General features: G+C 46.6%; 3 protein-coding genes and 1 long non-coding RNA gene across 4 annotated transcripts; 2 read left to right on the top strand and 2 right to left on the bottom strand.

Annotated features, from left to right (window-relative positions):
- Positions 1-8,772: 8,772 nt before the first annotated feature.
- Positions 8,773-11,114, bottom strand: LOC128145001 (uncharacterized). Its single transcript, XR_008236280.1, has 2 exons — positions 10,387-11,114; positions 8,773-9,592 (listed from the first exon to the last, which is right to left on the bottom strand). It is a non-coding gene; the product is annotated as an uncharacterized LOC128145001 (long non-coding RNA).
- Positions 11,115-11,554: 440 nt separating this feature from the next.
- TEX55 (testis expressed 55) lies at positions 11,555-17,656 on the top strand. Its single transcript, XM_052795042.1, has 4 exons — positions 11,555-11,664; positions 12,486-12,974; positions 13,251-13,313; positions 14,033-17,656. The coding sequence occupies exons 1-4, from the start codon at positions 11,647-11,649 to the stop codon at positions 14,144-14,146; spliced, it is 684 nt and encodes a 227-aa protein (XP_052651002.1). The 5' UTR covers positions 11,555-11,646; the 3' UTR covers positions 14,147-17,656.
- An 8,315-nt stretch (positions 17,657-25,971) lies between these two features.
- UPK1B (uroplakin 1B) lies at positions 25,972-38,060 on the top strand. The gene is made up of 9 exons (XM_052795109.1): positions 25,972-26,113; positions 30,400-30,454; positions 31,456-31,543; positions 32,078-32,278; positions 33,826-33,900; positions 34,640-34,762; positions 35,062-35,241; positions 36,025-36,108; positions 36,738-38,060. Exons 3-9 carry the CDS (start codon positions 31,475-31,477, stop codon positions 36,786-36,788), a joined length of 783 nt encoding a protein of 260 aa, XP_052651069.1. The 5' UTR covers positions 25,972-26,113; positions 30,400-30,454; positions 31,456-31,474; the 3' UTR covers positions 36,789-38,060.
- A 7,857-nt stretch (positions 38,061-45,917) lies between these two features.
- ARHGAP31 (Rho GTPase activating protein 31) lies at positions 45,918-105,261 on the bottom strand. The gene is made up of 12 exons (XM_052794546.1): positions 104,450-105,261; positions 68,434-68,536; positions 67,760-67,904; positions 62,987-63,069; positions 62,248-62,355; positions 60,368-60,513; positions 58,387-58,585; positions 56,480-56,604; positions 54,006-54,065; positions 52,715-53,341; positions 52,101-52,414; positions 45,918-51,208 (listed from the first exon to the last, which is right to left on the bottom strand). The coding sequence occupies exons 1-12, from the start codon at positions 104,547-104,549 to the stop codon at positions 48,737-48,739; spliced, it is 4,482 nt and encodes a 1,493-aa protein (XP_052650506.1). The 5' UTR covers positions 104,550-105,261; the 3' UTR covers positions 45,918-48,736.
- Between the last annotated feature and the right edge of the window lie 37,496 nt (positions 105,262-142,757).

The raw sequence follows: 142,757 nt of genomic DNA on the forward strand, positions 1-142,757 counted from the left end.
GTACCAGCGTGATGCTGCTACCCCCACTGCTTTCCCCCTATTCACCAGCTCTGATGGGTCTGTGCTTGCCTGGCATTATAGCCAGGGTAGCAGCAGCTTCAGAGCCAGCTTACTCCAAAGGCTGAACAGCTGGAACTGTGCTTCTCCATATGGAACAGGGTTTCGGATGGATTTTCTTGGCGCTGCCTGTGACGTTCACCTTGTCCTTTTGCACGTCTGTCGCAGCCAGTGGCCAGCCCCTTGCCTCCGCAGAGGGCGTGGGGCGAGAGAAAGAGCCATCGGTCTGTTCTGTACAGATGGTACATCAGCTGTGGCAACACTCAACAGGGACAGGGGACAAAACCAGAAGAAGTGAGGCAGGGGAGTGGTGTCGGTGCCCCTCTGCGGAGGTGCTGCAGGAGATCCGCCAGCCTAAGGGTTCTCCTGTGCTTCTTTCCCTGGCCAGGAACTGCAGCAGTCCTAAGCCAGGCAACCGGGGGAAGCAGCGGCATCACTAACAGGGCAAGGCTTGGGGATAAGGGAGCTGCTTGCTCCAGTCACTCTAAGGCTGCAGATCCTAGGCAGAGCTGGAGAGAGCAAAGGCAGCTGTGATCTCCACAGTTCTCACCTTCACGTGCGTGCTCAAATCTGAGCCAAAAAATGACCCTTTGCATCCTGGAACCTCTTGCTGAGTCAGTTTTGGAGAGGAAGGGTACACCCATTGACTCCTACCATGACTCATTTTTAGCATGAAGAACTATAATGAAAACTCAGAGTCTGTTATCGACCTCCATGGCTTAGGCTGCCCATCTCTTCTCAGCTGTCCAGAACATTCAGGTCCTGACGGATGGCACTTTTCACCTGTGAGGATAGCACCAGGACCAGGAAGCTGCAGCAGTACCCAGCAGTACCCGTTGTTCGCCAGGTTATCTGAGTGAAGGAACACGTGTGATGAGTTTAGTCAGCAGTTCACAGCAGCTGAGTAAGTCAGGGCGCCGGCGGTGGGAGATGCCGACTGTGGAGCTGTCACTTTACTGGCTCGTGGGCAAACAGCTAAGACTGGAATAGCCGTGAGTGACAGTGACCCTACAGTGCTAACGGGGGCCTTGATAACCCCGCTTGAAAAGCAGGTCCTCAAAGCAAGTGGCCATGTCCTCCCATCTGCACCACCAACAGCTGGCTCTGTACATTTCTGGCCTTGTCCTGGCTTCAGGGGGGACAGAGTTAATTTTCTTCCTAGTAGCTGGTACAGTGCTGTATTTTGGATTTAGTACGAGAATAATGTTGGTAACACACTGATGTTTTAGTTGTTGCTAAGTAGCGCTTATCCTAAGTCAAGGATTTTTCAGTTTCCCATGCTCTGCCAGCGAGGAGGTGTACAAGAAGCTGGGAGGGAGCATGGCCAGGACAGGTGACCCGAACTAGCCAAAGGGATATTCCATACCATAGAATGTCATGCTTAGTATATAAACTGGGGGGAGTTGGCCAGGCAGGGCAGATCACTGCTCAGGAACTGGCTGAGCATCGGTCAGTGGGTGGTGAGCAATTGCATTGTGCATGACTTGTCTTTCTTGGGTTATATTTCTCTCTCTTTTTGTTATCTTCTTTTTCATTACAATTATTATTACTATTATTGCTATTTTATTTTATTTCAATTATTAAACTGTTCCTATCTCAACCCATGAGTTTTACTTTTTTTCGATTCTCCTCCCCATCCCACTGGGGTGGGGGGTGGAGGAGTGAGCGAGTGGCCGTGTGGTGCTTAGTTGCTGGCTGGGGTTAAACCATGACAGGCCTGTACTAGTCAGATTGAGTATTTGTGTAGGATCTCATCAGAGGATAAATCGAAGACCCTCAGTACAACAAACCAGGGAAGACTGGCCCTGAGGAAGACGTTTATGAGAACATATTGTAGCCTCAAATCCCTGTTAGAGATGGTCATATTTGAGTCTTCTTTCCAGACCACTAGGAATACTTAGCAGACACCCTGACCTCCCATCAGTGGGGAAGTTAACATCAATCTCGAATAAAGTCCACCTGCCCTTTCTCCAGTTGTTCAACCTTCTTGTGAGCTGAAGGCAGCCAGGTCAGAAGATGCATATTTTTGGCATGTGCATATACCCACTCTTTGACAACCCACTGTACGGCAACTCTGCCTTGGCCCATGGGTAACCCTGAGCGTCTTTTCTGGGGCTTAATTGCCCATCATAACTACAAGGCTCAGACGCAGAAGTATTCCTCCGGCAGAATGAGGAGCCAACAAGCAGCACTTTTCTAACGGGTGGTAGCTGTGCTGCTTTGCCACTACCCAAACCACCACCCCGCGTGTGTGCGCACACAGCGCCGAGCCCATCTTTCCCAAGGCAGACAGGCTGTGGCTACTTTCTGCAGACGCTCAGCCTCAGAAAGTCAGAGCTGAACATCTACTCCAAGGCTTAACCCGGTGAGCTCCATGAGTGGGGCTCAACCTCTTCCATAGCCAACCCTACTCCTGCCTTACAGAGGGGCAGAAGAGTTGCAGCTTCCCAAAACTCACTAGACATTCCTGATTTTCCTCTCCCCTTTTTCCACCCGCCTAGGTTGGAAACACTTTTCCAGCCTTGTTAATTATTCTGTGTACCTTTCCTTCACAGGGAAAGAAGGCACTTTCATAACATCATGTCCGATGCTGGCACAGCAGAGCCGATTCCTCTTTTATGAAGGGCTTGATCCAGAGCCAGGGAAGTCTCTCTTGCTCCTCTTTGATTCTTGTTGTCCAGATCCAACTTATTCTTTTAAAGCTACACTCTTTATTCAGCAATACCCTCTAGATTTTGTCAGTGTGGGGAAATTTTAACAGTGTACACTAGGTTATGAGATTGAAAACTAAGTAGTTTTACTGGCGAATATATGGATAGAAATTCCTTTCCCCCTTTGTTTTAGTGATGTTTTGGAAGAGGCTTAAATTAAACCAAAAAGTCATTTATTCTAAAAGAACGCCTGCAGGGTACATAAACCAGTAGCGCCTTAATTATGCTTGTATGCTCATTTTGATTGCTTTAATGTTTCTAATTACAATGGTAACACTTCTCCCATTTGACAAGTCAGGAAGACAATTTGGCTCAACCAAGGAAGCTGGAGCATGGGTTATTGGAGAGCTACATCACCTTCCAAAATGGCTTGCTCCTGCCAGCTTGGAAAGAAAGGATGCTCTCATTGGCATTCTGTTATTTCAGCCTGTTCTTCCTTTGGGGCACTGATGGGGTAGCATTTTCAATGACAATGCAGTGGCAATGAAAATGCTGCTGTTGTCACTTTTGGCAAGAAAACGTTGTGGGCATATGCAGAATCATAGAAAATAAAGTTGAAAGAAACCACAAAGAACAATCTCTGCTTTCCTTCCGGGAGAAGACAAGATCATTTCAGTGTGTTCATCCAAACTTCTCTACAGGCAGAAGGACCTGAGCCATTTACTCCTGTGCTGTATTACTGTACCATTAGTAAAGGCTTCGTAATGTCTAACCAGATCTTCCTTCTGTTTAAGCCAATTACATATTGTCCTATCCCTCAGGAGACACAGCACCGATTATTACTTCAAAGCATGTTAAGGCCAATACAAATTTAACAGTAAACACTGGACTGTGAGTGAGGTATCTAAAGACTGATGGTACTTATGTACATCTGGATGGAAGCCAGAGCCTGGACAATTTTTAAAGGGTCTCCATGGACAGTATAAATGGCTAAAAAACTTCACTGCAGAAAATTGTAATCCAATTTGCTTAGATGGAAGAGAAGGATGGGAGCTTTTCCTAATGCCTGCAAAGATGTGTTTCTCTTACATCCAGAAGAATGTTAATTCAGATCCCTTAATAACGTAGTCTGAACTATAATTTAATTGGTAAGCAACAGATTATATTTATATCTTAGTAAATTTAATCCTAAGTATCTGACTCCATTTGAATGCCAGAAAACTTTGAGTTCAGTGCTACCTAGCATCCTCTACACTCTGAGTAGCAGAATGACCTCTATTGGTGTTCTTTTCCAGCATATCCCATGAAATGGTACCTCCGGTCTCCAAGGAAAAGGTCAGTGGGAAGAGGTTACGCCCAGAGCTAACACCACACCAAGCTAAAATCCACTCCTAATTCAAGAGCTGGGCTGGGGCTAACAAACTAGAGGGTACTACTCCATGCCATTCATGGTGAAGCGGACGAGAGCTTCCAGTGACCCATTTCCAAAAGTCAGCCTCTGAAAAGCCAGCATCTCCTCCAGCTGACAATCCTATTTCTCCCTCTCCGTTCTCTATGCCACAGATACTGCTCCTGTGTATTTAAATTTGTGTATTTCATATGTCCCCACACACATTCCTCTCCATTACATTAATTCTACAGTGTAGAATTGTTCACGTCTCTCAGGAACGTGTATTTGGTGAAGAGCAGAGCACGGCTGTACTTCTCTCCTGTGCACCCCCAGCCTCCGCCAATTTGTGAGAAACAGCTTGAACCAGAACTAGCATCTTTGTATTATAGGAGACCTCAGTGGATTGTCTTCCAGGAATTGGATGTGGGAAGACTTTCTAGTCTCTCAGCTCCAAGAGAGCAGTGCCCAAGATTTAGGCACATTCTCATGGCCGGACAAGGGTTTTGTCACCATGTTATTCACTGCTGAGCCAAGACAGACCATCTGAAACAGCAACAAGGGCAAGGGAAGGGCAAAAACCCACAGAAGACGACAGAGTAATGCTTTGGATAAGTGTATCACTCTGTAATCAGTTCAACCCCATTTTTAGTCTTAGACCCAGACCCTGTATATGTTCAGGTCCAAACATAGAACCCTCTTTATTCCCTTCTGAAAACACTAAACTTTAAAGTTCAGTGGGAAAACTCTGGAGTCAGCGCTCTCTTCCCCGGTTCCTTCTCTAACGCCCTCTTTGACCACATCCCAAGAAACTTGCCAGTGTCCGTCCTGCCCCCTTCCACCCACCATCTTAGAAGGTCACCCCTTCCTAGCCACTGGCTCCCTCTGGTCCCAGGAAAGCACATCGGGTCTGATTTCTGTAGGCAGCAGACCACTCCTGGTTCTGCAAAGAGCAGTAGTTATTCAGAGTCAGGTGGAGTACACACTTATCCAAACCCTGCAGGTTAGGACGTTCATGAAAGTTAAGGTAAATTAACCAAAGATGTGAAATGAATGCACATGAATTAAAGCATGTTAAGCCCTGCATGGATATTTGGGGATAAAGTGACCTTGCTTTGCTTTTGTTTAATTGTCACCATAGTGAACTGAGGCCATTTTCCTTCTGTATCAGAGCACCCACACAGAGGTTTAATGCACTTCGACTTCTGCACATTAACTCACACCTCACACTAATTTGTCTTAACTCCCCATGTAAACAAGCCCTCAGAGGACTGGTTTTTTCCTCTCTCATGTGACAGTTCACTTTATCACAAAGTGAAATGTGTTGGAGAAAACTATTTGCAGTGAATTTTCCCTCAGTTGCGCCTGCAGTGACATCTTTGTTGTGAATTGCTGCAGAACTTCTCCCTCTGCCTAAGCTTGTCTGCTTTTTTCCTCTTTTAAACACCTATATTGGAACAGCTTATAATTAGTAAAGCAGCATCCCTCTACCAGGCACATAGGGAACTGCTGGCCTGGTCTACAGGTGGGGTATGGAGGTGATCCAGGGAGATTAACTGCTGGGCTCTGAGCCACACAGGATATCTGCAGCTGAGCACAGAAATTGTCTAAAACAAGGCCTCTTTTGCCCCTGGAAATCTCTTTTCTCCTCCCCTCAGTGGATTCCTCCTCATTAGAAATAGTCGACGAGCTTCTTCAAACCTCAGGATCATGCCAGTTGTGTGGGAAAGAAAAAGAGAAAAATTACTGCCATCTGCATGACTACCGTGCAGGGACAAATCTTTCCCTCTCCCCCTTTTTCTCCATCCCCCCTTTTCACTTAAGAGCAGTAGGAGACCTTCACATTAAGATACTGAACCCATCACAGTTGGAACAGACGAAGCCAGAGTGAGAAGGGAGGTGTTGGAGGCTGAGACAATGTATTTTTAGTCATTTCGATGAATTATGGAGACGTGAAGTTGATAATTTATTGAAGAAGGGAAACGGGGGACTCTATGTAAATGTTTTCGGATGAATAATTAATGTGGCTTTCTAGCATCAGGGGGTCTTTAATTAAAGCCTCTGTTAAACAAGGCAAGGCAGACAGGCCCGGCTCCTTGCAGCAGCTAATTGCACCTTTCCCATGTATAGCTACGATTCAGAGATGAAGCATCATTTGCATCAATAAAGAAGGACAGATCCTTCGTAGTGTGAGCGGCGGGAGGCTGTGGAGACCAGCTCAGTGACCCCAGGGCTGAGGGGGTTTGCATCACATTTTAAATTGGCTTGGCATACGGGCCAAATGAGGGGGTGCGGCAAAGCGAGGACAGAAGGGCTTTGAGGAATGCAGAAAGCCACTCACAACCGCCTGTGGATTACAGCCTCTTCAAGAAGGACCTACTGACAGGGTTATCCAGAGTTTTGCTGTCACTGCATGATACATTTGCCTTCCAAAAGCCTGTCCTGTACGATGCCTGCCTCCCTGTCCCATGGCAAAAGATGGGTTCACAGCAGAGGGGAGCACAGCAATAAGGCAGCGTTCGCAGGGTGGACTGAAGAGGCAAACCTCTGCCTTCCCACTACCCAGCTGCTATCCTTATCCCCAGCATCCTCCACAGCACCACTCCCTCGGGTGAACATCATGCCTGGACTCTCCCTTCCTTCAGGGATTTCACAGCTGATGGGGAGAGGAGGGGATGAAGGTTCACTGTGGACTTCAGTCAGAACAGAGCATCCCCTCCCTCTGGTGCCACATGATGGTGAGACAAAACTGAAGCCTTCTCCCTCACAAGGGTTTGACCTCCCAGAAGGTCTATGATTATTTCTCAAGGGAAAGTATAAAACCATGATAGCTTCAGGTTAGAATGGGGCAATTAAGGAATGACAGAAACGGCCCCAGTTAATATCACTGAGGACCCTCCAGTATAATCCCAAATTTGGCTTCTTTAAATCCCCAAGGAAGAGCAGGTAAGTTTCCAAACAGGAAACAAAGTCTTGTTTTCCTGGAGAACGTACTCTAAATTAGACACAGATTAATTAGTTTTGACACCTTGGCAAAGAAGCAGTATCTCACATTTTTCGGTCATTTTTATCACCAATAACATTCATAATAACATTATAAGGTGAGGAAGGAACAAGAAAGAGACAGCTGAAACTTTAATAGAAAGGGTTAAATCTAAAGTAGGCTAAACAGGTTCCCGAAGCAAATATTTCCAAACACAGAAGCTAATCACATCTTTCTTTCCTGCTTTCCCAAAGACGGGGCTGAAGGAGACCTCAGGGGGTTACCTAGTCCATGCCAGTCATCTGTGAAAGGTTTGCTTAACCTGCTACAGGTACCTCCCTGCTTTCTGAAGCCATACTTGAAGCACTCCCTTTTGGCACTGAGCACAAAGACAACCTGGAGAGCATCCCCTCAAGAAGGGTCTCTCTGTTCACCATGAACACCTCAGTTTTCAGGAAAGCACCAAACCTTCGGGATTGCAAGCACGCGTTTTCAGTTTGCCCACACCAATGCTCTTGACAGGTCCGAAATGCGCCTGCGAGCTCGGTGAAGGTTTACTGTTGCGTTTTGTGGTGGCAAGCACTGCAAGAAGGTTTTGGAGGATGCGCTCGGAGCCCCTGCGAGCAGCTATGAGGCTCTGCTGCTCTCTGCTGGGAAATGCTGGCAGAGCCCTAGCAAGAGGCCGTACTGGGAGAAGAGCTGGATTTGCCAGTATGCTCTGGGCTTGGTCTCTGCACACAAACTCTCAGGGCTGCCTGTACAAAAGCAGACACCTTGCTGCAGTCTCCTCCTCGACGCTGCTGTCGGAAGCGGGCCCACGTCAAAGGTCGCTGGTGTAGGAGCAGTCTGGGCGCAAGTCAGCAGCCCCAGCGTTCCTCTTGCGTCCCAGCCCTCTCTACCTCATGCAGGAGCCAGCTTTCTCCACACCGCTCTGTTGCACTTACACCTGCTCTCCTCCCAGCCTGTAATGCAGTTTTACTTTCTCAACAACCCTCTGGACGGAGGGCAGAGCACTTACCCCACCGTACAGGTAAGGAACCAACATGCTGGGCAACCGCACGACCACCCAGAGTCACAGGTCAGCACGTGGATGCGCAGAGATGTCTCTCCAAGGACCCCCGCCACTTCCTCGCAGCCTGGGTGTTTTTGATCGTTGCTCCATGCCACAAAGCTGCTCTTTGCTCTCCAGACCTCAGGAAGGCTTTAGCTACATCTGGCTGCAACTGTGCAAAACGACAGGTCAGAAAGTCTCGGAGCCACAGCGTGCAGGGATGTGCGAGGCCACAGCCTCGGGTATCGGCCGGGCTGCGGCAGCCTCCTGGATTGCGTAGCAGGTGAGCTCGCCGCTCCGGCCAGCAACCTCAGTCTGGGAGAAAGCCCGAGCCGCGACAGCAGCTCCGGCACGAAGGAGGGGGATGAATTCCCCAGCCTGGTGCTGACCCTCTGCCCCTTTAAGCAATGACATTTAATTTTCTGATGTGTTTCATCTCATGCATCCTATTATGATTTTCAAGGACTGGATGAGGTGACAGGAGTTTAAGATGGGCATTTGCAGGATTTGGCTATCATGTATATATATATATTTACAGCTCAATAAAATAAGAAGAAATATTCAAAGTGAACAGAGTGTGGAAAGTGATTTGTTCCAACTCTTCACTGCGGACTTGCAAGAAACCAATCAAAGAGGCTCAGGAGTGGTTTGATTGTAATTTATTAACCCAAAAGGGGCCGCATTGTTAAACAACATTATTTATAGCGAACAGCTCAACCATCTCTACTGAACAACTGTGTGATACTGCAGGGACAAATACAATGAGTTACTACACAGATAGGACAAAACCAGCAGCAGATCTTTGTTACAGCTGTTAGAAAAAGTGTCCCCAGGAGACAGACACTGAATCTCTAATGGCTATCTTATTTCTCTGACAATTTATTTAAGTTTTAACTTAACAGCAGGAATGATAGCCACAGTTACATAGTGACTCCCAATAAAGGAGTGTATTGCTGATCTGCAGCTGGTGTTTTCTTATTTATTTCAAAGTCTTTAAGTTCCAGACTTAGCATATGGTGCCATATAAATAATGATATAATAATACGTTTTTGCTTTCCATGTGCCTGGATAGAAAAAAGCCATGTGATTTATGTTACATGAGCATTGTATTCAAAGGCATTATTTTGCTCAGAATTTTTAATGCATTTAAAATGCATCTTCTCCTTTTTGTAATCTGTTCTTTTGAAAGAATAAACAGAGCAGTGATGTTTATTTAATGGAGTCATTCATCTTACTTCCCTGTACAAAATCCTAGCTTTCCAGCCCCAGCAGCCAGATCCCTGCAGCAGGCAGTGGGGCTGGAAATGGAGAGATCTGCTGTTAACCAATGAGGCACAGATGACAGGAAGACATGGGGCTCGAGATTTACCCACAGCGGGATGCTATTTGAAGCCAGCAGGCAGCTGAGAACTGCTTAGTCCGGTCCAGTAAAGGATGGAGAGGAGAAACCCATGGGAGAAGTTCTGCAGTGGAGAAAACAGCACTGGGATGCCTCAGCACACAGCTACCCATCCACACACAACTGAAAGCAGATGCCTACTTCAGTTAAAACTGTAACTGCAGTCACTAGAGCAAACACCCCCCCCGAAGTATGACAGGGATGTAACAGTTTACAGCTTTCCTTTCAGACCCTCAATATACGAGCTGTGTGAGCATTACAGCTGTGCAGAAATACCCGGCTGCAGGGCAGGGAAGATCTAACTCACACCTCAACTGTTCCTGGACGTTGCTGTCTTAGTTGCCAGACTGACTGGCAGCAAGACCTCATCAAGCAAAATCCTCTTCACAGCTACAAGGGTTGCAAAAGTGAGTTTAAACATGCACAGATCACTGCAGAACAAACACAGTATTTCTAAGGGGTGTAGAAGACAAACCAGTGAATATTCTGCCTACAAACTTAAGCCTGTTCCGTTGGTCCACAGCTCCTAGAGGAAACATGTCGGGGTCCACAAAGACTGACAATCCTGAGCACCAGGCAGTATACTGTACCCTCTCCCACCATGTGAGAACGGGATAATCAGTGGAGGTTGAAGAAGTCAGATCCTGAAATGTCCCTGAGAGTCCACCCAACCAACTGCCTAAGACCCTTCAGCAATTTTACAGATTTTACCCACCACCTTTCAAGACCTTTCCAAGTAAACACAGACCAAAAAAAGCCCACACTCAAACAGCCAGGAGTGCCACACTGTCCAGAACCATCACAGTCACATGGGAAAATGGGAGAGGCAAGATGGGCTCAGAGGAGCTGAGTAAGGACCTGGCATCCCCCAAGTGCAAACAGCAGTGCTCTAGTGCAAGATGGTCTGAGTGGTCAGCGTGGCTGAGGATATGGGCAACACGGTCATGAGCCTAGTACTGCAGCAGCGGGGAAGCTGTTTCTCTCAAAATGTCAACAGTGTAACCTGAAAAACACACATGAACTGAGCTGCTCTGAATGGAAGTGACATCTGTTAGTTTAGCACAGGTTTTGAAGTCCTGTATCTCCCTCCCTCTCACACCCCATCAACCCCCATGGCAGTTTCAGCCACTCGTGTTTCAATCCCAGCTCTTGTCACACTGGAGCATGAACCAGAGCATTTCAGAAGCTGGTTACTGTGGTAACCCAGCACAGCTTTTATCTTTATCTCTTTCATCTCCTCCTGGGGGGGGGGGTGGAACTGGCAACACTTCTTTGCTTTTTCTGATGAAATTCATCACGCAGCACACTGTGAGGATCCGTGTAAAACTGAGCGGGAAAGCACCTCTCACACAAACGCACATGTAAATACTTCTCAGCGCTCTACTACCCTACTTCTTGCTTCCCTGCTTCTCTTTACAAGCTATTTGTGTCCTTTTTCACCTGACCGTCTGCGTGCAGCTTGCCTCTGCCCCTCTCCTCCAGGCCTCCTCACTGCCATGGTGAGGGTCAAGAGCCGACGGGCTTTCTCGCGTCCTTTATAGGAGCGCAGCAGGGCCCAAAGGACACCGCGATTCAGACTGAAGCGACTCAGCTCCCTGCAAAATGAAAGGCCGGTGGCAGGCTGGGCGACGGGGTGACTCCCCACAGCCTTCCCTCTGCCAAGAGACCCCCCGCTTCCACCAGGCCCCGGGCAGCTGCAGGTCCCCACAGAGGGCTCGCTGGCTGCTGACACGCACCCAGAGACCTCTCTAGTTCCCCTCTAGGGGGGGGAGAATAACGCGGGCGAGTGGGGGCGGCCCCCAAGCCCAAGCCCAAGCCCAAGCCCAAGCCCAAGCCCAAGCCCAAGCCCAGGCCCAGGCCCAGGCCCAGGCCCAGGCCCAGGCCCAGGCCCAGGCCGCGGCCCCTCACAGCCCGGCGCTTCCGCCCTAATCCATGATGGCAGCCCGGCGCTCGCCGCCCACGTGACACGGGCGGCCCCGCCTACCGAGTCACGTGAGGGCGGCGGTTTCCCTAGCAACCTCCCCCGGCGTCTTCCGCCTCCTCTCCCGCCTACGGCGAGCGGCGAGCGGCACAAAAGGGCCGGCGGCGGTGGGAGGCGAAGCGCGACCCTGGCCTGTCATGGAGAGTCGGGGGCCGGTGAGGCAGGATCCCGATCCCCATTCCCATCCCGATCCCGGGTACCTCTTCCCCCACGCCGTCTCTGGCTGCACCAACCCGTGCTGCCCCGGAGAGCCCCATCCCGGCCTCCTGCACCCCCAGGCCCCAAACCTGGGGGCAGCTGTCATGGCTTCCGCCTCCTCTGGCCCAGGGAGGGTTTGGGACGAGGGGGAGAAAGGGGACGAGGAGTGGGGGTGTGGGGCTTGGATACAGCAGAGTCCACAGCCGGCTGCTCAAGGGGGAGATGGGTGAAGGCTGCCCAAATTTCAGCTGCTTGCTATCAGGGAGCAAGACCAGAGCTGCAGCAAGCGGGAAGATGAGCCGGGAGCTGAGGGCAACCACGGCGCAGGCTGGGCAGTGCCCTTAAGCGACAGGGCGCAGGCCCTCAGAACTTGGGCAGGGTGCGGGATAAGAGGGCTCAGCGACAGTCCCAGGCAAGGCAAGGTAATGAGTCGGGTCCGGGATCCATCCAAGGGGCTTCTATCCAGAGACAAAACTACCTACAGTATTGCACATAGAGTCCCCCTAGGAAAACCGGTCAGTAAGTGAGGATCAGGCACAGGTACACCTCCTGCATCGCTCAGACCAGGTCTGAAGGCTCGGGCCTGAGCTTAAATGGGGTTCCTGGGCACACGGGCAGAAGGTGTGGGTGGGAGCAGTCACAGAAACCAAAACCTATTAGTGCATGCCCTAAGAGGGGCTGCAACATATGTGCAGAAGGATGCAGTAATGAGATGTACCTGGTCTGCGGGCCTACATGTTTAAAATATTCTTTGTTCTTTATTTGTTAAATATTTTAGCAAGAGCCTAATGAGCATTCAGAATCTGAAGTGGAGGAATCTAGCATACCACCAGCTGCTGAACCATCTGAGGACCAGACACCTATAGTTGAATCCCCACCGTCACTGGATGACTTACCTGGGGCTGAAACACCAGCATCTGCAGACCAGCCATCTGTAGCGGAATTGCTAGTGTCTGCAGACCAGCTGGTTGTGGAGAAACCACCAGGTTCTGAGGGCCAGTTACCTGTCATTGAATTTCCCACATTCAGGGAAAACTCACCTGGGATTGCATCACCTGTGGGCGAACTGCCAGGTTTCAAAGTCAAGATGTACATGTCTGACTCCGCACAGGCTGGTGGTAAAACATCTGAGGCTGGGTCATCAGGAACTATAGTCAAGCCGACAGAGGCTACATGTGAAATATTGGAGCAGCCAAAGGTGTATGAAGACCCCTTTGAAGTCTCCATTAAGTACATGGAGAAACATAATATTCTGCAGATATTTCAGGTGAATTATCTCTTCCCCTTCTCTGTCCAGAGGCATGCTTGAGAAGCTGGGCCTAAAGTTAGCTTGGACGAAATTATCCCTTCCCTGGATCCCTCCTTGTCCTATGCTTTCTTAAGTGTAAACTTGAGAAAAGCAGTATAAAAGGACCTTTGATCATCTTTGGGGATTGAAAGAGATGCTTGCTTTTTAAAATGCAGCTAGTGTTGAAGCAGAAAGTGCAGCCACCCATCTACCTGAGGATCAATACTTCTTTCCTTCTGTCTGTCTCTGTCTCAGGAGATCACAGAAAAACTGGTGTACCAGAAGCCCGAGGACCCCTTGCAGTTCATGTTGCTGCAGGTATGGTGTCTTGCTGGGGCTCAGCGGGGACTGTTAGGGCCACAGCAGAAAGCCAGCTTTGCTGAGCACACCAGAAACATCATCAACCCATGACTATTTCTCTCACTGTGTGTCTGCTCACTTGGGAGGAGGAGAAGCACAGGCAGGAGCAGAGTGTCCAGGGTGCAAGGGACCACACGTGCTCTAAAAGGAGAGGGAGGAGAGGTATGGGAGGATGGGTGCCGGGTGTGGGGGGAGAATGGGGTGGATGTGCCCTGGAGGACTGTTGTCTGAGAGGTGAGGGAAGCTTAGGGACAGAAATAAGGCCTCTCTGCATTCCTGTGACCCTTCTCCAGCTCCCTCTATCCCACACTGGGTAGGAACACTTTTCCTGCCCACACACCCCTATTCAGGAGAGCTGTCTCTGCTGAGCCTGCAGGGTATTAAAACACAGGAAATTCAAAGTCAGTGGAGTGAGGCGATAGTTTAGGAGTGAGTTAGAAGTGTGGGGAGCTCCTTGGGGAAAGGAGGAGGTTAGAGGAAAGAAAGCAGACAGAGAAAGAGAGTCTTTTCCTTCACTGCCTTCTAGTCAGTCAGGGGAAGCACCACCTTTGTGATTTGCTGCTGGATTTGTGTTGTACTGAGTGCAGAACTTGCAGAGGAATGGCAAGGTCAGTTCTGGGCACCAGTGGTAAGGAAATAGGCTCCCAAATGACCCTTTTCCTTTTCCTTTTGCCCAGGTGCAGTCTATGATAAATGCCAGGCAGGCAGAAATGGAGGGAATATTGGAGGAGAACGAAGATGCGAAGGTGTTTCTGGAAGAGGTCCTGTACACTCCTTTTCGTCCCTGCTGACCTTGCTCTTGCAGTATTGCATGGGGCCTTCACAACACCGTGCTTTTGTAGTCATTGGCAGTAACTTGGAACAGGCCTGGTTGTATCTCTGTTTCCTGATTTTTCTGTTCTGTACGCTTTTGCTTCCACTTGGGTTTAAATCCTGCAACCAAGTTTGGATGCACAAACTCAAATCTTAAAGTGTGCATGGACTGGCATACACGTGTGGCACATCTTGAAGAGGCAGGTCTGCTGAACTCCTATGCAGTCTCTGCATACAAATACATAAATCCCACATTTAGGCCACCCCTAGACTCTGTTTCTCTGTGCAGAGAAGCCTCACAGCTCAGACAATGCAAGCACAAAAGCAAGTAGAATTAAAAAGCAGCCCTGGACAACCCACAGTCCTCTCTTTTTTTCATGCTGCATTGGTGGCTTACTGTCTCCAGCTATGCAGCAGCACCAATGTCCATCTAATACTTTGAGAGGCTGGATCTGTGGCCTTTCTGCTGCCCCCAGAGCTCCCCTGAAGCAAGAAGCTGTCTCTCTGCCTCTTACACACACTGGGCGCAGCTGTCTTGCCCTTAACCATCCCTGCTGGGTTCCAATCACTCTGGTTTTTGGGGTTGTCCTGCTTGTATCATTGCAAGTATAGTGTATATTTTGATAAACAGAACAGTAAAGCAAGTGTTGCATGCACCCTCTATGGCTTCAGAAGATGGCACTCAGGAATATGGGAGGTGAATAAAACTAAACAAACCAAAAGCAAGCACTGGTAGCCCAGGAAATTCAGAGTCAAGGTACACTTTGCAAGCAGTCGTTTGAACTGCTTTTGACTCTCAAAACACTTAGGATCCTCGTTTTCGTACTATCTAAGTGTCTGTTTCCACCCTGTAAAGCAAGTTTGTCTTTCTTGCCTCTTGCCTAAAGATTATTGAAAATGTGCAACGGAGCATACTGTTATTCTGGCTTCATTTCATGTGTATGTGCTGATGCCAGAAAGTTTTTTGTCAATACAGACTTTTCTCTTTTTTAGGCAAGTGCTCTAATTTCCTGATGGATGGTAGTGTATTCCCAAATGACTGTCTCTATGGCTATGAAGAGAGCACCATAGAAACTTATCTTCCATCTATCTATTTTCAGCTAAAAGTCTGATGATTAGGTTGTGTGATACTCCACAGCCGAGTGTGGGCCCAGAAAGTCTGGGAATAACAGAGGCAAGTATTTGGCATACAAAATCAGTGTCTGAGATGAGTTGCCTTTCTATCCAAGACTCTCAGAAAAGATCAATTAATTCACGTGCTTCCAGGTTAAAGGCAGGTAACCACCCCTGTCATTCATAGGGCAGGAAGGTTTTAAAGGTATTGTGGGCCTAAAGGTGGCTCAAGATTCAGGTAAAATCTTCATGGGTTTTATAAGAGGTTTGATGTAGACTTTAGGCATCTAGGTCCCACTGAAGCACTGAGATGCTTTTGAAAGCCCTACTTACCTTCAGCAACTGGAAGAATTGGACACTTAATGAAACAGAGAGCACAATTGTTTTTCAGCCTGATAAATACTTGATCAAGAATTTGTAACTGGCCCTATACATACCTGGCCTGTGAATGTAAGGGAAGTGCTAATGCACCTCTGTGAAACAGGCAATGAATGGAAGATTAAGATACCGTTGAAACCTTTTCATCTCTGTGGCCACTTGTCAGCATGTTTTCCCAAGAGGTGGAGATGTTGGCATGTCTTTGAATTTTGCTGTAGAACAGGATTAGGGTGCTTTGGGAACAGCTTTAGCTGTGAATTTCCTAGGTTTCTATTATTTGTGTATTGTATTTTGTTGTCTTTTACTTATGAAAAACTTTTGAGTTGTAATATGTTCGCAGACTATAAGTGTATGCCCTCAACTTCATGTCAGGATTAAGGGAGTTATGCAAGGAAAGATCCTTTATTTCTCTTTCAGATAAGTTAAAGTGAACTGGAAAGCAGTCTTTTTATGGATGACAAAAGTTTTGCAAGAGAGGCCCTACTCAGTGTTCCTCAGCAATATCAGGGCCAAAATTTTCCTTTGATGGCCTGGCCACATAATCTCATGCTACCAAAGTTGCTGCATGGTAGCAAGAAGTCCTCTCCGGTGCGTGTAAGAGAGGGCACCTGTCTTTTCTGTTTCTTAAGATCAAGGTCCCCCTCCTTTCAGGAGCAGCAGTCATACAGAAATGAATGGGGCTGCACTCAGGACAGCTGCGTGGGCCTGCGGTTGGCTTGTGCAGATGGTAAGAGACTGTGGAAGGCAGTAGGCCAAGGACAACCCGTCAGCTTTCACAGACTTAGAGGGGAATTGATCAGCTCTGAGCAAGGGCTTTGACCAGAAATCTTGGAAAACCCATCATGAAGCATCTGCAGAGAAATGTCACTTCCTTCTCCTCAAGCCTCTCAGATGATTGCATTCTATTCTGAACTGCATTTTTTCAAGGAGAAAAGTCCAGGAACTTAGTTTTATGAAAACAAAAAAGCATCCTCCAGAAGGTGTGCAGATTATTGTGTTCAGGCTGGTGCAACACAGTTGTCCTTTTTGATTTGCTTCAGAGTTTTGTTGAAAAATACACCTTAGATCTAGAAAAATTCTACCTCACATTAAGGCACTAATGCACCACTGCTGTTTGTGTGTGTGAAGGCTTTTTTGTGGCGAAGAAAAGGAGAAAAGTTAGATTTAAAATGGAAACATTTATTGTAGTCTGAATTCCAGAGTGCCTGTCCCTTTTCCATAATTTCTTTCCCAAACCATCAGATCCATGTTTCTTCTTCATTAAGTGGACATTTATCAACATGACATTAAACTGTCGTTACATTTCTTGCCTTGGGTGCTCTGAAGGAATTAGCAGTTCATTGTGTGTAACCGAAACTATTCCATATAAGTCCTTATAGCACGCTAGTCACTGTATATTTGAATGCCCTCCAGTAGTGTGCTAAGCAACGTGACTAACATCTGTTGTTTGCTCTTTCTCCTCTCCACGAGAGATATGCCTGTGCACTGAAGTGCATTCTTTTTAAAAAAGTGTTTTGTTTTTTTACCCGCACCTGTGTATTTCTGAGTGCTTCTAATGGATAGGAATAGGTCATGGAGTGGAAGGTGGTGAGGTTGGAGAGAACTTTGTAGTTCGCAAGGGTGTTTCCTCCGTAGTTTGAGCTGGGCACCGAGAAAGTGCCGTATTCTCACAGTTGAGATTTTTTGCTGGTCTGTGGACCGGCATAGGAGTATGACATCCAGTTCAGCTGCCAAATAGCATGACCGTTTTTGTTGTGAAACTTGTAATTCCTCAGAAGCAGGATGTGGAGGGGCCAGCCAGAAAGAAATTGTACACACCTTGAAATAGGTGTCTTGGATCAAAATATCAGATTCTTTTCTGCCATCTTTGTAATGAACTTAAAATTACTCACATGCCCCAAGCAATACTAAAGTTGCTTGTGTACTGCCTCTTAACCAATTAAAAAAAAAAAAACCCATAACGTTGTAACTGGTGATTAAAGATCCTTTGAAAAGTTCACACAGACTCTGCTCCAATTCTTAGTTAGGCGGAGGGCACAAGCAGAATAGCTTTTCAATGGCCAGCTACTTATAGCATGAGACATTTCATTGTGACTCACTGGATATGAATCATTCCTACATAACACCAACCTTAAGCTAGTTTAATGGCATTGATTTAAAAGTTTCACAATGATGTGAAACTCCAAGTAGGCAGCATCAACTATGCAGGGCTTGCATGTCTGAAATGAAAGAAATTAACCTCTGGGTAAAACCCGACAAAGAGCTTAGCTCAAGAGAGAGCTCAAGCTGAAGACTGGAGAATGTGGGAGCGCTTAGAAAGGGAATATAAGAGGGCAAATTGATCAAACCCTGTCTGACATGCCCTCAGGTTGTATTCAAGGGAAAGCTTCTCTTGACTATTCGCTCAGCCAGATGAAATGCAGAAGAAGAAACATTCCCTTAAGGTCAGGCATCAATATCCATGGCTGCATTCCTTTGTGGGGACTGCCTTCATGGGCAACTTTGATGTAGCAGCATCACTAAAAGTTCATGGCCATGCCTCAAGATACACAAATGAAAAGGGGAACTGCGAGTTGTTGGGGTGACATGGGTTGGATGAACAGTCACTTGCCGTCTTGTCCTGGGGAAAGGTGGTGGGCTGGAATGTCGCTGCAGAACAGCTGAAGTTAGGCAAAGCAATCCCAAGAGATTCCTATACACGTAATTCAAGACTGGAAACTGTCTGCAGACACTGCGGTATTTGGTCTGTATTAGAAATGCGTGGTATGAACAAATGGAGCAATGCTCTCTTTCTCCCTCAAGGCTATCATCCCAATTCCTCATGCAACTCCTCTCCCAGGTGGGAAGAGCTTACCCTCCTTTGCTGGTGTCATTTCACAAACTGCAGTGCAGTAATACCAGGGAAGAAACAAACTGAGAGATGGACTCACTTGCTTTATTTGTTGTTATTTGCTTTGAGACCAAAATTAACTTCTTGTTCATTGTCATTCCTTAAGGTGGCAAGAGATGGAGGAATACAGGACTACACAGAGCCAGACATATGATGGCACACGGCTATCTAGTACAGTTCACAAAGTAAAAAAGGTAGGCAATGTAGCTAGGGGAGTGCAACATCCAGCTTACACTGACTGTGAAAACTTCACCATAAACTTACAAGCCTTTAAGACAAACATCTTGCTTGGAATCACCTGGTCCAACACTTTAAAATTCTTCTTACGAACTAGGAGCCAGGATCCATGTTAGGGTTAGGGAGTTTGTAAGAACAAGAGGTGACCTCTGTCCTTCCTCCTTCCCGTCCTTCAGTTTATCTTCTAGTATAACACAGGAAACGGAGGTGAATAGAGACATGTGGAATAGCACATTTGGTTGTTAATGGGGAAAACGCATGTCATACCAGCCCTTGAAGCAAAATAGTTCCCACCTTGAGGAGCTGTTGGTGTTTGGACAGATGAGTAGACATTAGGGAAAAGGCTATATTAAAATTTGGGCAAGTGGTCAGAAGGCCAAAGATTTTAAACAGTGGCTCAAAGTTGCATAAACACCATGAACACCACAGGAGTCCCTCTGAAGAGCAGAGCGATGCCTGCTCTATCCCACTGTTGTTTAAGTATCCCCTTGGGTCAAGCAGAACATCCTGCCTTTTTGCAAGGAGATTCAGGGAAGGGCAGTGTTGGAAGTTTGCTGAAACCCCACAGTACTGAAAGCAAGTACTGCCCATTGGAGAATGCAGCTTTTGCTCCTGCTGTTTGAATCCTTGGTAGCAAAACAGAGCTATCTTGAGAGCTGTCTTGTGTATCTTGAGACAAACGAAGAGCAAAGCTCTTTAGAAAGGTAAGAGCTGGGCAGGGTCCAGCACAACTGTAGACAGAATTTCTTTTCGTAGTTACCTTTCATAGGCCTCTTAGACGTTGTTCATAAGCCTTCCTGGCTTTTCAGAAATCATGTGTTGAAAAATGGCCCTTGAGTAGTAGGTTAAAAAGCATCTTGAAGAAAAAGGTGAAACTTAACCTTTCCTGCGTGTGCCCATGAGAGGGCAGCACAGACCGGCTGAGCCTTTGCTAAAGGCTATTAAGAGGCAGGGAGACTAACTCAGGCGTTTACGTCCTTGGAGCAGCTACAAGTAGAGGAGAAAAGGTCCACGTAAAAGGGCTGGATGGCCCAAAGCACAGCTCAGCTCCATCCATCGACCACCTGAAACTAAAACCCAAGTACAGCTGGGTACAGGATTGGGTCAAACCCCAGGTGCGTGACAGAGTCAGGCTTCTCAGGGAAGTTTCCAGTTAGTTACTGAAATTTTAGAAGAGAGTTTCAGAGGAAGAATATTGGACAGTGCCTACAGTTCTGCCAAAGCAATGAGTCGGTGTGAGACATCAACCACACCCTAACCAAGGCAGAGGCTGTCACCCCAAGAGTGCTATAAACCCGCCTAAGGCATGCACGCTATTTATTTCCATCCCAGCGCTCCCAAGCACCGCACCAGCCAACACCCCTCTGCGATTCCCCTTTCCTCCTGCTGCCGAGACTCTTGCGATGCAGCTTTAACTTGACTGTCCTCCCTCTTTCTCTTGGGTGCTCCAGCCCTCTGGCAAGGTAGATGGTGGAGATGCTGAGCTAAATGAGATATATGCTTGCAGCACGGCTTACAGCGTGGTGGAAACTGGATAGTAACGGGCAACCGTGTGTAGATGGCAGTGCTCCACTGCCAGCCCGTTACAGTCTTCTAGATCAGAAGCAGCTAATGCAGCAGAGACAAGCAGGATGGCTTTGGGAGGAATGAGGTATCCCCGAACACCCTTCAGGAATGAGCTGGAACAGTTAATGTGAACAAATTTCTTTGGCCCCTTGCAAACAAGCAGTAAAGGTCCCCAAACAAGACCTCTTCTTTCTACCATGCTGTGGCTCGTGACTCACACACTGGATTTTGGAGGAGAGGTTTTTAACCATCAGCAAGAGCAATGCAGTCACTAATTCCGGACAGAACAGCTTGTTCCCAGTCTGTTAGATGAAACTCAACTGAACCACCAGCACCAGAGGACCACCACAGAGCCATGGCCATTTGGGAGCTGGGACCACATCCTAATAGATTTATCAACACTGACATACGCAGGGCTTTCAGAGGCCAGAAAGCCCTCAAATTCACAATCATGAGCAATACGGAGACGCTTTCTAGCAGACCTTCCCTGGACATTGTCAGCCTTTTAAAGAAGCTATCTAAAACACCAGCAGAAAATTTCCATCTTCTCCAAAGTCTTTTCTCCTGCTGTGTATTTTGCAAGATCCCAGGCGATCCTTTGCCTGGGCACAGTGAGATTTCTAGCCTCCCGTGAGCCTTCCCTGTGGTCAGGCTCCTGTTCAGAGTGAGCTGGCCTGCCCTCATCTGATGATGAGATTCAAGAGGAGGCCACGTCCCATTTACTGACCCTTTTATGCCACCAAGGGTGTTGGCTGGGGAATGCCACTCTTGCAGGGCTTGGCTCCCCTTCTCTGCCAGGAGAAACTTTTGCTGGTGGGAGTGGAGCCAAGACAGGTCTTGACCTCAGGGCTCCCCCAGGCTCCTCCGTGCTTGTTTTATCTTCTGGTCTCCGCGGGTACAAAAATGTGACCTGTAGGTTGCTGAAAGATCTAGGTGAGATCAGCAGCTCTAAGATGCAAATATTTTGGTCTGGGTTTTCCTTTGCAGAAATTAGCCTCAGGCCCGTGATGAGGCTCTCCTACGAGTTTCCTTCGTAGTCAGCAGAGTAAAAGAGGCATCCTTAGGGGGAGATTTAGAGCCCAAATCTCTCTCAATGTGTACAAGGCGGCACCCTGAGGGTCTCCTTTATTAACAGTAGTAGCACCCAATAGAGATTAGGCTTTATAAACATCCACTATTTCTCTACGCTTTTGGGTTGAGATCCCTGAGGAGGGGAGCCACAGCAGCTGGCCTAATTGTTAGCAGTGGGGTACCGAGATTTAATTTGTTACTGCCTTTACCCACATGTGCAAATTCCACTATGAGCACTAGCCCAAAACTCCCTGGGGAAGCAGTTCCCCGCCTGAATGCAGTTCTTTACCAAACAGAGCAGCTTCCTCCAAGCTGTTTGTCCTTTCTGCTTGCTTGTTTGTCAGAAGGAGAAGAAACGTCTCTTCCGAAAGGCTGAAAGTACAGATTTTCATGCAATCACGTGATTCCAGTAGCTTGGGCTTTATGCAAACACCCAAAGCTGCAAGTCTTACCACCACCAGAATACAGCCACGGTTATAAGCTCATGAATAAAACTACCTTACAAAACTAGAAAAATAAGGTGTATCCCTCTCCTTCCCCAAAATATGAAGAAACCCCAATCCTTGAGAGTGTGCTTTATAGCGCTCTTCTTAGCAATGAAGAGTGCAATGCCATATTCAGGGGTGAATTATGCATTGCCAAATGCAAAATACCAGGTTTACCAGTGTCACAAAGATGCCTGTATCTGGGTTTTCTGTAACGCTCTTCATCAAGGTATCTGAGGTTTTAGAAAGAAGTTACTTACTGCATTCCACATTATACTAAATATATATATACAGTTCTACTTTTCAGTCTATATGTTTGCAGGCTTCGCCGGAGTGGCTAGCCCAGTGACTCGGTGGTTTATCCTAACCCACGATAATTAGCCTATGGTTGTTGCTAACGGTATGCCATTTGTCTCCCCACACTCAGCACTGTTTGGTAAACAATTTCAGGGACAGAGCCGCTCTCCCCTGATCTCCCTAGGTGGTGTTCGCTTATTTATTCTCCACGCCCCGCAGTTATTCCTCTCTCTTGAGGTTGAGAGGTATAGAAGTGGCAAAAAAAAAGGGCAAAAACATTGCAGAAAGGGGGAGGCAGCTGTAGCAAAAGCCACGACCCGGCTGGGGAGGCAGGAGGCAAGGCTGGCGGGAGGCCAGGCCAGCTGCAAACCCGAGGGGCCCAGCGGATTTCTGTCCCCCACGGCCCGCGTCCTCGCCCCCCCGTGGGGATGCATGGAGACGGGAGAGGAGGCAGCCGTGAGGAATTCCCTTCTCCTCTGGGGAGGATCTGGCTCCCGGCCACGGCACGTGGAGGGCTCGGGCGGCAGGCGCGAGCCTCAAACCCAAATCTGGCCGAGGGAAGGAAGGTCGAACCGCGGACTGGGAAGCAGCTGTTTGCAGCATTCCCGGGAATGTGGGAGTAAAGCCGGGTGGCAGGAATTGGGGCTGGGGCAGCTGGCGGTGGTGCCCTCAAGGGGAGGTCGCTGACCCAGCCGGTGAGGTGGGGATTCTGCGGGGAAAGGCGGCCGCCCCTCCGCTCACGGGCAGCGCCTTCGCAGCACGCTGCGGCAAGGATGCTCGGCTTCATTCCCACTGCTGCCGTGCGCTGGAGGGACGATCATCAAAAAAGTCCCCGTCCCTGGGACACACAGGTGGTGTGTGCCAAGCTGAACCTGCGCACGGGCTCAGCCAACGCTGCAGCCGCACTGCTGGGGATGTGGGATTTCCCGAGCTCTCGCCCTTAACCGTGAGATCTGATCTTCCCATGCAATGTTGCAAATGCAGTTAGGAGCCTCCTGTTCGTGGACGGGAGTGGTTCCTTCATGATGCTGGCATGAGGCGGTCACAGAAATGACTCCTGGGACCTTGCTGCTTTGGCCATAACCGCCTTTCCTCCCTATGTGCTCTCTCCCTCTCTCCCTCCCTCCCTCCCTAATTCTTCCCTCTCACATGCTCTGTCTTAAATCACTATTTCCATGCTATGAAGAAAGGAAATTCAAAGGATGCAGGAATGTGAAAGGGTATTGTCAGAGGTTAGGAGCAAAGCCAGCCCATTGGAATTACCTACAGCATCTAACCAGCCCTTTTCAGCACCTTTATTCTCTCTTCGGGCATCCTCCAGCATCCCTCCCATGTCTATTTTGAAAAGCCACGGCACACTTTGTGACAGGCATGTTCTCACATTGCCCTGTAACCCACAGAGCACGGTGCCATAGTCAAGTTATAGATCTCCTGAGAAATTTCCTTTTCCACTTCCATGTGAAAATGGGCCGGGCTGTGGCCTCAGCACCTGACTGTGTCTCCAAATGAAACCCCAAATTGCAGTGTGTCTTCACTCCCAAGCCAGCACTTTGCCTTTCACCCATACACAACAGAGGTGTGCACGTATGCGGACCTATGTCTGGATACACCTGAGGAAAGCATATGCATGTGAGGTGTGTAGATTTGTACGTGTATATATACATGTGTGCGTATGTATGGCTCTGTGAGGAGGTGTGTGCACTCGTGAGTCTGTAGCATTCACCAAGTGCAAGAACTTACACAAATGTCTGGGTCTGGCTATATAGAAGTGTTGGCGTGTTCTCATCTGCAGTATGCCAGCGCAGGCGCAGACCCACAGGGGAGGCTAAGGCAGCTGCAGGCACCCCACTGGAAGTTCCCACCGCATGGTTTGTCAGCCCCATTGCACGCCCTCGCTCAGGCAAGGTCTCCGTCTGACCCTCGTACAAACTCAGAGCCTGACCTTATTAACACACACCAAAAAAAGTGCAAACGAACAAAACCCCCATCCCAACTCTCTCCTTCCCAATACCACATTTCTCTCCAGGTTTCACCAAAAATATTCTTACCCGCTAACCCAGATTAACAACAAGCTGTGAGCAGCCAAATGGTGATGGCAGTTTAGGACTGACCACCACCTTCCCCAGTCTTACCCACTCTTCCAGCCCAAACAAGGATTCACGCTAACACCTTTTTGCAGCTTCCCGGACAGGGCTACGGAGCAGCAAGAGCTCAGCCGCACCAGTGCTCTCTCCTAACAGCCGCTCTCAGTGCCGGTGACCGGCAAGACTACCAACTTCACTACCAGCTTCCCCTTCCCTCTCTCCTCTTTCCTCATCTTCTTTTTCCAAATTAGCATTTCCACACTTGCTGCCTCTTCTCTCCTCCCGGGTGGGATGTGGTGGAGCAAGCTACCGCGGCAGGATTTGTGCCTAACCACTGCCCCATGCCTTGCCAGGCTGTGACACTCAGGAGATGCGCTGCTTATCCCCGCCGCCGGCTGTTCTCAATGTCCGGCAGCGATGATGGGAGCCTGCCTTCCTAAACCCCAGCACACCAGTCAGCATGAAACGCGTTGGTCCCCCCAGCACTGCCGAAAGATTGGGCAGACTTCACCTGGTGCAGGGAGCACAAATAATGGGCAAGCAGCTAAGAGTTATTTAGGTCTAGACAAATCTGCATCCCTACTCTTGAGCACCCAAGTGACAAATGTCTTGTCCCTGTCTACTAGATCAGGCTGGCTGCAAAGGCTGGGTCTTCTTTTGCTTATCGCTGTGATAACTCATGGAGCTGGAAATGCCAAAAGCACTGTCCTTTCCTCAGGGTGAAATGTGATGAGGATGACATGGGAATGCTGGATCTCTTTTCAGTTGTCTCCAAGTACCAAGGGGATGCATAAAACATCAGAGCTATTGCAGTTCTCACTAATTTCCCACAAGATATTTGCAAAGATGGCTACCAAAGATATATATATATATATATTCTTTTGACGTTCGCTTTTGACTTGTGAAGGGCTCTAAAAACATGTAGTTCCCATCACCCTTCCCAAGCCCATTATTCACGTGGCTGGTTTTTGCACCAGCAGGTGAAGAACACCAAGCACAAGCACTTGCGCTTGTGCCAGAGACTTGCTCAAGTCTCCAGTAACAGGAATCATGACTTTTGGCAGACTTGTACTGGAATGGGTGAGGGAGAGGAAGGTGAGAGACATTCCTTTTCTGCTGTGCTCCTCAGCCCCTCTCGGTTCATCACAGGCCAATTAATAGATATGTCTCTGCTTGACTTTGCTCAGTCTTAATAAGACTGAATTTGTTAAAAATCCAGAGGGCCCAAGGAAATGCATAAGTCTCCCCACTTTTCATGTTATCCGCAGTGTCTTGCAGAGTAGCCAACACCTACACTTCTGTTTCCAAATAAATAAAATGAAAACGGATCCAACCCAAACCACTGGATTTTCCCCATGCAACGTAATTAAATGAAAACATTAAAATTCATTTACTCTCTTTTTCTAGTCAATACATTCTTCTTATACGCATGTTCAAACAGCAGTCCAGCAATCCTAATATTTATACTTACATCCTTCCAACTTGCCCATCTTTAAAGTTCAAGTACCTCATACAAGTGAGTCATTCATCCACCCTTTTGAGAGTATAATAATAGAAATTCTTTAAAGCTTTGTGTTTTCAGCACAACTGCATTCCGATACGATCTAAGAGTCACAGAGACACCCTCTGGTCCCAGGAGGACCGAGGAACAGGTTTGGCTAGAAAAAAAAGTTTTCCTCATGTGATGGGCACCCTACCAATCACACAGCACTTTCCTCAAGCAACCTGGGCTCTTTAAAGCCCAGCAGAGGTGGGAGAAAGGGACTTTTTTCGGCTTTGCAGGTGGTCAGGATTTCTTCTGGGAAGCATCACGAGAAGTGAGGGGTGAGTGCCTTGCTTTGGTCATCGTCTTCCTCTTAATGAGGCACATGAGCAATAAGTATCTGTTAGGAGAAAAGGAAGCTTTTATGTGTAATGGTTTTTATTTTAGTCCCTGGGCTGTGTTTAGTATGTGGGAGTCTGGTACCTGGATGAGGTTAACTGCAGAAGATTATTAAGTATTTCATTTTTCCTACCTCAGGCTGTGTCTTCTCTATGGCTGTTTTACTTTGTTTCATATTTTTTCTCCTAAAGACTGGGGAGGAGGGAATGGAAAAATTAAATCTGTTGCAAATATATCTGAGTGCAAAAAAAAAGAAAAATTATTGCCAAGAAAGATGAATCCTGTAATTCCCCCTCACTTGTGAAACTGGGAAAGGAAAAAAAAAAACAAACCTTGTTTTGGCTGTGCTGAACTAATGAGGGAGAGAGGAAAAACCTACCTCCCAGCTCTATTTCCGAGGTAATTATGCTTGATGATGATTTACCAGCCACTCCGCTGTTCACACAGGCTTCATTTCATAGCAATCTCTCTCGAAAGGAAACTTAATTAGTCTCTGACCCCTGCTTGATGCTGAGCTTTGTTTTTGCTTTATTTTTCTCCCCTGGTAGCATGAAATAACTGGCTGTGTCTTCCTTTTCTGAGTGTGGTTGACTCCTGGAGCACAAGCTGTTCTCTGTCGGAGGCGGCTGCATTTTGGGGCAGGTGGAGCGATGGGGAAAGTCTGGCGGGGCAGGAGGACTATGTGGTTTTGTGTGCGCTGGAGGTGTTTGCTTTAAAATAAGTAAACGACGAATTGACACTTGTAAAGCGTTTGGCTGCTTAGAGCAGAGTCCAAGCAACTCACCGATAACATATTTAATTGCATCCTCTTAAAAACTCTAAAACTCTGAAGATGTCCCAAGCACTTGGAAACTACCTTCTTTTTAAGCCCCTTAGGGGCTAAATTTTCCCCTAAAACCAATTGGAAAAAAAAAAAAAAGTAGGTTTATTGCTGTCTGGCCCCTCAAACCTTGAGGCGTCAGAGCCTGCAACAGGTCAGGGTGCGGGCAGGTCTATGGCTCACGGAGGCTTCCCACGGCATCGGCACTGGCACCAGCACCTCCGGCAGCGGTTCCACCCCAGTGGCTTCCCTCCGTCAGCGCCCCAGCCCCAGGCCAGGCACCTCGCTCTTGCCTGTAGAGACATGATCTCCAACCAGGACCAGGGAGCATGAGGGGCAGGAGGTGTGGTGGCCGGGCTTCTGCACCGGAGGGGGGGTATGAGTAAAAACCAGGTTTCTGCCGTTGAAGGGCTGGGTTTGTTTAGTTGCGCTCGAGCGGCGCGGAGCCCTTCGGCCAAGGTGTGTGGAGCCCATGAGTAATAAAACAAACGCGTCCCTTGTCTCTGCCTTCTTACGCCGTGAGAATGCAATGTCCTGCACAGGGATGCTGAAGCAAAGGGGGGTAGTAAGGGGTGAGGTGAAACCCCACTGCCATGGTGAGAGACCTCCAAGAGCAGGGTGTAGAAACAAATGATGCTTACAGGGGTGTTTTTGGATATCCCTTGGTCACAGTGCCGTGACTCCACCGTGACATCTGGCATGAAATGCGAGGCAATCAAAATGCGACCCGCTTCTGCATGGGGCGATGCCAAACCAATTCTTATTCATTGGCTTTTTTGGCTAGAGATGGAGTAGGACTAGACTAAGCGGGGGGCATTCATCTGTAAGGCTACTGAAATCCTGTCCCAATCTATAGAAAGAGAGGGTGTGGAGATTTCAAAAGACCAACCAGCCCAATGTGTGTGAGGGATGCACAACCGAGACTGAATCCTGCTTGACTCCAGGAACCGCTGCCAGCAGGGCTTCCTTTGAAAGCCTCCATGGGGTTGTCACCTAAAATACAAGGGCAGAAGCCAGCCTCTGCAGAAAGGAGCTTCGTTTTCGGCTCCCACAGTTGTGCTGCAGGTCTTGCAGAGTCCCTGTGAGTAGAGGAAGGGAGGATAGGTCAAGAAAGCTCCAAAGGCATGGAAATAACAGATCTGTCTGCAACTTGTGGAGGAATAAGGGGAGGCAGCGCTACCGCTGCTCCTGGGCACTGACAGGCTCAGCTGGACCCCCATGAGTGTCAGGAGTGTTTTGGGGGTGTGAGGGGCGAGAAGAGGGGAGAAGTTGCAGTCTGGGTTGTGACCAGGGCATAAGGAAGAGGAAGAAGGATGTGCTTCAGGAGGGACGTAGGTTTTTGTGGTACAACGGGAGCAACAGACACCTTTCCAAAGCTGCTTGGAGCACAAAGCAAAGTCTGTGGTAGTGATAATTGAATACCTGGGACCTAGATGGGTGACGGCTAAATTGCAAGGTGCCCGGGATGTGCTGAGGAACACCAGGTCCATCCAAGCTCAAGGCTGAAATCCCAGGACCTGGCCACCTTCTCGTGTGGAGATTTTGGATAACGGTTGCAGCTGAAGCTCGGGTTTCCCTGAAGCCCCAGGAAACTGTATTTGGGTCATAAAACTAATCTTAACCAGCCCGCAAAGAAGGCTCCTCTATCTCCAAACTGATTTGTGTCTGCAGGCAGGAGCTGCTGGCGTCTGTGTCTCTGGGGCCGGGAGGAAGAACCCGAGGGTGGTTGTGAGTCACACCTGCATGCAACTTGCCTCGGGCAAGTTGGCCAAGGTTTGCTTCATGCCTCCATAGTCATGCACCTGCGCCAAGTGCTGTGCAAGCTGTTCTTGCTTAATGCAGCTTACCTCTGAGGCGTGAGGAGCAGGCAGCAAGTGGAAAGCCCCAGATCTCCCCCGGCTTCTCCTCTGGGGTGTGTTGGAGGGTCGGGTCTCCAGATGCCTAGCTGTCGTCATGGCCTTGGAGCACCTCCCCAGTGTCTCAGCTGTGATGCCAGTACTAGACCCTTTACAACGGAGAAGCGGCCAGACAAGGGGTTGCCACATGTGGCACAGGGGAACAAAGCGGACACCGAGAAACGGACTCCTTGGAGGCAGAGGGAGAATTCATATGGCAACATCATTACAGTGTTTATTTTTAGGTCTACAGTAAAGGCTCTTCCTTCGCTTTTCCTCTTCCCGGTCTCTCTGCTTCCCTCCGCCCCGCAATCCCATTGGACTTAGGTAGGGTACTGGAGAGCCTTAGGTTGCCTGGAAGCTTGCCACTCTCCAGTTGGTATCTGTGTGGTGGTGACCGTGTCCAGCTTTCCTCCCAGCTACAGTAGCCTAGGAGATGGGCTTGCCGCGGGACAAGAGGCTTGCTTTCTTGGACTGCCGTGACTGCAGTAAGACCTGCCTAAGGAGAGGCAAGAGCGAGCCAGGTCCTGCCTGCCAGGGAGAAGAAAGCCAGCTTGTGGAGAGGCAAGCACATGGGCTGGGTGGACAGCCCACGTACGAGGTGTGAGTGCTGTCATTACACTGCAGGGGGGTCTGCAGGAAAGAAAGGGAGGGAGAAAGAGATTCCTGCAATGTAAAGAAAAGGGTTGTGACTTTGTTAATCACACTTGGTATGATCTGTCATGCTAGCCACATGGCACACTCAACACTGCTATCTACATGGTAGCTGGAGCAGACCTGCTTTTCCATGTAGTAGTCAGAGTTCACGTGCCTGCATTCGAGCAGGGAAGATTTCCTTGGTTTTTGGACTGCCCCCTGACTTGTGATGTCTCTTAGATGGCAATAACTAAAGGCTTTTCGAAAATCTCTGGAGTTTGCAGCACAAAGATCCATGAGCCAGGCAGTGGTCTCTCCAGCTTTCAGATGAGTAGAGGACCAGTGTCCGTCTCAGATTTGGCAGACTCTGCAGCGTTGTATTGTAGACCGCATGTGGCCAAACAATGCCCAGACCCAGACTGGACCTGCAAGAGAGTTTTATGTGGCCCCCTGGGCGTCCTGGCTGGTCAACAAGTTTGGCAGGGACAGAGCTTCAGGTTGACCTCATGAGCTTGCCATTTTCCAATACAGAGCCATACAGCTTCAGGTATAAATAAAAATATGGGAATAAAAATGGCTTCTCACCTTGGATATAATGGCCATCCCCACTCACTATCATGAGAAAATACTTACGCGCTCTGCTGCTGGTATAATGGTGAAAGCACTGGAGATCTCTCCATGCCTAACCCTCAAACCACTGCAGAAAGGGTGGTAGGAAATTCTGGGTTTCCTCTGTCATTGTTGGAAGCCCTGCCTACCCTAAAAGGGCAGCTGCTGGGGAGGCTGAAGGTGGCATTGTTAGAGAGGTCCCACAATGCTCTGTTTCTCAGGAAACTCCCCTTCCTTGACAGCTGTGTCTGCTCTTATTTTCCAACAGCTTCTTTGAAGAATCCCGGAGTCAGCAACCCCAGCAAGAGAAGGCACTAGCGCAGGTACTCTGACAGAAGAGGGGTGTTCAAGCTGCTTTTCCTGTTGTCTGCTCAAGTTGGACCCACTTCAGCCTTTCTTTCACGGCTTATATTTTCTTAATCACCTGGCAAATGCAGCTGTCTTAGGGTTGGGGTTTTTTTCCCTCCCCCTCTCCATGCACACATGCGCTCCTTCCCTTTGAAAGAAGGACTTGGTTGGCGCTGGCATCTGGGCTTGTTTCTCCAAGAGGTCTCATACCTCTGACTAGTGCCTTTATGCCGCTCTCTCTGGAAGGGGATGAATTCGACGCAGGGTGCCGGGCCCCAGCCTGCAGGATATTGTGCTCTCAGGAATTTTTTGGGAATGCTATTTGGCCCGGCTCCCATGAGCCAGCTGCAGCCTGAGCTGCTCTCTCCCTCCCTCGCACCTGACCGGGAACTGGGGTCCCAGATCCAGTTCTCAGCATGGGTGGGAGACAGGGCTACCCTTAGCAAGGTGCTGCCAAGCCACGTGCCGTAGGTACGTGCGTGGGATACAGCTAAAGCACCGTGGTTGCCAGTTCGGTCCCGTGGCAGTGCTGGCCAAAATAAAACAGCCAGTGGGGTAGATAGCATACCCTGGGGTAGAGCTGGCTCCTTTGGAAGAGGAGCAAGGTGAGGGCACCGAACTTCTCCCCTGTCCATCCAGGTGTAGCTGGTGTTTCTAGCCGGCTGGAAATATAACACCATGAGCTGAGGTTTGCATGGGTGCTGTTGCGATGGTGAAAACCCTACCCGAAAGGGAGCCAAAGACACTGACTGCCCCAGAGTGGTCCCGATCTTCTGTAGCTCAAGTATTGGGGGAGTTTAAGTTACCAGCTTCACACCTGGGGAATTTTTCCTCTGCAACTACTATGAAGCAAGGGGTGGGAGGTGTACAGTCAGGCTGGTAGGTTCCATCTATCCTTCTCCTCGGGGATAGTTTCTATTTCTGAGTGAATCCTACTGTACTGGTCTAACTAAAGACCGTCTCTGGTTTTTCCCAGGTTGCATGAAGAATTAAAGATGGCAAAAAGTTGTGATGGCATACGCATCTTGCAGGGTCTATTAGTCTTTGGAAATGTGGTCATTGGGGTAAGTGAAGTGGGACAAGTATGGGTGGAGGCTTCCTTCCAGTATGATGCTTCTTAAAACAGCATTTCCCAGCCATGAAATCCCTCTTCACTTGTGAAGGCCACACATAAATAAACCAGTAAAGCATGGGAGGAGGGGGAAAGGAGAGCTGTGCTAGCTGATCAGTTGGGTGGGGAGAGGACATCAGGGGCTGATCCACAAGACCCTATGAGAATGAGTTCTAGGGGAAGAGCCCTTGCTGCTGACCAACATCTTTCCAGCCACCTCCCTCCATGGGAAAGGTTCTGTTAATTCTTTCTTTAACATTCTCAAGTCCTAGGCCTGACCTCTCAGGTCTAGGCTGGGTGAGTTTTGCCTGAAATTCTTCTGTGAAGGCACAATACAAGAGATTGTAGAGTTGGGCAGAGGAGGAGTTAAGTAGCCCCTGTTTGGCAGAAAGTTGAATGAAAAGAAAGCAGTCTTTGTCTTTTTCTGTCTCTGCTATTTCTTTGGGAAAGCTCGATCTAACGGATTTCCCGAACTTGCCCTTCTCAGATGTGCGGCATTGCCCTGACAGCAGAGTGCATCTTCTTTGTGTCCGATCCCCATGGTCTCTACCCTCTGCTGGAAGCCACAGAAAACGATGACATCTATGCTGCTGCCTGGATTGGCATCTTTGTTGGCTTTGCACTCTTTGCTCTGTCTATCCTTGGTATCGTTGGAGTCATTAAGTCCAACAGGACCTTGCTGCTGGTGGTAAGTGTAGCAAAGTTAGCCTACCTATTGCTGCCAAACTGAAAAAACGCCGCCTTGGTTTCCCTGCTCACCTTGGTAATCACTCACTGAGCAAAGACAGCTTTTATTAGTGATAAGGAGCCAAAGGTACTTCTTGATCATGTCTGTGGTGTCCCACAAGGTAACTCCTCTGAGGACACATGCATGAGAAGCTCCCAAACCAGGTTGAGGGAATTAATGGTAATAGTCACAATGGAGATTTAAGCTGACTACCTTGACCCTGACCTTGAAGCAATGCAGAAGCATTTGTGCAATCAGATGTCGCTGGGATGTGGTTTAGATCCTCATTTCTCCCCACCCCTTACTGCCTTTCAGCTGTCATATACCATTCAGTTTAGAGGTTGATAAGTAATGACTTCTGTACAAGGCATTAGTATGTGTTAGTATACCAAATATGGGTGCAACTGAGAACATTAGACATCAGCAAGCAGGCAGAAATTACAGGGGTGGGAACGGAGAGCTTTGGATAAGCGAAGGACAATATTAAGACGTGAACAAATCTCTGTACAATTTCTTACTTAGTCCTTTAGGCTGGCTGTGGCAAAACTTAATTGGTGCTTGCATTAACGAAGGGTAGAGCCGAAACTCTGGAATCATCTCTCTTGGATTCATATGGGATGACAGGGTGTCTGTTTGAAACAAGAGACACTTAGAGATCTGAACTCTTGTGCCAGGGAATTCACCAGCAAAGAGCTGATGGAAGAGAATTCCCTTAACTCTGAATTTTAGTGTCTTGGCTGAAACCCAAGGCTGTGGTATAGGAGAGAAGAGAGGGTACGAGGGGCAGAAGCTGGGATAAGAAGAAAACAAATGCCCTGAATCTGAGAAGAACATTATAAAATGTGGGAGGAGAAATAGAGGCACAAGAACTGCAAAGGGAATATGGGAAAGGTTAAAGGGGTTGTGCTGAGAAGGGAAGAGAAACAGTGAAATAGACTATGAGAGGTGATCCTCAGGATCTGTTTTCATGAAGGATCTTTGCTCACAAAGCAGGAGAGTTGAGGAAATCTGACGATGCAAAATCAGGAGGATCTGAATGACACTCTTAATTGCACCTTCTGTTTCCCCAAAGTACAAGCTCTCCTGCTAGGAGTGAACAGCTTCTCGCTGAAAAGCTTATAGCTGGCAAATGGAAGTGGAAGGAGAAGACATGGAACAAGCATGAGTTGCCAATGAGATGCAACAAAGAAAAGGGGAAATGTTATTCTAAGCCATATCAGGCAAAGTATTTTCCATAGGGGCAGGGTGGTATTAATGCCCTGAGATTCTGATGAAATCTCATCTGTGAGATGGAGAACAATTCCAGCCATACACCTTCAAGAAAGCAGATTGCAAACTGAAACAAGCGCAGGGAAGGGCTACATGAATGTTCAGGGGCATGGAGAAGACTGAGGAGACTAGGATAGCCTGGCCTCCTTTGCCTTGAGCGGGGTTTCAGGCTTAATCTTGAAAGAACTGCTTAACTGTTTCTCCAAGAGCTAATTAACTCTGCTGTCTGTCTCCCACAGTATATCATTCTGATGCTGATCACTTATGCATTTGAAATGGCTTCTTGTATCACAGCAGCGACTCAGCGAGACTTTGTGAGTATTTCTTTCCTCATATATTCTTGCGACCGTGCTGGGAAATGTTGCAGTTCTAGAGCACACAGCAGTCCTGTTCAGTGCAGTAAATGTCCTGTGTGGTGGTACAGTATAAGCTCAAAGGACTACTGCTGAGTTAGAGTAAGACCCCACAAGGAAAGTCTCCAACGTCATTATTCTAATCAGGAAATAACTTTGTTCTTTTTAACATAGTTTTGTTATTTTAAAATTTTAAAATGTTTACAATCTTGTAGTTAAGGAAATAACAGCGTGGGTTAGCTGAATCATCAATACAATGTTTAGTCGTTCGGCTACAGACTGATTAATCTACCACACATGCAGAAGGCAAATCTTCAGGATTGCCCAGGCAGTGTTACTTGTGAGGGAAAGATTACGTGGGTTATTAGAGATACTGGTAGGGAGGGAAATGACTTCTGGTGCTTTAGTTCCAAGCAACGTATTAAATGTAACACATAGTTTCTGCACATCTCCTGTGATCTGACATCTGGTAGAGCCTGCTTAAGAGTCGTGCTCAAGATCTGCATCTTTGTTGCTCCTGCTCCTCAAATCCTGCTCTTTATTCTTCTGTGTGTAAAACTGGGGGAGAAGCAGCATTCCTGTTCTCCAGTAGGACACTGAAACCAGCAAACAAACCCACCCCAAATAACCCATTATTTGCTTTACACGGCCAGTTATTTACATAGTTCCTGCATTCTTCTCTGTTTTTTTTTCCCTGTAGCTCACTCCAAATCTCTTCCTGAAGCAAATGCTGGAGAGGTATAACAAGTCAGACACAGACAATAACAACGACAAATGGATGGCTGAAGGGGTCACAAAGACGTGGGATGAACTCATGCTTCAGGTAATAATAACACTGAAAACTCTCACTAATTACTAAATGCTCTGCAGCCCTGGAATTTCAAGTCCTCCTTGCAGCCACTCAGTAATAAAGAGGACGGCATCTGCCTTGAACCTTAGAGAAAGTCCTACCACACTCCCTGTTTTGCTCGTTTATCAGATGGCAGGCTGTCAAAGGCAGGCACTTCAAAAATCTCTCCCGTAAATCTGTGGTTAATGCCTAACCAGCCATGTGCAGTGTCCAGCTGTGTGCAGGGCTGTGACCTGGGCCCATAAAGACCGTTCCCTTCTCTTGCTCTGCAGAAGCACTGTTGCGGGGTGCGGGGCCCCTCCGACTGGCAGGAGTACACGTCCACCTTCCGCTCCAGGCACAAAGACGCCGACTTCCCTTGGCCGCACAATTGCTGTGTCATGGATGCCCAAGGGTCTCCCGTCAACCTCGACGGCTGCAAGCTTGGGGTCCCCGGCTACTATAACAGCAACGTAAGACCCTCTTCACTTTTTCCAGTTAACGTATGTTGGTCAAAAGCACCTTGCTGGAAGGGAAGGAAACAATGAATAGCCTTCCTCCTCCACTGTAAGCTACAGGTGCGCAAAGGCTTTCTGGAGGAGAAGCAAAGCCTGTAGGGTCCTGGCCATGTTGCTGAACACAGGATGGGTTGTAATAAAGACTTTCCTGATGGAGAGAGAACTGTTAAGAAAAGTCTCCCAATGCCACCAGTAAGAAGTGACATCTCCAACATGTGGATGGACAGTAGCTAAATCAAACTCAGCCCAAAGATGAGTGCATACGATATGAGTGAGCGAGTCAGCAGTTCTCCTCCTCAAGGTAGAATTTTTCAATAGACTAGCTTGTGCTAGTCAAACAGATTGCTGGGTCATGAGCATCAACTTCTGCACTAGCAAGCGTTTCTAGAAGGCATTCAAGCTTCCAAATTTGCCTGCAGCTTCCTGATTCTGGAGGTCAACTCTGTGTTGGCCTGTGTTTGGTTATATATCTACACTTGGCAAGTGGATGGCACAGGAATTTGTCCTGGAAGTGTCTGAGATGGCTCTACTTTGTATTTGGAGCTAGAAACAGGTGGGCTATCTGCAAGCTGTCAATAAGCAGTGCAGCTCTGGCTCGTCTTCTTGCAACCCTGTGAGGTACCCAAATTGCAATAGGAGAGGAACATGCTGCCTCAGTCTCTCTCAGAGGTAGATAAGCTTGTTGCCTTGTGGTACAAGCTCAAAGCTGGTGTTGATTCATTCACGGTTGTCTTACAGGGTTGTTATGACGCTATTTCTGGGCCAATGAACACACAAGCCTGGGGTGTTGCCTGGTTTGGTTTTGCCATCCTCTGCTGGACTGTGAGTACTTAATTGCCTCTATTTCCTCTTCTCTTTTCTTGCTATTCCACACCCAGTGATGTGGAGGTGGATGACAGGACTGACGCATTTGAAATGTCTGTAGATTATAGTTATTCATTTGTCACCAATCTGCCTGTAGCCTGTTCCACTAACAAGGCTACATTTACAAGTTTCCCTCCATTCTGGCTTCCACAGGTAAGGAGCTAGATGGCTTTCCAGCCTGCTGTGGCCTGCTGCCATCTCAGCAATACAACACAGCAAACACAGCTTGCAGATACTTGTTTGTGAAGGGTATTGGATCATCGAAACAGTAATCATGACAGATAATTCAGTTTCTAGTTCAAAGACTTTGTATGAGTGTTCTAAGTACTCAGGGTTCAGCAGCTTCATGACAGATAATCCCCAGCAAGCTGAGTGATCCATTCAAATAGTTATGGCTGCACATATCTTCTTTCTTCACTGTGAAGCTTCTGTGCAGATAAAAAGCTTTAAGCTTCCTCTGCCTGAACGGACTTTGCTCATCGAGAATTTCTGTTACTCCCTCCTACCAGTAGGACTAATTGGGGCTGGGGGAGAGGTGGGGAGAAGGAAACGGGGAGCAGAGAAACTCAGTAGTCTTGTCGTTTCAGTTCTGCGTCCTCCTTGGTACCATGTTCTACTGGAGCAGAATTGAATACTGAAGGCCCAGCATCCTCAGCGCTGTCCTGAAGCACCGTGTGAAACTGCATTCGTTCATCTCCTGCTCCATTCTCCTTGTGCCATGGAGGATTTGAAGTTTTCCCACTACCTCTCCCATATATACTTTTGCCCCTCCAAAAACTTGACACACAGAGCTGATGACTCCAGGAAAGAATTTTCTTGTCCCTTCTTTGCCCCTTGTTCTGCAGCCTTAATGCCTCCTGGCTGAGGCGCAATCCTTCTTTCTCTGTGCAAGAAATCCTTGGAGCATAAGATAAGAAGTGCTCTGATTTGTTCTGTGATGACATCAGAAAGGAGAATGTCCACATACGCTTGCTCCAGAAAAATCTTTCTAAAACTAGGTTGAATGTAAATCATAATGCCAAAGGCTCCAGCAAGGGCTATGTGAGCAAAACTGTAACCTCCTGTGACCAATAAAGACGGATGCTACAAGGGAGAAGACTGCAGACCTCTCATATATTTTATTGTTCAAGTTCTGTTCCTGGTCTCTCTTACCCCTTGCCTTAGAATAAGGCAGATTCTTTAAGAGTTTAAGTGTGTCAGCAGTAAAGACATGTCGCGGATAAAAAGCCTGTTGCTAGTCAAGCCCAATAAAAGGCTAGCTCACTCCTCAGCGATATGCTGCCTATATTCAAGCCTACCTCCTGTCACTGATGAAACTACTGCATGTGCTCCTGCTTTCAGAAGTGCCAGTCCGGGAAAAGCTCCACTTGCTAACAAGCGACTCCTTCAAAAAGCTGTTATGTACTTCACTCAAGATTTCACACATCGACGGGCTAGAATTTGTGCAGAATACGAGGGGTCCTACACTGTAGTTGGCTTTGCAGAAGTGCTGTCCTGCGCCCCTAATTTCCATGCTTCTTGCTTCAGCTCCCTGCATGTATATGGTCACATCCCTTGTGTACTTCCCCTTCCACATCCCTGGGTCAGGTAGGACAAAAGGCAAATAATGGCAACGAGTAACTCTTGTGAAAAATGCAAGCAAGGAGCTAACTGGACCAAATCCAGTCCTTGCATCAGCAGTTACATTTCTCACTCAGTTCAATAGAGGCTGTTTACTTTGGCCCAGACTGATCTGGTGTCTTTCCTAGTGAAGACTTCAGTAGTTACATATGTTGTGTGAAATATGCTCCTGTATAGAGCATTTTAAGGTGAAGTCTCTTCCTAAGGTGTACTGCTTCAGCTCCTGACACTTGCCAGCTGCCTTGATTCTTCGTTTTTGTATATTCACCAAAACACTAATTAAAAAGAAGTGGAAGTGAAATGTTTTTCTTGTTCAAGATCGTGTGTTTGCGAAGGGGAAATGATAAAGGTCTGTCTCTGGGACATCTGGGGCAGTGCGAAGGCAGGCTTTAAAGTCCTGTAACTCCATCCTGAAGATCAGAGTGCAAAGCACCATGATGCACGGTGCTACAGAAACTCTGTAGCTGAGAGTCTCTTGCTGGGGTGCAGGGAGAGAGAAAGAAGCAGCTATGAGGGCAAATAGCTTGAGGAAGAAATGGGTCCCTGCAACACAGAAGGGGTTTTCTGTATGAGTGTGCTTTCAGAAAGGAAAAACCCCACCGACCAGCCACTCCGCTGGTTCAGTGGGGTGGTGACTGCCTTGGAGACCCTGGACTTTTCCATAAGGAAAAGTCCTTTTCCATAAGGAAATTAGTCTTTAGCAGTTTTTTGTGAGACTCAAGGCATGGATAGACCATGCAGACCATGTATGTCAGTGGTCTGGGTTTGTTTTTGAAATGGGGGGGGAGTTTGATGGCGGGGGTACAGTAATACCTAAATCTGAAGAAATTTAAAGAGAATCAGCATCTGCCTAAGTTAGGCAGCAATAGCAAAGATTGGGTTCTCTGCTACTTACCATGAACTGCAAATCCCTGCCAACTGCAACAGCAGAGAGGAGAGAAATGGGGGAGTAAGGACTGTGCAGGCAGAGAGCCTCTGTCCCTGCTCGGCTAAACCCCTCCAAAAACTCCTCAGTCATGGCAGCCTTTGTGGATAGCTGCACTCCTGCGTAAAGGTGTTTCGCTCGGGTTATTTCTAAAACTCAAGTAGCTCTGCAAATGGGTGAAACAATTGGCGATGGGACTTTCTAGAGACTAGCAAGGTCTTCCGCATATGGATGTGGCTGGAGATATGGCCTGGAGAAAACTTTAGGACCACAGAAGCAGGTAATTTCAAATATTATTTTCCTCCTCTGGTCTTTTGCTTCAGACCCAGAGGTCTCTTCTTTCCTGCTACATCTAAATGTGATGTGACTGTAGCACTGCGCTCAATACAGAGGAAATGCTGCAGGATTTTGCAGGAGAAAAGGAACCGAGACTACTCGGAATAGACTATTGAAGTATTCAACTGCTCCATCCAGTTGCAAGTGATACCATTGACCTATTGCATAAACGGCAGCTTAGCTGATTAAGTTTGGGTTCTTCAAATTTGCTTTCTGCTTCTTAAGCCTTTCCCTCACTTTGCATTTTATGACTTATGTTTTAAAAAAATGAAAGCTGTGATGAACAAGTGACCTGGGCAATGGTGGATCTGTGCAGAAGTGCCTAGCATGCCACAATGCAACCAGAAAAACACAGCTTTATCCGCCTGAACTGAGGAGGAAAAAAAGACTGGACTGATGGCAGAATGATGTTGAGCAGGCTCGTGAAAAATCCTGCACAGCTTTTTCTGGTTTTTCAGCTTCTGAAGGTTGATTCCAATCTCTGCAAGTTCCCTACCTGGGATGCCAGGGGAGGGTGAGGAAGGGATGGAGTCCATGATAGGAATGGTGGTGAACTGGTTTACATGTTGGCTGAGGCTCGTAAAGAAATCCTGATCATTCTCAGCTGTTTGGATTGCTGTCTGAAGGTACGGATGTATGTGGTCTTCAGAGCAGGCAATATGCATATGTGCATGAAAACTGCTGGACTAAGGCAGGATGAAGAAAAAAATTCTCCAGGTGGAAGCTGTGTGGTTTGTTTGCAGATTTGCTCTGTGTATTTATTCTCTGCAGGTGTGAATATTCACAGTTCTCTCCTGGCAAAAAAAGCATGTTTCAATTCTCCCACGGAGCTACCAACTCTATTTTTAGATTATTAATTTATTGTAATATTCCCAGCTCTGAGAAATCAGAGTCTCACTGAGAAACATCTTCTGTTCATACTTGACAGAGCAGCATGGCCTCCAAGCCAACAAGAATCCCAAATCCTCAGCTGCTCCCCTCCCATACACACACAAACATAACCTGATGTTTTTCACACTGTTGAATGTTTGTGGCTGGCAATACTGAAGGTCTCTGTTCCTTCAGGCAATGGGGCAACGTGGGGCTGCCTTTGTGTGTTTTGTGCCTTGCCCCCATTTTTCCAACAGGCTTTCCTACCCCTTCCTCCTTTCCCCTCGCTGCTTCTGCTGCTGCATGTGATCTCTTTGCACGGGCCCTATTTCTCCTTCCCTTGCTGGTTCATATGTGCCATATAATGCCCACTATGGGCCGTGCTTGCATCTGGCTACCCACCTCATTGTGAAAACCAGCAACCGGGCTGTCGGTGGCATTTGGTATCCTCTGACTCAGATGATTTATTCCCCATTCTGCTCACTGCCCTGGCATCTTACTGTTTCGCATTCCTTACGACAGGGACTTGTGCCAAGCAAATGTTCATCGGGACCAAGTCTGACTTAAAACTAGCTCATAAATGAAGCCTCCTTCTCCCACTCCTTGGCAGCCCTGCCCTCTTTGGCAACTGGGGAAAGCCTCTGCAACGTGTGGTATGCTGGGAACCTCCTGCAAGAACTCTCCCTGTAATCTCAGGCATCTATCTTTAGGACATCCTGCTGCATGAGGAGTTGAGGATGACTGCTGAGGGTTTATCCTCAGCAGGAAAAAAAGGTGAGGGCGTTTCTGACTATGTTAGCTTGCACGCGAGGTGAAATTCCGGCGTAGGCAAGGTCATCTGCAGTTCTTGCACGCTCACTAGTTGAGATAAACTCTGCAAGAGAGCTAAGTGATGAGCAGTGAGCTGCTCTGGCTACTCAGGGCTGTTACTGACTGAGTGAATACAGGACTGAAAACCTTCCCTCTCTATTTTTTCCGAGGCAACACTCACCTTTAGCAGGGTATGTAGCTGGCACAGAGGCTGGAGAAGGTAAAGGCAAGCCACTTCAAAATAATCCCTGAAAATAACCAGCCTAGTCTTTTTACATCTCTCTTCTGCCTCCACTGTCTGACCCTCGATGTTTAAAGCAAATTATCTCACAATACAAATAAAGGTGAGTAAAGCAGTTTGTGAGCACCTATTTTTTCTGACCTAAACTTCTTCCTGACTCTTGTGAAGCAGGAGGGAAAGAAGTAGTTACCTGATATTTTTCAGACTGATTCAACTCTATCTCATGGCTGGTTTTTTGTTTTTTTTTTTTCTTTTTCCTTTTCAGGTTTTACCTATCTGGAAACTTTCCCTGTTTAACAATCATCATTCTCCTTTCTCCAGCTCTGGTCATTCCCATGTTCCTGTTCCTTGTGGTTCATTCTTAAGCAGCTACTAAGTTTTCTTTGAAGTCATTTTCTCTCACTGAATTCAAATATTTCCTGGTCTTTTCAGATAAGGGATTTAAATGATAGAGACACAGGTGCTCCCTGTAGCTATGGGAGAAAACAGGTCCTGTTTTAAGATATATCCGGACCCAAAGTGCACCACATAATTGCTATTAATTTTCTAGGTTTGCAAAATGTAGTTCATCTTGCACTGCAGTTTGCAAATAAGACATGAGGAAATAGCTACCCTTTTTTATTATGGAGTGAACCAAATGTTCTTGTTTTAACCCTCATGCTCTAGCTAACTTTTGGGGGCATCAGGACTTGGCCAGGTCTGAGGTTCACAGCTCTCATTCATTTCTAATCCTTAACCCTGAGCCTGTTCAGCCTTTATCTTTGTGGTGAGACATGTTCTTTGAAAAGTTTATCCTGCTTAGATGGAAAATGAACTGAGAGATCTCACTGCCTCTCTCCATCTTGGCCATTATGACCCTGTTCTTTTTGCTGTTATTGACGCCTTGTGCCAGCTTGGCCTAAGTCTGCCCCACTGGACTAAATTTCCTTCCATGCACTGCCTGCCTTCCCTTTGCTGCCAGTTGACCTTTAGTTCCATCCAGTGGGATGCCAGCTAGACACCTCCTGTGTCCCACAGCTGCTGGACTCCTGTGTTGCAAGGAGGATGCATGAGACACTGGTATCAAGTGCTCTTTGGCACGGGGTTAGATTGTTTCCTGATTAACAGCCAGTTTGAGAACTTGCTTAATCCTGGTTTTGGCTTAGCTGAAAGTATCCAAGGTGTTACAGCTGGTGCTTCCAATACAACCTACCCAGATGTTTGTCCTGAGTCAGACTTTCAAACTCGTAGTGATGGGAAAGCAGGCAAAAGGAATTGGCTGAAATTGTGTTCAAGCACTTCCATATGTTTAAGCACCCCGATTTAGGGCACAGTGCCGAGAGGAGTATGACTAGGTCCGCAGTGTGACTTTTGCTTGATTTTCATGACCATGGGAATGCTGGGGGGCAGTCTGAGATTCTCTTCTTGTCTTATGGCCAAGTCGTTGCTAGATTCTGTGGCACAAAGAATACAAAAATACTGTTTCTCGTACAGCACGAATAATTGGCTATGGCTAACAACAATTACAGAGGTCAGCAGACACGGTTTTCTCTCCCACTTTGTGTGCCAGTTGCCATGGTAAGCAGGAAGCACAACGCAGGCATTTTCCTAAAGGGAAATTGAAGTCATGAAGGAGGTAGGAAAGGGAGTCAAGCCCTGAATTCAGCTGCTGAGTAGGAAAAAAAAGTATTTCATTTAACCTAATGATTCATCTGGGTTTTAGGGAGAACAAAGAGCAGGCTGAACTGCAGGTATGCCCACTGAGGCTACAACCACAAGAACCCCTCTCTTTTTTTTTTCCCCAGGGTAGAATAACAGACAGATACTAATAATATTCACTTCCATGCTACGGCTCAGAGATTAGCTCAATGAGGGCACTGCAAGAATCCAGAGCACCAGGAAACTTAATTCATAATTTTTTTAAGTTCTTGCTTGTCCTTTACAAATCAACAGAAGTGCATACACAATGTACCAAAGGCTTCATAATAACTTCTCTGGATCCAGCTTGGCTTCCCCTCTGCAAGCATTGGGATCCCAGAGTATTTCTGTACTCTGTTCTGCGTTGCTCTGCATTATCACAGGCAAGGCAGAATTCTGCAGGAGATGTGCTAAATGGGAGGACATGGCTGTGTATCACCGAAATTTCAGCCTGGGAGAACTAAAAATGGTAAGAAAAAAGATGAACTTTACTCTTGGAAATTTTAAAGCATTTCAGATAATGGTAATTCTATAGAAGTGTCCAAGCCCTCACTTCATTTTCAGAGCTGCAGAGCAGCTGCAGCCCTCATAACCTCTAATCAGAAAAGTGTGTGATCAGGCCCTAACCTTTATCCCCATAATCAAAACCTAGACAAACACAGCTTAGTGCCCTGGCCACTCACACAACAAAAGAAAGGCTCAAAACTCGCATGTCAGAGGAAGGCAAATGCACTTACACTGCATTCATAAACCAAATCCAGGAAAAAGAAAATGTTTCAAAACATCACTAGGGCACAGGTCTGTTTTTATAAAAACTCCAGTTTAATCTCATGGCTGAGACCTGGCAAAACACCTTTTTTTTGGTGGCTGTTGGTTTGGGTTTGTTTTTTTATAAAGCAATAAGGCGCAAAGGCAGGCAAGTCCACACAGAGAGCAAAATTAACAAAAATACAATCCATCAGAGCTAGCAGGAGAAATAATCACAAACCAGGGCCAGTGGGATGGGGACAGTCCTCTTCACAGTGTCTGACTTCCAGCCCTTCCCTTGACCTGGCAGCAAATAGTATGTCAAAGGGGACCAGTGCCTGCAAGAACAAGATCTAAGGTCTGGGCTGCTGCATGGAGCCCTCAGAAAGCACTTGCCTCCTGCCATCCTTCCTTTCCAGGGCTGTTAAAGTCCTGTTCCACCTCCAGTTGAAACTCGGTGGCAAGCTTTCCATTCCTTGCTTGGAGCAGAATTAGGTATCACCAAGCCTTTACACTGATTAGGAGCAAGCAAAAGCTAAACCAAATTGGGAACAGCTACAGCTCCTCCCCACCCCTAGACATATTTTTTTTTCCTAGAGATGGAGAGAAGCAGAAGGGACAACTGGAAACCTGGGCGTGCCTGAAAGGTAATATATGCTCCAGTAGATTGTTTGCATTTTCAAGGACTGGGGAGAAGCTTGTGGTGGGAAGCTAAATCAATCCTTGCTGTCTGGTCTCCCCTGATCTCATCCCTCCTCTCCCAGGACATGATCCAGCTCAGGAAGGCAGATTCAGGCCTTCTGCCCACCACAGATTAGCCAGAACTTATTAGCTTCTCCTCTGTGGGCAAAAAGCCAGTTGATCTTACATCCTTGGTGCTACAAACGTTGCAGCAGAAAACAGTTCCGTGCATCAGCCCAAGTTTCACAGATGTGCAGGATTCTATTTAGGCAATTCCTTCATTTTAATTACATTTCCTTTTTAATATATTTATATAGAATGATCTTTTATATATATATATAAAAATTTAACACAATATTCACCACTACAGGCATTTCAGAATTCATAAAGAAAGAAAAAAGACTTTGATTGCACCATTTGAACTCTGGATGAGGGAAAATGTTGCAGGGCTTTATGAATGCTCTCTAGTACAGACCTAAGTTCCTCTGAAGCTCTAAAGGTGAAAAAAGAAGTGCTCCAGTCTTTCTGAAGTGATAGCATGGGATGGACAGCCCAGAGGAATTTATAAGGTAAAATACAATCCTCGTTTCTGTTTACTCTCCCACCAATAAGGCAGCTCCCACATAAGCTAACATTATCCATGTCCTTCCTTTCCATCAGAGGATTCCCATCTTTGCCAGCCCAGGCATTTCACTTAACAGAAAGTTAACTTAACAGAAAGTACACTTAACAGAAGCCGCACAAACCCCCTGACTACATGGGAAGGATAAGTGAACTCGAGTCGCTTGTCTCCCATCGGTCAAGGACCACAAGCAGCACATGCTGGTGATACCGTATCATGACTGAGACTGGGGCCATCTGCAAACTTGGGAATGGCCTTTATACTCTTCACAGTCTCAGGAGAATTAAAATGTACTGCGGGGTCCCTGAAATGACCCTCGCAGAGCTGCAAATGATGTGACGGTCTATTTAGGAAGGTCCTTTCCATAGTGCCAAGAACAACCGAGTTATCTGTCCTATACACAAAACTTCAAATTCTGGGCCAGACCCATCTCCCATCAATTTGATCTATCCTTCTCCATAATGCTTCACAGAAAAAAAAAAAACAAAACCCAAACCCCAAAACAAGCAAAAACCCCAAAATCCTTTCTTAAAGTCTCTAGTGTTGCGGGGTTGTGCTGGAAGGCAGGAGTTTGGTACCCGCAATGTACCACTGCAAAACCCTGAACTTCAGAAGAGCTTCCAGTCTCAGGTTCAATATGCTACTGCGCGGTGGCAGAGGATGACTTAGGGGCTCTGAAGCAAAGATGACATCTGGTCTGACCCTGAAGCTGACCTCAGGAATGGCTTAGTAAATTTGGATCTCAGGAAGTTCCAACCACACAGTCAGCACTATTTGATGGGAGATGGTTTCTGTCTTCTGCCTCTGTCCAACTGTCAAGCTCTGGTCCTTGAAGCTGACTGCAACTATCAGTATCAACACGGATCCATCATCAAGCACTAAAAACTCTGCAGAAGTCTGAGTCAGGAGTTGAGAATGGTGACACCTGTGCAGTGGTGCACCTTGCAACTAAGCAAGTACTCTCAGCTCTGCAGGATCTGGGGCTTTATCTCAGTGCTCTTGATACAAGCCCACTTGTGACCATAGAGCTATAGTGATGTGCCTGCATTAATCCCACTCGGCTAGGCTCTTAAAAGTTTGATACTTCAGCTGAAGGCTGGAGATTAAAATGTAGATAGAGATGGGATCGAGCTACAAAATAGAGATGCCGTTACAGAACCTCTGCTTAATTAAAATCCAAGACCTGGATCTGAGTTCAAATTCCGAAACACTCTTAAAAAGTATAGTCTGGATACAGATTTTAGTTGAGGCTGATCTTTAATATTAAGTAAAGATTTCTAATAATTTTCTCTTGCAGGAGTTTCACCACTTATGCCAAAAGCGCTATTACTTACTGGAACGCTGTTAAGAGTTGAGACAGTGTATTATATACAAATTGCCAGACCTCATTTCTTGTTCATAGATCAGCTTATATGAGAATAAGGAGGGGGAAAAAAAGAAAAAAAAAAAGAATGGTTTTAAGGTGCCAAGGTTTCATCACATTTTCTTCTTCTTTTGATACATTACTTCGTGAGCTTCACTGGCTCCGTTCCAGATGCCTTGGCAGTCAAAACTTCTAGGAACTGCGAGAATATAAATCCCTGTCCAAAGTAAACTATTTTGTTGATGCCAAAAAAACCTGGGCATCATTTCCACAACTTTTACCTTCTCCAAAGCCTTACCACAATACCTCGTATTGCACCTTCCCAAGTCATTTGCCATTAACCTAGCCGTGGTGGTGAAAAGCTTTCCCATGAGGCAGCAAAAAAAGGCATTTGGGTGCCATGTAAATGCAGCACAGAGCTGTGCTAACTCTGAGGAGCATGGAGGACTGGCAATCCCCTAGTTTTAATGGGAGGCTGCACAGGCATCTCATGGTCTGGGAGGAGGAGAATACAATTGTCATGAAGCTGAATGTTCTGGACCTGCCGTCCACGGTTTGCCCAGGTAAAGCATAGGCTGACATCTGTGAGAGAACATGGCCCCGAACAAGAACTCCAGGCTCTCGTCTGGCTTAATATTCTCCCTCAACAAAACTGACAGCACTGACTTAGTTCTCTGCTCTGTTCCCTCTTATATGACATTACGCGCAAATGAGGAGTACAGTGGGGAGGCTCAAAGATTGCAACTGGTGGCAGGGAAAAGCCCTCTTGTTTTTTCATGCTCCCTTTGGATATGGCAGGAGAAGATATATTCCTTGCATTTGTGGACCCAGAACTTCTCAAAAGTACTCTGGCATCTCTCCCCTGTAGCAATCAAAATGTGCAGAGAAAGCACCGTACAGGCTCTGGGCCCTCCAGCCGCAATGACACTAATTAAGTGACACATTCAGTACAGACCAGGAGCTCATGGATTGAGTTTGCTAGCCATTTGAAAATGCCAGCACTTCAGAAAAAAACCCTAAACATACATCCATTGGGAAATTCTGACTGACACTCATTGTGGTGGCTATGCACTTTCCACCAGATGCTCAGTTACTGCTCAAACTCTAGCCCATAATACCCATCCGAGGGCCTACAAACTCAGACATCTCCATGAATGATGGCCCCTGCAAGCACCATTACAGGGACAATCTCAGTGCTGGCAGCAACACCTGTGTTCCAGTCTCCTCCATAGTCACTAGTGACACTTAAATTGCAGAGACAGCACGGGCTGTACCTGACTTTGCAATCACCCACGGTCACATACCAGGCAATAGATGAGCCTGCGGTGAATGTAGAGTTAGAGGCTTTATGAAGGAAGCTTTAATTCTATTCCCACAGCAGCTGTTGCTTATATGAACGTGTATTTGCCTGTAACAATAACGGCCCTTCAGGAGAGAGTTTAATTCACTTCAAATCCCCCTCTCAGGATATTGTTCATGATCTGTTCTGCAGTCCCACAAATCATCCTCTTTACCATACTCTCAATCAGTCTGAAAGCACTGAGGGCCAGGAAGGTGACAACCAGCCATGCTCTCAAAGAAACAGTGTAAGATCACAAGGAGAGGAAGTTTAAAGGAAGAAGAAGCACCTGGGGACATGCCACACAGTGGCAATGAAAGACCAAGGGTCAAGGATATGTCAGTCAGGGTGCAAGAGGGCAATAGCCCAAGGACATGCAGATCAGAAGATCCTCTTGCTTTTCGCTGCTGTTGGCAGTGTGGGGCACAGCTGGAGATAGTTGCAGAGGTGTCATCTGGCTTTAAGCAACGATGAAAATAGCCGATACTGGCCTTTGTTACGACCATATCTTTGCTTTCACCGATACCAGCCTGAGAAGTCTCTACCGCTGGACAGCCAGCTGCACGCTAAAGATGGATCTTGTCTGCCCAAGGAAGGTGTGGCTGAGCACAGCAAAACTCATGAGCAGCACTTGGAAGATTAAAAGAACAACTAGGCGTTTCCTGTCCAGCTACTTTCATTCCAGCCCTTGCCCGTGCCGGGAAGAACACATCTTTGATGCAAGGACACAGCTGGAGGCAGCTCCTTCAAGGTTGTGTGTTTGTCACTGGAACATGCTTGGGTGTCTCACACCCTGTGTGACTTGCTCATGCCAGCTTCACCTTCCTCTTCAGCTATCCCCAGCCTCCTGCACTGTTTATTTACACTGTCTAAATCAGACAACAGGGATGGATAGGCATGGTCCTTCACTGGTGGCTAGGAAACAATGGAAGGAGGTCCCAAACATCTGGACTTACCTCCTCAGCAGATGTTGTGTCCCTGCACCCTGGGCTGCAGTGCTTTGGAACAGTGTTTCCTCCCAGCCCTATTTTCTCATTATACCAAGATTTATTTTTCCATAGGGAGGATGAGACTTTCACAGAGCTTGTTAGACAATAAGTATGAGGAAATGCAAGTTCCCTGGGACTGGCTTACATAAAAAAGCAGACAGTGAGGGACTAGGCAGGGGTGAGAAAGGGAAGGAAAAGCAAGACAAAAAGACTATGACCCTCCATAGCAAAATGCTTTGCAGGAAACCATAAAGGATTTGGGTCCATCTTGCACAAAATAGTTATAACAACAGCAAAATGGCAACAGAGTTGGTCTTGGACACTCCCATCCCATCCACCATGGAAAAGGAGTAAGAGAAGCAGTTGCTATTCGATCTGCCTCCCACTTCGTCCATCCAGAATCACAGAGCGCCTCTGGGGCTGGTAAAAGCAGCTGGTAGAGGTCTCCAGTCTCTGGCCATTCTTGGGGATGGTCATTTTGTTCCGCAGCGTCACCCCCTCAGGCGTTGTCCGCGAAGTCTCAGACAGTTCACCACAAATGGGGCTCGAAGAGGTGGTCTGAGTGGGGCTCCTTATGGGCGATAACAACACCCTGGAGTCTGCTGAAGAGGAGGGGTGGTCCATAATGGGGAAAGGGGGACTGAAGAGGATCAGACTCTGGGGCCTCCCGGGCCTAGATCTATAGGAAGGCTTGGAGAACCCTGACGGCCTCTCCATCTTTGAGGACTGTGGGTTATCTCCAGCTGTCTCCCCCTCAGAGGTGCGCTTTCGGCGCAGAACGGGGGCATCCAGATTGGGGTAATGACTGGACTGAGATGGCTCCAGCGGAGAGCCGAGGCTGCCGTGCCAAGGACAGGCTGAGTCCTTTTGAGCTGGGTCACTGTTTTCTTTCTCTGCTTTGGCTTTCTTCTCTGTCAGTGGGCTCTTGGGGGCCTCCAGGTGGCTCCATGCCACCCGTTGAGTCTGCCTGATGGCCTGCTTGGCTTCTGCTTCCTTCTTCTCGGCCGGCAGAGCCATGTTCTGAGCCTGCAGGGGCTGGGGGATCTGGGTGTACTGAATCTTGGGTGGTATCACAGGCACCGCTCTAGCCTGGCACATCTTAATCATGAAGGAGGTCCTGACTGCCGACACACTGACAGGGGCAGAGTTACGACGGCCAGTGGTGGCATGGGCCACTGCCAGGTAATCCAAGTCTAGATCCACGTGGGCATTGAAATGAGACCCCCAGGGAACGCCTTTATTGGCAGCAGGGCAAGCAGTCGGCAGGGATGGGACAGAATCACTGCTTTTTACTTCCTTCTGCCCACACAGGAGGTTCCCAGGGGCAGACGGCATGGACAGGCTCTCGAATGTGAAGAAATCTGGGGCTGGAAGGAGTGACTCCAAGTTGAGGGACGATGGCCTAGTCTTCGCTTTGCGAGGTGTTTCTTCACCTTTATTACTCAGCTGTGACTCCGTGGCAGAGCAGAGTGCTTTGGTAACAGTCTCTCCTCCCCCCAGGGCAATGTCCTGAGACATGGGTAACTCCTCCTTTGTGTTCTTCGCCTGTGAAGAACTGCCTGGGCTATTTTGGTATGGTAAAGACAGCTCAACCTTTGAGCTCCAAGGGTTTTCTTTGCTCACATCCACTTTCTTTTCCTCTGGCTCTGAAAGAGGGATTCTGGAGGGTCCTTCTTTCTCAGCTGGTGCTTCCTCCTTGCTGAGGGGATACCTCAGCTCCTCAGGTTTTGAAGGTTCTTCTGGAGGACTGGTGACGTTTTCATCTCGCTTAGCTTTGCCCAGACTAGGGGGGGAGATGGCTTGTGTTTTGGGCAGCTCACAAGTCACTGGCAGAATGTCACTGCACTGTTGCTGCTGGTCAGTGGCATCTATGAAAGAGAATGGGATAGTCCACAGACTCATCACTGTGTCTTTACTGTCCAGGGAGAGGCTGCGACTGAATCGTGGTCTAAGAGAAAGGCCTGTCTCTGCTCTCTGACTCTGTGGCTGGAACTCCTGTATCACCTTCTCCTGAATATCCTTAAAGGTGGGGGAATGGAGTGGGCTCGTAACCCACTGGTGATCCTCCCATGGCTCCACAAGTTCTAAGCTCTGCACATTATCTGTCCAGGTATCCTCATCATCCTGTTCACCAGCATCATGGGTTCTGCTAACAGCATTGCCCTCCTTCAGCTCCTGGATTCCAGCTCCACTCAGCGCCTTGGAGGAGAATGTGTCCCTTTCATCAGCAATCATTATCTCAGGCTTCTCCCTCTGAGTCTGAACTCTGGTGAGACCATCCTTTACCCTCTGCAGCTGGCAAGTGCTATCTTTTTCTCTCCCTGACTCCGGACATGCTCCTTTGGAACAAGAAAAATCATCACTCGGGGCAATCTCATTAAATTCTGATTGACTATGAAGCTTCCAGTCCAGGGGAGGAGTGAGACATTCACTCCTGCTGTCCATCACTGGGTGGTGGTTCTTTGGAGCGGCTGTGCCAGTCGGAGTAGTACCCAGTTTGGGTAGGGCTGAAGCACAGCTCTGCTGTGCAACTACATCAGGCTGGCAGTTGTGGAGGCTGTCTTGTCGTTCCATGCCGCTGGTACCAAGTAAAGGCACCTGAGTTGTTATCTGTGGTGTTCGGCTTGCAGATTTCTGCTCAGACAGTGTTGGGCTCTGTCCTGGGCCAGAGGAAGAACTATCTGTTTGTACTGAAGAAGAGGATTCAGAAATTAGGCCCGTCTTGGGGACAGCTGCTGGCAAGAGCAACAGCTCCTCTTCAGGTTCGATAATTTTCAGTTCCTGCTGTATCTCTGGCCACAATGGTTCTAGAAGGGCATTTGCAGGGTCTTCCTCAGCCTGAAAAACAAAAAAAACACCATGACCTGGCAGCTCACAACTCACCAGTAAACACCCCTTCGTTTTCCTCAGACAGCCCTCTTAGAATAGACAGGCTTCTGAACGAGCACACTCATGGGTACAGAAACACAGACATGCATACTGCTACCAGTTCGGGGAAGGAAATACGTCTATAAACAAGTGAGTTCATGGAGGAGAAGATCTGAGGTGCAGCCAAAATGAGGCCTGGACAGATGTACTGAAAGAGTGAGGTGAATGAGTAGCTGGAATGTCTCAGCCCGTTTCCCAGCCCTTCCCATTCAGGCTCGCTTGGCCTTGCCAGAGAATCTGCATTCCCAAATTGCACACGAACTGGAATGAATAATCTATTCAAGGAGCTATGCCAACAGATCTTTAAATAGCTGCCCAGAGATGAGTATCGCTGTAAGACGCTTGGTGAAAAAGCTCTGCTAGAGATACAGAGGAGGCAAAAATAATAATAAAAAAAAAATAGTGTGTAGAGAATGGAAGAAAAAAGGACTGTTCAGGCTGTCCAAGACAAAGGGCACAGCAAAAATAGAAGGGGAATTCAGAGACCATGGGTCAAAATGCTCAGACATCTGGACAGTCTCACATCTGGAAAGTCTCAGAGCAGACAGATTGTACTGACTGCAGTCGTATAGTTACAGGAAAAGAAGACCAAAAGGGGACAGTAGGTAGTTGTGTAAAGGTAAATCACCACATGGCGATGTGGACAGAAGTGAAATCAGTACATGGTCAATTCTTGACCCTGCTTAGCCTGGGTCATAGACTGAGTTTTCATGACTATGGACACACAATGAAACTTTAAACAACCTCCCAGTTACCACCATGACATTGTCCCCCGTCTTTTTTCTTATGCCTTCTTCCTTACCACATCTCTTAAGCACGACCCTTCTTCTGTCTTAGCCGTCTCGATCTTCTGCTGGCCACAGCTGCCTTCTGAGGAGACATCTTTTGTCTTGAGCTGTCCTTGCTCTGCCTTGTCTGCAGGGAGTGGCCCCATATGAACCTCTGAGGCTGGTGTTTGTTCCAAGGTGGGACTCTGCTCCGAGGACTGCCGGGGGCTGCTGGTGTCGCTTGTGCAGCTGCTTTGCCCACATAATGCCTCCTGATTTTCTGCTGCTGGCTGTGGAGTTTCTAAGGACTCGGGTTTCCTGGCTGCCACCAGCTCCTCAGGGTGAGAGCCTGGATCAGAAAGACAAATGAATGGTGTAACTACTTGTGACTGAAAACATGTGCCCTGCTGTTTCAACCCAATGCCAACCAACAAAGCTACAGAGCTCCCTCCGGGCACAACAGGACGTTGCTGGGAGGCCACCCACTCCTCAGTCTCACTACTGCCACGAGCACCAACCTGACCTGCTGCCATCAACACCCACCCTGCTACAGCTTGGTCTCTTTCGGGCCACAGGAGCAAGCTGGAGCAACCTCCACACCACCAAGCTGCAGGGCATCTCCACATCCCCCTCCTTAACACACTTTTACCTCTGGATGCTGCCGCTGGCAGGGCAGGCGCCGGCTGTTTCTCCTTTCGCTCCGGCGCCTGCTCTGTCCTCGTGTGGGTCCCCACTTCCAAGGCAGAGGGGCTCGTGCTCTCGGCCACCAGAGAAGACAGCTCCTCTAGGCTGGAGAGGGAAAGCTTCTCCTTGGTGGGCACACGGCAGGGAGTGCTGTTGGTGCTGATGACTGCAGATACCCGCAGGGGGACCGAGACGGCGAAAGGCTCTGAGATGTTCAGGGCTTTCCTCTGGTGACGAGGGGAGGCCTCCAAGGGAAAGAGGCTGCTTGGGAAGCCTGACTTGGAGGCTGTTTCGGAGGTGTAGAACATGCGGCCGCCTTTGGGGGAAGTCTGCTCGTTTTCGGCATCTTCTGCTGCCCGGAAGACCTTCAGCTGCTCAGGGGGTGACTTTGCCTGCGGTGTCCGGGGAGGACCTTTCTCCCCACTCAGCTCTGAGCTTCCTTTGGCCCCCATGGCAGATCCTTCCCGCTCCCACTCATTCTCCTTGCTGAGGTCATAGGAGCTGCCTGTGCCTCCTGTCCGTATCTTCATCACCGGAACAAAAAACCCTCCAGTAGTCACCGTCCGTTTGAATCTGCTCTTTTCATCCTCCCCTAGAGATGGGAAGATAGGAGGAAGTCAGTGGGAAGCAAAGCACTAGCAAACAACCCTCCTCTGAGAGGAGCCCTCCTCAATCCCTCCAGGGATGAGTCCTGTCCTGGTGAACACCCACATTTCCACAGAGAGATGGGACAAGCACGCTCTGAAGACCTTCCAGGCTCCAGCCCTGGGGCCTCCTTCAAACTGGGCAGGCAGGGCTGGACAGGATGCTCTCCAGTGGAAATCACCTAAGACTTTTATTAGACGTGCCTGTCAATCAGATGCAGCCAAGTCTAGGGCTAGTGTGCATTGCCCACAAAGATCACAGCTCCAGGCTTTGTCAGCTTATTGCAAGCACTTTTCACTTATGAATGGGAATTTTGTGCCCGGAATAACCAAGAATGAAATCGAAGCAATCCCACTGCTAATAAAGATGCAGTTAGGCACAGCGGTAACTCTGAGGTGCATACGCCAACATAAAAGACACAGAAAAGGGTTAAAAATGCATGCACACAAAGACAGGGGCACGTCAGCAGCCATGGCATAAGCATACAAAGATACAGAACATGGTGAGATAAACAAAGAAACAGACCACTGCATCCGTGCAAGCACGGGGGAAAGCTGAGAATGCAGAGGTGCAATCCTTCACCCTTACAGTACAGGCTATTGATGTCTCACCTTCCACTGGCAGGGAACACAGGGAGTCCATGCTCTTCGCGGGCCGAATAGTTGCTTTTTCTGTGGAAAATGAGTTTTAGAAGCAGGCTTCAGATCCTGTGGCTTTGCAGGTTTCAGCCCATAAAGACCAAAGGCTACATATAGACAGGCATGCCAGGCAGACATCAAAGTTATTTTCCATTTCTAAGCATTCCCCCTCTGTATCCACACCACGCTGCTTATTACCCACAACACTTGTCCACACAGCCGGGGATCTGCTAGCGCTAACAACAGCTTTGCACCTGCTGGACATGTGGAGAGCTATACTTAACCCAGCCAGTCAACACCATTTCCACTGTGAAGCAGTTAAGCATCCCCAAAGCTGTTATGCGCCACTGCCCTCCCAGATCAAGTCAGGCTATTGGTTGTGGGGACTTTTTAGCTAAACTGACATAAATACCTTCTCACCTCTCATTCCTGATAGCAAATGTTAGGTTATTTTTACGTTGCACTCCCAGGCTCTTTGGCTGGCATGAGCATACCCTGCCTCCAGCAAGCACTCCGGGAAATTTATGAGGGCAGTAAGCAACCTATTTTCCCGGTCATCCTGGCTGGACTTGCTTGTCCAGAAACAAGCTGCCATTTGTCACCAGACACTCTACAGGTCCGTTCCTGAGAGACTTTGGAAGCGTGTAGCTGTTACTGCTCTGAAAAGGAGAGATGGGGGGAATGTAGCTGGCAAGGAAGACAAGTCATTCTCTGGCAGCCCAAAAAGGATCCGTGGAGCTGTGGAAAATGTCTGGGAGCAAAGTTTGCTGTTTATAATGTTGCACAAAGTAGGTAAGGCATAAAGTGAGCAGGCTTGTTGGACTTCATTTATTTATATAATTAAGGCTTCTGGGACTGACTTTCACATGAGCATAGGAGAAACTCCACCTACTTTTTGCATTTATATGGAGTCCTGGCTACCTTTTACGTTCATATGGTATGATGTCTTGAGCACTGGCTCCGCTTTCGCGGAGGAACAGAATTCAAGCTGTGGAGCTCGCGTTTTATGTGACTTGCAGACTTGTGTGCATGGACACAAACTGTGTTAAAGCATGTGCTGAGTTTCAACAGCAAGTTCATCTGTTTCCTCACATTAGGCTGTAAGCAGAGAGCACACAAAAATACAACATGGCAGTGCTAAAGCACTGCTTCTCAAAAGCACTACTTCGGTGCCTAAATCTCTGCGCACGGTTGTGCTTTTGTGTGTCCTGCCAGCGAAAATGTACAGGCTCCTGTCACTCAGTACTGTGTTTGGAACAAGGCTCAGCCCCCACGACTACCGGGCTCCAGTCATTCCTGGGCATCCTTGGGTTAGCACTATTTTGGGACAGAGTATTCCTTATCAAACTGAGAAGGTGATCCCATGATCAAAATAGGATGGAGAGCTATTTTGAGGTCTGCCATGGGCACCCTGTGTGAGGCCATCTGTACATCCAAAACATGGGGGAAGGCAGGGGTCCAAGAAGAGCTGGATCCAGCATTTGGCTTCACACTCACTTCTGATCCAAATACAGCCTCTCTTATATGTGGTGGCAAGTAATGTTGCCAACATTAACTATTTTGTTTTAAGTCTTGCGATGTTCAGTGGTGCGCCTCCAAACACCAGCTCCTGGAGTCATGAGATTGTTTTTAAAAAATTCCACCTTCATCTTCTTTTTAAAAAGTAAATTTCTTGACTTGGAGATACTAAAAAATCTAAAACATATAAACCCAAAACACTTCTTTATGAACTCAGGTAAAAAAGATTATGCTTTCTTTTAAAAATTGTGATTACTTTTAAGTCAACTTCATGATTTTTAGAACTTGAGTCATCATTTCTGAACACTGGGAATTGGCACTGCCATGTGATTTTCTAGGAAGCAGGGTGTTTAAGACATTGCAGCTCAGGAGGGGCTAGAACTTGGGATTACAGCCAGGAGAAAAGACAACTTCTCTCTTGTAAATTCTGCAAAAGTAATAGCTTCCCTTGAAGTGCTGAGAGCCAGGAGCCATAGGAACTGCTGGCACCTTGTTTTTCACAAAGACACTGAACACAGTTGGTTCTTTAATGCCCTTTAGTGGAAGGACAGCCTTGAAGGGCAGACATTCTCCCAGTGCCATGTAAGGAACATTAAGAACCAGAGGTTGGCTGGGCTGGAAGAGTGGACTAATCCAAACCTACGTTGCATTTCCTAGTCCCCAAGCTTGACAGCTGGGCAACAGGAGCCTGTTTATCACATACCAAAATGGAATATTTACTGTATCTGTCTGGCATATCCTCCTGAAAGGGTGCTTCTCACCATCACGTGAAAATGAGATGTGCATGAAACCAGGCAATAAACATAAACCCATTAGACTATCTCAAGTCTAATGGTGTTAGTGTCATGTGGATACAGGTTGCCCCATGCTATCAATATCACAAAGGAAAGCTGCAGAGAGAAGTACTTAACTGAAAAGTGTGTTCTTACCAGAAAGCTTCTGTGCCCTTACGAAGACACTCCCGTTTCGACTCAGTTTAGACTTTGATTCTGAGCCAGAACGGCCCAAGTTAAATATCGACTTCCATTTTTTGGACTTGGTAGATAATTTCCTCCTGGAAGGAAAAAGGGCTCAGGAGGTTACCAAACCCTAGAGACTTTTGTCTTTTTAAGATCCCACAAAAGCCTCTGAGCTCTCTCTCCTCAACACTGTCCTGCTTTTCTTCTCACACCTCTTTTAATTCTAAGGCATGTAATGCATAGCTACACAGCCAACTCTTGATTTTCACTAAGTGATTTATCTGTATTGCTGATTTAACCATGTCATGGATGGAAAGACACCTAAGCCCGCTCTTCAGAGAGTTGGCACTGGCATCATGCTACAGCAACTGTGATTGACTGAGCGATCAATCATGCTTGTCTCCAGAAAGCAGAGGTTTCTGAGGCTAGAACTGTCTTGCAATATAGTAAAGAAAAACTGCCTTTTTAACAGGTTTTAATGTCAGAATGCAAGATAAATTCCAAAGAACTGATGGAACAGGTACTATCGCTCAGTGCACAAAGCTATCCTTTAGAGTCCACATGTCTTATAGTTTTTATGACTTTGCGAAAATAAAAGGATCCCTTAATACAAACTAGCTATTAATGCTTCTCAGGCCAACATTAATTTAATTATAGGTGTTATATGATTATATGCAAGTATAATGTACTAACCCACAATGAGGAGGCTTAAGGGAATTAAATCAATTTCTCCTGACTGTCAGAGGAAGTGGGACACCAGCTCCCTGTGTCTCTTTGGAAATCCCAGCTTTAAATAGAAGCTGCTGCTCCTGAAGCCAGTTTTTGTCTATGCATATAACTGCATGAAGCTCTGTTTCAGTTCCTTCACATACCCATTCTGACTCCTCCCTCACTTTCTGCTCTTCCAGAGCAAGAACCCTCTTTTCTCCCTGTCTTGCTCTCCACAATGGCCTTTCTACCCCTATAGTTCTGCTCTTCTTTCAGATCAGTACTCAGAAGAGCACAAATCAGTTGTGCAAAGAGGATTAATATCTTGGGGATAGGACTATTCGCTTCAAGTGAGAAAGGAAAAGGCACTCTAGAGGGGCAATACACCCTTTTGTCTTAAGCTGGTTATCCTCTTGCCAGTATTCTGTTAGATGGCTCCTTTTTGCTTGAATATATCAAGTGCAAATAAATATCTTCGCTCTGGTGCTTTGGGTCAGTAGATTAATGAGCCTCCTGCTGCAGAGGCTATAATCTCTCAGAACCAGGCAGTAGAGTGGCCATATATTAACAGATAGATAGACCAATAGATAAATACTTATGGTGGGCAGCAGTGCCAACAACTGCAGCAACCTCAGCTGAAATTGGACTCTTCTCCTGGCATAGGTGGCATAGGTGCCACTATGTAAATATCTCTCCATGTGCTAGGAGTGAAAATTCACCTTACTGCATGGCTATGAGTTTATGGGAACCTGGAGAACGATGAAGCTGAGCAGGTCAATGCCACCAGGTGCACCATGGACAAGCCACCAGCAGGTGGAACTCGTAGAAGAACTGTGTCTGGACCTGCTCTGCATTCAGCCCATGTTTAGCCAAATCCTGAGCTGACACAAGGATGCAAAGACAATTAATTCCTCCTGCAGGAGGTCTGTGAGGTTCTGCCCTGGTAGAGGGATGAGGGCTAGTGGAGCTACGAACCCACCAACTGCAATGCTTCTCAGGAGCAGCTGTGCCTCTTTTGAGAAGTGCACACGATTTTTCTCTCGATGGTGGCTGTAGATTCTTGTGTGCAGGTGTGGGGGTATTATGTGAACAAAAGTCTCACTCATTCCCAATCATGCTGGGGAACCTGCACTTTTTTGTTTGCACTTTACACTCCTCTCGGCACTTACTTGCTGTCAGGGAGGTCAACAACTGTGTGGAAGAGGGACCCAGTTACAGGGACAATTTCAGGCAAACTGTTCTCTCTCCTTTCCTTCCGAGCAGGGTGGGAGGCAGACAGACTCCGTGCCTGCGCTTCTTCCAGGCTCACCAGTTTCATCGGCAGGGAGGCCGAGGGGAGGGTCAGACTTTTCACAACCGATGTGCTCTCTGAAAAGCAAGAAAATACATTCCAGCCTGGGGTGAGGAGAGACGAGAGCAAGAGCTTCATGTCTTTATTTGACTGGAACATCTCCTGCGGAGGGGGGAAAGGAGCGGCACGTGCAGGGAGAGAGGCTTTTTGTCAGATAAGTCTTCCATCTCCCCAGCAACCTTATCCATCTGAGTGCATTCCCAGCAGGGGCCACGCTCACCAGCCAAAAGCTGCGTTGCACAGACTTGCTGCCTCTGCTGTAGATGTTTCAGTGTGAGAGAGGTATCTCTGAAAAACACCAGGATTCACACATTCCCCTTTCCCCTCCCTCCCTCCCTCCACAGATTTTGGAGCACTTTAGTCCCCGATCCAAACCTGGTGCCTAATTCTTTCTCTCACTTCCACATCTTTCCCCTTGTCTTGTTCCAGGAAGGGGGACTGTTCTAAAAACCAGCATTATTTTACCTTCCTAATGCATTTCAGGGCTATGGAAAGCAGTGTGACCACTAGCCCTGGGAACTGAAGGTCTCTGTTTACATGGGCAGTGGCAAAGGCAACTTCCCATATGCCACCCCAATAATAGCCCTGTCCTAAACAGACCACCTCAAGGTGCATGAAGTGCAGGCTCTGGAGTCCACTCAGTATTTAGCCCTACTGCTGAAGCAGGGTGCAAGCTACTACCTGTGCAGAGGGGCTGGGAAAGGGGCACTTTCCCACTAAGAAATCAACTGGGATCATCAGCATGTTCCTCTTTTGACCCCATAAGGCTGTTAAAGGCCAGCAGGGTTCAGCACTTACCCAACTTGGGCCACCTTTGGGCCAGTGACCTGCAGGACAACTAGAAGCCTTGGAATTTACTAGCCAGTGTTTCGCTACAATGCTTAAGGCAGTACGGGAGCAGTTCCTCACTCCGTGCATTCTGCCAGGGCATAAATAAGGGCATAGGAATGGCACCTGCACCAGCAGAGCAGAGGTGTTACAGGTTGAGCAGGGCACTGGAAATGTGGGCTCCAGGGACAAACTAGCATAGAATGCCACATGTTAAGGGAAAAGTGGACGGGACGAGCTGATACAGGGCTAGAAAAAAGAAAGGTGGTTACTCCCTCACTTCTGAAGGTATTACGAGTCTTCCCAGTGTGTAAAACAGAAAGATGCATATTTCTGAAATTATGTGAGGTCACTGTGAATCCAGGCCCTCTCAATTCCCAGACTTAAAAGCATTTTGACATCAAACCCATCACTAAATAACAAAATCAGCATCTCTGAAAACTGTTGATGTCCCGGGGGAAAAAAAAATCTCTTTTGTGAAATGTCCACAGGTACAAGACATAAGTTTTTAGAACACAAGCTTAAGTTTTATCCTGGGAGTGTGGCCTCTGACTTGGTTGGATATGGTGGCTGCAGGGCAGGTATCATTGGTATAAGGAATTATAACTGGGCGAGCCTGAGAGAAGAATTGAGACTGTGGCTGATGGGCTTAGAGACAAAGCTTACACCAGGATTGAGAGGCAATCAGGTGGTCTTCCTTTTGTGGAAAGGGTTAAGCTATCTGAGATCATGCAAAAGATGAGCCATGGGGCGATCTGGGAGCACAATGAAGGAGGCTAGTATTCAAAAAGAAAATGTTGGACATAGGGATGAAGAGGACAAGAGTAATGAGAGATTGGCCTCAAGGTGTCTTTGGGGGAGTCTGTGAGGATGGTAAGGGTTGATGTGCTTGAAATATTAGTTAAAGGGGATACACTTAGACCTGGAGTACATGGCAAATGACACGTGGAATGGTTCAGGGAGGTTGTTACCAATGTTCTCCGCAGAGCTGGCTTTTCTGTTGTTGTTGAAGATCTGGTCCACGTGATTCAGGATGAACTCGATCACCAACTGCTGCACTCGCACCTCCAGGAAAGCTGCATCCCCATTGCAGCCAACTGCCTCAATCTCCTTTGACCTGCATGAGGAAAGAGGTATACTAGTAGCCAGCATTGCCACACACAGTCCCTGGGAAGGAAAGACTAGCTTTCTTCCTGCAAGACTTGGAACAGGGAAGTCTTCCCTACTCTTGCTGCACCTCTTCCTCTCCTTCCCTCACAGGCCCTCATCCTCTCTCTGCCTTTTTTCTCTCTTTAAAATTATTTTCCCTGTTTTCTCTGCTACCTCTGTTATTTTCTTTCCTGCCTGTGTTATTTTCACTACTTAGCTTTTACATTCTTCCACAGTAGAAAGAACTGTGACTCTCAAACTCCGTTCTTCTCCCTCTTTGCTCCTCTTTTAGCTATTTCAACGTTGGGCCTGAAAGACAACACAGGAGCCTTCAAACACTGCTTCCAGATCCCTACTCAATGCTTCAATTATCTCTCAGTGAAATCCCTTAAAACCCTTCTTAGGTCTTCCCCACACCAATTTTTTCAATGCTTTGCCGTCTGCCCCAGTAGTCTCTTCTCTGCCCCTCTGCACTCCCACATTCTCATTCTTGCTCTCAGCAAAGAAACATTCCTTATCTTGACATGCCAAAGTGTTGCTGAAGAAATTATCTCTGGGCAATGGATCCTTTGTAAAGTTAATGACTGGTGTGTTAGATAATAGCTTGGGGCATTGCCAAGAGGATAACCCTGTAAGGAGGCGGCAGTTGCATGGCATGCTCCTTTCTTTTCCTCCCTGGGACTTGCACTTAGGAAAGATTGCAAAAGGAAACAGACTTCAGTTTTTTTGACAAGGACAGATACTAGAATGAAAATGACTTAGTAGTAAAGGTCCACTTTGTGATATTCAATAGAGTCAATATTTGATTAATTTTCAGAACCTGCTCTGCCTGTTTTGTGATTTAAAAGGGTGAGAGAACTCTTTAGACAATGCTTTTCAGGCCTGTACCTCTCTAGTTAGCCAGTGTCCCTCCCTCCTATCCACTGCCAGCCCAGGGCTCCCCCCACCAGCTCTGCCATCTCCCCTCTCCTGCCCAGCTCAGTCCTGGACTCTCCCTGCATAGTTCATTCCTCTCAATACATGGGCATGGGATGGACAGGGAAGGGAATTTCAACAAGATACAAAATATTTCAATTTTTTTTTTTCTCCAGATACTATTTTTTCTTGCTCTGCTTAGGTTTACAACATATCAGCCAAACCTCTGCCTGCATCTTATCCGGGCGTCTTCCCATCAGAGTGCCAAGCATAGCAAACAGGACAAACTAGCTGGCGGTCTTGAGATCTGACACTAGCTGCTGTCTTAAACCCACCAAGCTCAACTCACTTTTCTCAAGCAGATCTGGGCACAGGCCTGTAGTATTATTGCCCTGTTGCTCTCCCTTCCACGTCTTGCTGTCTCTCACCACCCCACTGCAGAAGCACTGGCACTGTCAGAAATGTCATTTCTGCTCCACAGGGATGAGCTAACTCCTCATTTTTAAATCGATGTGCTCAACTTGCAAATAACAGCTTTTTTTTTTTTATAAGAAACACACAAAACCACAAGCTTCCTTGGATGCTGGCAGTAAAACCTCAGATTATTCAACCTGGAAGAATTTGTTCTCCTTTTAAAAGCTGTTTGCTCTGCTCTACTGTTCTCTTTAGTTATTCTGCTTTTCCCTGTCTTTGCATTTCCCTCAGGGGATGGGTCTCCAGGGTCAGGTGCTGGCATTCCCCTTGGAGCTCAGCATGGTGCTCTGGATGAGCGGACTCTCTACTGTACCTGAGGAGATTGGGAGCCCACACCAAGGCCAGGTTTCTGGTGTGCATGTTGGTCATGTTGCTGAAGGAGGCCAGGTGAGTCAGGTGCTTGATCAGGTATTCCAGCGTTCTGCAGGGGTTTCACATAGAGAAAGAAAAATGTGTCAAGCGACCGATGCCTGCCCACTGGGACGGCAAGGGTCAGACCCAGCCCTGGCCTCAGAGTTGTCCCCTCCTTAAGGAAGGCAGCGTCCGCAACGGCACAACAGGCCCCATAGGACAGAGGATTTACAGCACCAGCGTTTACACGGGATGGCGGTGAACACCTGAACCACTGTGCTCTGGGGTGGCCAAGGATGGGGCATGAACCAAACCATCCTTAGCATGATGGGTGCAAAGAAGATGGCAGATGGATGGGAGAGCGAGTGGGATGCTGCACAGGCTGAGGGCTTAGCTCTTGCTCAGGCACCTCCAGCAGATCTTCTTCCCACCACACCCAGGACACTGGCCAAGGGTGCCACGGGTGTCATACCCAGGGAAGGAGGATGATAGGCTGTGGCAAGGAGAGCTTGTTCCATCTCTAACAACGGTTTCTTCAATGATATTTAAATGCCAGCTAAATTGTCGTCAGATTTGGAAATGGTGAGTCAGCTTTTGGGAACTGACTTCTGGAAATTAACTCAAGGGCTATTTCAAGTAATATTCCCTGACGGTGAGGGTCACCACACTGTTCCTCGGTACCTCCATGGACAGGTTCTCACCTGTAATGTGATGGTGGGAGCTCCTGGATGACATTTTGAATTCGTGCCAACTGCTCATCCTCGGGGAAGCGTGATACTGCTTCCTGCGGGGATACAAGGAAACAGTCCGCCTTGGCAATGGACTCAGGGGAAGAAGAAAAGGGACAAGGAGGGTCACATGAGACAGCCTGTCTCAGAGGGAATGCTCTCTTGTTACCTTACACAGCTATTGGTAGAAGAAGTTGCTTTTTTTCCCCAGCGCAGCAGAGATTTGCTGCACTGTTATTTCATGTCTCGGTACATCATTCCCACACACCTTGGGACATGGTGGTCAATGTTTTGGGGAGAGGGGCATTTCAGGACTGAGACCTTCAGTTAGGAGTTATATTTCTTTTTTTTTTTTTTGTTCTTTTTCCCTTTTTTAACTTGGGCAGTGATGGGTGGAATAGAAAGAGAGGGAAAGAGAGAAGTGAAAATAATGGAAAAAATGAAGAATAGTGAACCCTCCTCCCAGAAACTGTGTTAAAAATAAAGCAGGTCTTTCAAGCCCCGTGTTATGAAAACAGCTTGGATATACATGTTCCATACTCTTCAAAATATGCAATATTTTGGCTGTCATATGAAGATAGCTATAGGGATTGTTTGTGTTAGTTTGCATCTTTTATGATGGGAGAAGCCTTAGCAAAATCACTGTCCAGGCAGATTAATAAATTCTTAGACTCAGGGTTAGACTAGGTTAGACAGAATCAAGGTTATACATCTTGGTCTTGAGCAAGCCTCTATGCACCAAGAGCTTAGAGAGCCACGATAAGCTTTTGTCTGCATTCCTAGGAGTTTACTGCATTGGTATTCATCTGTTCAGCTATTCCTTTTCAATATTTGTGCTAGGGGAGGACAAACCACCAGTGAGTTCAAACAATGCATGACTGTCTGGGAACCTCCTGCCTACCCTACTGCCACTGGAGTTTGGAGCGAGTTCAAAGAAAGATGCTGGGACCCACACTGCCAGCAGAAGCTTTGCCTACAGACAGACGTCAGCACTGCTAGGAAAGGAAAGGAAGGAAACAGCCCGTCCCAGACCACCCGTTGCTTAAACATTATGAACCTGAAATTACCAGCCACAACTAGAGAAGCATCTTCTTGTAGCAGTCACTACAACATCCACACTGATGATGCTGCCATCTCTGTTCTGGTCACTGTCCTTCTCCCAGCAGACCATTTCTCATGTACAACCACCAGCAAACCAAACATTGCCAGTTTCAAAGCCAGAGATGAATATGAATTATGTTTTATTCCCTAACACTGAGAACTGAGATCTATGCCCTCTAGTTTGAACTTCTCACTGTTGCGATGGCAAAGAAAAACAAGTGAGCTCGCTTGGTGCACGTGAGCTGCAGACGCACTTGTTTTGCCCAAATTAAAGGTAAGTTAACTCCTTCCAGTACTTTTTACCCATAACTACAGCTCCTTTTAAAAAAAAAAAAAAATTCAATTACAATCAGCCCAGAAATCCTAAGTATAAGAACTCTTGTGATCTTCATACAAGGTTTCCAGTTGAATGGCCCTGTCCAAAGGTGGAGATGGAAAGAAATATAAACTTTAACTGCTGCATCTAAAACATTAGATTTCAACTAGATTGTACACAGTATTTTCTCCCCCAGTGCTGAGTTTCATTCCCACATTTAACTTCCAGGTCCCAAAGACCTAATGCTTAGACAGCAAGTGAATACCAGCTTCTCTGAGGTCATGACCCGTTTGAACCTCCAAGCCACATTTCTGACCCATATGTGTTGTGCCTTTGAAATCTGACACTCCCTCCAAAACTCAGGATTACAGCAGCAGAACACAGAATTCAAGGAAGAACCAACAATTCCATTTATTACATGTCTGTTAATCATGGTATGAATTTATGTCATTTAGGATTTTTTTACTCCACTGGTGATTCTGGGAGTGCACAATTCAGAAGCCCTGGTTAACAAGAGGGATAGAGCCCAGAGAGAGAAGGTAGGCTTGGCCTCCTACAGCTGATTTACTTGGTCCCTCTACGCCCAGGCTAGAACAAGCCAAGCAGAGTCAACTTACCTATCCTGTGAAACAAGCATCCATCACTAGAATGGCAAGTTGAAGAGCATGAGAGGGCATCATTTTGCAAAAGTTGATAGCCAGTGAGGTCATGACTGGGATGTTACATCTGTGAACTTGACATAGGGATGACCAAAAGGCCAAACCCTCCCTAGTCATTAAAAATTTGACTTTCCTTAGCCACAAATGTCTGAATCACTCTGGTGACTCAAAGTGGAGCCTATCTCATCTCAGAGACAGCTCCGACTGAGTCAGGCTGGGATTAGCATGCATCCTTTACTCCTACCAGCGCTCTTCTGCCAAGGCACAGCTGCCACCGTTCCCTGCTCAGACGCCCCACACATACACACGCTCCTAGCGGGTTTTCTGCTCCTTGGGGAATTGGTCTTTTTTCTTTCTTTCCTCCTGGTATCTGACTGTGCTTCCTGTCAGCTGGGTTACCCATTATAAATCCCTACTGAGTAGACTTACGTGAATAATGGATTTTGTGGCTGAGCGGACAAACTAAAAAGCCGGAGATTAAAAAAAATCTCTTTTAGGTCAATCCAAAGTGATAACATTTGGGGGACCTGGCACAAGATTTTAAAAAACAATTGTTCAAAGTTGACCAAAGCATCACACTGAACCATAAGTGAAAGAAATTATAATTTGAATTTGGGGCCGTTTAACCCTTTTCTGAAAGACGTTTTATTTAAGAGTTAGATGTGTTGATTTAATGTTGAAACACTTCCTTTAGGAAGTATTTGTAAAAGAAACATTTAGACAGTTACAGAAATGTTTTCCCTTTTGTTTTTGAATAAAACTATTTACCAAATCTATCTACCGAAAATCTGCAAGTCATCATCCCCAAACTGCACTTTTCAGCAAACATTCTTCCCTAAAAAAAGTTTCCATCTAAATCTTCATGTTTCCTTTAGACCATTTTTCTTCCATAAATCAGTAGTGATAGCCAGAAAGACACCAGCCAAATAGCTTCAACAAGAATGAGACTCATCAGTTACTGTGAATGGTTGAATAATACCCTGTATTTTCAAGATCCTATTCATCCTGACCGTCTCTACTTTAGAGACCCTATTCTATATCCTCAGGATCCCTATATCCTGAGGTTATAGGCCAATTTTTCAAATCTGCTCAGAATTTTGACTGAAGTTTTGACTATACATCACCTTGAAACACAGACCAATCTTACTTAAAATTTGACATCGAAACAGCAAGACACCTAACACTATTGCAGATCTGTCAGGCAGCACAGCGAGCCAATTCCCACCCACGTTCCCCAGCTCAGCTGTAGTCCCTAACAGCTACCTCACTTCTTATAGCAGGTTCCTGCTTGGCTGGTCCCATCTGGTTTTGCCCTACAGCAAGCCCCCTCGCACAGATGTGCGTGCCTCTTCCCATAGCAGGCAACAGGGAGTCTTTGGAGAATGTCTTCTTCTTTCTAGACCCCGTGGATCTCTCTCAGTGCCTCCTGTGCCGTAGCAGTGCCACTTGGAAGTGCTTGCTTCAGGATAGAGGCAATGCAGACGGCAATACCTAAAGCTAAGGTTGCTTGCCACTTCCCATTTCATTCGGACAGGATTTTGCAAAACTTCTCTGCAACATCTGACATTTTTGGTGATGTCCCCCTCCACATCCCGGCAAATGGGAAAGAGTAGGATGACAGAAATTCTTAACAAAGGACAGATGTTTCTAACACTGAGAAAACAATCTTTCCCGTCCCCCCACCCCAGTTGTTTTAAGAAGTTGGTGAATTCTTTTTGCTGAAAATTCACACCTCTGGCACATAAGATTTCAGCCTGAACGACTGGATTTAAATTTGTTGGTGTCATAAACAACTGAAAGTGGATTTAGAGTAGTAAGAAGCAGGCAACCTTAAGAACAAGCATAGCTTGCTGCGCCACCTTTTAATAAAATATTATCTGTCATCAAAATTAGCCAACTCTTTTAAAAATTCAGGCTTTCTGGTCTTATTTTTCTGCTCTCCCGCAGTCTGCTCCTAGGCTCCAACTGTATCCATGTATAATCTATGGTTGTTTTGCAGAATCAAGTAACTACTCTTTGAATTATAATCCCTTTAAACAAGGTTAGAGATTTCTGCTTGGCCAGCTGCCACTTTCCTCTGCCATTTGTATTTATGACATGATCATGATGGACCTGATATGCCATAGCCAGCATAACCTGTGTCATCATCTGCACTCTGACAAACTGTGTGAAAAATCCTACAGATGTAGAAAAGTTGGTGCTTTACACATGGGCTGAGCAATCAGTTTGTGCAGGTGTCAGGGACTGTCAGAGGGATAGGGAGGAGGAAACCGCACGCTTGTGATTACGATCATGAGCCCCAGGTGACCCAGAAGACTTTCAGTGATGGACAGTAATGAGGAAAAGAAAGAGCATTAGTAATTCTGGGAGGAGGTGCACAGTGGGGAGAAAGAGTAACAGCAGGGAAGCAACACAGTGAAAAAATGAGCGAGATGAAGGGGAGGAAACAGCAGAGAAACTGAGAGAAATAAACATGAAATGGGGGAAAGAAACAAGGGCAGGGAAAGAGAGCCAGTGCAAGACAAGAAGGGAAGAGCACTGAGAAGTGTTTATACAGAGAGCTGCACCAGAAACCAAGACATTGGAGTGAATCCCAAACAGCTGTCATGGAGGGACCTGCAGCACATCCACGCTGCTGCAGAGGGGAATGAGAACAGCAAAGGGTCTCACCGTGAATTTCTTGTAGAGCTCATAAGTGAGGAGAGGGTTGGGCAGTTCCCTGAAGTACAGCTTGCAGAGTGACCCCACACAGTGGATGTCCTGGAGGTAAACTTCCCTTGTCAGATCCGGGCATTGGTCAGAAACAAACTCTTGTCTGAAACAATATGGACACATAACAATGTCGGCAAATAAGAGCTGTAGCATCCTAGTACTCCACCTTAAGTACTCTTTTGCAGCTAGAATTAAAAACAAACTGGAAGGCAGAAATGTCTTTGCAGCCTGGCCCAGATCGTCTCCCAGGATCAGACCCCGAGGTTTCAACTAGTCTCTGGTTTCCCTAACATAGGGAACTGGTCTGGTTTCCCTAACATAGTCCTATGAGTGGACTTCAAACTGATATAAAGAGATTGCTTTGTCTCGAAGCTAGAGAGAACAACTCAGCATTTGTGCTGAGACCCTCCAGGCCTTTCCCATTAATAGATGCAGAGGGAGATAATTTTTTTCTTTGTCATGGGACTAATCCCTGAAATGTTGCATTTCCCTGTTACCAGCTTCAGAGACAGTTTATCTTCTGCATCAGTGTAGAGCTCTGTTGGCCCCAGTCCATGCCTGAGGGACTAACAGCAAAAAGGTATGGAGCAATGTGACCGAATCTCTCTGGCACCCAGACAGATTGCCTTTACCTCAGTTTTTGTATGTTGGATGTCACTCCTGAGAGGCGGTAGATCCCATCCACGATGCCATGAGTCTCAATGAACTCTGCACAGCTCTTCAGCACGTAGGGGACTAGTAGAGAAAAGCAAGGCAAGATGCCCAATGAATACACACCGAGAACTTCCAAAAGTCACCACAGAGGAGAGTTTCATGAAACAACAGCAGTGACTCTCTGCAGATGCAGGGAAGGGTACAGCAATGGGAGAAATACAGGGCAAACCAAAAATAAACCCCACAAAGTGGCCGTAGCCAATTTGCAAAGTGAGGATATGCTATGGTTGTGCCATGCCACGCTCACTGACGTGTGACAATGACTGACCCTGAAGTCACAGAAACATTATGGGAAGAAAGGTAGGGTTTCTCTCTCTCCCTTTTTCTTTTCTTTCCAGAAAATAAGCAATTTCATTCTAATTGAAAGCATGAGGTAAAGCATGAGGTCCTGGGAACCTCCCCCCTCCCCAAGATAGAGCTCCAGCCTCGCTGAATTGTGCCAGAAAGGTCTGATTGGCTTGGATAAAAATCAGAGAAGCATTCACACTTCCATATAAGCCTACATACCCACAGTTTAGTGCTCATAAACTCCCACAGAGGGGGCATAAAGTTCAAATATTGACTAGATCTGCACACTGACAAAATCTGACATTGGCTTCAAAAGAACTCCATGAACATAACCAGCCAAAGACTTAACCAGCCTTAAAGCTGAGAGGAGCCTGAGGCACAACATTTACATCCAGACTTGGACCCAAAGCGTATGTTTATATTTTCCCCATTATATAGGTATAGGAAACCCTCATTCTCTTGGTCAGACCAAGCCTCCCTGTCCCCAGTACTATAACAACCCTAGCTATAATAATAACAGTAAGAGAGCCCTTCCTTATTAGGTGCTAGAAACTACTGTGTATTTAATGCAATGCTTCACACAGCCATAAGCACAAAAGTCAGTAAATGCAGAAGTTAAAGTTTCCCACTGTAATGCTGAGTCTGCCGCACTGCGCATTCGGAGAGCTGTATGGAAGAAAACAGACTAAGCCATACATTTGACTGGAAAGCCAGGCCCAGCAATTACTGCATCTTTGTGACACTACAGATAACGCCTCTGGCTGGACCTTCCCTGAGCTCTTCTGCTTGAAGTTCAGGACCATAATGACATATTAATGTATGCTCCATCGGGCAGCATCCAAAGACAGAACTCCAAGGACAGCCTGAACAAAAACCAGCTGGTACGTTGTATTTCTTATGGGTGCCACTGAGGCCAGAGCCAGTTCATGGGTGGACTTGCCCATACCAAGCAGCCCAGGGCACAGGCTCTGGTGAGGAGGGGTCCCAAGCTGGTGCCTACCTCAGTGACACTCTGTTACTGAGTCCAGTCAGTCAGGGAAGTGTTACCCTTCTGCCTCCCGACTCTTACCAAGGGAGGTAAAGGGGTCCTTCTTGTGTGTCCCTTCTCTTCTCTTTTGGCAAACTCAAATGCAGGAATACACAAAGTGCCAGTGATTATTTGGAAGCCTGATTGGTCCAAACAGACTAATTCTCCTCAGTTAAAGGAGCCTCTCCAAAACAATAGGCAAAATTTGACTTTACGTTTTTTTGAGTAGGCATTCATAATGCAAGTACATTAGTCATGCTGTGTCACGCTCAAAGCCCTTGGGCTGATTTTTAAGACCCTCAAGTTGTTGGGCTAAGACTAACAGCAGAAAATCTGGCAGGGACCCTAGCCTACTACAACGATAACGTTCATGGGAAACCATGAAATCGCCAAGAGAACAGGTAAAGTCTACAGAGTAAAAGCTTTGTCCACAGCAGTCACAGAGCTATAGGATTCTCTCCTCAAGGACTTTTGAGGAGAAGGCACATCAGTGCCTTCCAGAAGGAACATGGGAAGCATTCCTTTCAGTGCCTACAGCACCTACTTCCTAAGAGGACTAGATGATGTGCAAGGAGAGAGAGCAAAAGCAAAGTATGAAATTTCCTTAAAATCCTGCCAAGAAAAGCCCAAGTGACACATCAAGAAAGAGGACCTTCCTATCTCTGAGTAAGACCTGATTATCTGTAACTGCAGTAGGGAAGTCAGATCATATGATGATGAGCATGCTAGAAATAAAAAGAAGGAAAGGCAAATGACTCAGGCCTCTTCTTCGTTTCTGGCTGGTCAGGCTGTACCATCTTTGTGGCAGGAGCTATGCATACATGGAATATTAAGATTTCCTTCTTGGTAGAGGTCTCTGGGAATAAATCTAATGTAAACAGCAAAAATGAAAGCTAGACAGATCCATGTTCACTTCAGATCTGTTTGGGTGGGAGAATGGGTGAACCATTCCATGCTACCTGGAAAAAGAAGAATTAATTGAACAGAAAACCTATTTGATCAGGACAGCCACGTGACAAAGTTTGTTTAAAAATTAAACAGTCTTTCATTTAGACAAACTTCATACAATGGAGCCTAGCTGCCACAAAAATGGGCTCCATGCCCACAGTGCCCTTTATTAGATACTTTTTAAAAACCTCAGTGTTAAGAATAAGCACACCAACTAAAAATGCATACACTGATGTTTGTTGTGACTAATTTGACCTCTTGAAAGTAAGACCTATTAAATCACACTATTTTTTTGCTAAGTTTTAAGTTTCCTTGGGACAGATTAGGTCAAGAGGCCTCAGGCAGGTAAGCAAACCTCTTATACACAAACCAGAGAAGGCTAGATCCATCTGTTGAGGACTCGTAAGCAAAAAAAGGGGCCTGAGGGGAATAATCTGTAGCAAACATATAAAATTCAACCCATTTTTAAAAGTGGGTGAAGACTCCACAGTAGAGGCAACCTATAGACTGCAGATAGACAATATGCACCAAGCTCTGCCAGTATCTCTTACTTCGGCCCTGCAGTCTTCCCTGCTTTTCCAGCCCTGGGCTTCTAACATATCTCTGCCAGTGCCCTTAACTCATCATGTACATGCTTTCCTGCCATACCAGGTCTTTGGCTCTTATGAAGAGAAACAGCCAGTTATGCCAAAATGTGTGGCGGTTTTGTGATGTCAAAAAAAATCCCACATAGGACACATTTCACTTGCAACCAAAAATTATGGACTTTGACCTCAGATCTCTGGAGGTGAAGGGACTGCATCAGCTTCCTGCAAAGCAAGTCCCTAAATGCGGCACTTGTACGAAACTGGGGCACAATAAATGTTTTCTTTGAGCAGAACCTGCAGCTCTGAAATTCCTGAGCAGCTCTGATCTCCTACAAAGCTGAGTCTTTGGGGCATTTGGGGGAGGTGAGGTTAGAGCGGCAGTGAGCAGCTCCCTCCCACTTCCAGGCGTTTCTGAGGTGGTTTGATTACTTCAGATGTGGCTCCTGATGAACCAAAACAAAGGCTGTGATCAACCCTGAATGCAGGGAGGTACAGACTCTAGCATGTGCTTTACAACAGGACTCTATCGGCGTTACAGGGTACATGTAAATCACAGAGCTGGGTCTCTCCCGAAGGAAGATTGGATGTGGATGGGGATTTGTAGCAGGGGCTGTGCATGTATGTGCAGGCACAGAAAGGGGTGGGTGAGGGGGTGTCCAATCTTGACACTTCTATAATTAAAACTGGGCTAGCGGCTTAGAAGTTGGAAGAGGCAGCTGGTGTCACACAGACCCTGCTTGTTCTGCCAGACAGCCAAACTGTCCTCATTTAAAACTACAATAGAAACCAGATGGAGGAGGAGAAGAGAGCACGGAGCAAGGCATCAGTCAGAAGGGAAATTGAGTTATAAACATACTGCACACAAAAGACAATACTTCTCTTCCCCTAGACAAAAATAAACCAGGAGGGCTGTCGCAGTAACTTGTTCCACTCTCACTGGCTATCACCTCCAAGCTCAGTGTACACAGACATTCACCTTCACCAGGGTCTTTTCCATGACCGCAGCTCATGCCACCTCCTTTACACGTGTGCTACTCCTGCCACGTCATGTATCATGCCTCCCTGCCCTTCTGATCCCTCTGGCTTCCAGCGCCAGCAATGGGCACTGAGCATCTCACCTCCCAGCATTGCTGGGATGGCGGGGGGGGGTCTCCCTTCTCCTATTTCTTCCCAGCCATGGTGCCACCACCCACCAAACCTCCCCACCAGCAAGCAAGGTGCTCATTCTTTGCCTGCCTAACAAAGGCGTCATCTGGCACAAGGCTAAGCATTTTGGATCAAAGCTGGGGAGACCTTTAAGCATGTACCTAAGCAAGTCGCTAAGCAGCCCAAGAAGGAGGGGACACTAGGAAGAGAGGGAGTCACCCCATCCAAGAACCAGCGGGAGGATGGCCTCCTGGCCTCCCACCAAAGCCAGCAAAGAGCAACAAAGACCTTGGTCCAGCAGGAGATGCAAGCAAGACCCTGTGGCCTTCAGTGCTGCCTTCTAGAAGAAACTCTTAGTCTCCATGGGCTACAGAAGGACCTCGGGGAGGAGGTCGCTAAGTCAGCCACCCTAACCAGTCAGTGTGAATACCGCCCAGTAAGACTGTGCTTAAAGTTAGCTAACTTGGACTGGGTCATATGTTCAGGGTACACTGGACTGAATAGCAGCAGGCTTCATTTTTGTCTTTATCCTTCTGTTACTCTCTGAGAGGGCTCCTTGCAAGGATAAAAATCAGTGACAGAGCTACTCAGGTCCTCCTTAGTGTTTGGTTTATGCCACATGGAGGAGGTTTCACATACTTTCTAATTTTATTTTAATTCTAGTTCAAGTAATGGGAGGATAAATGCAAACCTTTCATTTCACCTGAAACACCAACTTTTTGATGTTTGACTTGCAGGAAATCTTTTGTTTGGTTTTTTTTTTTTTTAATTTCTCCCAAAAACAAATCCTGCTCCATAAAAAAAGTTTTGGGCATTTTTATTTCACCATTTTGGTTTTGTTACGTAGTAGTGTTTTTTAAAATTGTCTTCCATTGCCCTCAATACCAGTACATGCTTCCTATCATGCTATGTCAATAGCATGACAATAAAGGTCAAAATAGTCTCTTGTTTCAATTTAAATGACTAAATTAGGAAATATTTCCTCCTAAAAACTAAGTGTTTCAGTCTGCACTAAGCAAGAGTTGTTATTTTGTACAAACAAAAATAACAAAACAGTACACATTTTAGAACATACTAATATATTAACTTGGCCTCCTAATCACAGGAAAGGAACAGCATTGTATAAATGGCAACATACTTGAGAGTCAGTATCTCTGATGTGATGTTTTTCTGCATTTCCTGATGCTTCCTACTTTAAATCATGAGCTTTAATGCTGATTCACTAGAATTTCTTTTTTTTTTTTTGCTGATCTTGTCTCAGTTTTACTAGGTGTAAGGTTGGCTGAGAAACAGATTCCAGAGGAGACCAAACTGTGCTCTCCTCCCTGCAGCTCGCCTGAGCCCTAGTCCAGCACAGCAGTCATGATTCCAGTTTGCCTGCCCAATGCATAGCCCTAACCCGTGGCAGCTAAGGATAAATCCTGCCTTGCCCCCTGGTATCATCTCCTTTGCCTTCTACCATCTTCTTTTCAGTGGTGGCAAGGGATGGAAAGGACCACAGCATCCGAAATCACTGCAGAGGATCTCTCCTGCTCAGAGATTAAGTTGGCAGAGCTGGGGAAGGGGAGGATTTGACCTGCCTGGATGTAACCGCTACAAGGACAAACAGAAGGCTTCAGTGTCCAGGATGTCTATGCATACTTTTCAGCAGCACTAAATGCATTTTACAGAAGAAGAAAAAATAAACCGTCTCACCATCAAATTCCAGTGTTTAGTTTGGCTGTTAACGCTGAGCTACCACAACCCCCTCCATGCACACACACACCTGTGTTTGAATAGCATGAGATAGCTAAACAACACCAAACAAGCTTAAAACTCCTCGCCTCTTCCCCTTTAGCTGCCATGAACACAGTTAAAAAAAGAGACAAATAGTTGGCACCGAGGTGATCCTGTCTGCATGGACAGCACAACTGAATCACCATATAAGTCACACGCTTCATTTTTTTTTTCCTTTCTACTTCTGTGGGAAATGTCTCTGCAACGTCACGAAGGTTAGCACAACAGTGCCGTTCCCTACGATGAAAGCACCGTCCTGAACGCAGTTGTGATTCTGGTGGGCAAAGACATAGGCAAAACGGATCTTGAATCTGTCAGATGCTGCGAGTCATCACCCTCCATGGCCTGCGTGGGAAGTGGAAACACTGAGCACTGTTCGGGATGTGGCACGCTGATTTCAAGCGAATGCATTTCAACACAGCTTGCAGGCCCAGTGTGAGTTTGAATGAAGTCAATGGCACCACTAGCAAGGGGTTTTTTCCCATTGATATTATACCCAGCTTACATCTCACATATCTAAATAAGATGTGTAGGAACACCTGATTTTTCCAGAGCAGATCTGACAACTGCGATGTTCCAGGCAGAAATGAAACAGCCTGTGGCAGACCTGGCCAGCTCATCGACAACAGACTTCAAAGAAAGCCTAAGAGAAAGCACTGCACAAGCAGACATCGAGTGCTGACTCTCAACCCCAGCGGTCACCATGCCCTTCTGAAACATGACTAGTACCTTGATATAGCTGGCAAATTCTGTCATGCAGGCACTTTTGAAAAGAGGTTGTACTAAATACTAGAATAGTTTTGTTAGGAAAACATCCTGCTGTGGGTTTCCTGAAAAAAAAACCCAGATAACCGAACAGGATATCTCCACTCCTAACTTTTATGACTCTGTGATACAGCCACCTTGGAAAACAGCGGCTTAGGTTCTGCAGGGCAGGTCAATGAGCTGTGCACGTCCTCAGCTAGCCACCTGAATCCTAACAACTCTGATCCACAGCAGATTAGGGTGGATATTGTATAGCGTTTTGTTCAACACAGCACAAGCAATTGAGGTAATTAATTCTGGAGGTAGGAGTAACAGGACAATTTATGCAGTCTCAGAAAAGGAACTCGGGTATAAGTATAGAAAAGATCAGAATAGTTTTGAAGCTGCATATATTGACTTGACCTCTATCTCCATAAATGCCTAGATACTATGAGGATAAGCAGACTATAAGACGGGAATTCTGCCATTAACCTCGTTTCTGATGACACATACTAAAACCACTACCAAATCCAAAGGCTGTGTCAGCACTGATGGAGCACAGGAGGGAGCGGGGCACCGCCGATGCTGCAGCTCAAGGGAGCCGGGAGAAGCAGCCTGCAAGGGAAGAGTGCAGGTAAGTGTTGAGTGCTGGGATGGACAGACAGTGATGTAGGCTCCAGCTGAAGCCTCTCGAGTGCCTGCTGTCTTTCATCCAGATCAATAAACAAGCTGATGGACTGCAGGTGTCACACTGTATCATGTTTTCTTTCCTTTCTCTGCTCTCTTCTTAAGCGTGGACACCAATGTAAGCAGTGCTAACCTACTTAACTGATGGCAACAAAGCAAGGAAAATATATGGACTTCATAAGTTTTTTCCTCCCCTCGACAGATTTTGACCTATATATTTTCATTTACAAGAGCTTCAGAAGCAAGTTAGAAAACAAACAATGCACAGTCTCCACCTTTTACCTGAGCCTGCTAGCTGATGCAGACTTGCTCCGTTTCTTACAGTTCCAAAATTACTCTGGAGGTAACTTGTAAGCTATTACACCCATTTCTTGACTGTAAAAAGAGTGTAGAAACCAACACCTCCCTTGACACATGGGAATTCTTACACGGGATTCTTAGGATGCCAGAATCTGGAGAAAGGCAATTCAAGGGGATCAACGCATACTCCCTACCTGGCTGTCAGTGTTAGTTTGTTCCTTATTCCTTTCTGACTCGGACTTTAGTGTGCCAGGCAATAGGGATCCAGGTTTCTCTTTATAAGGAAGCCTTTTGGGGCTGTTTGTTAGAAAGAAAGTCTTGATGTGCATCTGAAAAATACCAGCTAGTTAAACAGTTTCAAAATCCTTTGTACTGTGCCTTTCACAAACAACACTTCCATATACTGAAATCTATAGGAATGTCTATAGAATATAGAATTTGTCTATAGTTTCTGTGCTGTTCTGTCACGCTATCTCACTGTTAGACAGATCCTTATTCCACTTTCATAGCGATGGCATGCTGGTGACAAAGCAACTAATTCCCAAATAAATGCTCTTGGAAGGCTTCAGGAAAAAAGAGGCTGCTGTCATCCTGCTGGTGAAGAGACAGGGTGAAGGAAGGAGCTGGGCACCTGTCTCATGAACTCTGGTGCTGCAGCAAAGCGGGCTGCTCTGCAGTTCTCTCTGCCATTCTTTCCCAGGAAATTTCAGTTGTCCCTCTGAACGTGCAAAGGTAGGCTGGAGGGCCGTCAGCACTCATAGTTCTCCTTCCACGCTTGCTGCACAGCAAGTCATTTACAAGCCTATACGACAGCCATTCCCAAGCTTTCAAGCGCACATCCAACTGTGCCAGCTAATGCAGAACGGCAGTGCCAATGAGCTCAGGTGTGTGAAAGCAAAAGCAGGGTCCTATCACCCCACTGAGAGCCCAGGTTAATGTTTGGTAGCAAGGTACAAAGTCACTGAGAAGCTGGTCCTGAACCAAGTCCTCATATGGATGAAAGAGTGCATGGCTGAATCTCACAGTACATATTTATATCTTTTCTCTTCTTTTTATTTTGCCCTCTGCCACACTGATGGCCTGATGCGGACTGACACTAGATTATGCAGCAATGTTCTTTCACTCAGGCTTCTCACTGATCTTGCCTCTAGGCTCTCCTAGTGAAGAGTGGATACAGCAATTTCCAGAGGTTATTCCAAATGGGCTGTTTTACGGATAGTCAACAACTTAGGGCAAAGAGCAGGGAAAATTGCTGAGGATCACTGTATATCACAGACAGACAGATGAGGAGCCTAAATACAAACCCGTAAAGGCTGCAAATGAGAAGTGAAAGGCAAATGAAAACAACCTTTTGAGAAAAAGTAAATAAGGCTTTATGATGTCAATCTGATTGAAAACAAACATGCAAAGGCACTAGCAATAATCAGTCATTATAGTTTGAAGCCAAGCAGCACAAAATCCATTCCATCTTTGCTCAGTTGCTGAGCATATATTTAGACTGAGTGTTTTCATTGCAAGGCTGTCTGGGCCTGACCCAAAGAACTGCACTCATACAAAAAATCCCATTGAATTCAGCAGTTTTTCCCACAAGAGAAAATAAAAACAAACCTGTTTGTTCTACTCTCTCTTTACCTCTTACCATGGCATGCAAATACTAGCAAATGAGGTGCAGGAATGATAGAAGCATTTTCATCAGCTTTACAGAAGCGTAAAATGATGGTGTGAGGTGCAACCCAGTGTGGAATTAAGACTGCTGCTGGCAGCGGAAGGTCACCTAGAAATGCTCTTCCCAGCCCCGCTCAGAGGAGGCTGAAAACAGGTCAGTCTTTATTTGAAGAGGATTAAGCTGTGGGTGACTCGGATTGCTGATGTTTTTCTGGTGAAACAACGTGCTGTTCTACCCATCCTAAGAAACGCCCAGGGCGTACGATAGCCACAGCCTGTGGGCTCACTTGCTGTATCTGAGCAGCATGGAGAAAATTCTGCCAGAAGCAGCACCTGGTCAGACACACATACCTCTATACATAAATGTATATCTATGTATATATCAGCATATACATGTGTATGAATACATATACATATATGCACATATTTGTACATATACAACTATATTCGTTTATGTATGTATATATGTGTGTGAGAGGTTTCATGTGCATTACCAGGAAATTCTTCTTAGAGAAATAGCTTTTTTTTAATAAGGTGTTAATCAAAGCCTAATACCTAAAGGTGGTATTTACAGAGTCACAAGCTGCAAAAGCCTTGCTAGGCTGATGTCATAGGTCTGGGGGATACATCACTACATGCTGGTGCTCTTGCTTGTTGAAGCTTGCTCAGCCTGTCGGAGAATAAGCCATTGCCACAGATGTTTTCCATGCTCTCCTGTCCCAGGCAAAGTGCATTTACTTAGTGCATGGCCCTGCATGTTGCTACGGTGCTGAAGGCCTTTCTGGGTGAAGTACTTACTCTCTGCCAAGGAAAGTTGTTGGTTTGGGGGTGGATTCCTCAAGCATGCATGGATTTCTACAGTAGCAAGTGCAGAACCAGTCTCAGTGGATTGGTTTCACTCAGTAGCTTAGTTAAGAAGGGTAGCTGATGGGATATGGGTCATTTTGGCTACACCTTTTCATCTCCAGAGGCTGCAGTCCTCTAAAGCGTACCTTATAGCCTTGATTGCAGGGTTCGTATTTTCCTTTCCATACACCAGGGAGGGTAAATAGCTCTAAAAGAAGCTGCTGAGAAGCCTGGCTCTAACATCTGGATGTGGTTCTGCACCTTCAGGGCTTCTTTCAGAAACAGCAGGGAATACAGCAGTGCTCCATCTGCCAGCCTTGTGGCAGATCAGCACTCCGCATATGTTGCAAGAGGGCAGCTTGCTCACTCTCCAAAGCCTGCGAGAATCATCAAGGACAGCAGAGAAGGCAGAACAGCATTTGCAGATGGTGTCACACAGCCTCCTAGCCTTCTAAAGGCTGATGCTGGGCTGGGATTGTTTAGAAGAAAATATTTCCTGCCATGGTATTTGTGTCTACCTCCACCCCAGGATGTCAGCACATAACTACCGAGATGCACCCAGAGCATACGGCATGGTTTCTCCAGGGCTGACCTGCAGGGACCGTACCTCTGCAACTGCCTGTCAGAGGGGTAAGGGTATCAGAGACAGAAATTAGTTCTGTCAGAAGGTCAGTGATGAAAGGAGGCACGGTATGGCTTTTACAAGCCCTACTAAAAGGGGAAAAGAAACAAAGCTGAATAAAATATTACAGTGTGATGTTATCTTCTTATTCCCCAAGCAGGCTTCTATCCCCTCACCTAGTAGGGATTAGACAGGAGAGATATCTATCTATACGTTACTCTTCTTTGTATTCCCAAGGCTCTTCTGCCCCCAGTGGGAGCAGTTGTCCCCATGACTTTCCTCCCCCACAGAAAATCCCCCCAGTTTCACACGGGATACAAGCCTCTCCCTCCCCTCATCTCTCAATAAATATGCATGCCAGGGGTTATCAAGCTGAGGGTCATTCTCAGTGCTAACAATGGAAAAAAAAGCAATATCCAGCTGTTACTAAAGTAGTAAATCTAGTCACTTTGCAATTGCGCTCCTCAGTTTCCAAGCCCCCCAACAGATTCCTGATATATTCCATATTTTGCTCTTTATTTTGTTTTCCATTTGGCACAGGACAGGCTCCAAACCAGTTTGAAGAAAAACAATCCTTTTTTTTTTTTCTTTTTTAACCCCCTTTTTTCTTTTGTCTTTTTTTCACCGCGCTATCTCTGCTCCAAGTCAGGCCAGGTAGCGCTTATCATTTCCTCTGCACTGCAAACACCAGCGTGCATGAGTTTCCTGCCGGCGAGTCCTAAACCGCAAGCTGACATTGTTTTCAAGGCCCCTCTCGCTCGGAGGCAGGAGCAGCTCTGCCGCACAGCTCTTCCTGTTGATGTCAGGCCCCTCTTCCTCCCACTCTTCCTCCCAAAGCAAATGGGCTTCCTGCCGGCATCTGTGTCCTTTTCCATGAGGACCAGCAGGAGCCATTTTCCTACACAGCGGCCGGGGGACACAAAAAAAAAAAAAAAAAAAAAGAAAAGCTAGCGGAGACAGGGATAGAATGGGGAGGAGCAGGGGTGGATGGGGTTTTTTTCCTAGCGATGTTGAAGAACATCTGGGGCCTCTCTCAAGGAGGAGGAGAGAGAAGAGATAAGAGGTCAAAACAATAGAGCTATGTCTCAGGGATGCCGGTATTTGCAAGCACCAGAGAAATCGCTTATTAGCAGAGAACATCAGAGACTAATTACAGCTGCCGCTTTCCCACTGCTAAGGAATGTAAGCTCACAAAAGAAAAGCTACAGCCACGGCCCCCGTGCTCCAGCGGCGCTGTCATAAGCTGTGGGAGATGCCAAGACCTTTACGCTAGACCATTGCCTTCATTTTTATTCTTTCAAATGGAGGATTCTCTACCGTTGCCAGCACTGTTTCATCAACAGTGGAGAAACAAACTGGACAGCAATTGCAGAACACGGCTTATGCCAAGCTGAAGCACTTCAGCTTCACCGACTGCCATTGCATGAGCTGCTGCCCCAGCAGAGAAGGGAAAACCTAACCAGACACCATTTTGGACCTCCCCTGGTCCATGGCATTTGAGGTTTGCATGTCCCAGTGGAGAAGCTGATGGGCTTGTCCCAGCTCCCACCAGGAGGTTATCAGTTTGCTGCACAGTGTAAGAAACAGCCCGGGAACGTGTGATTACGGGCTCCGTCATGGTGGGGACACACAACAGAGCAGAGCGTGAGGAGAACAGCCAGCCATGGCTGCGGCATTGCCTGCCCTCCACAGCGTTTCAGCCACACGGCTCCCACGGCATCCCGCACAGGGTGAGGAGCTGGCTTGCGTTAGGACACGTTCCCCTCCAAGCAGAGATTTCCCATGACTGGGGAAATAGAGTCCCCCAGCATTTTCTATACCACATCTAAAACTATAGCCAAACAGGTTGGGGTGGGGAGGGGTCTACTAAGGGGTCCCTAGCAATAACCAGAACAGGACCTTTCCCTCAGACTCTCAACTGCTGCTCCTGATGGTCCTCTGGGATGAGTTTCATGTATATTTCAATAAAATATATTGTTATAATGTGTTTTTTCTCCTTCTTTTCCTATCTGATGCCTGGTCATCTTCCTGTGTCACTGTAGGAACTAAGCAAAGGGTTACACTTCCAATCTCTGGCCATAAACTGCCACAGGCCACAGAGGCTGACAAAATTACTCTGGCCTCATGCAACTGCAGCCAGCAGCACATGTGGCCCCAAGTCCGGCAGAGCCAGCGGAGTTGCAAGAGAGTGAACTGGGGCTTAGTTTTCTTCACAAGAAGAAATTCTTACTCAAGGTGCAATTGCAAAATCTTGACGGCTGGTGCGGGTGGAAGATGCAAAGGAAAAGAGACCACCTACTTTCTCACAGCAGAAGCTGGCCTGGGCTGCTGAAATTCACAGTGCTGATATTTAAGCAAGCATTCCCAGCCGTAGAAGATGCACCCTGCATGGCTAAACACAGCTGGAGCTGTGCCACTGCCCGCACATGGGGACGGGGGACTGGGAGAGGACATGTCCCTCCGCTTTTTAGGGAGCTCCAGCTTACACATTGCCAATGGCTTTTCTGAAAGGTGCCTATCGGCTGGCAGTGCCAGCTAAAACCTGTGAGCGCTCTGCAGGATGGGACCCCGTTTCCAAAGCTGCTCTGAGAATAAAACTTTGACGAAGGGGCACGCAAGAGAGACGGGCTCCGCCGAGCTCACATTTTCCCGTCACGCTCTCCCTCTCTTCTAGTACGGCTCGCTATTCGTGAATGAATTACCTCAATCCCTCTTAAGCAATGTACTGACCAGGAAAAGGGCGTGGGGATTATTAATGGAAAAATCCTTGAATCTTTTAGCCCTGTAGCATGGCTACAGTTACAAGGAAAACAGGATACCACGCTGCATATGGGGAGGAGGAAGAGAAAAGGAGCAGAAACTCTAATGATCTACAGGGACTGACTCGCAAGGAAGAACAAAGTGGCGGTGGTAAATAGGCACAGCTGGCCCAAATTACCAGGAGAGAAACGAATGCACACAATAGCGGTCTGCACGGCGTGCAAATACCACGGAGGGAAAGGGCTTGCTCTGGATGATCAAGGGGTTGTAACTAGGAGTGACTGAATGAAATTATGAGGGGAAATTTAGGTTGAATGGTAGGAAAAACCTCCTAAGAGTGAGACATAGTATCATGTAGAATTGCCTTCTCAAGGGAGGGGGTGGGAGCCACGCTGCCTGGTTATTTAAAATTAGGCAGGAGATTACTCTGAAGGGAACGATCCTCCATGGGCTGCTGTGACAAAGACAAAACAATCTTGCCAGCCTTCCCGTGTTGTTATCAGGCAATGCCTTTTAAGCCACAGTGAGATCCCCTGGAAGAGCTTGCTGTGTTAATTATAAAGGAAAGCATATAGTGCCAGCACTCGCTACAACAAGGGACAACCGCAACCAGCAGCTGGAGTTTAAATTGGATACTAAAGCATGCGGGAAGAAAGGCTACTTGAAAATCTTCCAGTAGAATGATTTTCCAGTGGGAAAGTGTGCATTTCACAGGATCAAAATGGTTCACCAGAATGCAGGGATTCAGTTTGATTTTTCAACCAAAGGAATGCTCCAATATATTGTTTCTAGAAGGTGAAATATGTTCACTTCCATATCATTATTTTCAATGTAATGTAACCTTTTGGAGAATTTTTATTTAGGGGAAGCTTCTGCTTTTTTATTCCAATTCCAGATGAAAGGAAGTCTTGTGGTATGGGAAGATGGAGCACAGTGCAAAACAGGAACCAGCTCTAATGGATATCAAGCGATATCATCAATGACTGGCTAGTGTTTGCTCCTCTCTGTACACTTCTGAGGACAGCAGCACCGTTCTTTGCAAGCTGAAGCCCAGAAATTGTGTGTGTTTCTCGTCAATGAACAAGAGAAAAAGGAGGCGAGTGTCCTAGGGTTTGCTTTTCAACCCTCGGGATACAAAAAAACCCTCATTTGAAATCTTGCTTGTATCTCACGTCCCCCATTGTGAGGATAAAACCCCAGCACAGTCTCACAGAATGTGCTTAGTTTCCGTCAGCAAAAATCTAACCCCTTGGCGAGAAGTCATGAATTAACAGAGGATAAGTATCGTTCTCATCCCATAGGTGCAAAAATGAGAAACAGAAATGAGTTGGCAGCCTGAGGTTATGCAATGAGTTAGTGGAAGAGCTAAGGTTAGAGCCCATGGTTTTGATTCCCGCTCTGTAACTAAACCACACATCCAGTTTTCTTGTATCTGAACTCCTGGTAAATAGAAACTTACCTTCAAAAGTTCAGGTGTTGGTAAAGCGTGCAGACATTGCAACTGGCTTGTTAGAATCACTGACCCAGAAAGTCGATTTGAAAATCTCACACAGATGTGTTTTTCTGGGAGACACTCAATTCTTCCCAAGCTTCTACCAAACCAGAACGACGCTCCCTACCCAAACTTCTAGCCAAAATCTGGGCACACGGACTAAAATCTCAGAAGGACATTTGAGTCAGAGATCGCCAACCAGATTCTTGGAGCAACCTTTTGGGTTGGTTGTCCTAAAAGTTAGCCTTGTACCAAAAGACCAGACTTCAGTACCCCTATGCCTGGGAATGTTCGGAACTGGATCCACACTTTGTGGCTTGGTCTCACTTCTAATTATTTTCTTTTTTTTTTCCTCTTGAATGGTTCTCTCATAACTAAATACCACAATAATGGCAAGAAGCTACCCAGGGGCCATCTGGGGAGAAACTGCATTATTTCTGATCATTTCAGGGAAGGGAGGTTGGTGGGGGGTGGGAGGGGAGGCCTGAATTCACTGGAAAAGATGTCCTGTCTGTTCACAGATCAGTTATACCAAACCTTGCATTCCCTGCCTTCTGACTTCTTCCATCTCCTCATCTATCCACTGGTTTCCTTTCTTTACCTTTCATTTTCATTTCACACGGCACTCAGTTTTCAGCATAATTTTCTTCCCATGGAGACCAAACTCAAACCCCACCTTTGGGACCTGGGCTGAGGTTTAAAATCCCTCCCCAGCAAAAAGCCACTTGGATCTGACATTTACGATTCAGGCCCGTATCTTCCAACTGCAGCTCTAAACTGGATCAAAGACTTTTGTTCCTAGCTTTTGTTCCCAGCTTTTGTTCCCTTCTCTGTTCCCTTGAAATGTCAGCAAACATGATGGCTTTGTTGATGCCGTCAGGGTGGTCTGACCGCTTCCCACGCTGGGCATGCAGATTGGGTAGCCGTGAAGCAGTCAGCAATTCACTGGGTGTCTCCTCTAGGATGTTGTTGTTCCTCACACCAAGGCAGTGGCCTGAAGCAGCAACAGTGCCATGAAATCAACAGAAAACAAATCCACCTCCAGCTGCCCTGGCTCGCACAGGGACACGCAGACTGTTTGTTCCAAACCAGCAGCTGCCGATGTTGCCGGGAGGACGGGAAACCATGCTGGGAACTCAGGGCTCTCCTCGGAAAGTGGGATAGATATCCACCCCTTCAGACGTTCCCCACTTTGTCCGGAGCAAGGCTCAAAATATATGTGTTAGTGCTGCCTCCTGAGCTGACAGACTGCAGGGCTGTCAGAGCTCAGAGCCCTCACGGCTGTTCTAGCTCTCTGCTGACTTCCAAGTGGAAATGGTTTCTCTCAAGTCCAAGTGGGGGGACACAGGTATGTCACACCCCAGACACCGCCTGTGACCACCCCAGATGCCCCCAGGGCCGCTCTGAGATGACCTGGGACCTCCTTGGTTACTGGCTGCTCCTTGATCAGCGTTGGCTGCGCTGCGGGGTGGGGACAGACAGCACTGCCGACCCATGTTGTTCCCTGCAAAGTTATAGAAGAGCCTGGGCAGAGCCCAGCAGGCTCTGCCTGGGCCGTGGGAAGTACCCGCAAAAAGTTGTCTGCCCGCTGTCACAGCATCACAAAGCAGTTTACAGGAGGGATGGCGAAAAAGATAGGCTATGAGTCAACTACCAACCACAGGACATATTTCTCTGCCCCATCACAGGAACCACTTTTAGCCTGCACTGCCCAGTGAGGGTTGCCTTAGCATCACTCCTCTGCCCACGCAAAGTGTTTGTACCAAGGAGGGTCCTCAGGGCTTCCAGGACATTTGTCCTGTTGTCTCTGCTTTGCCTGCCAATATGCGGCTAAATATCGGTCGTGGCCTCTCAGCTGTTCTGAAATAACGTGTTTGGCTTCAGCCTGAAGAGCCTGGGTAGCACTGCTCTACTGCGCTATCCTGCTAGCCATCATGTTAAGGATGTGATCATATTTAGGAATGAGCTGAGGCTCTTCCTGCTCTCTGCTCTGCACCTCTCAGGTTCAGCCAATCTTTTCCTACCACAATGCTTTTTCCCACTGTTTATTATTCATTTTCTCCAATTACAGCAGAAGAGGGCCCTGGCCAAAGAGGAATTTTGCAGCATGTCTCAAAAAAGATCATATTTGTCTGCAGCTTGGCTTCATTTAAGGAAGGTCATTCTGTGGTCAAGCACTCTCAAAACAGACAATGCCTTGTCTCCAGGTCTCCAGAACCTCCAATCCAAGTACTGACATCGAAGCTTTCAACTTGAGTCCTCCTCTGATACATATCCAACCTTACCAATACTTTCTCAGCAGTCTGTCCTTCAAGAGATTTAGGCCAACACAATCTACTTCTCTTGGAGTCGATGCTACCACCATCTGCAATGCCACAACAGTGCTACCTGCTGTTGATAAATCCACCTAAAATTTGGTTCTTTTTTTCAGTCTTGACACCAGTTGTGTTCTGGTGCATTCCTTGGACTTCCCTGGAGCTCATTTGTGGCTCACTCTGGTGGTAACAGGGAAAGCATGGATGTTGCAGATGCACTTTGTCACAGGGCAGATTCGCAAGTACCCACGTCACGTAGACGTTGCTTTTGTTCTGCTGTTTCGCCAACCTAAATCATAAGCCCCTTTACGGCTGGGAACACTTGCTGTACATGCAGATTTTAAGTACTTCCACACCAGTTGGCTGCAGCATCCCAGATTTATACTAGTGTCACTGAGGTCAGAAGCTGGCCCGATGCCATGCAGCCTGTGCTTCTGGAGGAGCTCAATGGTAAAAGGCAGTATGCTGAAAAGGAGGCAAGGTGTCAGAGTGCTGCAAGGTGCTGGGAAAACTTTTCAGAACCACAGTACCAAGCTGAAGACACCCTTTCTCTGCCAGCTTGTGAATCCCTTATACTTCTTCTGTCTCACTGTGAGAGACCCTGTGTGTTGGAGCACTTGAAAGGACACGTGGGGTGCCAAGAGCCACATGCTAGGGAAGGCTTGTGATGCAATGTGCAGCCAAGGAGTATGTTCCTAACCGGATCCCTTGGCTTGTACAGCCCTGCTCCATCCAACTTTGCCACACAGCCCTCCACGTTCCCTTCTACTCCATAGCTTCACACACCAGAGGACAGCTGAGCAGGGGACATTCAGTCAGGCCAGCTGTGCCCCTGGCCCACCTGAGCAGAGTAGGAAAGGGGCTGCAGGTAGACACATCAATACAAATGCATGAAGTGCAGACACGGCCGGCATGGAGTACAGACCAATTCCCTGGTCCCCTGGGCACAGATCGTCTCATGTAGACCTAGAGCCTGGTTTCACACGCAGCGTTTGGGCCATCCCAGGTTTTAGGATGGTTCTGGGTAGAGATGGGAGTCAGTTGTATGAATCCCGCTCATAATGCACTACCCTTGATCTGAAATGCTGGGCATAATGGCATGATTTAGCAGCATAGTCTGGTTCATAACCCCCTTGGTTTTGCAGTATGCAAGCAGACGTTTGGGTGGATGATGACTTGTTGGACTCGGACTGGAAGGGAAGATGGCAAAGCGGATGGGATCACAGTCAGGTGTATATCAGCAAGCTTGTCCTGCTCAGAAGAAACAAAGGAAATGTTGCAAAAGATAGTGGCATTCCCAGGGAATCCACTTTTTATCTGGTTTGCCTGGCTGTGACCTGAGACTCCTTTATAAATCGCATCAGGAAGGCAGCACTGGCCAACTGAACACAACAACTAATCATGAAATCCAAAGAATATCCATTATGTGCTCAGCTAGTGACATTTTAAAGCCTATAATGTTTTGCATCTGTAGTCTCCTGGCCTGTAGTATATACTCTCAGTATATATCTACTGAGCTAGAGACAGACTCAGATAAAAACCCTGCAGCTGAACACCCTGGATTTCAGAGAAGTTGAACTCAGGCATCTGTACTTCAAATTCAGCCCTGATCAGAGCAATCTAAGAAGAACCAGTTCAAAATGAGCTGGGGTCCAGACGGGCATCTTCATCTCCCACTCTGGGCAGGAGACAGCAGAGGCCAGTGCCAGACCTCTGGAGTGTAATCCAAGCAGGCTCTTGAGATATGCAAAACTCAGGTGCAACTCAAGTCAGATTTGTAGACCCGTAGACCTTTGTAGAAAACAGACACAAGGTCTCAGTCCTCTTTTACACAACAGCCTGGGCACTCCTGACAGGAATCTTTATAGAGCATTTGAAAAAGAGAATTGGAAAAATATGAATTTGGGAAACAGGAAGGTTATAACCTTGCTAGCACAAAGGCAAAAGCCATTGCGCGCACACAAATTTAGAAGCAGCAGCAGCAAAATCCTTTGAAGGAAAACACCAGTGATTTTTATTATTGCCTTATATGAGTGCAGAATGTTGCAAAGTTAAACAAAGCAATTATAAAGCTGGGTATTTAAAAATACTTAATGCTTCACAGTCTCCTTTGAGATGAATCAGGTATCCAAACATCTGGGGACTGCAAAATCCATCAGGAAACACAGACAGATGAGACACATCAAGACAGGAAGGTTCAGGGCTGCCATCGGAGAGACAAGGAACAGCAGGAGATTCCCGCAGCTTCTTTTGGGTAAGAAATGTTAGTACTACATGGATGTGTACACTAAACAAAAAGAGGAAGAAAAAGAGAGGGCTAAAAAAGGTTTTTGCAAGTCTCCTGCTGTTCTGTGTCTTTCTCACTTTGCTCTGATCTCTCTGTACATGTCACTGGCTGGCAGGATGACTGCTTCCTGATTCATGATTTCATATTTAATTCTTTCTATATAAAAGGAATTTAAAGGAAATTATTACAAATGGTTTGGCCACACTACATCAAGTCATTGGAAACTATTTCATTACCCCTGACGTTTTCTTTTTTTTCCTCCTTTTTTTTTTTCTCCTTTAAGAGAAAAGTTAGATGCTTTCCTAAACGCTTTCCAGACTTGAGCTATTCACAGATCGCACGTGGAAGGCAAACACAGCCCAGGCCTGAAAGAAAGAGGCTCTCATACTGGACACCCCAGTAGCTTGGGGCGTCGCAGGCGGTGTCCTCGGCAGCATTTCCTTTCAGAGAGCCCTTGCTGCATGAAAATGCTTTGGGTGTAGCAATCCTGTGCTCATCCCACAGGCGCTTCATGAAAGAGGCAACTGTTCCATGTTGGGAATTCAGAGAAACCTCTGGCCAGCAGCGGCTGCTGGAGGCGCCCCGATTAAAGGCCCATTGTTTTGACCACTCCAGCAGTCCCGCTAAACTGGTCCCTGATGAAGCCCCTGTCTGTCCAGTGGTTTGAGTAGAGGCAAATAAGTAAATACGGTCGTTGTGGGGAATAACAAAGCTTGGGGGAACCAAGGAAAGAGGAAGCAACAAAAATAATCCTTTAAGGCACTATGTTTCTTCAAAGGCAAATGCCAAGGAGTTGGGTTTCTGGGCTGTGTTTCTTTTGTCTTTCTGACTCCTGGATCTTGCTGTACTAAGGGCTTTGAGACACTAACAAACACATTGCAAACACAAGAAGGGGTGTTGCAGGAAAAGGGCGTTGAGATCATACTTAATCAAACTTCCTTACATTTTGATAGCTACAGTGCTGCCGTGTAAGTCAATCGTCTCTTTGCCTTTGCAGTTCTCTGCAGCCGACACAGCTGAGCCACACACTTCAGGCCAAGACCTATATCCTGATGTTATTACATGGCTGGTGGGTTTCAGAGCAAAAAAACCACCAGGCTATGTTCATCTCGTTGCACAGGTCTATCTCAAAGGGGGACAAACTGCATGATCTAAAAGCAGGAACTTTCTGGAGACTGTAAAATCAGAGAAGTTTTGATTCATAGCACAGGCTTCCAAAGCAAAGGAAGCTGGGGCACCGCACGCCCTCAGCAGGCAATGAAGCTGAGCACATTTAAATGTTAAGTCTTGAAAGCTTATCCAAGCGAGACAAAGCTGCTCTTGCTCACACCCATAGACTCTGGAACTGATCAGAGAGACTGAAGCTCATTTTAACACCAGTTAGGCACCAAAGGGGGAATAAAAAAATGTAGTTAGCTGATGAAAAAATGTATCACTCGCAATGCAGTAACTCAATGGCATCTCCTTCCACTTTACAAAACCAAGCTTGTTTCAAGGGCTGAAAGGAGCCAGAAATAATTCCCTCACCTCTCGCCCTGGCTCAGTTTGGGGTAAGAATCTGGAAGAAGAGTTTTGGATAACAGAAGTTGTTGGCACTGTGAGCATCTTCCTTTACTCTCCACTGTTTCTGATGAACACTATTCCTGTCTATCCTTTGGCTGTCTGTACCCAGAAAAGCATCTCTTCTACTGCTCTAGCCCTACTACCAAGGCTGCCAGGATTTTGAATTTTGCTCCCACTTATAGCCCTCTCTCTTCTACCATTCATTGGCAGTCTCCAGTAGTTCCAATACAGTCAGTTTTGCTCTCAGACTAGTTTTTCCAACCTTCCCCTCCTCTGTTTAAAGCATATTGGAATTTCCTCACATGCTTTCTCCACTCCACCTTTGCCCTTATTCCCTTTCCGCATTCGTTCCCTCTGGTCTCCTTTTTCTTTTCTCTGCCACACTTCTTCCCTCCCAGCTGTTTCTTAGGATAAATTATCGTTAGCTTCTATCAATAACCTAAGGTTGCGTCTGGTCCCAAAACAAGAATCAATTGAAATTGCTGGCGGTGACTTGTAAAGGGTAGTCCTTTCCATGATCCAGTAATGAACCATGTCCCTTGGTGTGCAAAGAGAAAGCTGTGTTATTGCATATTCTCCCTTCTAAGTCAGAGACTATAAAATGAAGATTGCAGTCTTGCAGAAAGTCTTTGTAGCAATTTTTTTTTTCTTGGTTTTTTTTGCAAGATTAGCAGAACTAAAGACAGCATCCTGGCCAAATTCCAGTTTAGGGTAATCTCTTCTGCTATTTCAGATAGATGCTGCATTGTTTTTCCATTTCCTAGACCCAGAGGTTAGGTGGTAAATGGCTGTCATGTTCTCTTCAAAGCTAAAACATCACGTATCAGGGCAGAGGCCTCACTAACTCAGAAGGAAGCGCTAGCAACCTTCCTCTCTAGGTATGTAATGCCACCCTGGTGTTCCTCACACCTCCCTCTGAGGTTCTTGGTAGGAGGCCTGCCCGAGACAGGCAAGCTGAGCAAGCGCCATCCTTTTCTGCCTTCACTGTCATTCAATGTGGCACTCCCCACTGCTGCAAGAGCCCAGTTTTCAGTACTGGGTAATGAAAGCAGCTGAGACCCTCCACGTTTAATAATAATAATAATAAAACCAACAATAATACTGAGAACTTTCTACCAAAAAGAAGACAATACCAGCATCATTTAACCACTGAGGGGAGTAGGATGTGGAAAAAGAAGGAGCGGCATAAGGTCTCTCACTGAGTCAAGCCATGGCAGGAGCAGAGCTGGCCATAGCCTGTGGCATGCCACTGATGTGACTCCTACCACCTCCTTTGCTCTACACAATTCAAACTCCAATATCTGAGCAATTCAGCCTTCATTCATATACAAACACCAGAACGTAAAGAGAAAAGCAAAAGGTGTGCTTTTGAGCTGCTTATATCTCCACAAGGTCACCAAACCAGATGCGGGATAAAGGAAGCCAAGCTGAGAGTGCAAAATCTCATTTCACACGTGAACGTCCGTGCTCCCTTTTAGCCCTGAGTACTGCTTTGGCGTGGGGCATGGAGTGGATGGCACTGCCTGGGGTGCGTGTGGAGCTCTTCCCAATATTTCAGACAACTGTGCTGCTGGTAGCTCGCAAAAGCACTCGGCCGAAACCACTGACACATGTCAGATCTCCCAAGCAGCGTTACTGGCCCAGCCAAGTGAGTTCGAAGAGCCATCTGGCCAGGGACACGGCCACTTGCTCCCCGGACCAGGATAATTGGACATTGTTCGATCACTGAATTGCCACTCTGTTGGGCTGCGGGCTTGTCTCGTAGGGAGAAGCTAATTAACATGCAAACTGCAAGGGAAGGAGTGGGTCAGAGATGGCACTCACCCCTTCTTCTCCGCCATAATAAACAGGAGGTTTATGTGAAACCACAACGCCCCGACGCAGGGAGCAGAGAGTCGGTGGGGAAGAGAAAAGCCCCTTGAACACTTCCCATTCAAACCCTAATATGGGAGCCCTCATCAGACATGGGAGAGGATTTTCCTGCCATACCCAGGTTTTTGTTTGCAGTCGGTTCCCTGTGAACTTGCGAGCAGGCCCCCGAAGCCACCCGGAGATCTCAGCGGCGCTCAGTGCCACGCTTGCTGCCTCCTCTCCCTTGTCCCACATCGGCCGAGGTCTCGCTTTTCACCACCACAGCCCAACCAAAGACCTGAAAGCACTGCAGAGACAGGACTGCACTGTACATCCCAACCTCCACACTGCTGTCACCCTGTAGTAAAGCAAGTTAGGCTTGTTTCAAGGAGGCAGAAGTGGGGAAAGGGATAGAAATAAGGCACTTATTTTGCAAGCTAAAATATCTTTCCTTAAGCACAAGAATTGATGTCAGGTGCACTGGCACTGTCCCCTGAATCACAACTATACAAAATGTTTTCATATCCTGCAAACATTCTCTGTCAAGAGGCAGGAACGCATTTTTCTGAATTTTCCCATTCTCCCAGAGAAAACACACATGTCTCTTTCCCCTTTTTCTACCATTGCTCACTTAAATGTGCTTCATAGGTATATAATGTTGCAAAGAAAAGCCTTTCTGTCACCCTTTGTCCATCCGCTAAATCCTTCCACCATCCTGCAGTGAGTTCAAATCTGTAGTAAGAAATGTATGAAAAATCCAAAATAGGGAACCATTATTAGGGCAGGGATAAGCCTCCAAAGCCCTTAGGATCCAGAGCTGCAGTTCACGTCTGTCTTTAATGCTCAAGAGCTAACATCAATAATTTAACGAGCGCCTTACATCCTGAAATATTTTACAAACTGCAAAAACAAGACTCACTCCACCCACCTCTGGGCTGGGAGGTGGCAGCTGTTGAGCTGGGCAGAGCAACACTACGTGACGGTTTAGGACACTGAGTAGAAAAACAAATCATGGCTCTAGCTGAAATTGCTTCTGGAAAGACGCAGCACAGCATGTACATGCGTAAAAAAGTCCCTATCCCCTAGAAACAAAAGATGAACCAGAGCTTTTTTTAAAGGACTGGGACCCTTGTTTTACCCTGTGCCCAAATGGCAACATTTCCCTAAACGATGCCAAGGCAGCAACTTGACTGAACTGATACTACGCTTGCCATCTTCTGAATCACCCACCCCATTCCTGCAGCAGATTTTTGGGGGCAACTCCCATGCAAGCGCTAACCAGACATAAACCTGCTTAGGGTGTAATTGCTGCAAGCATGGCTTAAGGCTGAACAGCAGCACACTTATTGAGCTGCCATGTTTAGGAGCCTAAGTAGTATCCAGTTAATCTCCTCAAATCTCATTATTGCAGCAGAGTGGCAGATGGGTATTTTAGCAGGCTAGAAATGAGGACTAATTAGGACTCCTAGCCCTTCTTTGTATTTATTACATTGGTTCCTTCCCTGCCTCTGAAGCACGCTCTGCCTGCCGCCCCGAGGACAGCGGGTACTGGGTCACCTGCACCTGGCTGACCTAGGGACGGGGCTGCAGGAGGATGTCCCTCCTCATCCAGGTTCTGCCAAGTCTAGAGAGGGACCCCAAACTGAAGCTATTGGGATCCGGAACTGAATTTCCTGGCTCAGACCCCGTTTGAGGCTCTACACCGCAAAACCTTGGGCAGCAGTATGTGACTGGCACTCGCAATCGAGCCAGGAAGGAAGAATAATTGACTCAATAGATCAAAACCAGCTCTTCCTATTTACCGCTCCTAAGCCCGCCTTAGGCGCAGACGCTTGATGTATTGACTTTGGCAACGTGCGCGTACTGCCATCCTGGCAATAAAGTTATTGAAATGGAGGGGATGGGGGGAAAACAAAAAACCCAACTAAGTAAGGGGAACTGAAAACACTTGAGAGAAGGGAGAATCCCCCACGCCCCCTCTGTAACCCTGAGCCATCGCCTCGGGCCAAACCCCACGCTCCTTTTAGAGATTCCAGGACATTTGTTTTAACTTTTTTTGCTGCATTCCTCTACCTTGTTGTACTTCTGGTTTCCAGCCGGGACTGGAAGGGAGAGAACAGGATTACAGAAGGAAGTCTGTTGCTCTATTTTTCTGGCTTGATTAGAAGCAGAAGATGCAATAAATCTCACAAGAGAGTTTGTTCTGATTTAGCCTCTCATGTATCTGAAACTACCTCACCAGAGCAAGGGTAAGGAAAAGGCAATACCAAGTGGAGCACACTAGGAAGATAAAAAGAGAAAGAGCAAAATGGTGAAGCTGTTCCCCTCTCTAATTGTGCATAAGGAAAGCAAGCAATTCAGTCCCCCCGACAGCTTATTTATTTCACACAAATTGCAGCGCAGACGCAAGGGACCCAGAAGGAGGCTTACCCTGCCTGATCACACCTCTGAACCTCCTGAGGTGTGACTGCCATCACTACCAGCAGCACCATAATGAGAGATGAATAGAAAAACAAGCACTAGTTGCACATGGAGCAAAGGGGTTTCCACATGCTGGTTGGCCCTGTTGTGCTGCCAAGCTGCCTGTCTGCAACAGGACTGACAATCACATTCACTGCTGAGATGCCAAATACAGAATACAAACAGTATCAAAATATCCCAACTGAAATATTCAGATCCAGATAAACACCCCCTCCACCCTCACCCCCCCCGCCCCGTATTTTCTCCCAGTGTTCTGGGTTTGCTAAATCAGCATTTTTTGATGAGCCAGTGAATATAGACAGTGAGATCAGGCACAGATCTAGCCTGGATTCTCAGCCCTGCATCCTGCATGTAGAGTAAGATTGCAAGCACGTCAGCACCTTTCAGAAAAAAAAGGTAGTACTAATGCTGCTGTGTTTGGTGAAAACCAGCAGTGGTATCCTTTAAATGAAGTTTGTACTGGAGAATCTGACCTGGTCTCCTGTCTAACGCTCTTTAGGAAACAAGTTACACAAGTTAGTTACAGCAGGAATGTCTCCTGGCCCTTTGGATGTTCAATCCCTATTTTAGAGATGCAGGTATATCTCCTCTAACCATTTCACCATGTGACCGTATTTAATGACATTACAAAACCAAACGCACACACGTTCCCAGATGGGAGAAAGCAAATAAAGGACATGAGATGTAAAGAGAGCTTTGCATTTGGTTTGGGGTTTAGTTTTTGTTCTTTCTTTAACTGTTCTGTGCTTTACAGAACTAAACAAAGCCTCCTGTTCCAGATGATAAATCTTCAAGCTGCTCCTGGCCCCAGAGAGCACAGGAGATAATAGCATTTCCAAAGGCATTTAGTTAGCTGAGCCTTGAGTGTAGAAGAGGGCAGAGAGAGGAGCTGGAGATAAATGGCTATGAACCCAGCTCAGCTGCTCAGGGCATATTTCTGAGAGCAGCAGCCACAGCTGAGAATCCTGCATGGGGATGCACGTTTCCCCTCCCCTTGCCCGGTCCCTGTGCTGGAGAAGGGCATGTAACACAGTCACCAAAAAAGAAACAGGTCCAGTCACAAGCCCCCAGCGGGGTGCACAGTGCCTTTGGGAGGGGCTGTACAACCACCACCTGAGAAAGGTGTGCTGCTTCACAACATTATTTGTAGGCTTTCTATTAAGCCAAAGCTCTGCATAGCTTTCGTAAGATGCAGCATATCAGCGTATTATGTAAAGCATACATTAATTCATTTGAGCTGGCCAGCAGCAAGACTGCAGAAACCGCTACAGAACGGGGGCCCTTTATGAAAAGACAATTCATTTTCAGCATTAACCAGGGCAGAAAGGATCCTTTACATTGTCCCAATTGCATGTTAGTTATTGACTGAAATTGCCAGCCTAGGCTGGGAGACCAAGGCCGATTTCTGATAGAAACCATATAAATTACTAGGAACACCAGAAGAATTAGGAAGAAAGTTGCCAGCAGGTTGAGGGAGGTGATTCTTCCCCTCTGCTGAGCACTGGTGAGCCCACACCTGGAGTCCCGTATCCAGCTCTGGGCTCCCCAGTGCAAGACAGACTTACTGGAGCTAGCCCAGCTCAGGGCCACAAAGACGATTAAGGGATTGGAGCATCTCCCATTTGCGGAGAGGCTGAGATTGTTCAGCCTGGGTAAGAGAAGGATCAGGAGGGATCTTATCATTTTGAATGAATACCTGATGGGAGGGAACGAAGAAAAGGGAGCTAGGCTCTTCTCAGTGGTGCCTCCTGACAGTACAAGAGGCACAAATTAAAAACTGTGAGATTCCATCTGAACACAATACTTTTTTACTGTGATGGTAGTCAAAGGCTGGATCAGGTTGCTCACAGAGGTTGTGGAGTCTTCATCTGTGGCGATATTCAAAACTCAGCTGGACACAGTCCTAGGCAACTGGCTCAAGCTGACCCTGCTTGAGCAGAGGGTTTTGTCTAGATAATCTCAAGAAGTCCCTACTCATCTCAGTAATTCTGTGATTCTGTAACATTTTCTCCTGCTGTTAAGGTAACTCTTCCTATATGGACATTAAATTACCAAGTCGAAGCAGCCATCCAGCCAACCCAGCATTGCTTGGAACTGGGGCTGTCACACACAGCATCAGCTGCTGGCACCAGGATGGACGTATGCTGGTTGGAGCCTAGGCCAGGCTGCTGCTCCCAAACAGGAGGACAGCAACTGAGGTAGAGGAACTGAAGGCACGTGCAAAAGGCGCGGGTTTTGCTCTATCCCTTTTGGTGCACTGTTAAGATCAAAAGTGCCTTCACCAGGCTGAAAATGGGGAATTTAATCCAGCTGCAGGGTCGTGTTCAAGGCAGGTGGCTGAGGCAGAAGACGACTGGGAATTCCCTGTCTGCTTACATGGTGTGTGCCGAAAGACTTGTAGCGTTAGGGACTGACCTCCTCGGTCTCACACACAATGATAGCATTGATCTGGCATTTGAGTGAGGGTGAAGTTTAGTATTGGTGTCTATAACTTCATTATATGCAAGGGCCTAAACATTTGACAACAAGCTAGGTTGTAAGCCCATGGTAAGTACTTTCATATCTGCAATCACACTGGTGCAGAAGACCAGAAAGGCTGCTTGTGGTTTCAGATAAATATAGAAAACAGAGGGTTACATTATTGAATTAAGTATGAAAGTTAATAATACAGTCAGCACAGTTACCCCACATTATTTAATTTAACACTAAATTCAATTTATGTTACACTGTTCTCTGTCTGTGTCCATTGTAAACATGCTGCAGATTTTTTTTGTTGTTGACAATGCAAAACACATTCACTGAAGTTATCAGCAGAGAAGCTGAAGGCTCTGGCATACGAACAAAGGACAGCTGGGGCTTGAGGCTCTGGGAATGTAAGGAAAGTAGACACTAGCAGGCAACTAGCAACACTAGTTGCCCTCAAAACGACCAGCAGTGGAGCCAAGTAGCAGCCTTTGTATTGTAATGAGGTATCTGCAGGTTTCCATGTCAAAGCTCTAAGCGCGTTTAGCACCCTGTTGGTGGTTCAGGACTGGGGGTAGATGCTGGTAGCAATGCATCCTTTTATCACCCTCCATTTATATTTCACACTTAGGAAAATTGCATCCAGTGCAGATCAGAGATCCAGTCCAAGCTGTGATGTGGGCAGTCCATCTGATAGCCATCGCACCCCGGCCCCTTCAGAGCAGGACTGGGTATACCGTTACTGACAGGCTGTTTTCATTTCCCCTATTACCGTTAAAGGAGAAACACTGGAACATAAATCTTTGGCACAACCCTGACTGCCAGCAAATGTTGCTGCTATAGAACTGTGTCATATACGCAAAGCCCGAGTTACAGATGCAAGCTGTCTACTATTTTGTTTATGTCATGAGCTCTCCAAACTAGAAACAGGCCTATACCAACATTTTGGATCCAAGCACTGCAGACAATCGGGGATCTCTCAGACTACTTGTTCACCATGTCTACATCAGCCTGTGTTGTACGTCCACCCTGTGCATTGCCAGCATTTCATCCACTGCAGTTACTTCCTTGAACCTTTGAGAGCTGTGATACCACAAGCATTGAAGTCCCTACTCCTTGGTTTCCCAAGTTCAGATGAAATCAGCTGTTACCAACAAAAAGAAAACATTTGCTAAATCAAAATACATTTTCTAATCTAGAATCTGCAGGCAAGACGTGATTCATGCTGTTCGCAGGGGGTGGGGGAGAAGGCAGGATCAAAGTGGGGCTTAGTGCATGCAAACGACACGTGTGCCTCCTGCAGTGCTTGGTAAGGGAAATGTAAAGCAGGAGGCAGCATGGAAGAGCTCTCTGCTAATCACACAGCGCTAGCAATGGAAAGCCAATACAGAACAAGGAGCTGAGCTCGCAACATGAATGTTTAACTGCAGTAACACTGTGCCACAGAGACACAAAAATCCAGCTCCCAGGAGCCAGAAACAGATTGAGGAAGTAACACAAGCATCATCCAAAACAAGGAGGAACAGCGGAGTAACAGAAGCAGACAGATGGCTTCTGCTCCCGTTGTTCCCAGTGTCTTTTTGCTCTCACTTTGTTGCCATAGAGGCTGATATCTGGGACTCATAATGTGATGCTCCGCTTGTGAGAGCGGGTGGAGAAAAAGCAACCTTTACATTATTAATAATTTCCCCCACACTATCCATTTTGGCAGCAGAGTTTCTCGGTCCCCTGTCTGCTGGACTTGCCTTGGCAGACTCTGAAAGGCCAAGGAGCTGTTTTCCCCACAACCCCAGCCCAGCTCCTCAACTGCCAATTCATGTACTTAGCCCTCAGGGCCCCTCTGCCACAGATCTCCTCCACTGTACTATAATACAGTCCCCCTTCTTTTGCCCCCAAACTTCACAGCCCGACTATCCCTTTTGCTCCCGTTACAAAGATGAAGGGATGCAGCCTTAAGTATCCACACAGGCTGCATGACTACAGCCAGGGACAGACCCCACAGAGTGTGGGTCATGGGGCTTCTTAGTATATCAGCAGTGTGAAAATGTAAAGCAGACTGCAGCAGCACGCCTGACCAAAAAAAAAAGAGACTAATGCATTTCAAGCCAGCCCAAGAGGCTGTTCTTGTTCCACTCTCCTCCTAGCTCCTGCCGCTTCCTTCTTTGCAGGGAGACAAGTGTTTGCGTAGCCTCAGAGTGAGGTAGGTCAGGGAAGAGATCTGGATTGAAAGCAACATGGCTACAGAAAGAGAAGAAGGTTTCTTTTCAGCTCGATCAGTTCTTGAGACAGAAATCCCCAGTGCCACGGTTTCTAATTTTGAGAGCGGGATGAATGCAGCTCTTCATTCTTCCGCAGCAGATTAAATGAGCGTGTGGCATTTTCATTTTTCCAAGGGGACTTTAAAAAAAAATGGCCTTGTCTTTTTCCTCCACATTGCCATTAATGATCCTTCAGCAGTTTTCCCAGGACTTTTTTCACGCATCGCTAATCAAAAGCATCTACCCAAAAGTATGGGCATGCATTCACTACAAAACATCAACACAGGAAAAGCAGCTTAAAAAAAATATAAGTGGACACAAATGCGTCCTTGAGCGGTACACACTTGCATGTGCTATGGACTTGCATGCACCCTCACGCACATCCCTGCATGCTCTTATCCCACAAACACATGCAGCTGCACGTGCAAGTGGGAGGAAGGAAAGCCACATGACCCAGAAAAGCTGCTTCACATCTGGGTAGCAGGTTTAACGATTGGCTCCAAAGAGAGTCTGTTCTCGAAGCAAACCACTTTCTTCCTGAGTGACAGACCTCCTCATCCATCTGAGTATGGACAAGGTAGCTTCACAATGAAACATAGAGCATCAAAATCAGGCAGAAGACAGCATGCTAAGGGGCTGTACCAAAACAGCCAAAGAGTATCCAAGGCCACCGTTCCTTTGTACAAAGTATATTACCGCTGAATTATTGTTACTGTTTTCCCTCAGAAGTACTTGCCTATCCTAAAGTCTTGACCTGCTGCAGCTCTGAAAAGTGGTTAAGATCCTGCTTGGGGAGCCAGTGCAAGCCAGAGCAACCACGTTTTTATGAGACCGCTAGCACTAAAGGAAAACTTTCCTTACTCTTTCATTCAAATACAGTTGTGACAAGGCAGAAGCAGTCATTGCACAGCCACACAGCATAGAAGAATGTCATATGGGCTACCCATATTGTTGTCTCCTTCCCCATATTACAATCCAGGGACTTGTAAGGGTTTCCTCACCCGTCTCCCTGTGCTACATTTGCAGACAACAGCTCCCTTTCCCTTCCCAGCCTCAGGGAGTGCTGCTCCCTGCCCTGCTCTCTGCCATGGCAAGAAGAAGCCTCCAGTGGACAACACGAGGGAGTTGGTAGCTTCAAAGCTCCTCAAATGAAGCAGCCCTATTTCTACAGCAAATAACAACCAAAGCCAATAACCAGCATTATACAAAGAGAGCGAAAGTGCTTTGGGTGCTACAGGCTCAGGATGAGAGCCATTGAGGGAGCTGTGGGGAGCGTGGGAGGGGGTTAAGGGGAAAAGCTGAGCTCATTGCATCCCAACCAGACAACATCAGGCAGGAAACAGATGTGCAAGAAACCACAGAGGGGTACAGCAACAACAGAACTAACTCTCCAGCAAATAGGGGAAGCTCGGACACACAGAGCTGACCTGCACCCTGAGAACAAGGCATCTAATCTGAGATTTGGCTTTCTGCAGCCCTGGTAGCAGCACCTCCTATCCCAACATCTAGACACCATCATGCTAAAAATTAAGGAAATGATTCAACCTTTCTCCCAGTCCTACCTGGCTCTAGGCAAATGAAGCAAAGGTAGGTCTGCATTAGTAGCAGTTCCTATGCAAAAGACTGGATTATCTTTTACCAGCACAATCCAATTTTTGTAGATGCTGTGCATATTTCCTAAATGTGGAAGTTGTCCCTGATTATGTACCTGAAATCCCAGTCTGAATCTCCCACAGTTAGAAGTACTGGGATATTAAACTCCATTCTGACTTAGTCCTTCTCACTTTAACAGCTTTGACTTTTTCAGCCCCCTCTTACAGCATTTCTGTGATATAACCAGAAGCAAGACTACTCTTTGTGACTGTTTTCTTAAGCAGTTCAGACTGTCCTGCCCCAACTGAGGTTTGTGGACAACCTTGCGTCTTGTCTTCTCTGCTGGCCTATCCGTCACTAGAAAATTATACTGTTGTTATTACAGGAACTGGGGTCTGATGTGCAGCTCCCACTGACTTCAGTAGAGGGACTATGTGCTTTTCTCCTCTGGAAACCAGGCTGGTTATCAAGAGGCCAAAACATGGCTCTAATGTTAATCCTTTAAGGCTAATACCTGTTATCTCCATTGCAATCGTACAACACTTTTAATATAGTTTGACACAGGAAAAATGTTTTAGTAAAGGGCATTAGCACTAACTTCCTCCTGCATGGGTGCCTATCCATTCCCAACGCCTGACACTGCTTTCTAGTGAAGCTCTGACATGCCAAAAGATCACTTGCCTCCGTGTGCAGATTCAGTGCTGGCAGTGACAGAAGAGGAACTATCTGAAATCAGATGACTTTTACTCATTGGTATTGCCAGCCACCATTCTTTTATGTTTTATGTGAGCTTTTCCTCACATCCACTGCTATTAAAGTAATTGTTTGAGAATTTTAGTGGGAAGGAAGAAAAGCTATTTTTTCCCCAAGTTTCTAGCCCTCTTGCCAGGCGAAAGACTTAAAAACGTAACTCAGATGCACACTGAAGTTTCAGCAAACAGAAAGCAGAAAAAGAACCCAGCACTGATTTTTATTTTATCTCATGATTTCTGTGGCCTGAGTCATGGTTTTAAATGCTTGGGAGAACTGATAGCAGTCTGCCCCCATAAGGAGCTCGGCCAGTCTCTGTGTAGAGACTGCCAGCAGGAAAAGGCCAAGTAGGGTCAAATGCGGTAGTGACAGGAACTGACTTGAAATACAGTAAATTCAACACATCCGAGCTTCGAACCAGCCACCAGACAGCAACATCTGTCCATCGCCACTGACCTGGCTGAGATCTGAAGGATCAACTTAGGGCTAAAGGCTTTGTATCACATTTTTAGTCTTCTGAGCTACCCCACTGTACCTGCTAAAGTCTTTCCATCTACACCACTCTTAAATACTTTGTAGTTCTACCGCAGCTCTTGTTGTATTATCACAAAGCTCTTCATAACAGAGCGTTAGGTACATCTGTCTGGTAAGAGAGACAGTGGGATCTTTTCACCCTTCACTGAAGCGCAGCCATGTCTGAAGCAGACTATAGCAAGTTATTAAAGAGTTAAATGACAGGAGAGGAAATGCTGATACCTTAAGCAGAATATAATTCTCTCCACTGGAATTTGGCAACGACACAGGGACTAAGGTCCTTGCAGAAAGCACAAGCTGCTCTTCAAAAGCTGCAAGCGTGTAGGGACTCAAGTCGTGCATCTCCTCCACAAAGCACCACACAAGTAGTGCAGCACCCCCTAACTGTAATGGCCGTGTACTAATCCAGAGTGAAAAAAGCCAAATTGAATTGTCTGCACTAGCCTTGGCCATCCCCTGTGCTACCTTTGCCATCCCCAGCGCCAGCAAAACAGTTCTCTGCTTCTTTTTGCCTGTGCGAGTGTGCAGGATCAGTCACACAAGCAGCACTGCAGCATGGCGTAAAGCAGACCTGAGCATGAAAGCACAACCAATCTGACTTGGGTCCTGCCTGTCCTGCAGCCTCCTCTTCCTTTCCAGTTAACCCTTCTGGGTGCATTTGAAAACCTGCTTTCACAAAGGTCCACAACAGAATGTTTTCTGGACAGCAGCCGAAGTGCTCTCCCCCTCCTCATCACTCCCAGATACCCTGAAGTGTCTTACATCTTCATTGCTTCCAAGGAGAGAACAACCAGAGACTGCATCCCACCAGTTAAACACATAGTACTAGCTAAAGCAGAGAGAAATTTACCGCTTTACGTCTCTACCAAATCCCCTGCTTGCAGGAGCACTGGCTTGTCCCTGGAAACAATTCTTAACAGGACAATTCAACTATCCCCAAATCAACCATCTCTCATACCCTAAATGCTCTTCTAATTTTGTTTCATAGTTACAGGTTGCAAGTTTGTGATGTCCTGGTGACATCTGAACCTTCATTTCTTCCCAGGATGTCACTTTGGCATACTTGGTCACAGTCCTATTGATCCTGAGAGCCCTACTAGCAAGGAAATGAGTATCTCTAATACTCTCACTTCTTCTCCCTCTGTCCTGACAAACTGAATTGTACCAGTCTAACTTACTTACAAGCTTCCCAATAAACCTATAACAATTGAGTCTTTCATTTCTGGATCCCACGGCACTGGGCAATGGGATGTGCTATTCAGCAAATAGCAGTACTGCATAAAGGGAAAGGAACTTCATATTCTCCCCCACTGCTCCTCAGCATGGAGAGATAAGTAGGTTGGAACTGTGAATCGCCCCACAAATGAGACTTGAGACAATGTCCTTCTTTCTTGTGCCCAAAAAAATATTTAAAAAAAAACCTATGGGATTTCTGGTAATAAATTTTGCTGTTCTGGCCTAATTTCAACTGCAGTAACTATGTTTCTCCCTTTAAAATCCCTCTTGCTGCTTCAACTGAATATACTGCCTGTGCCTGCCTTCCCTGCGTTGTTTTTCAGTACTCCTGTAAACAGCTGTAAATTGTTCCGCCACCGCGGCAGCTCATGGTAGCACTGGATGGAATTTATCTATCTGTACCTCACACTGGCAAAGTGGTATCAGTTCATTAAGGCTGTTATTTTTGCTATTTTAATTCATTTGCTGTTAAGAGCTATATAAGTTAAAAGATACAGTAATTGTTACGGACGACTCACAATGAAATTGAATGGCTGGTTTTCCCCCATACCTGAATAAATTCACATATATAACACTTTATCTTAGTGATATATGTACTGCCCTCTTCACTGTGCAATGGAAAGAGCTACTGTTATGTAGTCCATCCCTCCGCCAGTGCAGTTCCACACTGTACTTCATCAGCCATGCTCATCAGCAAGTGAAAGACTTGATTGTACAGACCTCCCTGTACAAAGCTGACATTGCCGCTAGAAGCTTTTTTTTGCTCGGAGTAGCCTGACATTGGTAATAGTTAGTTAATTCAAACTGGAATATAATGCTAAACCTGGAACATAATGCTCACATCAGGGATGGTAACAGGCATATATTTATTTTTCCTCTTGCTAAACTGCAGGTCTTTCTGTATGCCAAACTCTCAACTGCTTCTCTCATCATCCAAGCCACTTTAAGAAAAATTATTCTGCTCCTTCTCTCATCCAAGACTGACCATTTCAGAACCCCCTGATCTTATTGCAGTTACCTGTCATCTGAGCTACCATATTCTCATCTGATATCTGGGGGCATGGAGGTCAGGGGGAGGAGGAGAGGAGAGAAAGATAACAGGCAAGGTAGTGAAAATATTAGCACAGCTGCCCCCTTCACCTCACACCCATCCCTACTCCACCCCACCCCCCAGTCTCAGTCCTGTCTCCATCCAGCAGTGAAAGGACAATATGGGAACTGTACTGGAGTCCAGGAGAGGCAGATGGGACATTCCCAGTTCCTCCCTACAGCCCTGCAGCACTCTAGTGTTGTGGACTTTGGGAGGATTTCCAAGTCCGGGAGGAGGCAACTCTAAGCGCAGTTCTGATTTCCAAACCTAGCTCCCTAAAAGCCTGCTACCCCCTTCCACAGCCAGGCGGATGGGAGAGGGCATCGTAACGTAGGGCTGGCCACCTCTGTCCATACTTAGGCAGCCCGAGAGCCCTAGCCCAGTCCTTTCCCCACACACAGCACTGCTCATGCAAGGGTCATGCAGACGCGTCACCAAAGCAATCTTCCGATCGTTCATTCATTGTGAATAACTGGGCAGTGACTCCACTTCCCGGGGATAAAGCAGCTCCAGGTTGTCTAGCCCTCAGCCTTGGGAAGCGTCCGCTTTGCAGTCCTACCAGTAAAAAAAGGGGGACGCGCGCTCTGCTCCTCCGCAACCAGAGTGAGAATAAAGAGGCATTTACCATCCTGCCCAGAGCTCTCCAGATACTCCGTCAGGTCGCAGCCGAACGCGCTCGCGGCTCCCTTCCTCTTGAGTTTCTGTTTGGCTCCCTTGTTCTTCATGAGGTTAGTCCCAAAAGAGGTTCGCCCCCCTCCTGCCTTGCCCCCCTCCCCCCGGCCTCACGCTGGGCGACAAAAATCTCGCTCTTCTCCTCAGACCACCGCCCGTGTCCCGCTCCCGGGGAGCAACATCGGGGGTCCCGTACAGCGTCCAGCCAGAGAAGTAAACATTAATCCCCACCAGATGTTGGGCTGCTCCTGTGGCAGAGGAAGGTCAGGGCGAGAGGAGGCTCCCCAGTCGGCAGCAGCAGCGATCATAGCCCGAGCCCGGAAGGGTTCTCATCAGAGGGAAGTGGGTGGTGGACCGGTGCCCGCATCGGAGCTGGCAAGCTGGGGACAGGCAATGGTGGGGGGGGACGTCTTTCCCTCAGCGTGGTCCCGGGACCCTCCACGGCCACCTTCTGGGTTTCGTCAGCTGCGCTGTCGCCACTTCCAGCAGAAAGCGTCCCAGTCTGGTCGTCCTTCTCTCGGCTTTCGGAGGAGACTCGAAGTTCAAACGGACTAATGAAAAGGGACCAGGGAAGAGTCTGCACAAGGCTCCTCTTTGGCTCCCCCCCTTCCCCTCCTCCTGCCTTCGGACAGTTAGAGGAATGAGAAACCAGCTTCCTGTCCTGACTCCCGCTCGCTCGCTCTCTCCTTTCCCCCGTTTTACAAATCCTAGGATTATCCAGCTCAAAAAAATGCTGAAAGGAAGTTAGCTGAGGAGGGGGGCGGAGGACGGGTTTTGGCAGTACAGTGCATGTGTGTGTGTGTGTGTGTGTGCGCGAGAGGCTGAGGGAAGGCGGGGAGAGGAGTTGGGGGACGAGGATGGGGACGGGGGGACAGGATGGGGGGGGGGGGGGGAAGAGGGAAAGCCTGTCCTGACAGTCGACAGATAACGGACTGCCTGAGAGGAAATCACAGCGAGCTGAGCCGCAGCCCGCAGCGCGGTCAGACGCTTCCTGCGCTACCAACGCTCAGCTCTGAAAAGGCCCGAGGAGGGGCCGGCGAGGAGGAGAGAGACCAGGAGCTGCTCCAGTAAATCTCTGCCTCTGTTCATCAAGTCCTTCGTCACAAGGCGCCTTCCTGCCCTCGAACATGACTCTGTCACTTCAGGATTTGCCTTCCTCTACAAAGGCGCAGGCTGGAGCTACCGAAGGGCGAGAAGGGGGCAGAAAGTTGGGAAACTAAAAAGAGGAGGGAGGAGGGAAACCTTCTGCTCCCTCCTCCCCAGCAAGCAGAAACAGATGCCGTCCGGGCATCTAAGTTCACGTACTTTCAAGTCAGCTTCCAAAAAAGGCTCCCCTTGACCAACGCATGGGTTTAGAGATAAGGAACAGAAATCACCCAGTAGTGGCTAGAAGGGAAATGGGACAGGTCTGCCCTCAGGCCCTGAGCCTGCCTCCCCCCCAATACCTTTCTAGTCTAACTTTCAGTACACACCTATCTCTTCTTGTAAGACCAGTCACTTGCACTTACTCCACATTTTTTATCCCTGAAATTCAGACCTCTTTACAGGGCTCGGTATGCGGTGGGCTGCACGCTTCACCTAGGGAGGCAACCTTAACTCTGCTAAGGCTTCACTGGCCCCTCTTGTGCTGCGCCAAGTAAGGGTCTGGGTGAGAAATAAACAAATGAAAAACAGGAAATTGCAGCTTTTCACCAAAAATCAGACCAAAGACAAGGAGAGTAGTTTTGGTTTGGAGGAAAACCAGCCAGGAAACAGGGCAAAGGACTCCCTTAACTCAGCTCCCTCCTCCACTCTGGGCTCTGCACCCTCACACGGCAGAGAAACCCCATCTCCTCCCACAGACATCTGCAAACTCACCACCTCACCCCTTTATTTTGACAGAGTCGTTTTTCAGAGAAATCAAGCATCCAACTGTGATCCGACCGCTGCCAAAAGCAATTCAGGTTCTGTCTGTTGGTATGGTGACTTCTTTTTTTTTTTCTTCAGAAGCGTAGGATGTTACCACTTCACAAACAAGAAAAAACACCAAGAGCCCTAGTGAAGGACCTTGAGCAATTATAACTCCTATTGTGTAGTTTATCACCGTAATTATCATCATAGTCCCCATTTTACAGCTTGCTGGCTGATGGTTTGAGGGGAAAATGATTTGCAGAAGGGTGCCAGAGAGATCTCTGGCCTGTCAGCTCCCAGCCTCCTGCTCCCGCTCCCAAGCTAAGGGGGAAAACTGAGGCCTCGCTCCCAGACTGATGGTTGTTCTCAGGGACCCTCAGTGCTCATGAAACACTTAAAACTTCCTTGAATTTATTCTGGGCTTCTCACAGCACCTTGATGTCAAGTCGGCGCACGGGATCCTTCCCCGTACCGGCGTGCCGCCAAAGCCATCGCGTGCCACAGCGCATCCTGCCCGCCTGCCAAGCGGCAGACTTCAAACGGGTCGGACAGACAACAGGACGCTCAGACCTGGATGTCTCGCCAGGCCGTCCTCCCGCTGCCTGGGCGGCTGGCTGCCTTCTGTAGGAAGAGAAAACCCTCTCCCTGCCCCCTCGGGGAGGAGGTATGTCCTCCTGCACACGCCAGCCCTCTCCTGCAGGGCTGAGCCCCAGCACCGGACCGGTGAGGGGGAAGAGCTTCACCTCAGCAAGTAACCACACAATCTTCCTCGAAGTCCCGAAGTCCCCTCTGCAGACACCTCCCTCCCTCCATGAACCAAACAGGACGTATAAACTCCCCGTGCTGGTCTCCTCCATCGCCCTACGTCAGATGGCCTCACTAACAGGGTCTGTGTCCCCAGCCCTCGCCTGTCCCCTCTGCCTAGTGACCCACCGCTCCCGCCCTCACCTCCATGCCCTCCCTCATCTTAGATACAGCTTCCCCGCTCCTCCCTCGCAAGCCTGCCCAAACAGGATGTCTTCAGAAGCGCATGGCTTCTTTTAAAAACCAATAAATTCAATCAATAAAATCAACCCCTGCACGTATAGAGCTTCCTCCTGTCACCGGCAAGGGAGCTACGGCCCCAGGCGCAGCAGGGAGCACCCCGGCATGGCCGCCGCACGGCATCCCCTCCCTCGCGCAGCCCCGCTCCGAGGGGCCTCGGTGGCCCGTGGGCTCAGAGCACGGGGACTCGTGCAGCCCATCACCCTTGCCCCTCGGTGTTTTCTCACAGCCTGGGAGGCATTTTCAGCTGAAAGCACCGTTTTCTGGAGTCGGCTCTGTGGCAGTTCCCTGCAAGGGGCTGAGGGAGGCGCCATCTTTGAGAGCCACAGGCGGTGGGTCCTGCTGGCCGATGAACGCTGCAGGAATCGAGCGCTGCCGTCTGATTTTTGGTTATCTGGGGGCTGTGCTGTGCTGCCCTGACCCCAGCCAGGCTATGTGTGCGTGATGCTTGTCCAGGGCCGGGCCGCAGGACCACCATCAGCCATTGCCACCGGGCTGCCGCAGTGAGGGAAGGGGAGAGACTGCCACCCCCGTGCCAAGAAAAAACAGCATTTGAAGCACAAGTGCAGCGAAGAGGTGCCAGAAACAAAACAGGGAGGATTCTCGCTTTATTTATAGAGGCTCTTTCAGGCGCTGCAGTTTGCTGCCCGGCTGCCCCGCGCCAGGTACCCCACGGAGGGAAGAGGGACCTGGAGAAAGAAAATGGCGTGGCAGGCAGGGTGAAAGAGGCATGTGCTGCGGCGAGCGAAAGAAGGTGCGAGGAGCTCCAGGAGAGCTCTTGCCCGGCAGGCTGGGCTACGGGGGTGGCTTTCCCCGTGCCGGGACGAGGTTCAGTGAGAGGACAGAGGGGAGGTCACTGCAGGATTGCCTGGGGAGCCCAGGACAGGGAGGAGGAGGAGGAGGTCAGTCAAGGTGAGTGCGAACCAAACAAGGGAGGCTTTACAAACAAAGCGCTTCGTATCGGAGCCTGAAATCAGTGCTGAGCCAAGGGATTTTTCCGAGGGAAAGGGGCGATGTTCTGCTCCATAGAGGAAAAAATAAGAAGTCTGGATTTGTGCGGCCCAGGAGGCAGGGCAGGTCTCTGCAATAGTTAGGGTGAGCAGCAGGGCTAAGGAGTAAGCCAGCGTCCCTCCTGGAAAAGCTTTCACAGACGAGAACAGGCAAAGCCAGAGAGGAAAAGAGCTTGGGCCAGAAGTGTGGAAAGCAAAAAGGAGCTCAAAGCTGAAACAGCTGGAAAAGAAGGGGGAATTTCTCTCCCTCCTAAAAAAAAAAAAAAAAACAGAAGAAGAAAAAAGTGAGTCTGCAGAATAAGAGCAACACCAAGCCAAGCCAGAGCTCTCACAGAAGCAATCTCTCCATAGAGATTACTTCCTAGTCCCCACCGCCGTACAAGCAGCGTGATGGCCAGCTGCCCCACGGTACCACAGCCCACATCAGGAAGTCATGGCCCACAACACTTAGTTTAATTCCTTCCCTTTGAACCTGTAAAAATAGGTCAGGATTTGAAGTTCGTCACAAAGGCCTCCCTGTCAGAGAGGGCCGCAGGTTCACGCAGGAAGGTAGGGCACCTTCCCATCCCGCTTCGCTGCCATGCCTCGCCCTTCGGCTTGAGAGCGGATATGGCAAGCCAGTGTTTGTGTGTTGAATGAACGTAGGACGGATAATGACTTTACAGTTCTCACAGACAAGGTATCGGTGACCCCAGAAGCAGTCAGAGAGCCTGGGGAACAGCTTTGGCCATTAGGCCTAAGTATTTCTTCCCCTTCTAAGAGCCGGGGGCCGCAGCGGAGGCATCACACAGGCTATTTCTGGGCACCCATCTCTCCCCTCCCTGCTGCGTTTCCTTCATTGTGTTTGAGCTCTTTCCTATCCGTGGCTTTAAAATCTCCACCGATCTGCCAGGCGCCACTCAGCACAAAAGAGCGGGGGGGGGGGACTGGGACTGGGAGTGGAAGACCCGGGGAGGGGGAGATCTGAACCCCTAAAAATAGCCCTGCCGAGTACGACCGCTTTCCTGACACAGACGGTTCATTGTTAGACCCTGACACGCCAGTTCACCCTCCCTCCCCACCCCTCGACATACTCTCTTTCCTCTCCTGCCCCTCTCCGGCCCAGTTTCCTGCCTACTCCCATCTCCGTGGCCAAAGCTGGAGTGTATTGTGAAGCCTAAAGCCTGGCGTGGAGGCTTTTGTTTCTCGGAGTACACGTCGGACCACAGACTATGGGGCTACCCTTCAGCTTCCTTTATCACAGTGCACCCACCACTCTCAGTTCCTCATTTCACCCGTTCCCAGCCACAAGCCCTGTCTCCCACGGCTCTCACCTCCCTTTCTGCGTTCCAGAGGACCCCCTTGCCCCGCATCATGACACAGCTTCTTCTGTGTGTCTGTCTGCCCCGTGCAAGCTTTTTGTTAGCTACTTCGCAGATCCCAGCACTTCAGCTACAAATGAAGGAGGCACGTCACACGTGCAAGCTACCGAGCCTCTCTGCTGCTGGCTGCATACCCACGGTGTAACCAGGAGGTACACCAGACCTACCCCCAGAAGTACCAGGAAGGTAATTTTCTCTCACTTTGCTGGTTAGGACATAGGGCAAGGATCTGCGGCCGGAGGACCTGGTGTAGTCACTGACATATTAGGAGCAGACATATACTCCTGTCCATTCTATCTCCTTGAGTATCGTCCCAGATGCAGTGAAGTCTGAAGTACAAAAGTAGCCTAATATACCATGACATCCAGTTATTGACTATACACACCACAACTACAAAACACGCAACTACATTTTTAGCCAGACTGCCTTCTCCCACTGTTCACAGTCATTTCAGAAGTGTCTTGCATACAGAAAAAGAGAGGAGGAACATACCTCCCCTCCCTTACTCAGAGCACAAACTTGTCTGAACAGTAACGGCTTCTTAATCCTCTGTTTGTACAGCATCTAGCACAGAGGAACTCTAATTCTTGACTGGGGACTCCAACTGTTCTTTATTTAAACAACATAAAGAGCATTATTGAAAGGTTTTATGTCTCCCAGTGTAAAACACTATTGATAGCGCAATAGTATACGACAGTATTATAAAACAAACATTCCGAGAAAATCTCTACCAGACAAGCCACACAGCCAGAAAAAGCTTCCTTCATCTCAGAGGCATGTTCTGAACCTTCTCCAAGCATCTTACCAACAAGATGACCCATTTGGTGAGGCAGGAAGGCCACAAACCTCACACCATGGAGCCATTCCAAACTCACACAGGCCTTTTCAAGAGCATCCTGCCAGCAGCTTTTTGGATGACATGGAAGAGGCAGCTGGCAGCCCTGTGCTGAGTACAAGCAAGACAGCATGTCATAGAGACAGAGGTAAGCCCATTGCTTCTCATGTCTTACCAGCCTATGAACACAAGCAATAACCAAATTCTCAAGCAGAGCCAGGATCTCTAGGAGCTGAGAAAACTTAATCGGGAAGAAAATCTTGAGATCTATCTATCACTTCAGACACTTATTGCTTAGTCACTATGTCCAGCAGCTATACTACCACAGCCTAAAAGAGAGCAGAAGACGTTCAGTATCTGTTCCTCCGCATTTGCACCCCACTGGTTTTGTAGGAGTTTCCCCCACCCTTTATCCTATAAACACTGTTCTAGCAGAAATGAGAAATCTGTTGAGCCAGAGGCCTATCATGCAAAAAGAGAAATTATTTAGTCTCTCCTGCTCTCAATTCTGCCAAACAGCAGCATTAGTAGTATACTATAAAGGACCCAACATATAATTTCTGATTAGCCCAGCTCACAACCCCTCAGAGGACACTGACATCAACACCCACTTCACTGCCTGTATTTCCACCTTCCTATGTCCCTCTCTTATTATCCATTCTGCTAATCATGTTGCCATGGGAGAAGGAAGTTATGGGTTAACCTGACTGCGTAAGAACAGCAGTCCATTGCACTTGCATTATTTTAATGGTGATGCAAGGCTAAGGATTGAGAAAGAATCTCTACTATAAGGACTAAGCCTGAAGGGAGGAAAGAAATTAATTTAGGGGTTGACTCAAGCAATAATCTATTTTGATCACTTTCTGCAGAAGATAAGGGCTGTTTTGTAATAATCTTTTTTGTTGAAAAAAACCCCACAACAAATAGCTCAGGGGATGCTCACTATTTCAGGGATAAAAGCTGGCCTGTTACATGCTATTTTTAGAAGTCACTTAAAACCTGACTTCTTTTATTATGGGGTCTTCTCTTGATCACTTGTGAGAATCATCTTTTCTATGAGAGAGTTACGTCTTGTTTTAGCACAAGCTTTCAACTAAGACTCCTTTTATTGTGTCTGAATGTCTAGCAGCACAAGGAAGGGTTCCTATGAAGAATCACGAGCTATGATGATGGTCTCCAGCTAGGACAAACTGCTACTTCACCCTTTCTCTCTGTCTTTAGCAAGGCAAAGCATGATTTGGTGGCAGGAAAGGGGAAGAGAGGAAATACAAGTTTGCAAAAGCCACACGTCCCCTTCGCAAACACCTCTGCAACAGGGCTGTCAGCTGTGATGGGTAGAGTGCTAGCAGCTGTGGCAGGCAAGGCCAGGTGTTCTTGCAAGTGGCATGCTCCGGCACATTTGTTGTTTCTTATTTCTACTTGCTGAGCTAAGTCCCTGTAAGGAAAGCACTGGTGGGTCTGCACAAATGATCTCCTATTGTCTTCCCTGCAACGCTGACCACATTCCCTCTCCCTTCTAGGCTTTCTCTTCCTGCCTTGCACCACATCCCTCTTCATGGCCAGGCGTGGGCCTAGGTTAAGTGGAAAAACAACTTGCATTTCTACTGTGCTCTCAGATGCTGAAGGTACTGAGCAGGGAAATCAGCTATGTAGGGAGATTCCTTCTGCCTGAGATTTGAGTGCCCCCTCTCTCAGGATGTATAATATTAAAATTCTCCGTACACTCCCTCAGGGAAAGCCACATTTCTCCTTTAATATTTCCTTACCTGCGCCCTGGCTGTTCTAGCAGGAGGGGTTTTCTGTGGGGTTGTGCCAGGTTGTGGAGGATTTTTTAAATTCTTTGGCACATTTGCTTTCTCTTTTCCTCTGCTTTCAGAAATGTCACCAGCCTGCAGTGCTGTCAGCAACATTACTTAGTTTGAATCCTACTGAGTCTCAACACCTCCAGGCAAAGGTGGCACAAAGTTATCTTCTTTCCGTCACAGGCCAAAAGGGCTTGGCTTGCCTTCGCTCTTGACACCTCATTGTCTAAATCTGTAGTTCAGATTATTTCCTGACTCATGCTGAAGTTATATTGGGTGTGAATTATAGCAGAAAGTACTCAGAAGACTTCAGGCTGGAACCAATAATATTCTCTCTGTGCTTTGCAATTACTTGCACAGCTTAAAAGGCTGCTTTCAACTTTTACGGCTAGTGTAGCATCATTGTAGCTGGCCAATACGATTGGGACATCTGGGGAGCCCTCTCCTGCGTAACTGGGGTGCCCATAGCAGAATAGGTGTCTTTTCTGTAGACAAGCAGAGGGGTTTTGTTATCTTCAGCATAAACTTTGGCTAAGAAGCCTGGCTCCCTAATGCTGCCCTGCTATATTTAGACCCTCTTCTGGTGTGCCCACCCAGTGCTGTTCCCCTTGTTTGTTTCCTACCAAACAATGAGACCTGAAAGAATTGCTTGGAAAGGGGCCAAAGCTCTTGCAAACGAAACTGTCAGGCGGCCAAGCTTTGCAACGGCCCTTTGTAACATACTGTACTGGGAAATGGGAAGCAATTGTCCCTCTTGCTTTAACCTCCAGTGTGGGCTTTTTCCCCACGCTAAGAGCTCTGTGGTGTGGCCCTGCTCCAGGGACTGTCTTTGAGGAGGTGTCAGAAGACATGGGGGGAATGCCAAGGGGCAACAAATCAGGGTGGCAAGGAGCAATGTAAGATCTGCTCTCTGTTCTCCCTCACCTCTAATCCTGTATTCCTGCCAGAGCGTGTTTTAGCAGCAGGTTGTTCCTGGAAAGGCTTTGCTATCTGCCCTGATTGTAGTAGAAGCTGCTCATGTACATATAGGGTTACAGGTGCAGTCAGATGCCCTTCTCACTCCCCCCGTGTTTCTTTTCTGTGCTCTTGTGGTGCTTGGCTACCGTTTTCTACAACCTCAGCACTGTAGGGGGAGAAAAAAAGCAGCCCCAGCCCTACTGGTGAGCAGAAAAAGAACCACGTTAAGATTACTTTTGCTTGTTTTAAACAAATGGAGCCAAAGGAAAAAAAACAAACGAGAAGGAAAAAAAAGATAGACAGGGAGAAGAGAGATTTCTTTAAGACAGAGGGGGCTGCTTGATCCACAGTAGCCTAAATTATGAGAGCCTGGAAATTGCAGATTTGCATCCAAAACGGATTTTGTTCCATTACCTTAGGTTCCAACTTTGTTGCTTCTTTTGGCCTCCTGAGCCAAACCCTCTCTAGCCAGAAAAGGACATATGTATCCCTGAGGGAGATTCCGGGAACATCCTTCAGTTGAATCTGGTTTCAGCTTTTCTTTAGGCCTATAAGCATTAGAGAGGTCAGAGCTTGCAAACACACGCACACAAAAAAATAGATGCCAACGCTTCCAGCAGGGGAAAAAAGGTGCTGAGTACCAGAACCGTAGCACAATTTAGGGCAGGAGAAAGATCAGCTAAAAAGGTATTTGCCCAAACCACTCAGGCATCTACTGGTCCTGCCTGATAAGAGGGGTGTAAATGTCCTGTGAGGAAGAGGGGGAAGCGCACATGCCCCCAGTGCCAGAATCACTGATCACCATGTACGCACTGTTCTCTGGCAAATTTAAGAGATGCTGGGACAAATCCAATGGTCTGAGTTATAGTTACGTAGCATCTTTTTTGTAACAATACCAAGTATTTGCAACTTGAAAATGGAACCAACTTTTAAGAACGGTTTAGGAGAACGCAGGCTGGCAGGAAAAATGCAGCTGGGGGAGAAATAAGTAGATAATATTTTGACACCATGGGCACACAGCAACAATTGACAGGCGTTGTAGGAGAGCCATCTTAGGCAGAAATTGTGTAGATGAGTGGAGAGTACAGAGAGCAGTTCAAGCGTTACAGCAGGCAAATCAGGTAAAAGGGAGAAATTAATGCAGCAAGGAAAGGCTGCATTTCAGACTGACCCCTAGCAGACAGTGTCTATAGGATACAGTAAGCAGGACCCTGCACTGTTGCACTTCAACGTATCACAGAAGACAACTTGAATAACTCAAATGTCACTAAAAAAGAAGAAAGAGTCAATTGGGGATGGCCCTTGTCATGGGAAATAAGGCAGTTTCATATGCATTGGGTTTTCTGGGTTGTAATATTATTGTCATTTGTAGTAACTGTCTTGAAGTCCCAGCTCCTGGAGTCAGGGGATTTCTTGTACTAATCTCAGCTTACCAAAAAAGCAACATCCTTCATTAGTGTACAGGGAAATTTTAAAGACGCAAACCCTAAAAGCTTGGAAAAATTTGGATGGCGGCCTAAAAACCAAAGGTCTGTCTCTATAGCAGCTCCTGATTTGGTGCATACAGGCTGGCCAAGAAATCTGGGATCCTCTTGGTTCAAATTGCAGTAATAAAGTGGGTTATTTCATACTTGCTGTTTATTGCAGAACACAGATCCACTGTGCTGAGTGACTAAAGATCATTTGTGGAGCCTTAATAGTCAACAGGAAATTATATTCTCATTTTGCCAAATCACTTTATCACGATGCCATTATGAAAAGACTGTTCATCTATTTTAGTGGTTGCTTAGGAGATGTGAGAGGGATTGGCCTGCAGCCATTTCCCTCTTCTGACTCTCCCCAAGATACCGCTGCAGCCCCTTACCTTTAAGAAAGCCACTGGGCAACTGCTTGAACGGCCAAGGAGATTTTACACTCGGGCTCCTTTTGTGACCTGTTGTGGCAGCAAGGCCAGGTGGAGGAAGTCCTGTTCCAGCTGAACAGGAAACAGAAAAGCTTACCAGCAGGGAGAATCAGGGGAAGAAGGTGGATTAATGACACCCTGAGAAGCTCAGGGATGGCAAGGAAATGGCTGCTGAGGTGGTGCTAATTCTCTGAGGAGCCCACAGCAAAAGGTCGGTGGTTGCATGGTGGACCCTGTTCCGGGAGGAGCCTCTTGCAGAAACTTTTGTTTAGATGTTGTAAGAGACTGAAGGAGTTAATGTCTCAAACACTGTGGTGGGGCAAGTTCTGCTTAAGGACTAACTCTGCCTAACAAGGAACCCCAGGTGAAAAGAAGCTGGGAGGCCGTGCTGGAAGGTGCACAGCTCCCTGCTCTGATGTGCTGAACAAGGCAACTCACCGAGCAGGGATGGAGAAGTTACTCCCCAAACGACCCCCGAGCCCAAAGGCTCACAAACCGCTCATGACACCTAACTAACCTAATGCCTGCCCAAAGGAGGGGGCAAGGATGATAAAAGGACACAAACTGAAGCCCCCTGTGCCTGCACGCACCAGAACCGGACCCCTCGGCTGACTGAACCAACACTGGACTCAGGACCGGTGACATCTTTCTCTTCTCTCTTTCCTTTTTCCTTTTCCATAATCCCTACACCTCATCCCTTTAGTCATAAACCATTGACCAAGTCTGGGACTAAGAGCGGATCCAGCCGCCCCTGGGCCCTTCTCTAAGAAGGAGTCTAGAAAGCAAGGGATCTGCTCTGAACCTCCTGACCCAACAGGAGGGCTCCCCTTATTTTCCCTGAACTGATTCCCAAATAAGCAAGGCCTGTAGTATATGTTTGGTGATGTATGGTTAGCACGTTACGTCGTTTACTTACATAGTTTCATCCCAATTTTTGTTGTGAGCATACCAATTTTGGTGGTGAGCATGCCAATTCTTGTTGTGAGCAAATAAAAATTGAGTTTTGTGAGTTAAAGGATCCCTGGTGTGGTTTCACCTTAATCCTGACCTGGGAATCAGCAAACCTGAGTCATCATCCTGAGAAATTGGGACGTGACAGATGTGAAATGAATTAGGAGGTCTGCTAGGGGAGGAATCATAGTTGCCTTTTTTTTTTTTTAATTGTGTTTTTAGCCTTTAAAAGAAATGGATCTTCCTTTTAGAAAGTAAAGCTGTTTGAAAAAGGAATGTGAAATTTTGACACAGTGTATTAAAGGCCTAATCTCACACCAGCAAAGTGACGCAAGTCACCAGTATAAACTCTAAGAGAAGCCTGCTGAAGTCAAAAAGCTTCTTTCCTTACAATTGGCAGCCTTTTCTGGAAGCTCTAGGAGGTTTTCTGAAATTTATTCATTATTAGTATGTTTTTGATTCTGTAACTAATGTTCTGATCAGCACTAAGAAATTCATAGCAAGTTGGGAAACTAGACTAGATTTCCTCTTTTGGTCTCAGTATAAATGAGATTTGAAAGGCTGAGATCTATTAGCTCTAAAACTTTGTAAGACATATTGACGAAAAAGAAACAACTCAATTCACTACCTACAGATAACATAAGACCTTTCCTTGCTTAATCGGTTTTGATCAACTTGTCTTGTATATCCTGCACAGCTACTGTGTAGCTTCATTATCTAATAGAAAGCAGAATTAAAATGCTGGCTTTCTGCATCTTAATTGAATTCCAATTCTCATCCAAAAATAGCTTGACACAAATCAAAGTAAAAAAATAATTATCATGTAAATAAGCAAAGCCATTCACTATTTTCTAACATAACTAAATGCAAATTATGGATCTGAATAAATGTGAGCCATTAGATTGTTCTATTTACATGTGTAGAGAGCCCAGGCTAGCAAGAAGTTACCAAATTTAGTGGAAGGGCTATATTTAGTTTCAAATCAGGATGCTTTAATTACCAGCTAACAGGAAACAACCTTTTTAGTTTAGTTTAGTTTTGTTTTCGGGTAGTTTTTATGAGGTTTTGGAAATAACTACAAATGTGAAGCATAATTAAAATAGATTGCTCCAATCATCCTTTTTTGCTATCTGATATTTTTAAATCACACCATCTTGAACAGACATTATCGCACACCAGTCTTGTGGAAACTTTACAAATGCTTTTCTAGGATATCCCAGTTCGTGCCAACTCACAGTTGTCTCCCTTTTAAATTATCATCTGGGCTACCCACAGCTGAGTTTGAGCTGGATCATCTCCTCTTTTCAAGTTAACTTTTGCAAAAAGTAACACAGTTTCTCATGTGTTTGCTGGTTTCAGTGCCTCTTTGTGGCCAGAGTAGAAGTGGATAGCAGTGGAGACCTCCAACACTTAGTAAGTGCTTAGCAGCCTCCAAACAAAAGAAGAAAAATTAACAAAACAACACCTTTTGTGTTCACTATAGTCTAACACTACCTACTGCTTATTACAGGCATGTGAAACCACAGTCACTCAATACCTGAGAGTTAGAAAAATTTTTTTTAACTTGCTGCCTAAGCTTTGAAGGGCCACTGCATCAGAGTACAGCTCTTGCATCAGGGGTAGTTAGGCACCGCATTTCCAGAAGACCTTGGAGTCTCTGTCACCCCTCTCAGTCCTCTTGCTCTGCCCTTTCCTGGTACAATGCTTCCCGTACTTCAGCTTTTCATGCCGTCCTTGGGTTCCCAGAGCCCATTTGTAGGCTGTAGAACAATAGCAATTGCTGAAAATATGAAATGGGAGGAAAAAAAACATCTTGGTAAAACACTCACAGACTGGGAGCAGGATATAAAAATAAGAAGTGACAGCTCAGCTCTGGGGCCTGAGGATCTATGGGTTGTGGATAAAAACTGCTTCTATTTTTCTTCTAGAGTCTTACCTCTTGTTCTGCTTCTGAAAAATGCCAATAAGGAGACAGATCCTCTTTGTCATCACTCTTAGGAAGCACATTCCTCCTGTGCTAATACCATCATACCTTCTATTACCGTAACATACTCTGGATCCTTCTCCCTCCTTTTATTTGGCTCCTAGATCTCAGTGAATAATTTTGCAATGAATTGTTTATTCAGCAAATCTCGCTTCTTTTTCCATTTTTGAAGTATCCCAGAGCAGATTGCAATTTCCTTGGGTTCTTTATTATCTTATGTTACCTGGCAAGTTTTCTGCAGTTTCTTCCTCTCATCCATGAATCGACTGTGAACTCTGAGGGAGATACTTGGCTAGTCGTGGTTTTATGCATATGGGCCAGTTGTGATAAGTGAGACTGCACAGCTTGAGAAAAATCAAGAGCATAGTCACGTGCCAATGTTTGACTGCAAAAAGATCATCATTATCACTTTAAGTTGCTGTTAACTTTTACATCTGTATCTTCACTTGAGGAAAGTGAACGTGAAAGAAGGATACTGAAGGGAGAATCATTTAAATACAGGACTGCATGTCACTGAAGGGGAATAACTTTTTCATTATATTCAGACCAGGATATAGCCTCAGATATAAAACTCAGAGAGAGAAATGACAACTGAAAAATTATATTGTCAAGCTGCCAACAGCCGCTTCATTTCATTGCTATCCTGGGGCACCCTGGTGTTTACCATGTCCCCAGCCCCTACCAATTTGTTGTTCGGTTGCAGAAGGTGACTCTGAAGGCAAGCGGAGCAGGTAGTCACATAGGAAAAAACCAAAATGATCCTTCCTCTAAACACCATGTGGGTGTGGGTTACCATAGTAAGGAAATCCTGTGAAAGGGTGTCCCAACGTTGGTATAGTATGACGGAGGGCACTTGAAGGGAAGTGCTTGTCTTGGTTGACCTCCTGGGTTGTGTGCTGGCCCCACCTTGATATAATGAGAGGGTTGGTGGAAAGCACAGATTTGCTGCAGGCACCCGTCATCCCCGAACTCCTTAATTTACCTTTCCAGTGAGGGAAGGAGAGGCAAGGAGTGGAGAGGAATAGCGACGGTTTCTTTGAACAGGCACTGACTGAGAGCCAGAGTACTTTGGGGAAAAAGGAGAAAAAAAGGAACTCCACCCTTTTACCACAGAAACGTCTCAACCACATCCCAAACCCCGGCTAGCTACACAGTCCTTCCTCGCATTGAGAAGCAGGCCAGATAGGGAGCCAGGAGAAGTGGGATGTACAGGGACCCAGAGATATTTTTAAACGTGCTGGAGGTCTGGTTGCATAGTTTTGGCCTGGTTTTGTTGGCACAAGGCCCTTTCTTCCCTGGTTTTGATAGCTCACACTTGCTGAGGAGGCCCTCCTCGTGTGTCAAGATGAAATTTTCTGGCTGACGAGATAGCTCTGGGGACAAGTAACCAGACCCAGCAGCTTTTCTAACTGTGCTTATTCTGCAGCCGGTTTGGTTGAGGACACCCTGCTCTCAGACATGCTGTTCCGTGCACAAAAGCAGGACTGTCCAGGAGGACCCGCTGTGAGCCTTCAGACAATATCACAGGTTTGACTGAAGGACTTCAGGCCAAGTCAGCCTTTCCTTCCCACACAGCTTTTCAGCCAGAGCCTCTGTTCCCCGTGCAGGAGGCAGACCACCACCATGCCGTGTTTGACAGACCCTCTGTCCTTACAGAGCTGTGCCTCAGGGCCTCTTACTGGCTTGCTGGTCACGGAAGAGGACCACAGGAGGTACTGAGGGAGCACCAACCTAATAAGGGACACGAGCCGTGACTAAATGTTGTTTGCCTACTCAGCATATGTAAAGGATGGACAGGGAAAGGATTGTGGCTGTATGCAGGGAGGGAACTTGGGTCCCTAAACGAGAAGGTGAAAAAGAGGTGATGAAATCCTCCCAATTAGGCCGTGGAGGGAGCACACGCCTGTGCTGGCTCTGCACCCGGTGTACCTGGTCACCTTCGATCCACCAGGAGATGATGAGAAGGAACTGCAGGCAGGAGGGGCCCAGCCACTTCCCCACGCAAGAGAGGGCTGAGCTCATCTCAGCCCATGTCATACTGCGGTGATGTGGTATGTTGTGGTGATGTGGGACATCCTGTGACACAACTTGTGACAAAGCCAAGAAGGATGAAAAGTGCTAGAGAAGAGAAGCCTTGGTGTGTTTATTTTTGGTAGAAACAGGAAGGATGCTGGTGAGGCTAAAAAGAGCCCAAGCGGTGTCCTTTCAGAAGCCTACACCTAACAAACTATGTATTTTCCTACACATGGTAAAGGCAAGATCTCATCCTTTACGTAATAGCTTCCATGGAAGAGACATTTAGTTAGATGGGAATTTCTTTGCCTCCTGCTGAGAAGAAACCCCATCTGGGTGGGAGCAGAGCTGGCATTTAACCATGAACGCGGTGAAAAAAGCACGCATCTGAGAAATCAAACACGTGGAAGGTAGTGAGTCCAAACCTGGCCAGAGTAACAGTGGCATAGACCTTTCCTGAGGAAGGAAACACAGGACTTCTAATAAACACCCTTCATTAGGGACTTCAGTGTTCAGCTCTTCTGAAAGGGAGCACCTCCACCACTTCCAAACTAAGCCACTCGAATGACTCAGCTGCTCTTGTAGGTTTTGTTGCATGCAGGGGGATCCTTGATCCAAATGCTGATCACGACTTTTGTGCTTCACATACAAGTGCTGCTAGAGCTGCAGTCCTAAGCTAAAGGCTCCTCGGTTTTTTTCTCCTACTGATTTTGGTTTTAAAGCAACTCAAACTGGCCAAGAGGGAACAAAGAGATAGTATAGCCTCTGTTGCTGATAAGTTAACTTTTTCTCTATGGACCTGTATTAATTGCTTCTTTCATTAATGGTGTGAGCCGGTAGATTTAATTTTTGAACAAAATCATGGTTAGTAGCCGTTAGTAACATCTGAGCCTGCCTCTCTGGGCAAAGTACCCCTTTAGAAATTCCTGCGTCTGCAGTAGCTAAAGCCTTTTAAACATGTCAATCATGTTCCTCTGAGGAAAAATTAAAATCTACGCTGACGCTGTCGCTGAGATGGCTGCAGCAGGAACAGCGTGTAGGGGCCTCCACACTTGACACGGGAGGCACTTGTGGGATTTGGGACACAGTTTGACATCTAGTGGTAACGTGTGGTATAATCCCAGAGCTCACACTCGAAAGTGCAAGGGTCACAGTCCCAGATCAGGCAAGCTGGGGGAGGATCCCTCCATCAGCCAAGTACACACTTGTATGCTGCATATACAGCCACACACCTTGGTATTATGCATCTTCTGTCCTGCACTGACATTTGACGAAGGGAGAAAAACAGCAAAGAGGTAGGCCCAGGTCATATTTCATCCAGAAAAGCAACATCTTTTAAGATTTGTGTTTTGATCTCTTTGCTTATGATCTCTTAGATCATTATGCATGCTTTTACCATGCTAATGAAGCAATAGCAGGAGAGTCTTAACTCAAGGAAAGCAACAGAAGTTGTCCAAATAGTTAATTCTGATGTCTGCTAGGTGGTTGAGTTTAAAGAAATTTGGGATATTTCAGCTTCAGGTTTGATTAGTGCCATTTATGATTGCAACCAGGAGAGTCTTGTGGAGCTGATCTGCTGCTGGGAACTGAATAATGAATGCACAGACAGAGCCGTCTTTATTAAAAGAAAATGTAGGGAAGAGCAAAATGATTCAGGTGACGTGAGCAGCAGCCCAACATAACACTTCTGGGGAGTTACAAAGAGATTGAAATCTTCTTTATTTTTTTACTTCTCCACATTTCCTACAGTCAGAATGGGAAAGTATCATTATCCCTTCAGAAACATGATTTTAGCCCAACCTACACTCAAAATCTCATAGGGAAATAGCATGCCCTCAAAAAGTTTGGCCGCTTTCTATCTCTAAGAAACTCAGCTCGACTGCAAGGCTGAGCAGCTCCTCTGAACTTGCAAGATCTGCTTCTTACCACTAAAATCAACCTGTGCAGATAGGTAGTGGTCAGGCAGTTGCTCTATCTGCCTGGAAACATTAGCTTAAGTATGTATACAGGGATTAGTAAAAATTTACCAGGAATTAATTTGGCCCACTGAGTACAGCTGCCAAAACAAAAAGAATAATTGCTAATTAGAAAATATATTAAGAGTTCTGGAGCATTTAGGGCAATTGTTTCCTTTCTATTTATTTTTAGAGAGAGAAAATAAAAATAATGCTTAAATCAGAATAGCAATTATGGGTTAGAGCTGATGAAACGACATACCCTGTCCTCCAGATGTAGCAGAGCAGAGATACTCCATTCCCCCTCCTTCTTTGGGAAGTAAACCCTTTTTCTGTATGCATTAAGGCAGGGGTTAGTGCCCAGTCTCTGTAGTATCATTACGTGGACCGTACGTGCTACAGTGCAAACCACATTTGAAGTCCACTCTCTGGTGCAGTAAAATGATGTTTGCTCCCTGGGGAGCAATTTCTCAGTCTCTGGAGTGTGTTGGTGTGTGCAGTTTTAACTCCCCCCCAAGATGTAGCTCAGCTGGTCACCTGAAAATTGCCTTTTCCTCGCAGAAACAAACCCAAGATTTGTGAGTGTCCAACAAATACATATGGGAATGTTCAACTAAAAAGGCCAAAAGCTTTGGCCCGCTTTATTGGCCTGCCTGCTTGGAAGTATTCCTCTGTTTAGTAAGTCAGGCAAAGGGTCTGGCTGGCTGAAGAGGCAGGATGGGTTGGTTTCCCCTGGCAAGTGGATGGGAACCAAGCTTCTCCTCTAAGTCTCCAGGTTGCAGAAGTCTCCAGGTGCAAGAGGTAGAAAGGAATAAGAAGCATCAGTGAGCACCAGTTTGTGGTAAGGGAAATCTACTTGCCCTGTTCTTGCTCTGTCCCATGGCCCATTCGCACACCATAAACAGCCACAAGGTCTGAGTGTAAGAGTATCTCAGTTAAGGCTTCAGACTCTCTTCACAGCCCTGTTATGCACTTCACAGCTGCTTGCTTCCTCAGACAAGTAGATGAGCTGGTATGGTTTCCCTAATGAGACCCTTAATTCTGAGGAGAGATACAGAGCATCCCCTCCCAGCGTGGAGCAGAGAAAATCTGCACAAGCAATTCCCTAAAAGCCTTGCATTTCACTCTCTTCTCTCTATCGTCAGGTTTCTATCTTTCTTCTCTTTTTTCCTTTTTTTTAAACCTAGCTGCAGCCAAGAGCTCCTCAGGGCAGGAACTATCTTCGTCTATCTGCCAGGAGGGTGCCACAAACATTTGTGGCACAATACAAACAACATAGTAGTGTTGCCTCTAGAAACCAGCCACTGCTACAGAAAGAGGAGAAAATCTAGCAGTAACAGGACATCCAGGGCAAAAGAATCAGCATCCTGGCCAGTGGCAGCTCTAGTGTTTTCTAGCTGGTGTGGGGATCTTGAAAAAAATTTTTGTATTAGATATGTTTCTGTATGTATAATGTGATAGAGGTTTAAAGGAAGAATATCAGACAAGAACAGTGAAAGATTATTCATAATCAAGCTATTACTATAAAGGTGAAAGTAGATAGGGTTCTTTTGGGAAGTGGGGGTGAAAAACAGAAAAAATGGCCATTACTTCATAAAAGACCTTGTAGCCTTCTCCTACATGTCCCATCCTTGCAATCAGCCTGTGTTGCTGCATGTCCATCTCCCAGCTTGGGAACAGCCAGTGAAATCCCCACTGAAGACTACTGCACAGCAGCGCAAATGCAGGAGAACTCTAAAATGTTTCAGCATTATTTAGAAAGTGTATTAATCTATGGGAACTCATTATGAGTACTCTTAACAGGTTTCCAGGGGTATATTTTTTTAAATAACACTTGAATATTTTGGAGAGTGGCAACTCAGATGAACCCAAAAAAGCCTGCGTAGGAGAAAGTTGTAAAGGTTAGTCCTTTACAAGGTAACAGCCATGTCTTCTGTCCTCCAACATAAAACAACAAAATGTTCTTGTCTTGTTAGTATTATCTTGATAATGACAACCAGTGCTGTTCTTGCTTTGTACAATGTTGTTGCCTTAAACACCTGTTGCATTGTGCTGTGACTGTATATTGCCTTAAAACAAAATGACAAGGAAAGATTTTAGTGAAATTTATAAAATACTAGTGGGGCTGGATGCTGCTGTCCCCAAGGTAAGAACTGTTCTGGTCTTGGCCTTTAAAACAGGAGGAAGAAATAGGATTTTCATCCCTGCTTGTAGAAGTTCTCCCTTCCCCTTTCTTCTCCCATCATGTGTCCTCTAACAGCCAGATCCTATGGTCCTCTCCAGCTGGGAAGGTGAAATCCTGAATAATCAGGTGAGTGCTGGCTTCTGCTGTCCAGAGAGGGGAGGGATCCTGGTCGTGGTGTTTTACACTGCAAGTCTCTCAGCCTTCAGGGCATGCTGTATAGCCTGCACAATATCAGGTCTCCATGCTCTTGCTGCTCAGCTGACCTCTTACAGCCTAAAAAAACACAATAAGACAAACACCAGTTTATTTGTTATGGCGAAATGGCTGAAAGAAGCCATGTATCGCAGTGTGTCAGCAGCTCTGATGCCTTTTGCAGGCACAACAGAGCAGGGGCTTTTACAATCCATTTCTGGATATTGTTCCTATTTATCAGTAACGTCCCTTCAGCTTATAGCTGTGCTGGCTTCCTTTTACTGCCTCAGCCCCCCCGAGCCCACACAGACAGTGCAAGGCACAGAGCCGGGCTGGCAGGGCACGCAGCAACCAGTGACCGCTACCCACTGTGCTTCCAGCATCCCCCACGACGATCCCGGCAAGAGCCCCAGCATCACCACAATTTAAACACGAACCAAACAGCCAGGTTAAACCTGCCCACGTAGTTTCTGGGCAACGGTTTCCTTCATAAACACGGACCTCGGACACTTATTCTCCGCAGCAGTGCGGCTCACGGGCAGAGCCCACGCTGGGGTACTGGAGGAGCAGAGCTTTCCATGCCCTCTGGCTGATGTTCTCCTTACGCGATGCCTTCACAGAGGAAGTGCCATTATTGCGCTGGCGAGGACCTTTGCCCATCATGTGCCCGGCAATCCTTCCCCTGAGGTCCCGTCTCGCCTCTTCTTTAAAGAACTAAACTGCAGCAGCTCCAGGGCTGAAGCTCGAAACGTTTTTCCCGACAGATTTTCAAAGGAGCTGTCAGGGGAGGATTCTTCTCCCCCAGCTGCGCGATGCCTACGTCAGAGCTTGTCATCTACAGTATCTCTTTTTATGATCAGCCGAAAGGAACAGGCGCTTGAAGGGCATGGTTCATTTCTTTTTGCTGACTATAAAGGGAGTCCACGATGATGAGCTTAGCTGCAAACGTCTGCATTCAATCAAGTTGAGGGAGATGAATTCCGTCCTGGTGCCCAAAATTTTTGGAGGCTTTAAACATTTAACCCCATTGCTTAACATTCAGAAATTATTCCACATTTTTTTAGGTTGGAAGCATTTCTCTTTTTTTCTGGCAAGCTCAGCCTCTCCCTTTTTGCATGCTTTAAAAAAAAAAAAACATCATCTTGGCATCATCTCAGACTGAAACGGTGGATGCTAGTTAATTGTCTAACAAAATTGATTGATTAATTTTTTATCTATCTATTTATAAAACTTTTAACACTATGAAGCACTATAGAAATGCCATGTTGTTGTCAATAATTAATGAAGTAACATCTGGTGGGCGCAAAGATGGATCACCGTCCCACAAATTAAGGTACACTGTGTTAACTTGAACACTATTTTTAGGTGAGTGCAGCTCATTACAAGCCTTCACTAAACAGTTTTGCTGAAAGAACAGTCCTTGCCTCTGACAGCTTTTATTGTTGTTCTTGCTGCAGCTAAAATAAAATAGTAGCCCAACACTTTGTTTTCATCAGGATTATTATAGATATTCTTTCCTCTCACTCCATTCTGCTCAGTTTCTGGAGCCACCCCAGCGACTGGGATACCTGGTCTTCTGCCAATGTTCCACCGAGCATCTGTCCTGTGTGCCTCTCCAGCATCTTCCCCAAGAGGTAACTTCTGTGAGAGTGTGTGTGTGATGGTAATGAGAGGCATGTGGCTTCGTTTGATAAGTCCAGAGAAATGTGTTGTGCATTTGGGTTCCAACCGATCCCTCCTTTTCAAGGCTGCAGGAAGTAAATCAGTCATGTTTTAAATGATCCCACGCTCCAGCTGCTGCAGATTTGGAAATTGTTAATGAATGCTGCTCACAGCGTTATCTGCTTGTGGCCATATGGCTCTGTAGGGAGAAACTTCCATCCTGAAGTATTCTGTGCACCTTTCTGCTGTACCTGCAGTGCCGCTGGAAGGCAACCATCACCGGGCTGGAGGGTGACAAACAAATCGCGTTCAGTAGCCAGTGCATTGCAGCTGGGCACAAGGGAGAATTTTAAATTTTTTTTTTACGCAGGCTACTGGGGTAAATTTTGGTTTCTGTGCCAGTGTAGAGCAGACTCTGAAGGCCTTGAGTCCTAATGATGTGTGGACAGCATTCTGCTTGGCATACTAATGCATGAAATGAATCCCTTCTGATCGTATATTCTGACTTAGAAACTCTGATTCCCTTCTCAAGGCTCAGCAACCTTTGGAATGAATGTCCATTCCTTCTGCCTGTATTCCAGTGCCAAGTTCCTGCCCCCTGTGTGTGGCTAGTGTGAAGCTTTATCATGTTGATTGTAGACTAATAAAAAAATATGGGTTAAAAGGGACCTCAAACATTCATTTTATCTAACTCCTGCCCAAAAGAGAATTACCTGTATCTGGGCCATTCCTGGCAGATATTTATCTAAGTTTACCGTGATGGAAACTCACTCATCCCAGACAATCTACTTCAGTGCATCTGTAGCCTTACCCATAAAACTTCAATGTCCTGCTTGAATTCCTCTTGGTGCAGTTCATTACGTGTCCTTTCCCCAGCATAGATATGAAAAAAGGATTATTCCCATACTTTTTGCAGTGGCGTTTTATGGGTTGAAGACTGTGCATCACAATCTCCTCCTCAACCAAATGTCATCTTCTCTAGATTAAGCTAGCCCAGTACTTTCTGTCGTTTCTCACAGATCTTGTTTTCTCCACCGTTGACCTTTGCTGGCACCCTCCTCCTAGACTCTGCCCGGTTGATCCACAAACGTTTTGAAGTGTCATGCCAGTTGTCGAGCTGCTTTCGTACCAATACTAGTGCTGAAGGATTACTTCCCAAGTCTTAACAGGAGTCTAGCCATACTTCTTAGTATGGTCTTACACATTTTCACAATAGTGTGACATTGATGATTCACAATCTTATTTTGATCTGGTGGAAACCCTTCCCACCCACCCTTTTCTCAAGTCCCTCTATACAGGTCTGTTACATAGATGGCAACAAACAGTTGCTTTTCAGTAACTAAGGGACTTGCTTCTCTTTGAATGTTACTGACTCTCCCCCTGGGAGAGATGAAATATCCCCTGTGGCTCCCAGATACACCTTAGAAGAGCAATCTCCAATATCCTGAAAACGATTACACCAATTTGCATAGCCGTTCAGATAAAGGCTTCTCCATGTGAGGTCCTTTTAACCCCTATATGAAGCTTTCACCCTGTTTTGGCTGGCACCAGCTGGGTCTTGGCCCTCCCTGGCAGCAGAACGGAGCTCCCTCCAGCAATGGGCAGGTCAGGAAGGGCTTGGCTTGAGCTGCAGCATCCCATGAGTATGAGAGAGAGTTTTGTCACCCATCCTGCTGGAAGGGAGGACCCGGCATAGTTTAGAGGGAGAACACTTATGAGAGCCCCTTGTTAGAAAACCAGTGGCACAGTTAGCATATTATCTTCTCTTGTTGCTTCATCGTGCAATGGAGAGCTGCAACGGTCCCTTTAACATTTCACTGCAGCTTCGAGGAAAGGCCCCTCTAAGTGTTGTTCCAAGGGCTTCAGAGCAGGCCAACAAAAACAGGCAGGGATGATTAAACTACAGACCAGCTGAGGTGAGCTTGACACAACTGCTGATGTTCAGGTCAGCCAGTGCTTGTCTTCCACCCAGAGGATTTTCCCTTTGACAGAGGAGGGTCCTGCCTCCAGTCACACAGCTTGCTAGGCTGAAACAGAGAGACAGAGCTCAGAGAGGAACTCCTCAGCGGCCCAGGAGAGGCGGATAACATCCAAAGGGGCTGCTCCACCATTTTCATGACTGTTAGTGTGCGTACGTGGCTGGAGGTGAGCGCTCAGGGGAAGGTCTGTAGCAAATGCTGGCTCGATGGTTGTGTGAGGAGGACGTGGCAACGCTCTGCACAAAGCAATAGGTGGGTTACTCCTCATCTCCACAGTGTCAGGACACCACCGAGAACTTCCTACCTGCCTGTGGCCCCCCCTCCTTCCCCTCCTCCTGGTGCTCAGCCAAGTTCTTTGTCCTCCACGCTCCCCACTCGGCTGACAAGAAAACAGCCCTGCAGCAAGGCTGAAGACAACGCAGAATTGTCAGCCTCCACTGCTGGTGTCAGGGTCAGGCCAGCTGGCAGACAAGGAATCATTTGAGCTCAATTCTTTGGCAAGCTAAATGAGCGGCGCTGGGATCGATCACACACGGGCCTGTAGATATTCATCATGGGCTGGATGCACTGTTCCCAGAGGATGGTGCTTCACACGAGGGGCATCCCTGTCTCAGCCTCTGTAGTTAAAGAGCTGGAGTTGGGGAGAAGACCTGAACTGTATGGAGAGACTTCCAGGAAAGTTAATGCCCTACTATCTTTCAAAAAAACTTTTTTTCTCAACAGAAAATCTCTAACTCTTTTAAAATGAAGTTAGTTGCTGATCTAATTCCAGATGCTCTCTGCTTGACTTGAAAGTGATTTCAGCAACGCTTTGATCTACACCCAAAAGCCACTGGGAATAGCACCAACTACTCAAACAGGCCAAAGCCAAGAAAGGAAAGGACCCCTACACTTAAAAAAAAAAAAGACATCCTGGTTCCTAGGCCTCCACCAGAGTCACCCTGCACCCAGGCAGAGTCACACAGGCTCTTGGGAATGCTTCCATTCAAAACCAGCAATACCCTCTGGAAGGTCGTGTGCTGTTGGGAATATTTCCCTTCTCTTTCTAGATCACTCTATCCAGCCTTCTAATTACAGCTGGCTAGATTATTTTTACAAATAAATTATCCGACTAATTCAACCCTTTATCCAGCTCATGAATCATTAGCAAACAGACTTTGCTTTTTGTTGCTCTTGGTAATTATTTCATGAATAGTTCATGCAAATAAACTTCAGTCTGTGGGAGGTGTCTGCAGCTTGCTCCCCTCTCCTATTCAGGGCAGTAAGTGGCTCCCTCGCTGATGTGCTGTGCTTTACTGCTCTCGAACTGCAAGTCAGAATGCTTTTAATTACAAGATTTCTCCTTCCTCATGTAGAAAATACCCCTGCCACAGCTGTGTCCGAAACGTTAAATGCCAGGCAGAACCCCATTCACACCAGTCTTTATGAATAAGAAACAAAAGAGAGTGGGGGAGGAGTGGAGATGAACAGCTGTACAGAATCTGAATAAATATTCACTGATTCCCTTTTCTGCAGCATCTGCTGTCTACGTCTCCTTCTCATGTGCAAATAACACATGAAGTGTGTGAAGGGAGAGCTAGGAGACAGTGGTATGCCACATTTTTCTAGGGGCTGGCCCATAGAAGTTAAAAAGTCCTAATAATGTTTCCAGACAGAAGCAAAGATCCTTCTGATTATTATAATCCCTGTTGCTGCCTCATTTTCACACCTTATGTTTTAGGCTCCACCAGCCCGATCCTCCTGGGGCATGCAGCTTGGCATATCCAAAGGAGCCAGAGGAATAGCAGAAGTGTTCATGCTAGAGCAGCTCTGTTCATCATCTATCATAGTATCCTCTCCTGAAAAATGATCAGACAGATGTGTTCTAAGATGTAGTAAAATAGCTAATGACAAATCTCATGTTTTCATGTATACTTTGGAAAGAAACGCCTTCCTGACAGTGATCCACTTAGACCTTGACACATGACAATTGGCAGCCATGGTTGTTTTCACCTTCTCGGTAGCCCTGCAAATTCTGCTTTTGCACAGGCTAACCTCTTCCTCTCCCCCTGCCTTTGATTCCTTCCTAATATACCTTGCTGTTCTGTGTTGAATCCAGAGCTGTTCTGCTGAGTGATGTGTATCCTTTGTGCCCATGTATTATTGCCTGCAGCCCAATGCAAAAAGAAAATGCTTTCTGCCCTTTACAAAAAAAACACCCAGTGGGTTGGGGGAGAGAATCAGAAGAGTAAAATTGAGAAAACTTGTGAGTTGAGATAAAGACAGTTTAATAGGTAAAGCAAAAGCCGTGCCCACAAGCAAAGCAAAACAAGGAATTCATTCACTACTTCCCATCGGCAGGCAGGTGTTCAGCCATCTCCAGGAAAGCAGGGCTCCATCACGCATAATGGTTACTTGGGAAAACAAAATGCCATCACTCCGAACGTCCCCCCTTCCTTCTTCTTCCCCCAGCTTTGTATGCTGAGCATGACGTCCTATGGTCTGGAATATCCCTTTGGCCGGTTGAGGTCAGCTGTCCCAGCTGTGTCCCCTCCCGACTTCTTGTGTACCCCCAGCCTCCTCACTGGTGGGTGGTGTGAGAAACACCTGTGTAAGCACCTGTGTAAGCACTGCTCAGCAATAACTGAAAGATCCCTGTATTATCAACACTGTTTTCAGCACAAATCCAAAACACAGCCCCATACTAGCTACTATGAAGAAAATTAACTCTATCCCAGCCAAAACCAGCACAACTTGGAATAATCAATTCACACTATATATAGCCCCTATATGCATTGCAGCCATTCACAGAGAGATTTCTGCCATGGTATAGGGATTTCTATTGCACAGTAGCCCTAAGTTGGAGGTGGGAGAGCGTCTTGCGGAAGCCGTGTAGGAGCTTGCTGTGCCCAGTTTGTCAGTCCATAAAAAGCCATCACAGGCAGCTATCTGTTTTAGGAGGTTGTTTGGCTCTTTTTGCTTCCAGAGGGTTTCATTTATTATTGTGGTTAGAGTGAGCTGCCAGTACGTTCATCAAAGGCTTGCTTTTTTTTTTCTGGACAAAAACTGGGTTTTCAAAGGAACGGATGCTCATGAGAAATGTTTGTTCCCTTAGAGATTTTAATTCTTCAGAATAAAAAAAGCACTTGATTCTTCTCCAATTTTTTGTTTGCTTAGGCTGAGGAAGGGGTATTAAAACAAACAAACATTTTTCTATTAGAACTGAAATAGGATGAAATTGCTTGATATGACTGAAGAAATATGGTCCACATGAAATGAAACAAATTATGATTCAGTGTTCATTCCTAAGTGAAACAAAGTTGGGGGTGGGGGAAACTTTGGATAAAAATGAAAGCTGTATATTTGTGGGGGGACGTCATGTGTGGAAAACAGCCACCATATTTTGCTAGTCCTAATGAAAGGTAAATGTATTTGGGTAAAGTGATGGGATTTTGTAGTTACTGTTCATCAATTTTAGTCCAACCTCTGGCTGTGCATTTCACAGCCGCAGACTCCCTGTTATTCTTTTTCTAGACCTTTGGCTTCATTGAATGCAGAATGCTTTCAAAGTGTACATTGCAAGGAGTGAAACTAATAGCAAGATTGCAGACAGCTGAGAAAGCATGCCAGACTGTGAAGATGTTCTGGCATCAGAGCACTGATGTGGGACCCTGGCAACAGGATCTGTCAGATAGCTCTTACTGAGTTGTAGGCTCTTAGATATTGCAGATTACTCTTGTTCCACCCCCCCACCCCCCCAAAAAAAAAAGGATCATAGGGTAATTTAATTCAGGTTGAAAGGGACCTCAGAAGGTCATCTGGTCCAATCCCCTGCTCAAAGCAGGGTCAACTATGAGATCAGATCGAGTTGCTCAGGGCTTTGTCCAGTCTGATCTTGAAAACGTCCAAAGATGGAGACTGCACTTGACCCATCAAACTAAGGGTTAATGACCTGAACCATATCATCTTGAACCATACCATCCATTGTATGCATCTGTTCATCTACTCGTCTGCCCACCACAACAATATATCTGATCATAGCAGGAGAATGTGATGCTAAAAGAGCTGTTCAGAGAGGAACCGTCTCTAGCAGATAGCTACTCTGCCGACTGACCGCACTTCCCTGCTGTCTCACTGCAGGATTTGCATGCATTCACTGTTAAATATTCAGACTCTTTGGTGATAAACATGAGCAAGATCAAATAAAAGACTGAGCAGCTCTCCATGTCACTTTAAAATGCATCATGTCTAGCAAACTCTCTAAGATGCTGTTTAATCCACAGGTATCTGCATGGAGTCCTAACCTCCTTAGACATTACTTTTTTAGATCCGTGTAACCACCTGTACTGCTTGCTGATAGGTAGGCTGACATCAAATACGTGCTGTGTAAAATTCAGAGGCACAACTGTTCTTAATCCCAAAGATACACTGAATGTTAGAGATTCATATTTCATACTTGCAAGTCTATTATAATAGCTCAATGCTTGTTATAAGCACCCGGGGAAGATCTTTGTGTATAGGAGACCTGTCTAACATGTAGTGTCACAAGTGAATGGTAAAGTTCTGCAAATTCCTCATGTTCATTTCTGTAGTCATGGCTATAATGGAGGCTGGCATTACTCTCCAGGACTGGATTGGTTCTCCACCAATGCCGGTAACTTCAAGTGACTTTCAATAGCCAAAAAAAGAAAATTAGGTGTGTCATTATTCACACAGCTGCCTATTTTTATTAGGACTAAATCCTGAGCCAATTTGTGGACCATTCAGTATGGCTGTACACTGAGAAACTGTAGTATTGGACATGGGAGAGGACAATAGATGGAAAAGTGGATGCAAAGTCATCTTGCTGCCTGTTTCATTACATGCTCTGTGAGACTGGCCTCCAGGTTGGTGAGGGTGATCCTTGTTGTCTAGAAGACACTCGGGGATAATGACAACAGTTACATTTTTCATTTATTTCTTGTCAATTGGCTCTAGCAGACAGCTTCAGCACATAGTTATATACTCTTTTATCTACACTGGCATATGCCAAGATAGATAGAGTCTAAGTGCCTGTATGTCTAGAATCTTCATCCTTAAGTCCTTACAGGAGCAGAAAAATCTCAGAGTCAGCAGGAAGGCTGCCAGCACTCAGTCCAAAGCTGTCTGTGAGGGTGTCTGCACTTCTGCTTTAGGGACACAAGGAGCCTGCTCCCCCTGCTCTTAAAGTCCAGCTGCACCTTTTAGGGATCCAGGAGCTGGAGGAGAAGAGCATGCCAAGAGGTGGCCAGAAGGAACCAGTGAGTCTTGACTTCCTAAAAGTTCTGGATTTTTTTTTTCCACACGATACAGGGGCAGGGTTTCTCCCTCCCTTAAAATGATTTTTTTTTTTCAGGGCATAACAAACTTTTAGTCTGCTAATGTGTTTCGTTCCCAGGGCTGGTATATTCACAGGGGTGATTCTTACACAGACAGAAATTTCAAAACAAAGGCCCTAAAGAAAAAGAGGTTTCTAATACCTAATCTGAGTGCCTCTGTACATATTCTGGCACTGGTTTCAGGAGTTCAGTGTTGGTATATATTTTTATGCCACCATATTTATAAGACATTATGTTATGGGTGACCCATATATTTCATACGGAAAAAAAATTCTTTGTTAAAACAGTTACAGATGCCTAATGCTTAAATCCACCTACATAAATGGTTACTGGCAAAGAAAGTCCTTTAGCATCCCCTTCTTTAACATGTCTCAGCCCAATAAAAGATATTCACATTTTCAGCTAACTGAATCCCACCTCTATAAATAAGAGACAGGTACTTTGAAAATGTGCAGTAACACAATAAATGCCAACTTTCTTGAAAGTCACACTGAAAGTCAAAAGTTCACGTCTCTGAAAAGTCAAGATGGATGTGCACTTTCTGCAGCATAGAGGGTGTCAGATGTGTTACTTTTCCAGGGGGAAGGAAGAGATTGTACTTGAGATTTTCCATTTTAGTGCATTTGAAAGACATTTTTTATCCATTTACTCTTCTAGCATCAGTAGCAAGAAAGTGTGCATGAAAGAGATTACCGAAAATATAAAGCCATTCAATAAATCAATAGTGTGCTATCACTTGGAATATTGTGTTCAGTCCTAGTCACCAGCCATCAAGCGGTTGCAGTAGAAATGGAAGAAGTTCAGAGATGGGTGACATGAATGATTATCTGCTTGGGAGGCTGCTGCTAAAAAAAAGATTGAGAAGGATGCGATCCTTTAGTTTAAAGAAGAGGCAAATAAGAATAGTTAGGTTAGGGAAATATAAAACAGCAAATGGAACAGGAAAAGTAGAGTTAGCATTTCTTGAGACTCTTTCCATTAAGACAAACGCTGTGAAAATTCCCAGCCTGGCTCATTTTTGCAAGTGCTTTATTATATATTATTATAATAACTACTGCTTCATACAGCATCATTTAAAGCTGTGTGCTTTATAGACAGACTTAAAGAAGCACCCACTCAGCATTCAGACTCGCCGTCCTGCAGGACAGTTGTAACCACTCTCGGTCAGCACAAGCCACCACAGAATGAAAACTCTGCAATCACAAACATGAATTTCAATAAATATTTCTACCAACATGTATGAAAGTACTGTACCCTTCTTCCTTCCTCTGTCTGTTTGGTTTTGACTAACACTGCAATGAAGCACAAGTTTTCAATAACCTGATCGTCAAAGACAGCTAATCTAGGTCCCGTAACATTTAGGGCTCAGTGAGATGATTCCTTTGAACGTGTCAGTGTTCAGCAGCTGAACTTTCTCTGCCACTACGGCAGTTTTTGCCTCTCTTTGTTTAGATGCTTCAAAGTCTTTCATAGTCTTTGGTCTTATATTATGTGGGGTCCAAGGGAGAGAGGGGTCAAGCCAACATAGCTACTTGGGACTTGCTTAGTTTATAGGAAGCATTGTGGTACAGTTGCTTTTGTTAGCAGGAGCTAGATTAAGTTGCTCTGGAGAAGTTTTGCATTCATATGTTCCTAAATTATTGCACATCTAGCTGCAGAATTTTCCAGCTGTCTAATTAGCAAAGTGTGTCCAATATGAAAGCCTGCAGCATTTTGCCCCCTCGCAAGCTAAACTTCTGGTCATATTCCTGGTTCTTCCTGCTGCAGGCTGAACATCTGACCCACAGGACAGTTTACTCAGTTTCCTTAAGTGTTATCTGCTATTTCTTTTATTCACGATGAATAATATCTTATTCCCTCAGCTGTCCTGCTGAAATAAAGCAAGCCACTAGTGATGGAGTAAAGTACAGCTACATGCTGGGGGAAGTGGTGGAATTTGTGAGACCTAGTTGAAAACGCAAATTTGTCATGTTGTCTCAGAGTCTGGTAGAATAACTCTTGACACTTCAGTCCTGAAGGCATAGAGCACATTTGCAAAGGGAGGCTTGGGGTGCAAATCGCGCTTTGCTCAGAGCTTAGGCAGTATGAACTGTGGTGCCCGTGTCCTGAGGTGGCTCCCTGCAAGAACTCTCTTTGAGCACCACCGAGGCATGCTGCAATGCAACGCCGTGATTTTTTTTTTGTCTGTAGTCTTCACTGGGACATCAGGACCCCACAGCTCTGAGGGCCAGGGAAGGTAACAGCCACCTGACACCATATCCCCATCAGCCCAAGGTTTCACTCCAGAACCCCCCACCACCATTGGGGACCCCTAAGCTTTTGTGACAAATATGTTTCTCTTCAGCCACACTACTGTTAAACCTTTTCGCCTGTAGCACTGCTGACAATCCAGCCATGATTAATACTGTTCAGATGGAGCTGAGCTCCTCTTCCATTTCATCATGCAGGCAGCAGTATGAAAGGCTGAGGAAACAGCTGATGTGCCCCTTCCTCTGATGTATTCTCTGTTAAATGCTTGACTCAGCTGAGAGGTGACCAAGCATCTCCCAAATGATTTGCATCGGAGCAGGCACCTGAGATTTTCCTCAGCCCAGAGTGACACAAGTGCTGGTACTTGGTGACTTGATTCTCAAAATGCGTTGAATGCGACAGGGGAAGAGAGGAATCACAGGCAGGCAGAGAAAGTGGTTGCAATCTGGAACAAAGGAATAAGGTACCTAAGGTACCTATCCTGACCCATGGTCAATGGCAATGAAAACTATGGCTTGCAGCAAGCTGGACAACAATATCCCACATGGTTTTGCACAGAGGCTGTGTTGTGTACACGCACACTGGAATCAGATTTTAGACTAATTGCCATTTTACACACTGCATTTCCCAGATAAACCACTCATTGCCCTCCTGGGTGTTTACTGTTTGTTTGTTTATGCTGTACAAGAGCAAGCTGAGGCATATGAGCAAATAAGATCTCGGTCTGGTGTTGCACTTAGTGATAAAAATGTCAGAGATTGTGGCTGAGAGTCTAAACTAATGGTAAGCATGGACCAAGAGCAAGTTTCTGATAAAGGTATGTGTTGTGCTAGGGAGATTGGTTTTTTCTTGCTTCAGTTTGTTCCCTATTAGCCACCGCTGGAGGAACACCAAGTAGTGTAACCAATGAGTCTTTCCCTTACAGAAGAGGTGAGGACACTGGCTGGGTAGATGCTTGTCTTGCTTCAGGCAGAACCAACGCTGCCTCTCTCCCCGCAGCCTGCTCCGGGAGAACCCAACCAGCCCGCTATGAGTTGGGAAACCACTTGTCAGTTGAGTCAACTTCTCTTTCCTGGTGATCCCAAGGATTTGAAACTGATGGGTGAGATCACAACATCTGTGGGATTGACTCTTTATAAAAACAAGAAATTTTTCAAGGCATTATACTGAAATTTTAATCTATATTATCACTCTCTCTCTATGTACATGACTATCAGCATTGCAAGATCTCCCATCTCAAATTTATTATTTAGTATTTGATGTCCTCTGCTGCAAAGATCTTTCTCCCATCTAACTGTCTGTCGCCTGCTCAGCAAACAGTGCTTGTAACCCAGACCCCAGGGAGGCTACAGAAGAGACGTCCTGTTATGATGGGCAGTTGCTCATCTGCCTCGGAAGGTCCTGCCTGCATGACTTAATACATTTCCCTCTGAAAACCCTTGGGAAGATGGACAGATGTCACTGATTCCCAGTCTATTGCTAAACAACTATGCATGTGACATGGCCAGCACCACTGGCCCAATTGCAATGAACCCTGCAATATTTAACTAGAGGGAGAGCAACTCAGGCAAGCAAGACATTTAGCTGGAGCATAGAGGGAAATAATCTGACTTGCCTTATGGCTACTAGCTAAGGGACTCCCTGCCCGCCAGAGCGGTTGCACAGATTCAGCTGCATCCTGGACTGTTTATCTCATCATCTTTGGACCAAAGTACAAGAGGTACCTTTTCCACTAACTCCCCACAAAACTCCCTGCAGCTGTAAAAATGAGAAGACAAGACATTTTTGCCTTCCTTTATTTAGTGTGTCTTGGCATTAAACATCATATCATGAGCTTACTGAAGACAGACAGGCTTGACAGGTGCCAAGTTCCAATGCAGTAGTGTTTATGGTTCTTGTAGGCAAAAGAGAAAGCCATCTCCAAAGCTAGCCTCTAGCACTGTTATAACACAAGGATGCTGATACAATCCTGATACCAGATCACATACTCCACACCCTGAGAGTCAAGCTATAGAGCGCAGGAGTGAAAAACTGACATTGAACTCAGCTCATCACAGATAAACTGCACTGATGTGGCAGCTTATATGGGAAGAAATGTTTCAGCTGCTCATGTTGCGGTGCAAAGAGACTCTGTAACAAGCAAAAGAAATTAGAAATTCTCATTGATATAATTGGCATTGATGAAACCTGGTGGGACAATTCGCATGACTAGAATGTTAAAATCCATGGGTTTAATCAGTTTAGGAATAAGCGAGCAGATAAAAGAAGTGGAGGTGGCAGTCTGCATTAAAGACATCATTACTTGATTTAGAGTTATTGATAATCCAGAACCAAAGGATGTTGAATGCATACGGATTAATGTGTTACCTAATAAAACCCAGGAGGCATGCTGGTACAGGGATGTTCCAGACTGCTAAATCAAACCAGAAAATAAGGTGAGTTATTCTTTAAGCACCTGTCTCTTCTTCATACCTACTGCAGAAGGAAAAAAATGAAAGCACTGTTTTAAGGAGTTTTGATTGTAAGGTTATATGCTGGAGCTGATAGAGTTTAAAGGTTTCTAAAATTACAGATGATAATGACTGTGAGATGATTACATTAAATGTGGGCAAACAGAGGGCAGTTGCAAAGAGCTAATTTCTCAACAGTAGAAGAAAAATACAAGCAAAATTGATGGGGGAAAAATTAGGCATGAAAGATGAATGAAAATTGGCAGGTCTTACAGAAGAGTCTGTTAGAAAAAAGTACGGCTTTGCAATCAACAAAAGACATGCTTTGGCTGAGAGCTCATCATCCTTATTCAGCTGCAAAGTCAAAGCAGCAATCAGGAACTGGAAAGACATGTCTGATAAATGGGTTATACTGTTTCAAGAAACAGACGGCAGTCAATATAAATTAGAAGTTATGAATATAGAAAACTGATAAAGGAAACTAAAGTTGAAAACAAGTGACTGGTAGAGCTAAGGACAATAAGGAGAATTTTAAGTGTTTTAGGAACTAAATAAATTCTATCAGTTGCATGGGTTCGTGACTAATGGAGGTAATATTTTATTATACATTGGAAAAAGGGAGACTGACTTAAGTACTTCTTCTGGTCTGTATTAAAAAAAAAAACATCATACGAGGATGAAGAAGTACTTTCCAGTCCATTAGTGTCTGAAGATATTAAACATCACTTACTAAGGTTAGGTATTTTAATGTTTCCGCATCTGAACAACTTGTACCCAAGAGTCCTAAAGAGTTCGCAGTGTTACCTATTGATTAGAGACAGCAACCTACAGTAAACAAATCTTGGCATGGAGGGAAATCTCAGAAGACTGGAAGAATGCTAATGCCATGTTAATGTAGCAAAAGATGCAAGCAGCTTGTTCCAAGTAATGGTAGGTCAGATAGCCAGACGTCAGCTGCTGACAAAGTAATGAGCAGAAATATAATTAATGCCAATCAACATGTTCTTACTGAAAGAGAACATGTCAAACCTGTTGTGATTTTCTTGGATTCGCAAGTTTAGCTGATGAAGATAACCACACAGATTTCTGTTCACTTAGTAGCGCATGATATTCTGATTAAAAAATAGACCTGTGATGATTTTGCAACATCCGTAAGACACATCATAAATGGATTAAGAATAAACAGCTGTAAGACCTCTAAAAAGAGTTGTCAGAAAGAACAACTCTTCAAATGGGGATGGTATCTCACACAGCTCCACAATCAGAACTGGGCCTGATGCCTAATGATCTGGAAGTAAATAAAAAATTGCAGCCAGCAAAATTTATAGAGACATAAAGTTTGGCAAAGTAGTAAATACAAGAAAAAAGACGGTCATGGACCCTGAATTGCATTCAATAGCAAGTGGGTGCCTACAGACAAAATGCATTTTGATGTGGTTCAATGCAAAGCTAAGAAGAAAGAGCACAAGCCGTTTCTACCAAAAGTGCCTCTGCACACACCGACTGAATAGGATGTAGTGGCTATGCCAGACAAGCAATGATCATCTTGTACCATCCTGTGATAAAGGGGGCTAATATGAGCTTTGAATGCAGAAGGAAAAAATGTTTCTTACTTCTCTGGTGTAGAGAGGTTATTTTGTGTTTGTGTAACAGTATTAGTGAGACTAAGCCTAAAATATGTTCAGTTCTGGCATCCATCTCTTAAAGGATGCTGAAAAATCAAAGATGAAAGAAAATAGCCACTAAATGTTTAGAGTGCTGGAGAAAGTGCCTTACAATGGGAATCTCAGTGTTTACTTGTGACTTGAAGTGCAACGTACAAGTACCTTCATGGGGAGAAAATGCCAGCTACTAGAGGAGTCTGTAATCTAGCAAAAAAACCAGAGCAGAAGTCAGTGACTGGAAGCTGAAGCTGGACAAATTTCTGCTGGAGATGAAGCATGAATTTCAACAGGGAGGGTGGTTAACCAGGAAACAGCCACTGGCATAAGATACGGACGTCCCATCCCGTGCTGTCCTTAAATCAAAACTAAATACTCATCTGAAAAAGAGATGTTTTCATCAAACACAAGTTCTTCCTGTCATTACAGTGGCAACAGAGTAAGAATGCAAAAGACCCGCGGTGCACAAAAGGTCAGACTGCTTGATCAAACTGTGATTCCTTTTAGGCTGAAACTCGGCAGACCGAGGAATTGCATTTGTGTTCACCTGGTCAAATGAGCCATGCTGTAAAAATCTGATCTCCAAGAAATAAAGAGAGGGTCTGTCCCTCTACTGACCGTCTGCTGTGGAAGCAGATGAGGAGCTTGAAGAATCACAACTAACACTGTGCTGCTCCTTCGTCTGTCTTCCTTTTTGTTGCCTTTAGAGGTTTAGGTACCTATCCCTAAAAATCAGCAAAACATGAGCATAAGATCATCTGTGGTGTAATGTTGTGGAGAGTGTTGAACTCATTTCTCTCATCTGGAAGATTGTCTTTAACCAAACCCCTTTGGTATTACTCAGTAATACTGCCTTGTGCTGTAGTGTAGCAGGGAAAGAATTTGTACAACGCAGGACCAGCAGAGCCACAGAACATCTTTAATTCCCAGGACAAAACAGCACTGCAGTCCAAAATAATACTTGCAAAACAGTTTGGGGCTGTTTTAGTCATCGAGTCAGATTGGCTGCATAGCACAGACCATAGGAGGGTAAGAATTGCTCAGATTTGTGGGGGATCTCCACCACTGACAGACCACGTACTGGGGTCCACTAGCCAGAGGACACTGCACCTCTTCTCCTATTTGAGGTATGAACGCCTGTGTACTGTTTCTCTGCCTGCCAGCCTGGGGACTGGCTCCTGCAGGTCGAACTGGCTAACTTCTCCCTGCAATCTCAGCAAAGGGAAAAGAATGGAAAAAGCCAAAGGGAAAAAAACCTCAGTTCCATCTTGCAGCTAATTATTAATTGTATGCGGTTTCCCAGCATTTCCAGAGTGGTTCCCTGGTCCCCTCAGGACTATGCCTTAGCCTTATGAATCAGAAAGAAGCTTTTCTCTTTCTCTTTCTTTTGTCACGTCTTTTCCCATTCTTTTGCCTCTTTTCCCCTCTCCATCATCATACACCTTCATTCCTTTCTCTGATCCTTCTTTCCCCAGCTCCTACTTTCCAGTTTCTATTCCCTGTATCTCCTTCTCTTCCATCACCTCTTTTGCTCCATACTGTTTTCTCTCATAGTCCCTCTCTCACAGCTCCACAACCGCAGCGCCCTGACACAGAAAAAGTGATCTGTTCCTATAAGAATAATACAGCTGCAGCCCCGGCCTATTTAATGAAAGCCTTGAGTGTATGGCAAGAACAGCTTGTGAGTCCCTGAGGTAGAGGTAATATTTTGTATTAATATTTGATATCTTATTTAGGATGCTAAATCAGATGCATGAAATCTCCCAGGAAGAATTGAAGGCAGGATTCTGTTTAAATGATATAGTGCTAAGCCAGGCTGCCAGACCACCCCCTCTTGTCTTCCAGCCAGACCTTTTTGAGCTGCCCTGGTTTTAGCTGGAGCATAACCTGCTGTCAATCTAAGAACCAGGGGAATATTATTTATGAAGCCCTTATATTGCTTAGGTTAAAATTCCCTGCAACTGTGTCGTCCTCCAGCTTTTGTCTTGAGTTATTTCTTTCTCTGGTGGAGTGCCTAACCCCAAATGCTGAGTCAGATCCCTTCCCACATACTTTAGATCAAGCAAAGAAGATGATTGTGCAGTTTTTACTCTCTCTCACACACACATGCAGAGGGGCTTCACCCTCTGTCTGCATCCACATATATGTGGCAGGGGGAATTAAAAAAACCCCTATCATTCACTGTTTCAAAATGCATAAAGCCAAAGTGATTTGGCCCCTGTTGAAGATGAAGAGTTCCCAGCTTTCCCCTCAAAGCTTCATCCAACTAATGCTTTTACCTTGCCTCGTGTTATCCCCAAAACACATATGTGCATCCTTACCTTTTCCTGCAGATGATCTGGACACCCCCAGCTCCAGAGCAACCTCATTCTTCCAGATCTGCTCCTGCAGCTCCTGGGCTGAGCTCTTCTCTCCCCTTTCTGAAACCCTGCATCTCAGGGTGGCACTAGCAATTGCCTCTTCCCCTTCCCAAGCCTTCCCAAAAGGGAGGTAGCTCTGGGCATGTTTTTTCTCATTGCATTTTTCTGTACTTGGAGGGGTGGGAGGGAAGGTGGATCCATTCACTATTTGTCTCTCTTCTACCCCTACCTCAAAAAATATCTCCTTTTTTCCTGAGAGAAGTTGATGGGATGGGAGGGAGTAAGGAACAGGGGGCAGAGGCAGAACCTGCCTCTCATTGCGTTTTCTGCTGCAGGAGGCAGGCGAGATTGGGGAAGATCAGTCCTTCATGCCACAGGCATGGCTTGTGTTCAGACAAGCATCGATGCTGCAGGACTTGTCGTCAGACAGGAATGATGAGGCTTGGGAAAAAAATGATTTCTCTGGCCTGGAGTTTTGGTC

Source organism: Harpia harpyja, chromosome 8, assembly GCF_026419915.1.
Source record: "Harpia harpyja isolate bHarHar1 chromosome 8, bHarHar1 primary haplotype, whole genome shotgun sequence".
Classification (NCBI taxonomy): Eukaryota; Metazoa; Chordata; class Aves; order Accipitriformes; family Accipitridae; genus Harpia; species Harpia harpyja.

Bases quoted from the DNA above. Each gene is read 5' to 3' on its own strand.
- TEX55 (XM_052795042.1), top strand. The intron at 12,975-13,250 runs GTGAATTATCTC...TCTCTGTCTCAG, and splicing joins ATATTCTGCAGATATTTCAG to GAGATCACAGAAAAACTGGT. The intron at 13,314-14,032 runs GTATGGTGTCTT...CCTTTTGCCCAG, and splicing joins TGCAGTTCATGTTGCTGCAG to GTGCAGTCTATGATAAATGC.
- ARHGAP31 (XM_052794546.1), bottom strand. From the start codon at position 104,549: ATGAAGAACAAGGGAGCCAAACAGAAACTCAAGAGGAAGGGAGCCGCG. The intron at 68,537-104,449 runs GTAAATGCCTCT...TTTCTCTACTAG, and splicing joins GGAGAGCTCTGGGCAGGATG to TCCCCTACGTGCTGAAGAGC. The intron at 52,415-52,714 runs GTAAAAGTGTGT...TTTCTGATCCAG, and splicing joins GCCAGCGGCAGCATCCAGAG to GCTCTCACCCTGAGGAGCTG.
- UPK1B (XM_052795109.1), top strand. From the start codon at position 31,475: ATGGCAAAAAGTTGTGATGGCATACGCATCTTGCAGGGTCTATTAGTC. The intron at 32,279-33,825 runs GTAAGTGTAGCA...TGTCTCCCACAG, and splicing joins ACAGGACCTTGCTGCTGGTG to TATATCATTCTGATGCTGAT. The intron at 33,901-34,639 runs GTGAGTATTTCT...TTTTCCCTGTAG, and splicing joins CAGCGACTCAGCGAGACTTT to CTCACTCCAAATCTCTTCCT.